The 144,179-nt window shown below is 33.3% G+C and overlaps 9 protein-coding genes, 1 long non-coding RNA gene and 1 pseudogene across 25 annotated transcripts; 6 read left to right on the top strand and 5 right to left on the bottom strand.

Annotated features, from left to right (window-relative positions):
- Positions 1-56,873: 56,873 nt before the first annotated feature.
- LOC105788716 (cell division control protein 6 homolog B) lies at positions 56,874-61,230 on the top strand. 2 transcript variants are annotated; one of them, XM_012615737.2, is made up of 17 exons: positions 56,874-57,179; positions 57,468-57,522; positions 57,614-57,834; positions 57,915-57,992; positions 58,067-58,176; positions 58,255-58,361; positions 58,473-58,532; positions 58,781-58,854; positions 58,959-59,009; positions 59,095-59,144; positions 59,535-59,670; positions 59,789-59,878; positions 59,978-60,040; positions 60,127-60,222; positions 60,368-60,457; positions 60,544-60,653; positions 61,026-61,230. In XM_012615737.2, exons 1-16 carry the CDS (start codon positions 56,964-56,966, stop codon positions 60,574-60,576), a joined length of 1,530 nt encoding a protein of 509 aa, XP_012471191.1. In that variant the 5' UTR covers positions 56,874-56,963; the 3' UTR covers positions 60,577-60,653; positions 61,026-61,230. The 2 variants fall into 2 exon arrangements, with proteins under 2 accessions (XP_012471191.1, XP_012471192.1); XM_012615738.2 differs by having other exon boundaries at positions 56,875-57,179; positions 57,918-57,992.
- Positions 61,231-61,330: 100 nt separating this feature from the next.
- LOC105788717 (60S acidic ribosomal protein P0-2) lies at positions 61,331-63,484 on the bottom strand. The gene is made up of 5 exons (XM_012615739.2): positions 62,924-63,484; positions 62,737-62,805; positions 62,242-62,340; positions 61,780-62,172; positions 61,331-61,688 (listed from the first exon to the last, which is right to left on the bottom strand). Exons 1-5 carry the CDS (start codon positions 63,179-63,181, stop codon positions 61,542-61,544), a joined length of 966 nt encoding a protein of 321 aa, XP_012471193.1. The 5' UTR covers positions 63,182-63,484; the 3' UTR covers positions 61,331-61,541.
- A 10,753-nt stretch (positions 63,485-74,237) lies between these two features.
- On the top strand, positions 74,238-77,243 carry LOC105789679 (UDP-glycosyltransferase 71K1). Its single transcript, XM_052622973.1, is given in 5 exon segments — positions 74,238-74,552; positions 74,555-74,821; positions 74,824-75,038; positions 75,412-75,431; positions 76,851-77,243. Coding segments are annotated over 5 exon segments (981 nt in total). The 5' UTR covers positions 74,238-74,395; the 3' UTR covers positions 77,173-77,243.
- LOC105788715 (probable NAD(P)H dehydrogenase (quinone) FQR1-like 3) lies at positions 77,105-79,073 on the bottom strand. Of its 8 annotated transcripts, none has more exons than XM_052627499.1 (5): positions 78,906-79,073; positions 78,441-78,580; positions 78,240-78,333; positions 77,892-78,157; positions 77,105-77,703 (listed from the first exon to the last, which is right to left on the bottom strand). In XM_052627499.1, the coding sequence occupies exons 2-5, from the start codon at positions 78,455-78,457 to the stop codon at positions 77,463-77,465; spliced, it is 618 nt and encodes a 205-aa protein (XP_052483459.1). In that variant the 5' UTR covers positions 78,458-78,580; positions 78,906-79,073; the 3' UTR covers positions 77,105-77,462. The 8 variants fall into 8 exon arrangements, with proteins under 8 accessions (XP_052483459.1, XP_012471189.1, XP_012471190.1 ...); XM_012615735.2 differs by having other exon boundaries at positions 78,432-78,580; positions 78,906-79,072; XM_012615736.2 differs by having other exon boundaries at positions 78,432-78,569; positions 78,906-79,067.
- A 19,549-nt stretch (positions 79,074-98,622) lies between these two features.
- On the top strand, positions 98,623-99,351 carry LOC105789678 (uncharacterized). Its single transcript, XM_012617046.2, has one exon. It carries the CDS (start codon positions 98,623-98,625, stop codon positions 99,349-99,351), a length of 729 nt encoding a protein of 242 aa, XP_012472500.2.
- Positions 99,352-107,296: 7,945 nt separating this feature from the next.
- LOC105788710 (UDP-glycosyltransferase 71K1) lies at positions 107,297-109,150 on the bottom strand. Its single transcript, XM_012615722.2, is given in 2 exon segments — positions 107,297-108,476; positions 108,479-109,150. Coding segments are annotated over 2 exon segments (1,347 nt in total). The 5' UTR covers positions 108,942-109,150; the 3' UTR covers positions 107,297-107,592.
- A 480-nt stretch (positions 109,151-109,630) lies between these two features.
- On the bottom strand, positions 109,631-110,891 carry LOC105788711 (acidic endochitinase-like; annotated as a pseudogene).
- Positions 110,892-111,568: 677 nt separating this feature from the next.
- LOC105788714 (uncharacterized) lies at positions 111,569-112,460 on the bottom strand. Its single transcript, XR_008193705.1, has 2 exons — positions 112,113-112,460; positions 111,569-111,891 (listed from the first exon to the last, which is right to left on the bottom strand). It is a non-coding gene; the product is annotated as an uncharacterized LOC105788714 (long non-coding RNA).
- A 167-nt stretch (positions 112,461-112,627) lies between these two features.
- LOC105789677 (non-specific phospholipase C1) lies at positions 112,628-115,228 on the top strand. The gene is made up of 3 exons (XM_012617044.2): positions 112,628-113,879; positions 114,299-114,475; positions 114,723-115,228. The coding sequence occupies exons 1-3, from the start codon at positions 112,772-112,774 to the stop codon at positions 115,037-115,039; spliced, it is 1,602 nt and encodes a 533-aa protein (XP_012472498.2). The 5' UTR covers positions 112,628-112,771; the 3' UTR covers positions 115,040-115,228.
- Positions 115,229-115,378: 150 nt separating this feature from the next.
- Positions 115,379-118,026, top strand: LOC105788713 (GRF1-interacting factor 2). Of its 2 annotated transcripts, none has more exons than XM_012615731.2 (4): positions 115,379-116,203; positions 116,544-116,620; positions 117,243-117,330; positions 117,426-118,026. In XM_012615731.2, exons 1-4 carry the CDS (start codon positions 116,153-116,155, stop codon positions 117,768-117,770), a joined length of 561 nt encoding a protein of 186 aa, XP_012471185.1. In that variant the 5' UTR covers positions 115,379-116,152; the 3' UTR covers positions 117,771-118,026. The 2 variants fall into 2 exon arrangements, with proteins under 2 accessions (XP_012471185.1, XP_012471184.1); XM_012615730.2 differs by having other exon boundaries at positions 117,417-118,025.
- Positions 118,027-133,227: 15,201 nt separating this feature from the next.
- On the top strand, positions 133,228-136,511 carry LOC105788712 (glucosidase 2 subunit beta-like). 7 transcript variants are annotated; one of them, XM_012615727.2, is made up of 7 exons: positions 133,236-133,409; positions 133,993-134,144; positions 134,427-134,608; positions 134,939-135,056; positions 135,144-135,248; positions 135,698-135,837; positions 136,213-136,511. In XM_012615727.2, exons 2-6 carry the CDS (start codon positions 134,078-134,080, stop codon positions 135,742-135,744), a joined length of 519 nt encoding a protein of 172 aa, XP_012471181.1. In that variant the 5' UTR covers positions 133,236-133,409; positions 133,993-134,077; the 3' UTR covers positions 135,745-135,837; positions 136,213-136,511. The 7 variants fall into 7 exon arrangements, with proteins under 7 accessions (XP_052483457.1, XP_052483455.1, XP_052483454.1 ...); XM_012615725.2 differs by having other exon boundaries at positions 135,687-135,837; XM_052627495.1 differs by having other exon boundaries at positions 133,234-133,409; positions 134,077-134,144; positions 134,939-135,248; positions 135,687-135,837.
- The last annotated feature ends 7,668 nt before the right edge of the window (positions 136,512-144,179 follow it).

Here is a 144,179-nt window from a genome sequence, read left to right as displayed (position 1 = left end):
CTTTTACCTCTAAAATAAAAATTTTAAATTGGTCTTCTTATAAATGAAAGAATTATAAACTAATATATAGCAAAATTACACTTTAGCCCCTAAAAATAAAAAAAATGTTTAGCCCTTCAAAAATAATGAAATTGTAAATTAATACATAATAGTCTTATATTTTGGTCTATGAAAAATTATAATTAAATTCGACTCCTACTAAAAGATTTTTTAAATTAAGCCCTTGGTTATGGCCTATTGGTCGGATATTCATATTTCCTAAAATAGTCTAGATTTGAATCATTGTTGTAGGGTTTTTTACAAAATATTATAAAAAATAAAAATTTGCCAAAATATTATAACTTTTTTTATTTACCAAAAAAATATATTTTATTTACCAAAATATATAAAAAAACTAAAAAAAACTGCAAAAAAAAATCAGATCGATGTGACGGTTTACTGGTCACGCCAATGGGATTGGCGGCACCAATGGTGCCAATACCATTGGCGGAACCAATGGTGCCATACTAATTGGCGGCACTACTCGTATTATAAATACGACCTCTGTCCAGCTGAAGAGAGAAATCAAAAGAAAAAAAAGAAGAAGAAGAGTTGCTGCGGAAAAGAAGAGAAAAAGAGAGAAAAAGAGGAAAAAAAGAAGGTATTTTTTAAAAAATAATTGATTATATTGTTGTTATTATTTTGTATATTTTGTAATATTTTTTGTTTTAGTTTAGTTATTAAGATTAATAAAACTCAAAATAATAGTATTAGTTAGTATTATTATTATTATTATTATTGTTGTTGTTGTTGTTGTTGTTGTTGTTGTTGTTGTTGTTGTTGTTGTTAGTATTAAGATGTTATTAATGTATTAAGATGTAACTTAGTAATATTATTGTTAGCAAAAACTAGTATTATTATTATGGTTACTTATTATTTTTATTTACTGAAAATAAACTAGTTAGTAAAAACTAGTATTATTATTATAGTTAGTTAGTTAGTTATTATTTTTAGTAAAATTAATAATTTTAGTGTGTATTATTTTGAGTATAAAATTATTAATATTATTTTGAGTATAAAATTAATAATTTTAGCGTGTATTATTTTGAGTATAAAATATTTTTTAAGTAATTTAGTTACCGTTCGAGAATTTTTATGAGATTTTGTTTTTTTTTTGACAGATTAAATATTGAAGATGGATGCTAAGTTTCTTGTATGCGTTTATTGTGATGGAGTCATATTGACAACAAGTGTTGGATGTGTATTTGAATGTCGGCAACAAATAGCAATGAGATTTAATAGAAATGTATCGTTCGATGAAATGAAGGCAATGATTAATGCAAAAATCCATAGACGTTGTGGGAGAAGGATATCAAAAATTTTCTACAAGTTTCCAGTTTCGACAAATCCGGTCAAATTCGTCAAAATAGAACTTGTAGACGACGAAGACGTGGAGACAATGGTCGATCTCTACTGTGGGAATGAGAGTGAGAAGAATGCACCGATTCACTTATTTGCTGAGTTAGTCGGTGTGGAGCAAAATACATCTGATGAAGAAGACGGGGCTGAAGAACCGCGGATGGTGGCTCAAATATCATACGTTGATAGTGAATCAACTATGGGTGGGATCGGTATCAACCTGAATATTACACCCGATTTTGACATGGTTGGTGGTGAAGAAGAAGGTGTCGGCGAAGAAGGTGCCGGCGAAGAAGAAGGTGGTGGCGATCATTGGGATGAAGAGGTTGATAGTGACGCTGATCCCGATGTGGACGATGTACCTGATGATATTGACGTTGAAGATGTCAACAACGATGAAGGCATTAACGCTTCTTCGGTCGGGAAGCAGATGCGGCGTATTGTGATACACAATAATCCTGGGCCACACATGTCGCTCATAGACCCTGACGCAGCGTATGTATCTGAGTTTTCAGAGTACCCTGAAATAGTTCATTCTCACGGGCTGGCCGTAACATCTGATGATGATGAGTTTATTCATAGGCTAGAGATTCAGCTGTAAAGAAGAGTGCGTATATGTCATTAAACGGTACAGCATGAAGATATCGGTGGATTATAAAGTCTCCGTGTCTACTCCGACAATATATGTTGGGGAGTGTTGGAAGGCAGCGGAAGGTTGCAATTGGCGGGTACAAGCTGCATTCATTAGAAGTTCTCAGATGTGGGAGATACGAAAATTTGCTGGTCCTCATACATGCACATCAACACGTATGACAGAAGATCATGGAAAACTTGATTCGAAAACTATTTGTACGTGTATCATGCCAATGGTGAAGGACATGTCGACCATTAAAGTTTCGGTACTCATTGCAGAAATGCAAGCACGATTCCAGTATCGAGTCTCATATCGGAAGGCATGGATAGCTAAACAGATGGCGATGGAGCAACTGTATGGGGATTACGATTCGTCGTATAACGAGCTTTAAGGTTGGATAGCTGCTATGCGGGAGTACGTACAGGGGACTGTGATTGAGTTGTAGACAAGTCCATATTACGGCCCGAATGACCAAGTACAGCCGGCAAAAAGGACTTTCCATCGGATGTTCTAGATGTTCGATCCATGTGTGCGAGCATTTCCCCACTGCAAGCCACTTGTGCAGGTGGATGAGACCTGGCTGTATGGAAAATATACACATATACTGCTTCTTGCAATTGCTCAAGACGGTAACAGAAACGTGCTCCCGATAGCATTTGCTATCGTAGATAAAGAGAACATGGAGTCTTGGGAATTCTTCCTCACAAATCTTCGGAGGTATGTTATTAGGAACGATAACATTTGCATCATCTCCGATAGGGGGAAAGGTTTAATTGCAGCTATTAGGCGTTCCGGTGTGCCGTGGAGATCCGTTTACTGCATTCGTCACATTGCGTCTAACTTCCATAAAGATTATAAGAATGCAGACTGGAAGAGACAAGTCGTGGCAATGGGTAAATGATAACCTTATCTTTTCAATATAAGTTTTAATGTTTGATGTTATCGACTTACTAGAACTTATTTTTCGTATGCAGCGTACGAGTTAGAGCCACATATTTTCCGGCAAAGAATTATCCGACTTGAGAGTGACATGGAGGGGTAGACAAACACATCTTTCCGATAATGGTTGCGCACAATGGAGCCGTGCCAGTGGGCTCAAAGTTTTGACGAGGGCTTTCGTTATGGCCACATGACCACAAACTTACTGGAGGGGATCAACGCTGTCTTGTTGAAAACACGTCATCTTCCGATTGCATCGGTATTTTCTGCTACTTTCTACAAGCTAGCTACTTTGATGCCAAGAATGGGTCAGCAGCAAGTCGACCAGATTCAGGTGGGACGTGTGTTTGTCGAACATGTCCGGGATGCAATGGTCGTAAACCGTCGGTTGGCGAGGTCAATGAACGTGAAAATATATTCACGACGACTGGAAACGTTTCGAGTTATTGATAACATCGGTCGTCGACCTAGGTCCTAAGGAGTTGATCTTCGGAACAGACGGTGCGAGTGCAGGAAGTTCGAAACACTTCATTATCCCTGTGCGCATGTCGTCGCAGCTTGTGCTAAAGTCAACCTCGATGTTGAACAATATGTCGATGATGTGTACACGCTAGAGCGCACATTGCGTGTCTGGGAGAATGAGTTCCCCATCTTGCCGGACCTATCTACGTGGGAGGTTCCGCCGATCACTTTCGAGCTTGTCCCAGACAGAGGGCTACGGAGGAATCCAAGGGGTCGTCTGCAGTCAAGCAGAATCCGTAATGAGATGGACATTAGGGAGAAATCTGACGGAAAGCGTTATGGAATATACAGGTTAAGTGGTCATAGCCGGAACAAATGCCCTAACCGAAACTTTCATGTTGGGCAGTCGTCGGGATCGGGTCGAAATTGAGCTAATGCTGTAAAATTTTTATGTATATTGTTATAAAAGGTAATTTTATTAATAATAATTTTTTTATTCGGCTAATGCTTACGCTTAAATTGTATCCAAATTGTTTGCAGATTAAGTTATAAAATACCATGTGCGCATTTGGAATTATTAAGATTATATCGAAAATAGAGGCATTCATAATTCGATTGAGCTTTAATATAATGAAAAAATAGAATAATGGATATTTATACATAAAATTTAGAAGTAAGCAAAAACTAAAATACAAATATTAAATTTATACAAAAAGTACCCTAAACCCCTAAAATTGATGGTTCGATGGTGTTGTCCGGGGGGTATACCTACGCGGAGGTCGACGCTCACGGCCTGGGCGACGACTAACATCCTCATCGTCCGCAGGTGGGGGCGTGGAAAACATAGAGGAAAGGTCCTGTTGCTCATTCGCCGCCGACGAACTTGAACCATCATGAGTCCCATAATGCTGCGGATACGTGTCGGACGGGCCGAGCATGCCGTACTGCGGCTGGGGGGATACAAATAGTTCAAACTCGTAGGCGTATTCGCCCTCTGCGAAGCTCGGATAATATTCACCGTCCACCAAGTCCAGACGATAGCCATGTGAATCCACATTTGACTGTGATTGTCCGGGATCTGGCTGGGGGTCCTGATCGGGCTCTGCCTGTTGCGGAGAATAATATGCCGTTGGATCCGGATCCAGCGCGCTCGCTGCGTCCGATCCCCAAACTTGTTGCACGTAGGGAGGGATTACAGTCGATTGCCCTCCAAGTAAATACGGCTTCCCGCAGCTATGGTACCATTGTGTATACTCCAATGATGGTTGTAGGTCGGTAGTCATAACCATCTGAGGAATTCGGCGCAATCGATCATTTCACAGTGCGACGTAGTTCCGGTGCTTAATTCCCCAGTCCAATTGAACTCTTCCTCTCTTTGTCAAGCTGTGATCATCCCCCAACTGGCACGGCGGATCCGGGATAGGTTGGATGCAGCCAAACTGCCGAAGCACCCGATCGCCGTGATACCACTCGACGATGTTGAAATTTATAATTGGTGTGTTAGTACACCATATGTGGGAACCAACGAGTGCAGACGAGGGTACAATATCGTTTTTAAATAAATAGAACTCCTGATTAACAAATAATAAATCATACCTTGTTATTAGCCGCATCAGATATGTGTCTAATATCGCTTCGTATCAATCGAGCCATTGCGATGCCTGCAAGTTGAACAAAAAATTAGTAAAAAAATATTACTTCAGCCATTTATTCGTATTTTTTTCTCCGCATTTTATTACTTTAAAAAAATATCATAATTTCTAATTTTATAATTTTACATTATTTCAGTGCATAATGACTGAAATTTATTACTCTAGTGTGTTATTTAAATTAATTTGGTGTAAAAAAAACCATTACCCTTACCCCTGCCCTTTGCTCGTATTATTTTCTCAATTTTATCACTTTAAATAAAAATATATTATTCTCGTATTTTATTCTTTTATATTATTTCAAGACATTTTCTTTGAAATATTTTGTATTAATTATTTCGAATTACTTTAAAAATATCATAAACTTAGTCTTTTATAATTTTACATTATTTCATTGCATCATGTTTGAAATTTATTAATTTAGTGTGTTAAGTGGGAATAAAAGAAAATAATAAATAATGAGGGATTAAAAGGTAATTAGCCACATATTTGTGCTGTCTTTTTCCCCCTTCATCACCTTCTTTTTTTCCTCTATTATTTTGGTAAATAAAGAAAAATTTTATAATATTTTGGTTTTTTTTGTAATATTTTGCTAAAAACCATAATAAACCCTTTCCTCGCGCTTTGGTCGTATTATTATTTTCCGATTTTACTACTTTCAATAAAACTATATTATTTTCAGTATTTTATTATTTTATATTATTTTAGTACATTTTGTTTCAATTATTTGTATAAATTATTTCTGAATTTTTAAAAAATTTACTAATACACTCTTACTTTGCCATTTGTTCGTATTTTTATCCGCATTTTATTTTTTAAAATATCGTAAATTTTATTTTATAATTTTACATTATTTCAATTTATTATGTTTGAAATCTATTACATGTGCATTTTCGCATTTTTCCGCATTTTATTATTTTCGATAAATATACAATTCCGTTTTTTCTTTTCGGATTTTATGTTTTCTTAAACATACTTCTTTGTCATTTTACTTTTAATGCTATTTTCCTAAAATTTTAATTCCTAAGTAAATTTTATAAAAAATCTCTAATCAACATACAATGTACATACCATTATTTTTCATTCTAAATATATTTCATAAAATATATATGCTAAATAAAATAATAAAATAACTATAATGTACATAACATAAATTTTAAATACACAAATATTACAAAAAATTAAATTTATAAATAAAATTACCTTTTTTTTTCTTTTTTTTTCCTTCCTTCCCTCTTCTTCTTCTTTTTTTTTCTCTTCTCCTTTCCTTTTCTTTCCTTCTTTCTTTCTTTTTTCTTCTCTTTTCCTTTTCTTCTTATTCTTTCTTTCTTTCTTTTTTTCTCTTCTCCTTTCCTTTTCTTTCTTTCTTTTTCTTTCTTTCCTCTCCTTTCTTTCTTTCTTTCTTTCTTTCTCCTTCTGCCCCCCCACCACTGACCCCCCTATTATTAACTGGTGTCGCCAATGGTATTGGCACCATTGGTGCCGCCAATCCCATTGGCGTGACCAGTAAACCGTCACATAGATCTGATTTTTTTTGCAGGTTTTTTTTATTTTTTTTTATATATTTTGGTAAATAAAATATATATATTTTAGTAAATTTTATTTTTTATAATATTTTTGTAAAAAGCCCATTGTTGCAAGAAAATTATGCTTAAATTGTTAATTGAATTATATATATATATATATATATTTGTGGATGTGTGTTTTGAATTATTTTAGAATTATGGAAATTTAATTTCGTTTTTTAAAGAAAACACAAAAAAGCAACTAAATTAATCCCTCATATACGAGAAATTCATTTGCTTTATCACACAAAGATTAGCTCCGAGCTCCTCAAGAACGTTAACAAACACATGCACATCTTCTATCCTATCAGAAGTATCAACCACTTGGTTTTTCTCCCTTTAAACATGTCTGATACTCCACTGATCCATAGTCTGCAATATCAAATAAATCATTTCCACCAAAGTTGAGGTCGATTCGGCCGGATGCCTATTTTGAAAGGCATTGACCATCTCTAAACCGTCAGTATGGATGAATATTTTGTTGTACCCCGTATTTGAATAAGAACCGGACCGTCCAAAACACTTCAAAACTCAGCATAAAAAACTGAGCAGTCCCTAAAATAATGATTGAAACCAAATTGTTCGCGTAAATTAATCCAATTACCTGAAAGAGACCTACTTAGACTATTATAAATAATAGTTTAATTGACAAGTAGAATTAAAAGATTGTTTAAAAAAAGTAATGATTAACAGAATCCAGCTAGATAGAGAGCTGATTAAATTATAATATCACTGTTATTCGTCAAAGAAAACACATGTCTATCTCTTTTTTAAACAGAGGAAATTCCTCTACCGTCAAAAACTTATTTATTTCTACTTAATATATCATTTTGTTTTAATTTTCCCTAAATTCATCAATAACAAGCCACGTATCAGATGCGTTTTCTATACTTTTTGGTATATTAAAATAGTTAAGGTATAAAACTTATTTAAAAACGAGTTAACATATATTTTCCTCCTTCAAACGCGGTTAAAATGTGATGGCACGACATTAATAATCACTAATACAACTACATGTAACAAGCTTACATTATGACACGTGATAAGCATTAATAAAAAATACATATATATAAATTATTTTATGTCTAGGTTGAACCCAGACAAGTGGATGTCTAAACTCAGATACATCTAGAAGCCATCTTGTCCCTGTTCATTTTGGATGTACTTTTTAATTTTTATAAATCATAAACCTTATATTAAACCTAAACTCCAAACTCTTATTTAAAAATGGTTTAGTATCTACTTTACCTCACTTAATTGGTACATAAACTTTTTTGAGATCTAACTGATATCTAATTTTAATTCCGTCACACACTTTGGTACTATTTTCTATAGCGCTGTTAGAATGTGATGATGTCACACTAACAACCAAATAATACGCACAATTTACATGTTTGTTATGCTTATTTTTAATAAATTCTTGAATGAGATGTCACTAATTTTGAGTTTATCATTTGACTTTTTGATTAGATGCAAAAGTCAAACTCGAAAAGTCAAAAAAAGACGAAAATGTGGGCAACGGTAAAAGTTTTGTGTCAAAGAACAAAGTTGATGTACAAAAATCTATTTTGGAAGCTTTTATTTTACAATTTAATTGTAAAAATAATACTTTTAATTTTTATTAGGATAATACTTTTGTTGTCTAGTATTTTATCTTTTACTTCATTTTTTAGTTAACTCCACAATATTAAATTGACGAGTTTAAGTAGAATTAGGGGTTCATATTATATAAATAAAATATAAAACCCTGCGTGGTTGTGCACTACTATGCAACTCCTTTCTCACTATCTTATACATGTGAAAGGGGAGTTGCCACAATCACCAATTATTCCATTTTTTTAATTTCTATTTTTATTTTAATAATTTTTTTCTTCCCTTTTTCTTTAATTTATGAGTAGTTAGTTTGATTTAGCTTTAGGTCAAATTCTGATTTAGTTTTTGGGACCGTGAGTCCTCAACCCCATCTAAAAATCTTCATTTCGGTATTTGTTGTTTCTCCAGTTCAGGAGATAGACATCATCATTTCACAAATGTATATTGGCACTAAGTCAAAAAGAGCTTATTGATTCGGTGTTTATAGGTATATGATAGCCTGTCGTATTCGGTCTACTGAAGAACGTATTTGCATGTCTAATTAAGTGATTGGTTGGATCTATCAAGGAAAATAGTAATTGGATTTAAACGACCCGTGCAGTTGAGGTCGTTGGTTTGAGTTGGACTCTTCTAGTTCGCAAGGATATCAAAGAGCTAAATCGTGGACACGTGTTTCGTGGTTGTTTGTTTGGTAAAGGTTAGTTGTTGGGCATCCTCGCAATTAATTTACATATCCTCGCAATTAATTTACATATGGTAGGGTTGGTGGTCTGAGGCGTCATCAACCACTATAACTAATTTATCATTTGAAGGAGAAAATTTGTTTTCAATTATCAGTTCAAAATTAGAGCAAAATCGAACTTGAAGCTAGAATTTCGTCATATTGGTTTATTTAATTTAATTTCGTTTCTGCCTATTTTCACTGTTATTTCATTTTCAATTATTTTTCTTATTTTTACTTTTATTAGATTTAAATCTCCCCTTTTTTATTTTTGCATAGACCGCCACACGTCATGGGTACGATAACTGCCTAGACGTGCAATCTAGTTGAACCAAACAACAACTTTAGATTTTTCAGTCTCTGTGGGATTAACCCTACTCCCTATACTGCTATTTATTTACTGTTTAGGTGTAGGAATATTATTTTTGGTAGATTCAACACCCATCAGAACCAATAATACAAGTGGCCAAGTTTAGGGACATAATTTGCATCAACCCTTTAAAACTTAACACTTTAATTGGTCTATTTATGGCCTCAATCCCTATTCTCTTTTGGTTTTTAAAATTTAATCTCTCTACTTTCAGAACCAGAAATTTGGTACTCCTACTTACTTGATTAAAAAATTGAAGTTCATTTGATAATACTATTAAGTGACTTTTGTAAAATTTGAATATGTGTTGTCAATTGAAGTTTAATTTTTAAATTAAAATATCACATATTCAAATTTAACATAAGTTCATTAAAATGTGACCAATTGGACTTTAACTTTTAAATAAGGCAAATATATGATTAAATTATCGAATATAAAAGAAAAGAGATTGAATTTCAAAAGTCTGAAAGGTCCAGGGGCTGAAGGTAAGTTAAACCCTTTCAATTCTAAAAGTAAAAAAGACAAAAAAAAATAGAAAAAAATAAAATATCTTTGGGATGAGACTGGCTAAAGGTGACGAGATATCAACGGTCCAAAATGGAAACCTCACAAGGCAACTTGCTTCACGTTTACATCAGCATAAATACAAGTGCAAATTGTTGAAGATGACATCATAATGAGATCAACGGTTGCAAATTTACTTTGAAAATAATCTGAACAGTTCAGATTGATTCTTCTATACGTCCTTTTTTTTATAATATATATTTATATATATATTTTATAAATTAGTCCTTTTCGTTTAATGGTTTTCCATGATATATCATTGTCCTTTTTCGTACCAAAATGGTATAAAAATTATATATTATTAAAAATGAATGGTGTGTGTTAAAAATCCCAACAACATAAAGTTACTGTTACAAGTAATTTGAGATTTCATATTTGCATTGTATCTTACATTATCTCAAATTAAATTTTATTCTAACTTAAGTTTTATTATATATAAATTTTATTTTTATTTATTTAATCGTATTTTGTAATAATTAATCCATAATAATAATTACAATTATATATATATATATATGAGTGTTAGAATAACTCATTTACATTGAGTGGCCCTTCATGATTTGGATGATTAATATGATCCTATGTTATGTCAAATTGAGGTGATGATTACTTTTCTTTAGTTTTCCTTTTTAACTTTTAGGGTAAAAGTTGTGTGGGGTGTTTATTAGAGTTGTTTATAGATTAGGTTATTCGGCTCGACTTGACTCAAAGGTTCGTTTGAAAAATGAAAGAATTTGGGTAAAAATATAGACTCAAAAAATGGGCTTGGACAAAAAATAAGGCCCGTTTAGAAAATGAGCCGGGCCTCGAGTAAGGTTTTTGGCTCAACCCGAATTTACAATAAAAAAAAAAACCTGCTGTTTTGCCATCTTTTGTTGTTTTCTCACTTTTTGCGACTATTTTGCTACAATTTCACTATTATGTTGCTACTATTTTGTTGTTAATGTTTGAATATTGTATAACATTTATTTTATTATTAATTTTGCTAATATTTAGAGGCATTTGCTTGTTAAGTTTCATTTATCTTAGTGTTATTTAAGTATAAATTTTTTTTAAAAAAAATTCAAATTGTTGAGAAATATTTATTTTAATATTTTTAGTGTATTTGTGTATTATATATTTTTAAAATTTTTTATATAAAAAATAAAATTTAAAAAATTAATAAGGCCGGGTTCGAGTTTTAACATTTTTATCCAGGCCGGACTTGGAAAAAATTTTAGACCTATTTTTTGGACCAATCGAGCCCAGACCTGAAATTTTGTTAGGATTCAACCCAAATTTAACCCGACCCATGGACAACTCTAGATTGAAGGGATAAAATGTAAGTTTTAGATTTACCCGTGTCCACATTGCAATCTAATCCACACAAACTAGTGGGAACATTTCATCCATTCTATCTACCATCTTAAACTTATGTTTTGATTTGATATAATTTAATCATATGCTTTAATAATGTTATAAGTAGTATGATGTGTTTTTAAAACAATGCAAATTTATTATAATTAACATTGGTTAGTTGAATTTCTAATTATTTTTTATTGTGCGATCGAATAATAACAACAACGAATTATTATAAACCGTCGATGGAGCAGGGATTCTTACTGGTTGCAAGTTGCAGGCCTAAGCTGGCTCCGGTAGGCGAGGTTCGTTGGCACTGTTTTCATTGAGAAGCCAATCATCCCACGCCATGAATGGTGAGGCTGGGTGGATAGTGGCTACTGGCTATGGCTAAACGCTCGCCATGCACACGGCCTGCGCCATGGTTTGGTTCCTTAATTCCGATCTTTATCTCTAGAATCCACGTCAAGATGGTTAGTAGTGCATCGTTAGTTATAAAATGGCTATTTTCAAAGGACATTCTCAAATTATGTATTAGATTTTAAATTTATTTGAACTTCAAAAAATTGTAATCGAATTTTAAAAGTATTAATATTGTAAATTGTATCAGTAAAGTCTTATCAACCAGCTTGAACGTTAAATTTAACTCAAATTTAACTTTAGGTCAATTTAAACATATGGAGCGCAAAAGTTGAACGAAAAAGAAAGGGTAGTCCAGTGTGAAAACCCTAAAAGAAATCATGCAACATTAGTTAATGTTCGAGGGTAGATTAACAAAATGACTTAATTAATACGATGATGATGTTTTACTATCTTAGAGACTTAAATAAAACATTTTGAAGTTTGAGGACTAGTTTAAAATCTAGCTCGTCATATGTGGACATCAAGGATCAAATTATATGCCTAAATTTGAATGTTAGTTAACTTTGTAAGATGCAACCTTAGTTGCATGTTATGGCCAAAATCGTTTGGAATTTTGATTGATTATTTTTGAGGATTTTTAGTAGTCCTGAATGTAATTTGTTTCAAAATTAAGTCAAGAAATGAAATAAGAGATTTGATCTTTAAGAAATTTGACAACAACAAGATTCATAATTTGTGAAATTAAAGATTCATAATTGATTGTAATTTAAGAGGCCACATTGTACTTATTTCTAAATGGCTTATTTAGGTTATCATGTACCATTTAAAGCACTTTTATTTGTTCACTAAGAAACTATTTCAAGTGCATTATTTGTGTTAACTAAATTGAATCGTTTATCAGTTTGCAACTAAGTTTTCAGGATAAAGACTTAGTAAGAAAGGGATCTAGTTGGAAGTATAAGAGTGAAGCTGTAAGTTGGTGAATGACTTATTTGAGCAAGATGTCGAGCTACGTAATTCATCTCTATTTTATAATTAATAGCATCTTCCTCCGATTACAACTGAATAAATATTTGATAAACAAAATAAACAAGTTCATAGAATCCTAATCGATATTTGATAAGACATGCTGAAATTAAAATGATTTCAATTACAACATGTTGATACATGGAATTTAGTGGAGTATGAAACACGTTGTCGACAAAAGGGTGTCTGTAATTGGTGAAAGGCTATATTATAACCAAATCAATCAACTTCTGTTGCATATGCCAATGTCTAACCATGATAAGTACTTCATCTTCCATGTTGTAATAAGTAGAGGTTCGGTATTTATGACCCACAAATTAATCAACCGTTGATGATCCATCAAACAAACAATGAAATTGGCATCAATTATGGTGGGAACCCCACTTGACTGGTGGAAAAGAAAATCTCCAATTGACTGCTTTTATTTTGCAAACATGACTCGTACGACTTACTCGAATGTCAATACAGTTGGGATCAAATTAATTTACTCTTTTTATTAAATGGTTACTACTATTATTTTGATGTCATTTATATATATATTTTAAATAAAACAATAACAACAAAACATGCTCAAAGATTAAACACATGTTTAATGGATTTATAATAAGTTCATTATCTTGTACCAACAAAAAAATTCATTACCACTACACTAAAAATAATTTTTTTAAAAATTACAATAAATTATTTTTCTTTCACCTACATCGTGTATTTATACTAATTATTTAATCTCTGACTGAGTTGGTGTCACGAGTCAACCGGATACCAACTCAGTTAGAACAATTATGAAAATATCCTCCCGTATTTAAAATAATTTATATTATTCTAGGATACTATAGTCTTTTTATTTTAAAAAGTCAAATAAAAATAATTTGCATATGGTAAAATCTGTACCTATAACATTTAGGTCAACAAAACTTTAATTTTACCACTCAATCAAAGCTTTATCTTTAAATGCATTGTACCTTTTAATTTTATTATGCACACTTTATTACCTCCATTAATTGTATATATTAATAATGTTATTGAGTGAGTTGATGTCACAAGTTAACTCGACATCAACTCAAGATTGATGACAACACCATGGTAAATAATTGTAGCGCATTTAATATTCTTAATCTGATGTATTTACGTGTTTAAATTTCATTGTACTCATAATTTAATCTAATTTTTTGGTGAAAAATACAAGAAACAAACACAAAGAAAACTAGACCCTCAAAGGAGGACCTTCAAATAGTCCTAAACCTGGCTCTTTATCATAAATCGTTTTAACAATACTGTCTGCCAATGTGTTCTCCTCTCGGGGGATATGTTGGATCGTCCTCTGATGAATTCTTCTGAGTAAAGTTGAGTTTGAGGTACTAAAGACACCTTCCTGAATGGCATTAACAGCCTCAAGACTATCTATTTGACTTAAGATCCTTTCAAATCTTCTATCTAAGATAAGCTTTAACCCATCCAGGATGCCCCAAAGTTTAGCCTTCGTCATTGTATAATTCCCCAAGCATTTGCTAAATCCCATGATCCATCTACCATTTTGATCTTGTATGTATGAGTTTATTTGGTTTATGCTAAGTATTAAAGTCTTGAAATTTGATTTGATTAAAAAGGATGATATCTAGATATGTGTTTCAGCAAATAGGTTATTAATTTGGGTATGATCGGCTTTTTGGGTTGCTATTAAATTGATATTATAACATGCTTGTGTACTCGGATATGTGATGAATTATAATAGCTAAATATATGGCTTGGTTGTGTTGTATGTATTGTTATACTGCTGATTAATTAGAGTTGGTTTATAAAGACATGAATGTATATGTTTTGAATGCTATAAAATGAAAATGAAATAAATAAGTTTGGTATAAGATTCAAATTGTATACGTGGCTAGTTAGTAATTGGTTTATAATGGCATATAGATGAAATGAAGTTGATGTGGATTATTAATGTTTGAAGTTTAGTTTCTTTGACAATGTAAGTGGCTATATGTAACACCCCGGCCCGTGTCCGTCACCGAATTAGAGTTACGAGGTATTACTGATCAAAACCCAACTCAGAATTTTTTTTCATAAATTATACTAACTCAACCACAAAATTTCATTCCATATATATATATAAGCACATAACCATTTAAAATCAAACATGCATCATTAATCAACTTACATATACTAACCATGTTTCAAAATTTCAACCATATCATTATCATTTACCTAATCAAAATTTAATATCATTCAAATTCTTAAAACATTTCCAAACATATATGATTATATATCATAAATCAAACATATATCCAAACATTTATTTGTACACATATTTCATTTCAATTTACTAACTATACTACATATTACAACATAGGTAATCTACCCTGTTTGGACAGCTCTTATACATCAATTTGGACATCATTTATATACCAAACAAGACAGCATTTTCACACCAAAATTTGGACAGCATATATACAACAATTTGGGCAGCATATATACAACAAATTGAGCAGCATTTTTACACCAAAAATTGGACAGCATATATACAACGAATTGGGCAGCATTTATATACCAAATTGAGCAGCATTTTTACATCAAAATTGGACAGCATATATACAACAATTTGGGCAGCATAAAAACAACAAATTGAGCATCATTTTTACACCAAAAATTAGGCAGCATATATATAACACTTTGGGTAGCATAAATACAACAAATTGGGCAGCATTTAAGCATCAAAAATTGGACAGCATATATGCAACAAATTGAGCAGTATATATACAACAAATTGGGCAGCATTTAAGCATCAAAATAACATGAACATATACTATATTTTAAACCATTAAAACATATGCATTAATACCAAATTCAAACCAAAAGAGATAATGTAACGCTCCTAACCCGTATACGTCGATAAATTAGAGTTACGAAGCATTATCGATAAAATGCAACTTAATACGTACATTCAAGAGAATTCAAAAATTTTACATTTATGTTAAATTAGTCAAATAAGAAGTAATTATAATTATAAATTTTACTTTAAACTTTTATAACAAAACATAACGTTTCAGTTCAATTAAACCGTAAGAAAAATAATCTAGTTTCATATAGCTATTAATTATATATATACATTACATTGAAGTACGACTTCCAAAATATTATCTAGCCTATACATGCCATAAGTTAAAATTTAAACGTTTTAATACCGAGATAGTAGATCGAGTGATGATCTTCACTAACGATCCCCGAGTCTGCAGCTTGGTTTTTTTTTATCTATAAAACAAACGGACAAAAACAATCAAAGTAAGCTTTTATAGCTTAGTAAGTTTATAGCATATCTAAAATACATGTAAACAAACATATGTATAAACAATATATGCTTATAATCAAGTTCCAAACATAGTCATTAATAGCATATACTGATTTCTAATATACTTATCATTTGCATTTCATAGAATGCATATCTATGATCTTTCAAATACATATGTCAAAAACTTATATTTTGACTTATCAACTACATAAACCAAATGCACATCTATACTTTTAATCCACATGTGCGAATGCATACATGTATATTCAATAATTTTCATAACAACCAATATATGTGCCTATTCACTAAACACGAGATCCAAACCTTTATATGCTCATCAAATACATATAGACAAATGCTCATATACTTATCCATTATATATAACCCAAAATCATATATACATATCAAATGCGATAATCGCTTAATTTAACATATTCACTAAGCACTTAGCCTGCTAGGCTTATAGCTCGATTCGGATCACCCAAGACTTAGCACGCTAGATTTATAACTCGATTCAGATCACCGGCACTTAGCCTGCTAGGTTTATAACCTGATTCAGATCACCGGCACTTAGCCTGCTAGGTTTATAACCTGATTCAGATCACCGGCACTTAGCCTGCTAGGTTTGTAACCTGATTCAGATCACCAGCACTTAGCCTGCTAGACTTAAAGTCCAAATTATTTCACTGACAATAAACCTGATAGGCCCTGAGCCTGAAAATCTCAATTTACAGAAATTGTAACTCATATTCGAACTATATTTGTATATAATATCCATACATAAAAATTCAGCTAAATAATTTAATTATACATCCGAAAACTCACACACACACACACACATATATATATATATAACTTAATAAATTAAATTCTACTACTAAAATCTTATCATTTAACTTATATCATGCCTTAAGTAATATACATTTACTAATCGAATCACTTAAATACATATATATTTCATAACCTTAAAAATCAAATCAAAGAAAATATATCATACATTCGAACACCTTATAGATAATCTAAGCTAACAATTTCATACCTTTGATTCAAAACAAAACTTATACATGTATATACATACATATTCAAATTACATATACATACATAACATTCATACCTTTAAATATATTCAAGACTTATTTATGAGTATAAATATATGTTCCAACTCACATATACATATATATATAACATTCCTACCTTTAACCAAGTCCAAGGTTTTATACATGTATATGCTCATATATATATATTCGGACCTTATGTATACATATATATTATATATATACCTTTGATTAAAAAACAAGAATTTATACATATATATATTTTGAACATGATACATATATATATTTTTAACATGATACATATATATACATATCATTCATACTTAAACCAAATTCAATCCATATACTTTCAATTTCAGCTCATCAAAATACAATAGATATACATGCATATATACTGATTTAATAACATCAAATTGCTAATAGACTTACCTCGGATATCAACGGACAAGATCGACTATTCAATTACTTTCGTTTTCCCCCGATCCAAATCCGTTTTCTTCGTTTCTTGATCTAAACATAATAAAATTTAACCTTTTTATTCATCAAAACATTCAATTAAGTCCAAAAATACATAAATGGGTAAATTACCATTTTACCCCTAACATTTTACACTTTTTGCAATTTAATCCTTTTTGCACAAAACACAAAATACACAAAATTTGCCCACACTAAGCTAGGGCCGAATATTCCTTGTCTTCATACAAGTCTACACATTTCATTTATTTCACATTTTAATCCCTCAAGAATTCATTTTCACAATTTAGCTCTAATTTCTCAAATTCACTAAAAATTCAAAGACAAAATATGTTAATCTATCACATTTCTTTCATTTTTCATCATCAACTATCACAATTTTCATCATTCATCAATGGCACATTTCAAAATCATCAAAAATTCATAAAATTAAGGCATGGGTTTTGAAGTATTCAAAGCAACGATCTCAAAAACATAAAAATTATAAAAAACCGAACTAAATCCATACCTTAATCCAAACTTGAAAGTGCCGAACCCTTAAGAAGGTAAATGACTTTCTTTTCTTCTCACATTCAGCCAAAAAAATGAATAACATGGATGGCTTTTATTTTATGTTTTATTATATTAACATATTTAACTAATTTACAAAACTAACCTTAATGATTTTACTTTAATAATTAACTAACCATGTCCATAAAAGTCCACTCAAAATTTCAATGGTATAATATCAACATAAGGACCCCACATTATAAAATCCATGGCAATATAGCACTTTAACAAATTGCTAGCCACTTTTGCATTGTACGCGATTAAGTCCTTTTATAAAATCGAGCACACAAATGATAAAATTTTCACACGAATTTTTCACACAAGTAAATTCACACATAATAAACACATAAAATAATATTAAAATATTTTTCAGACTCGGATTTGTGGTCTCGAAACCACTGTTTCGATTAGGGTCAAAACCGGGTTGTTACAGATAAGCCATTTTTGCATGGCTATTAATTACACCTATATACATTGGTTCCAAAATCAACATTTCCACTATGCTATACATGCCATTTATTCGAAAACGACTTAGTAAAGTACCAAAATATAGACGATAGTGTGACAAGCTTCACAGACGATCCCCGAACACGTAGCGATCACCAAAATCTATACATCAAAACAATTATCCAACATATTGTAGGCTAATTTAGCTTAGTAAGTTACCAGCAAATAAACTTTACAATTTCACTTGATATCTCGAATAATATTTAACCAATTCATACTACTAAATCATCTTACCTTTAGCTTACCATATCATAAGATAATTATTAACTTAATACTATGATTTAACTAAAATCAATATAATTACTCAACCATAAACATTTCTTCAAATTTAAATACAAGGCCAAATACATTATGCATTTCATCATCATGTGATATAAAGAATCATCTTATATATTTGATTCCAAATATAATCACCACATAGGTTTAATACTTACAAAGCTCAACCTTGAATACAACCATAACGGTTATTACTCAAGAACTCCAAGTATTTACTCATTATATTAATCATGATTACTCAATAAGCCGAACACTCAATACTAATAGTTATTCGAAAATATTTAATAAGTTCGCACACTTAGTGCTTAATAATCAATCTCGCACACTTAGTGCTTTACAATTAAACTCGCACACTTAGTGCTAATCTCATTATCATAAATTTTTATACCCGCACACTTAGTGCCAAAAGTCAACAACTCAATACATCTTATTTCAATAATTTTATCACTACATGTATATATATACCATTCAATTCAACATAATTACATAGATACTAAGATGATTTAAAACAATACAAAATATATGCTTAATAACTTACCTCGGATGTCGTCAACTAATAGATCGACTACTCAACTACTTTCGATTTCCCCCGATCTAAATCCGATTTCTTGGTTTCTTGATCTAAACATATTCAAATAAATCTCATTTAAACATATTTTCATTTAATTTAGTCTAAGAACACATAAATGGGCAAATTACATTTTTTCCCCTGACATTTCACATTCTTCACAATTTAGTCCCTATTTCACAAAATACAAAATAAACAAACTTTCATTGCAAAATAACTTGGCCGAATATGCACTAAGCATGTCATTTATTTCACATTTTCGTCCCTCAATTCATTATTTTTTCAATTTAGCCCTAATTACTCAAAATCATCAAAAATTCAATTACAACATATGTTTATCCATTTCATATCTTTTATTTTCTATCATTTAACAACAAAATATCAAGATTTCAACAATGGCAAAATACAAAATCATCACCAAATTTAAAAATTCAAGCATGGGTCTAATAGTCTTCGAAGCAACGATCTCAAAAACATAAAAATCATCAAAAACCGAAACCAAAACATACCTCAAAACAAGTGCCGAATACATAGTTTCCTTATTTCTTTTTGTTTCGGTTTGAAGAAAGATAAAAGCATGGCTTTTTAAGTTATGTTTATTTAATATAACATTATATTATACTTTTATTATTTTAACTTTTATATTTAATATATAAAAACTATATATTAACCTTCATGCTGTCCACTACCTTTATTATTGGCTAAGTTACAACATAAAACCTCCAAATTATAAAGACAACAATAATTAGGCACTTTCATATTTAACCATCAAATTTTTATTTTACGCAATTAAACCTTTTTTTCTCAAATTAATCACACAAATAATAAAATTAAATCACAAAACTTTCACACAATTAAATTCACACATCATAAACACACAAAATAATATTAAAATATTTTCAGACTTGGATTTGTGGTCCCAAAACCACTGTTCCAATTAGGGTAAAAAATCAGGCTGTTATTTTGTATCTGGTTTACCGCTGACACCAAGTAAGAAAGATACAATCTGGGTTATTGTGGATAGATTGACCAACTCGACACACTTTATTCTGGTTCTTACAGATTATTCACTTGATAAGCTGGCTGAATTGTATGTTTTTCAGATAGTGAGGTTGCATGGAGTGCCTATTTCTATTATTTCGGACAAAGACCCAAGGTTCACATCGCGGTTTTGGAAGAAACTGCAAGATGCTTTAGGTACAAAAATACACTTCAGCACAGCTTTCCATCTACAAACAGATGGCCTTTCTGAACGAATCATTCAGATACTCGAGGATATATTGAGATGTTGTTGCATTCTCGAGTTTGAAGGTACATGGGAATGATGCTTACCTTTGATTGAGTTTGCTTATAATAATAGCTTTCAATCTAGTATCAAAATGGCACATTACGAGGCTTTGTACGGTCGTAAATGTCGTACACCATTGTATTGGACTGAGCTCAGTGAAAAGAAGATACACGGGGTCGATTTTGACCCTAATTGGACACAATGGTTTTGAGACCACGAATCCGAGTTAGAAAAATATTTTAAAATTATTTTCTGTGTTTATTATGTGTGGATTTCCTTGTGTGAAAATTCTGTGCTTTAATTTTGTCGTTTGAGTGTCCGATTAAATAAAAGGATTAAATCGCGTAAAATGAAAAATTAGGTGGTTATTTTTAAAAGGGTAGAATAGTGGTTGTCTTTATAAATAGGAGGTTCTATGATGCAAATAGCCCACTATGTAAGTTAGTGGGTGGCAAAGGACTAATGTAACCTTATTATATATGTTATCTTTATTAATTATTAAAGGTTAAAATAGTAAACTAATAATAATGTTAATATATGTTATAATACAATAAATTAAAAAGCCATTTTTCTTCATCTTTGAATGCTGAAACTTAGAAAATAGAAAGGGTTAGGAGCTTTGAAACATTCGGTCACCATTTAGCTTAATTCAAGGTATGTTTTACTTCGGTTTTTGATAATTTTTACGTTTTTGAGATCGTTGCTTCGAGTACTACAAAACCCATGCTTGAAATTTTGAAATTGATGATGATTTTGAGTTATGCCATTGATGAATAATTGTTTTTTGTGATGTTTAATGATGAATAATGAAATATATGTTTTAGATTAATACGTTTTGTATTGGAATTTTTGATGAAATTGAGTATTTAGGGCTAAATTGCAAAAATAATAATTTTAGGGACTAAAATGTGAAATAAATGAAACATATGGACTTGTATGGAGCCTATGAATATTCGGTCTTGGCATGATATATGCAAATTTTGTGTATTTTTGTGTTTTATGCAATAGGGACTAAATTGCAAAAAGTGTAAAATGTCAGGGAAAAATAGAAATTTGCCCATTTATGTGTGTTTAGACTAAATTAAGTAAAATTATGATTAAATAAATTTAATTTGAATATGTTTAGATCAAGAACGAAAGGAAACAAAATTAGATCGGGGGAAGTCAAAAATAGTTGAGTAATCGATTTCGTTCGCCGATATTCGAGGTAAGTCTTTAAACATATAAGTGTCGTTAAATTTGATAATAAATATATGTTAAATGAGGAATGGAATTTTTGTGAATCTAATTATGTATGGCCAAATGTATATTGGGTAAAAGAGATTTATTTTTAAGTTTGATCCAGTTGAGATCCAATGTCCGAAAGCCCTGTATGAACCCTAGGAATAGTTAGGATGCATATGTCATGACATAGGATCTTCGATATGTATTTTCGTATAAGACCACGTCTGGGACGTTGGCTTCGAATTGTATATACGTGTAAGACCCTGTTTGGGACAGTGTCATCAATATGTGATTACATGTAAGTCCACGTCAGGGACGTTGGCATTGTACGAGTTTTCCTACTATCTGCGTATCCTTTTTAATTCTGAACGGTACAACGAGCAATGTTAAATGAAGTCCAAATATGAAATTGAATTAAAAGACTCATGTATGTACTTATACTTATTTGTGAAAATTAGGTAAGTTGATTGTTAAATTGATTGTTTATGTGCCAAAGTTATAAATGTGAAATATGTGGACATATATGTGATTGTGTATAATCGGCCAAATATGGTATTTGTCATATTAATAATGAGAATTGAATAAGTTCATGTGTATTTGTACAATTAGCCATATAGTATAAGTATGTGAGATTATCATGTGATCTAGTAGTAAATGATAACTTGTATTTGATATTATGTAAATTTGACCTTGTTAACAAAATGTTAATATGTAATTTATGTTATATATATGTTTGTGTTTAAGACTTACTAAGCTTAAATAGCTTACTGTGTTTGTTTGTGTTTACATCTGTTTTATAGATTTTGGAGTCACGATACGAGCTCGGGGATCGTCAGCAAAGTCTATCATGCTATCGACATCTTTTGGTATTTTGATAAATTTTGAATTCGATATTGTGGCATGTATAGGCTTGCTTATGTTTTTGGTTAGTTTTGGATCATGTATATAAATGGCCATGCGAAAATGGCTTAACATCTCTGCTTGTGTTCGGTTTGGTTTTAAATTGGCTTATACATGATTGTTTTGTTTAATTTGGAATTTATGTGCTTTCGAGTAGGTGATTGAAGTGTTTAATTATTATGTTCTAATTTGATTATAGGTGATCATGTTTTGAGTTTGCATTCGAATGAGATAACCAAATTATATGTATGAGTTTATTTGGTTTATGCTAAGTATTAAAGTCTTGAAATCTGATTTGATTAAAAAGGATGATATCTAGATTTGTGTTTCGGCAAACAGATTATTAATTTGGGTGTGATTGGCTTTTTAGGTTGCTATTAAATTGATATTATAACATGCTTGTGTACTCGGATATGTGATGAATTATAATAGCTAAATATATGGCTTGGTTGTGTTGTATGTATTGTTATCTTGTTGATTAATTACGGTTGGTTTATAAAAACATGAATGTATATGTTTTGAATGCTATATAATGAAAATGAAATAAATAAGTTTGGTATAAGATTCAAATTGTATACGTGGCTAGTTAGTAATTGGTTTATAATGGCATATAGATGAAATGAAGTTGATGTGGATTATTAATGTTTGAAGTTTAGTTTCTTTGACAATGTAAGTGACTATAAGATTTGGTTTTGGTGTTTATATCATATTAGAAAACATGTATCGTGATTTAATAGATGTAAAGGTATATTCGGCTAAAGCTTGGGACTTTACAATGACATTTATGTGTTTTTGTTGATTATTATGAATATATAAATAGAAAGTAAATAAGGTTTCCTATATGACCGAATAGGTAATTAAATGTATTGGATAAGTATATGTATTTTAACTATGATATTTGGGCATGTGAAATAAGTGTAATATTAGTTATTATTTGTGTTCAAGATGATTTAATTTATTATGGTTCATGCGCATAATCTTGAAATAAATTATAACGGCTAAGTATATGATAAATTTGGTAATAGTTAAGCAAACGAAATTGAATTAATGGATGTTTAATGCATATTAGGTATAGATGATTATATGTTCAAATATACTTTGGTTATTTTGATTTGGTTGTAATAGCAAAGTATGCAACTTAGTATGCTTGAAATGTCTGGTACATGTATTTTGAATTGATTATAGAGCATGCTAATTCGGTATATTACGATTTGTTCTTTGTGTTCAATAAACCCTAATGTGACTATAGTGGTATGAGTATGATATAATAATATTAAAGTTATGTTCAACTATGATGATAATGTGATATGATTGAAGTATGTTTGATAATGTTTTAAACATTCGAAGGTCATGCATTTGATTTTCACACTGATCGAACTTTGTATTAATGACGCATGATTTATATATGTGAAATGATTAAATATATATATGAATTGAATTAGAAAATCTAAAAAAAATTATTATTATTTTGCCTAGTACTTGAATTCAATTGAGTGTCTGTTATGAGTTGTGTTTTGTTAGGTAATGCCTCATAACCATAATCTGGCAACGGATTCGGATTAAGGGGTGTTACACGTTTGGGTTCAAGGAACCCTTTTATATTTTAGCATAGGTGTTCTTGAGGGAGAAAGCGACAGATGAAGAATGCCCCCAAATGATTCTATCGGGGCCAGAAACAGGGTGAGGCGGTGGAACACTAACGATCTTGCTAATGACCTCTTCAAATAACCAAAGATGAAAAAGGTATAAATTCCACGAACCATCCTCGGTAGTCATTTCTTTAAGAGAACAATCCATGTTAAGAATAGAATTAGCAGGAATTTGATTAACCAAAGGCCCACAGTTTGGAATCCAAGGGTCCCCCAGCAGTTAATAGAATTTTCATTCCCAACAGACCATACTAGATTATCGCGAATAAGAGGCCATACCTTGGAAAGAAACCTCCATAAAAAGGGGCACCTTGCCCTGCAAAGACTTTCAGGAAAATCATTTGTAACCCCATACTTCGCCCGGTGAACCCGAACCTAGAGAGCCGTAGTATTTAAAATAATGCTAAATCTGACCTTCATCATGAAAGACGTGTTGTGATCCTTCAACTTCCTCAGGTTTAGACCACCATGAGATTTAGGCTAGCAAATCAAGTCCCAATTAACCAAAGCCATCTTATTATCCCCATTGTGTGACCCCCAAACAAACTTCCTAACAATGCATTCAATCTCATCACATAACCCTTTGGGAACCATCATAGTCTACATAACCCTAAATCCTAATTCATTCATTTTAGTATCACACATATTGCATATATTATTAATTAGTTTAAAATTATACATTTCATTATTTGTTGTATGTTATTTTTTTTGAAAATATTAAATAGTTTCCATTAATAATAAAGGATAAATACAAGTTGCATGAGTGGCACGTGCCCTAAGCTGTCCGTCACCATTAAACGATGAAGGATCCTAATTATTGAAAAATCTAACAAAAAATACATCCTGAATGACAGCAATCGTCAAAACCAAAGACCCATTTCTTAAAACAATCCAAGAAAACCCTAAAGACACTCATGCCTCAGTAAACCAAAAGACGAAATGAAAACATATTATCCCTCTCCTAATTTCTAAGGACAATCCTTACATAACACAATTTGCAGGCAACCTACCCATGGTTCTACTTCCATTATCATCTCTTTCGGCAGATCTATAACAGAAGAGCCCTCAATGGAATATTCGTAGAAAAGAAATCGTGGGAATTAAACATACCTCTATGTTTTAAATATGTCTATTTTAATCAGCTACAAAACTAACAATTAAAGGAATTTGAGTCGAATTTTGCTATAACTTGAAAATAACCATGCATGAGACGGAATGTATCAATATTCAAAATAATCTTTACAATAATTGTAAACACAGTACATTCATTATAGATTTATAATTAATTAAATGCAATCTTCCCAATATAAAAGAAATTAGACCGATTATCAAACATTATATTATTTTACTTGCAATGAAAGAAACTCTTGTAACTGAGCACGTAAATGGAAAACCCTAAACGTTAATTCTAAAATTAAAGTGGGCCTAGAAAAAAAATCCCCACTTAATAATCAATCATTGCTTTTCGGAACTAAAATGGAAATGATAGCAACTTTCACCATCACTTACCACTTAAAACAATGTGGTCAGTCACCCTAAGGTCCAATGGCAAGAACAATCTAGGAGATTAATATTGCTTCATGTGGTGTTAAAATTAATCTATACATATACAGATATTCCCAAGATTAGGGCATTGTTTTGGTGCTATGAAAATTGTGGTCCAAGTTCCACACCCAATCACCAAACTCATAAAGATATGTATTTAATGCATAAAATTCACCTTATTCTTTCGGCAAATGCTCAGATAACTTCCCAAAAGATAGTTTTCTCTTTGTGGTTTTTATCATTCTATGTAAAACTCTCAGGTTGATTGTGTATTGATCAATTTGGGTGAGGTTGGTTTTGGCTTTAAAATTTGACTTTGTATCATTTAGGGTTTTATTATTATAAATTTGAGTTTATTTCAGATTTCAGATTCAGATTATTTTGGGTCACAATCTTTTGAATTTGAATTATTTTAAAGTTTAGGTTATTTTGGTTTGTCAATCATGGTTTTTAGGTTTGATCGTTTTAAGTTTAGGTCATTTCAAATAATTATGAGTTTGAGTTAAACGTGTCAATCTAATAAAATTGAGTTGAATCAAATTTAAATGTGAATTAATTAAATACATAACAAAGTCTACGTACAAATTGTAAAGGATATGAATGCATAGTCAATCTACAAGCCATATATCTCAAACCTTCTTATCTTTCCATATTCTTGAACAAATAGTATGCATAAAAAAAAAGATTGTTTCTCTAAGATACGTGGACCTCTTGATAGGGACAGGGTTTTGGAATTTGACAAAAATCTAGCTATTCACAATGAATAATATCAAATTGTTTGTTTTCAACAAGATGAATAAAAATTTCAAGGATTAGCTAGAGAAGGTTGAAGATAAAATGAAAGAGCATGCATGCGATGGAAATTGGAAGGGTTATCCATATAATTAGGCAAAGGGGAAGAAAACGGGCGCATGCATTGATGTAGAATTGTCTATTATCGCCGGAGACTTCATTGTTTGCATTAGGAGAATAGTAGCTAAAGGAATCTAATGTTGAATAGGCAATAGGGACATGCATGTAAGTCACCAATGCCACGCCAATCTCCTTATCTCTTCATGAATCAATTTCCTATCCTTCTCATTATGTAATTTGGGTTTTCATTTTCATTCTTTTATCTCTTAACTGAATTTACATTATTAATAAATTTATATTGAATTTGAATACTTGACATTATAATATTTAAAGATTTTATTTGAAAATTAAATTTTAATTGATAAAAACATAATTTTATATCGTTATTGATTATTTTGACATAACAACTCATCAAAAGTTTCACTCCAATTTAGATATTTATTAAAGATTATTTACAGAAATTAAAAAATCAAGATTTAAAGAGTATAGAAAGTATGGAACAAATAACTATAATATGTCAACTTTTTTTTATAAAATGGAAACTTGTTTAATCTAGAATCCGACATTCAACAAGTTTAGGATTTAAATTTCATACTTTATGATTCTTTCCTTATCCCTAAATTGGATTTTCTTTAATGGAAAAAGGAATATAACCAAGGTTAAAATAAGTAAAAAAAACAACCTCTAATACTTAAATAATTTATGTAGATAACCTCATATGTCCCACTATCTTTTAATTTATACTCAAATAAATCATTAACATGATCAGTGAAAATTATATAAAAAAATCAATTAATAAGCAGATAAAATCAAGTTGTCATCGTATAAACATGGTTGAGGGTTTGGGCATTTAATTGATGGATTGTGAATCAGCTAAAATAATAATATTTTTGATACGATATTTAAAATTATTCATAATTTTTCTCTGATTCTTAAATAAAAAATAATGCTTTCAGCACATCTGTACTAATAATAATGTCGATACTGATCGAAATAACATTTAATCAAAATGGATGGACTTAAATTAAAAAATAAGGAACATGTGAGAAAGGATATTTTAGTAATATGGCAAATGAAAATATCTTACAAGTGATGGGTTATTTTCGGGGGTCATCACTATGGCCGACTATATATATATATATGCTCCTTTGGCAAAAGGGTCCATCTGATTTGATGTTTTTATTTCAATTTTGATGTGATTCCAACTATTTCCCATTACATACCATTGAATTATTATCTTACAAAAATGTTCTTTCAAAAATATATACCCAGTGATTTTATATTTTCTTGCTATTTCAGCTCTAGTGGGAGTCTTAAACAAAAATCTAATCTGAATAATAATTTCTTTTTATTGCTTATTGTAACTAGGGGTTAGCAGGGCTCTACTCTTAAAATTGATTTTTTATATCGATCCTTTAAAATTTTAAATTAGTAAAAATAAAATTATATTTTAACCTTTTAAAAATATAAAAATTTAATTTAACGTATTAAAATTATAAAGATATAAACTATTAAAATGATAAAACATATTCTTTTCTATCATAAAATTGTAATTTAATTATGAACTCCACATGATACAGATTCTTTGGTAGAGAAAAGAAGAAAATTATTGTTATTTTCTTATTGGATGGTGGAATGATATGTCACCTTTTATTTGTTGTTATTGAAATTAAGATCTACTACGAATATGGGTAAAAGAAATACAAAACATAATGTTACTATTTCTTTTTAATTTAATTATACTTGTCCATTGGTCAATTGGTCAGGTGGTCCACTTAACATGTGTCAGGCTTCGAATACGGATTTATGTTTCCAAGTTTATCTCGCTTGACTTAAATTTAAATTAAATCATTTTAAAAATATTTTTACATTTAATTATAATATATGCATATATATAAATATTAATGCAATAATATATATTTTAAATAGAGGTGATTATGGGCTGGGCCGGATCGGATCTGGTTTGGGCCAAGCCCATTTACTAGACCCAGGCTTGACTTGAAAATTGGGCCTAAAAATTTGTCTAAGTCCGACCCAGATAAAAAGGCTAAAACCCGGGCCCGGCTCGCTCATATTAATTTTTTTATATTATATTATTCTTTTACATATTTTTAAAGTATATAATACATCAAAAATACTAAAAATATTAAAATAAATATTTCCAAACAAATTAAAAATAAATTTTAAAAAATATGTATACTTAAATAATACTAAGATAGATGCAACTTAACAAGAAAATATTTCCAAAATAATAATAATTAACAATAAAACAAGTGTTATACAATATCCAAACAATAACAATAAAATAGTACCAACATAATAGTGAAGTGGTAGCAAAATAGGGAGAGAAAAAAAAGAAAATATCATTAAAATAAATAAAAAATAGTAAAAAATTTTTATCATTTAGTGAAATCGGGCAAAAAATATCTTGCCCGAGGCTAGGCCAGTTTTTAAAACGGGCCTTATTTTTTTGCCCAATCTCCTTTTCTGGGCCAATATTTTTGTCCAAACCCTCTCATTTTTTAGGTAAGCCTTCGCATCGAATTGGGTGGCTCAACCTAGGAACATGTTTAATTTTAAATAGTGAAGAAGATTTTGACAAAAAAAAAATTGAAACGGGTTATTTGCATGGGCTTTTCATTTTTAAAAAAGAATTGAGTAATAGTTAGCTTGGTCAAACCATGAACAATATTACTAATAATAATGTTCTAAAATTGTTAATTCAGCAATAGGATTGTTGGATTCAATATGTACCATCCAATTAAAATATTTTCAAACCGGTTGAATCAACAAAATATCGATTAAAATATATTATGTGCTTTAATTTATATTAAAAAGTGTACAACTGTAAAATTTATTAAGTATTTATTATATTTAATATTTAATTAATATTTGATATACAGTGATTGTAATGATTGATTTTTTATATCTTATTTAAATTTGTATCTTTTTAATTATTACAACAGCAAATATATTATTTGAACTAAAACTCTATAGTAATTTATTTATTTAATTAAAATAATAATAATGATTTATTTTGATTCAATTTCAAAAAATATTAAACTAAGGTTGTACTAATTAACGTGACATTTTAAACATACAACACGTGCTGTGGTATAAAATATATCGCGTGGGAAAAAGATTTGAGTTAAAAATCACGTGGATTTTTCTGAAAAAATAAAAGTCACGTGGATTTAGAAGGGAAACTGGAGCGGAAAAAAACTGAAAAAGGAGCAAAAAGGTCTAATCTAGTTTTAGTCCTTCTACTTTACTGTAATCTAAAATTTAATATCTTTACTTCAATTTGATATGTTTTGATCTTCTATTTTCATAGTGTTATTAGTAGGCTCAAATTGAGAATACCATTAGTTGTTGACCCATGTATTATTTTTAAAACCAGGGATGAAGCCAGAATTGTTGATAAGGTGGCTAAGATATTTTTATAAATGGTAAACTATAAAAATAGTCGTTTATGTATGATTTAAATTACGTTTTGATCGTTGGACTTTAATTTGTTATGTTTTGGTCACTATGTCGTTACTAGACGTTAATGATGTTATGGAAATCTGATGTGGCATGTTAAATGCTGATGTGACTTCCATGTCAGCACCACTAGGGGAGAGCAAAACTTGATTCAATTCGAAAAAATAGAAAATAATTTCAAATTTTGAGTTAATCGAATCGAGTAATCTGAGTTTCGAGTCGATTTGAATTTTACAATTCAAATAACTCAAATAATTTGAATAACAGGTTGGAGTAAATATCCCTTTGATCCCTATCAATTTTAAATTTGAGCATTTGTCTCTCTCAACAAAAAATTATAAAAAAAAATCAATATAATGTTTATAATTCAAAATATTTATAAAATTCCAAATTTTATATTTTAAAAAAATTATAAAAAATTCTAAAGAATATATAAAGAAAATTAAAATTTTAAATTTTTCTAAAATAATAATTTTAGAGACCTAAATAAGTTAATTAATGATTCAAGTTTATCATTCTAAATTTTTTATTATTATTTTGCTTTGAAAAAGTTTTCAAATATATATGGTTTTAAATTTATGCGCTCTAACATGGAATTAGTTATACTCTAACAAGATTTTAATTTTTAACTCGAACAATTTCACTCAATTCTACTTGACTCAAATTTCATTTCACACGACTCGATTCAAAAAAAATTCAAATCAACTTAAGATGATAAAATATGACTCATCAACTCAATTAACTTGAAATTTTTTCACTCGATTCGATCGAACGCTCACCCCTAAGCACCACATAATTTAAAACCTATTTTTAAAAAAAAATTCTTTTATTATTATTATTATTATTATTATTATTATTATTATTATTATTATTATTATTTTCCTTTCATCTTACTCATTTCCCGTCTCTCCCTCTTTTTTCTTTTTTTTTTTTTTTTTTTTTGCTTTTTTCCCCTATTCTCCTCCCACCACTAGAGCTTAAATCAAAGGCCACCAAGATGAAGATCTCTTTCCCCTCTACCATTCTCCCAGTTTAAAGATTTGATGTCGTCTTGAAAAATCCCCAAATAGACATCAAAGCTTCGAACTTTTTCGGCTCTGATTTCTATTGTTGACTGTCGGTTCATCTCTAATTCCTGATATGTGTTTCCTTTCACCAACAACCAGCATTTGACCATTAGGGTCGACGAATGAAGAACCCAAACCCCTTGAACTTGTCAAACCTAAAATGGGTTGTGCTCCTTACTTATTTTCCTTTTTTTTGTTTTTCCATTTTTTTTCTTTTTGATTTTCGTCTTTGATTGTAGAGTGAAGCTTTGTTGTTGGTGGCTAATGCTGATGTCATGGGTGGAAGGTTTAATAGATACTATGGGTGTTTGAATAAATGCAAAAACATAAAAGAAGAGAGGAAAATGAAGAAAGTGTCTACTTGTTTTATTTCATTACCTCTAATAATCCAAATGACCGAACCATCTCATTTATACAAGTTTAGCTAATGAACTAGCTAAGAGATTCAATACTAACAGTCAAGCCTAACTGATTCTCAACTTATACACTAATTGGAATGAACTGATTACAACAACCTATTGACTTGACTAACACCTAACAGATTGGTTAGCCATATTACCTAACTACAAACAACCTACTAACAAATTGAAGTAACTACACAAAGCTTTAGTTAGCTCAACCATGCTTATACCTTAATATTCACCCATTTGCTCGCTCTTTTTGCAACTTCTAGTTTGTAGTTGTTCATACTTGCTAACAACGCGAAGGCTGGACCTAAACTTGTTGAAAAAAAGAGTTGAAAAAGGCTTGGTAAACACATTTGTAATCTGATCTTGTGTTGGAACATGACCAACCATTAATTTGCCAGCAACCATTTTCTCTCAAACAAAAAACAAGTCCAGTTCTACATGTTTGAACTTAGAGTGCATAATTGGATTTGTTGAAACAACTACTACACCTGAGTTATTACACCATACAACAACCTTTCCTCCAATTTTGACCTTTAACTCAGACAATAAGGAATCAAGCGATATAATCTTTACAGTAGCATGATCTAAGCCCTTTCACTCAGCTTTTGCAGTGGAACGAGAGACCACTTGTTGCTTCATTGAGCCTCATGACACAAGATTGCCTTCTAGAAAGACACAAAATCCTATGGTTGAACTTCTATCATCGAGATTAGTTCCCCAATTTGCATTAGAATATCCTACTAGAGACAATCAAGATGCAAATTTAAAGGAGATGCCATAATCCACAGTGCCTTGGAGATGCCTTAGAATTCTTTTGACTACTTTAAAGTGTTGATCAAGAGGTTTGTGCATGAACTAACATACCTTATTGACAACAAATGCAATTTCTGGTTGAGTAATGACTATGTACTACAAGGCTTCCACAATGCTCCTATAGCCTGAGTTATTTTCAACTGGGCTACCAATATGAGTAGACAAATTGTAAGAGTTGACCATGAGAGTGGGAGAACCATTCGAGTGATCCATCTAACATTTCTTTAACAGGTTAAAAATGTATTTCCTTAGACTGAGGAATAGTTCACCAGCAGTGTAAGACACCTTAATACCTAAGAAAAAATACAGTTGCCCCAAGTCTTCGAGAGAAAACTTTAAGTCTAAAGACTTGACAAAATCATCCACATAAACAATCTGATTCTTGTTAAAATGATATCATCAACATATACTAAAACATAAAGGGCTATCTCTCCAGAAATTTTGATGAAAAAAAAGCATCATACTTATACAACACAAATCTTATGGCTACTAGATGCTCTTTTAACTTGTGAAACTAGGCTCTAGGAGCCTGTTTGAGGCTATATAGAGGCTTTTTTAGTTTGCGTAGAAAAGGTTGATAACCGACATGTGTTTAAAAAACCTAGTGGTTGAAGCATGTAGATTTCTTTTGTAAGATCACCATTCAAAAAGGTATTGTTGATGTCAACTTGACTTAGTTGCTAGCCATATGTCACAACTAAAGTTAGAATTACTTCAATAGTGATTGGTTTAACCACTAGGCTAAAAGTCTCCTGGAAATCAATACCAACTTTTTGTAGGCACCCTTTTACAACCAGTCTTCCCTTGTAAGGAGCTACAGAACCATAAACATTCTTTTTTAGCTTGAAAATCCACTTACATCCTACAACTTTCCTATTAGGAGGCAAATGAACCAGCTCTCAGGTACTGTTATTAATAAGTGCATCGAATTCCTGTTGAGCAGCCTTGGTCCACTCAAGACTGGCGAAAGCTTCTCTGATAGTCAGAGGCTCTCAATCACATACTTCAGTTGAATAAATTATTGGTTTAAAAATGCCACTATTGGAACGAGTTTGCATGGGATAAACATTGGAATACACTAGTAAGTAAGGTGTGCTAACTACTAGAATCAAATCATGAACAATATTTTGAATAGAATCAACTGGAGAAAAAGCACTGGAGATTGAGTCAGTCCTTAGAGAAGACATATTGTTTGTAGGGGTTGAGAAAACAACAACAACATACCTTGTAAGAGAACCTTTAGAGGAACAAGAAGCTAGAGTAGGTGAAACAAACCCCTGAGGTAACAAAATGGGAACATAGGCCCTTTGATGAGTCTAATGGCCAATCAGTGAATATCCTTAAAAAACTTTAAATATGGTAGAGGAAAACGGAAAACACCTTTCATAAAAAATGACTTGTCTAGAGACAAAAAGTCTATCACAATCATCAAGACATTTGTATCCGTTGTGAAGAAGACAATAGCTAAGAAAAGTGCACGGCTTGGATCAAAATTATAGTTTATACCTATTGTAGGGCCCAATATAGGGATAGCAATAGCAGCCAAATACCCTGAGATTCAAGTAGTCGGTTTAGTGTGATACGACAGTTCATAAAGAGACCTCCTTTGTAAGGCAAATGTGCGAAGCATGTTAATCAAATACACTACATTGAGAAATGCATGTGTCCAAAGGTGTATAGGAAAAAAGGCTTGACCAATTAATGTGAGACCGATTTCAACAATATGTCTATGTTTTCTTTCCTCAAGACCATTCTGTTTTGAAGTATATTGTTAGGTTAACCTATGTTGAATACCGAAGTTAGTGAGCACCTATGAAAAAGATTTAAACTCACCAGCCGCAATCACTTTGAAACTTTTTTATTTTGTGATAAAATTGAAATTCTACAAATTTTTGAAACTAAACAATTTTTTCAATAGCTTTTGACTTATGTTTGAGTAGGTATTTCCATGTATACCTACTACAGGCATCAAGAAAAGAAACATAATATAAACATCCCTCTGAAGTCACTTGAGTAGGACCTTACAAGTTTGAGATAACCAATTCAAAGGAGTAGAGTACATAGTCATAAAAGCAAAAAAAAAAAAGGAAGCTTGTGTGACTTCCCAAGCTGACAAGTTGAACAAACACTAAGGTGCTTAGCTGTTTGTGGAAAAATGTCACAACAAGTGAGTACTTGATGAATTACTTATTACATAAATGTTCAAGGCATTTGTGCTATAAATCTGTTGGATCTGGTGCCCTAAGTGTAGTATATTTGTTTGTACAACTGTAATTTTTTGAACAGATTGGTTAATAACATTACCCATGAATTATATTAATACCCTTTGTATATTTTTCTCACATGGTCTTTTGCATGTAAATAAAAATAGAATAAAATATTAGCTCACTTGTTATCTAATTTTTAACTAATACTAAGTGGTATTACATGGTCGAATTGTAATACAGAAAGACAACTTATATTAGTAGACGATCCTAAACATGTCCTTAGTTTAATCGAAAATGAGCAACTGATTAAAAGACTAATATGACGTCTATCAAGTTCAATTGGGGACATACTTTATCTTGGGAATCAGAGCGGATAACTCCCAGAAAATAAAGACTGGACCCAAGTAGAATAGATCTTGAATCTATTTATGGATTTATTCACTTGTGACATTCATGGTTTGGCATATCTTAATCTTGAGTGGATGATAAACTATGCATGCGTGACTTATATACTTTAATGTAAGTAAAAGCCTAAGCTCAAAAAGATAAGGAACCAAAAACTAGTGCATTGGGTATACAACTTCTGTAATATGTAGCGTCATTCACAATAGTGGAATTCATAGCCTAAGACACGGGTAAATGGTATCCTTTCATTGGCATAACATAATAGATGAAAAGTAAATGTGGCCACAGGTTGTTTGTCTATGTGATAAATGATTTGATTATTAGTTGATAGTAATTGACTTTTTATGAAGGAAGATGTAATGATTACCATGAGATAAAATAGAATCATATTAGGAGAACAGATTGACCCTAAAGAGATTAAAGATATTCTATGAGGATAACACACTTATGACAAGGTCATTAGACAAGCACTGATTGATTTGCTTTCGTCACGATACTATAGTGGAGTAACTTCGTGACTAAATAAATTTATAATTAATAGGAGAAAAGCTGGAACTTAATTATAAATCATTTGAGCCCTAATCACATATGTTCAATCGGTCCCTCCACTAGCTTGTTGAAACCAGAAATAAATTGTATGTTGAATTAAATGAACAAAAATGGATATAAATGGTAAAGTTAGGCAAATGGGAAACATTCGGAAATGAATATGGTTTTCTCTAAATGGAAATGACTTGAAATTTTAATTTATGATTTTCAAATTATTATTTATTTAATTAAATAATTGAACTTCAAAATAGAATTAAATTAATTGGTCATTGTGAATTCGTTGAATGTAGAAATATTAAATATATTTTCTTATATTTTCTTATAAATTCTTTTACGATAAAGTTGCAATTATTTAACTAGAACATTTTGAAAGTCCACTAGAAGAAGTAGTAGTAGTGGCATTTTATTTTGAATAAGTAAATTGATACAAGCCCTTATGAATGTGGCCCACTAGCAAGATAACCTTTGTTTGTAAGTCCTTAACAAAACAATGAAAAGGATAAAACGGAAAATAAACTGGATTATCCTTGGTAATTGAACAATAGATAACAAATTTTTGCAAACATGAGGAACATGAAATACATTCTTGATGTAAGATTCTGTTACCAGAGGGAATAGATGAGGATCATACATGAGAAACAAACACACAATAACCATTTACCATAAACAATTTACTAGTACCTGGGTATTCAGCAGCTCCATTAAGATTGAAGAGGTCATTAGTCACATGATTAGTAGCCCCTGAGTCTGGATACCAGACTTGTTCACCAGCATTGGCAGAAATAAAATTGAAATGACATTTTGGCTTAGGAGGTCCTAACTAAGGGAAGTTGCTTGTCTAGAACTTTATATTAACTTGAGGTTACCAATTCTGATAAGAAGCAATAGAGACATTAACTTGGTTAGGAGGGCAAAATAACCACCTTGCACACCTTGGCTGTAATATTTATGCTGTGGAAAGGTACCACATCTCTTAGCAAACTAACCCTGATAAAAAAAATTAATGGTAATTCACATTGATTTGCACCCTTTGATCCATGTCAGACACACTAGAAAACTTTTAATCAAATTTATAGTAGCATTTCTATAGTATATGCCCAATCCGGCCACAAAGCTTACATTGAGGTCGATTGTGAAAAAAAATCATCCACGACCTCTGCCATGGTAATAAATCTTGCCATGTCTAAATTGCTGCTTGTGTCCTTGATTGTAATTCCTATTAGAACCATTATTGGACTCAATACTCTTGGACTTATCCATTTCACCATATTTCTGTTGCTGGAACATATTAGCTTATATAGAGAGACTAGCTACAAATTCAAGCTACCTTGATTCACAAATAATTAACATTTTAGCAAGAAGTTCAAGAGTAACATTAGTTGTTGAAGCCACTACTCGAACTTACTCATACTCAATTGGGAGCCCTATAAGAATGATGCTCACTTGTTAGTGATCAGAAATAACACTTCTAGCTGCAAACAAAACATCACACATACCCTTGATCTTAGATAAGTATGCTTTAATAGTCAACTGACTTTTTTTTAGAATACAACATATGCCTTAGACTCGATGGTTGTCCACACATGAAAACAGGTATTAGCACTAGTTAGATATGCTAATACATCATCACACACAGTAGATAGCAACAATAATGCCAACAAATTATCTTGTTGTTTATGCAATAAAAATCTGGAATTGTCAACCAAGTTACCATCTGCATCAATTATAAGCTAAGGAACAGTAACAAGTCCTAATACATAGTCTTGCAAACCATACCTTTTAAGAATGAGCATGATCTGATGTTTCCAAATAAGGAAATTACTCTCACTAAGTTTAACAGTCTCATGTTTTGAAAACTGTTGAACTCTTCTGGCTACTCCTCACACGATTGACATTGGTTCTAAATTGTGAGAATTTACCTGTTCAACAGCATTTAAAGAAAAATGATATTGATTACCATCATTTTTAGATACCACTTTCTGGAGCCATGAAGATCAACACTGGAATGCACAATAAGAACTTCTTTTACAACCTGATATCAACAATATGCACTTCACACAACCAAAAAAACCATTGGCTCTGGTACCATGTTTGAATCAACGCAAAAACGAAAAAGAAGAGAGAAAAAAATAAAGAAAGGGTCTACTTGTTTTATTTCATTACCTCTAATAATCCAAAGGACCGAGCTATCTCATTTTTACAAGTTTAGCTAATGAACAAACTAAGAGATTCAGTACCAACAGTCAAGCCTAACCGATTCTCAACTGATAAACTAACTGAAATGAACTCATTACAACAACTTACAGACTTAACTAACACCTAACAGTTTGCTTAACTGTATTACCTAACTACTAACAGAATCACCAAACTACAAACAACCTACTAACAAACTAAAGTAACTACACAAAGCTTCAGTTAGCTCAACCATGCTTATACCTTAATAATGGGTTTCAGGGTTTAGGTTTTGGGTAGTATGAGGATGGTGAGATCTATTGTTAAAACATGAATATAGATAATATTTAATCTTTTAATTCTACTTAAACTCCTTAAATTTCTCATTAGCAATCCCCTCATATTTGTTGTTGACTACTCTTAACTGTAGCTAAACACCTTTTTAGTGCATATTATTGCAAAACCTTTTCAACTTGGCATTTTTCTTAGCATTTTTTTCACCGATTCCATGATGTGTAAGGAGACCTATGTTGGTTTTTTTGGTACATAGGAGCGGTCCAAGTCCGTTTTAATTAATGATGGCTCTAAGCTTAGCTACACCAATCATGTCCTCTTGGATAGCAATAAAGATATTTGGTCTTTCATCATAAGTTACAAAATTTTGTTGATGGATTCACCATATATGCCGTGTTCTTTTTGCTAGTAAAACAAATCAAAATTTGGAGGTGTGGTGAAGATTCATGGCTTTGAAGGTCTGGTTAAAGAAAAAAGAAGCAAAAAGAAATGAATGAGAAAAAAAATAGAGAAAGGCCAAAGAGGAGTGAGAAGAAAGGAAAAGAACAGGAAAAAAATAAATAAGGAAAAACAAAGAGGTTAAAAAGTAAAAAAAAAAAGTTTTAAATTATGTGGTGCCTTCCATGCCAGCATTTAATAGGTCGTGTCATTTTCATAACACCTTTAACGCTAGGTAACATCATAGTGACTAAAATATTACAAATTGATAATGTTAGTAACTAAAAGCGTAATAAATTAAAGTTTAATAACCAAAACGTAATATAAACCATATATAAGTGACTATTTTTGTAGTTTACCCTTTTATAAAATATACATGTTAAAGGTATGGGTAGGGCCTACTTTTAACAAGGTGCTTTTAAATTCGGAAAATTTTGATTCTCAAAATTTAAGAAAAATAAAACGAGTTAAATGCTCAATTTGTATTAGATATTATAATTATTTAAGTTTATTTTTTACCTAATTAATATTTAGATACCATTTATACCTAGATATTGCAATTATTAAACTTGATTTTTACGAAATTAATATTTAGATACTACTTTGTACTAGTTTACCAAATTAAACTAAAATGTTACTAAATTTATCATAAAAATTATAAATTCTATAAAATAAATCAAATTTAAAAAATTTGAAAAACTTTGGGGAACGTAAATTCATTATCTTTTAAACACTAATTATAATATTAAAATAAAAAATTCTAAAACTTAAAAGTTTTAAAAGAAATTTTACAAAATTTAAGGGATCCCTAAATTTGCCTCTGTTTAAAACAACCTTAAACATTTGATTAACATGTAGTTATTGATTGAATAGTTTATTAGATTTTCATGTGAATTTTATTTCACCACTTTAATGGCAACAAGTAACTAAGTTAATTGGACATACTACTAACATTATGAAAAGAAGGATCAAATCATGTTAAATTAAAATAGAGATTAAAATTTAATTTTAACATAGTATAGGGACTAAAACCAGAACTAGCCCAAAAATTTACAAATGAATAATGAAAGGAAAACATAGGTAAAATAGTTAGGTGTCAATATTAGGTGAAAATTTTTGCATGTTATTATACCGATATGGCAACCTGTTTTAATGATTTAGAATTCTGGCTCTCTCTTTTCATCTTTGATTTAATTAGCATGATTATTGTAATAATTAAGAAAGTTTCGGTTCGAATACGTATTATTCGATTAAAAATTTTGGAATAATTGCAGTAGTAAAATCATATAAAAAATATGAAAACCTTTTCAAATTCAAATTTTATAATACGTAAACGTTATGTGTAGATTTTTTAATCTAATCTCATTCAACAAGTTTTAATCTTTTAAAATTGGCATAGCCCATTACAAAATTTATAACTTAGACCCAAACTCTGTTCTTGATATACACAATTTACTTCATTTTTGCAGTGGAGTTTCGATTGGATTATATTAATTTTTATACTATAAGGCTTCTTAATCAGGTCAAGAAGTTTAGCACAATCGTAGATTCCAAAACACAAATTATTTAGCTTTTATCTTTCACCCCCAAATCACAAAATTCTCCAATTTCCCTTGCTTTTCATATAAAGGCATTGCGTTGGAGTGGGAAAGGTTGTGGAAATGCAAAATTCAACCCAAGCTGAAAGCATTGTATATCCACCTAACTTAAAGCTAGTCTTTTGTGCCCAGTATGTTGTGCCAACCATGTACTATTCCTCGCTCCTAACCGTCTTGTCTTATTGGTATATGTTTATAAACTTGTGCCTAACTATCTAAAAGTGATTTGTAAATAGTGGAAGTATCACTTGAAAATTACATTTGATTTAGGGGAGTTTCCAAAGCAATTATTTTTCCAAGGTTTTGTTATATCAAATAGGGAAATTGTTAGTTTTTACTTTCAAATCAAATTTGCAAAAATTCAATTGATTATCTATAAAATATTTTCAAGTATTATAAAATTATTGAGAAATAAAGCGGAAGAAGGATCGTATTCAAGTTGTTCAACTCGAGAAAGAGGTATTCAGATCGACATGTAAAAAAGATATAAACAAATTTAGAAATAAAAGAACGAAAACACTAAAAACAAAGAAATTTAAGAACAAACAAACAATAAAAATAATAAATAAATAAACGAAAATTAGAAGAAAAAATAAAGTGAAAGATGAAATGAATAAACTAATAGATATGATGGATAGATGGATAAATGTCTAATTGAATCATTTGCGATATAAATCCCAACAAACTCAATTAATGACTCTAATCAACCCTCCAAGAAATAATCCTTGACAAATTGAAGGATGAAAATGAATTCTCATGACTCATTGCGAAAATCAATAAGAAAATTACTTTTGAAAATCACAAGAAAGAAATATTGCACAAAGAAACTAATTCTTAAAGTTGAAAACTTTGTTCATTAAAACCTTTGTTTTTCTAATGAACAGTGAAGAGACCTTCATATAGGCTAACTTAATTACATCAAAATAAATCTCTACAGATAATGAAACTCTAACTAATCTAAACAATAAGTCATTCTAAACTAAACTTTCTTTTGATTAGGAAACATCAAATTCCTAAACAACTTAAAATACTTAAACAATATCCAAAATTCAGAATAAATAAATAATAAAATCTAATAAATACAATATTGGACTCATATATAATAAAAATTAAGCCTAAAAATCGAACTCAATATGATTTAAACTCGAATTAAAAGCCTGAAATTCGTAATTTCCATAATAATCCCGTTTAGAAATCCTGCTCATGTAATTTTCACTAAAACGATCATAACTTAAGCTCCTAAACTTTAAAATGAGTGATTCAAAGTGCATTGCGAAGCTAAGAGATAGATTTTCAAATGATATGAGACATGTCAACCCAGAAATGCCTGGACCCCATCCAAAAAGTCGCCGCAAATTGGCTGATTTTTCAAACTTGAAAATTGATAGCTTCGATAAATGAAATTTAATAAATTTCACCACATCTGTGCATGTATCAAAAACAAACTTCCAAAATTCCTTGAACTTTTACAAATGTTTTTGAGTACTCCGAAGACTTTTCATACATGTTTCTAAGCCTTTTCTAAACAATTTTTAGGCTAAGTATCAATACCCCTTAAACAACGTCTCACAACACTTTCTAGAGGGATATTGTATCTTGATACCTTGTAACAAGTTATCAATACCTAGCAGCTAAGTATCGATACCTATGATACCTGGCATGGAAGGTACCTGTACATGGAAAGTAAGTAGTCATAACATTATCTAAAATAGTATGGTAATGATACATGTTCATTAAATATCAATATATGCTAATGTGGTATTGATATACGAATAATTTTTTTTAAATACCATCATACATGTCAAAAGAATAGTAGGTATCAATACCCATACATTTGTAGCAACTATTTTTCTTCAAGGTATCAACACTACGACTTGCAAGTTGTCATTAATATACGAATTTAATACTCTCAACGACTAGAAACTCCTTCCAACAACCTCGGATGGCTACATCTATAAATAAGATCCAAAAACACTCAAATGAAAATATTGTTTTTAAACTTTCAACAATTAAAGTGCAAAAATCTCATCTTTCATTTGTTACACTCTTTTGTTATTTTTTTTTCATTTTACAAGTATTTTATTGATTTGAGAGAGCTGAATTATTGTCTATCCACCTTTGAGATGTTTTAATTTCTTCATATTCTTATTTCTCTTGTTTGAAAGGGGCTTAAGGTTTTGGGTAAAAAACCTTAAGAAGAATGGTGATTCTATTTACTAAGTTAAAAGATAGAGAATTATTAATGTTATACATTGTCCCTAGAAATGTAACAATTAGTGGATTGGGGGAAAACCTATAGCTGCCGAAAGCTAAGGCAATGGATGTAGGCAATTAAGACCAAACCACTCTAAAATTTTTGTGCAATATTTTTTAGCTTTATTTTATTTATTCTTTAAACATCAATTCTCCTCCTCTTGTGTATTTAAATGATAACAAATACTAACCCTTGAAATGCTAGTATTGCTTAGAATGTAATAATCATGTCCCCATATGTAATAATCATCAATAAATTTTGTTTCAACAACCTAAATTAAAACAAAGTTATTTAACATCTAAAAAAATCGAGGCCATCCTCAAAATTGCTAAAGCCATCAAAGCACCCAACATGGAAAGAGTTTTTCCAATACTTGTGCTTGACCACTAATTTCATAGAGAACTATCCAATTAAAGTCAACATTGCCAAATTGATTGTTTATTTTTCTACGGTATTAATTATGTCATTAATCATAAATCAAATCCTACATGTCACATTGTTAAGAGATATTTAAAAACTTGCCTAAGTTATTGGTCTTATACCCCATTTTCAAGTATCATAGAAGCAGGCCCTAATTCTTCACCAATCAATTCCCAAAAACAATATAGTGTCCAAATACAACATATTATGTTTCTAATAACCCAAGAAAACACTCAAATGCCAAAAGCCTAATTGGAAACGTATCACTTTAACAATAGATAAAATGGCCAAGGAAGTTGAAACTATATCCTTAATCTAAGAGATAACAAGCTTTTGGTTAGGACAAGCACTACTTGATACATGCACAAATGGGGTGAAATTTATTAAAATCAATTCAATCAAGCTACCAATTTTCAAGTTTGGAACATCAGTCAGCTTACAGTTAATTTTTGGATAGGATCCAGACATTTCTAGGCTAAGATGTCTGCGTAGCATTTGAAGAGCTACCTCTTAGCTTCAAAATGCACTTTGAATCACTTTTTAGTCTAGGAGCTCAAGTTATAACCACTTTAGTGAAGACTACGCAAATAAAATTTTTGGATGAGATTATTACATGAAATCATGAGTTTCGGGTTTTAATTCGAGTTTAAATCATATTGGATTCAAGTTTAAGTCCTAATTTTGATTATATGTGAGTCCAATATTGTATCTATTAGGTTTTATTATTTATTTATTCTAAATTTTAGGATACTTTTAAGTGTTTAAAATTGTTTAGGATTTTTATATTTTGTAGTCGATAAGACAGGTTTAGTTATACTAAAACTACTTCTTATTTAGATTAAATAGAGTTTCATTATACTTGAAAGTTTTATTTGGATGTAATTAGTTAACCTATATAAAGGCATCTTCATTATTCATTAGAGTTATTGGTTCAATCGTTAATAAAAACTTCAACTCTTGGAGTTAATTTCTTTCATACAAGATTATTTTCTGTAAATTTTAGGAGCGACTTTTTTCTCCATTTTCATCAATGAATCATGAGAATTCATTATTCATCCTTCAATTTAGCAAGGATCATTTATTGAAAGGTTGATTAGATCCATTAATTGAATTTTTGGGGTTTATATCTCAAAGGGTTGAGTTGGAAAACTATCTTTATCTGTTAGGATCGTCTTGATTAAGCAACAAGTAAAAATAGCGGAATAAATTGAGAAATTGAACACACAAATTTAACGTGGAAAAACTTCTCCAAAGAGGATAAAAAACCACGGGCGAAGATAATTTTATTATAATGGCAAAAGAACGAAGAGTATAAAAGATGGAGATAAAAACTAAACCCCGAAAACCCGAAAACAAAGAACTCTCAAAACGTAAACACAAAATTCTCTAAATGTGTTATGAGTTCTAATCTCTAATGGGTGTATTTTCTAAGGTTGTAAAAGAGCCTATTTATAGGCTAAATTCATAATAATAAAATAATCTAAACTAATCAGTGTTTGACTGAAATAAATAAACAGAGTTTAACTAAAAGATTATTTTTCAAATTTGACTGAAAAGAAGAGTCATACTTAACAAATCACCACCTTGACTCATATTTCTACAATGCCATATTTGCCAAAGCCCCCCACGAGCCTATCTTGAACTATGCAGGGAATCAACTAAGTCGAATCTGTGCTTAGAAACTAGAATACTTCTAGCCTTCGACTTGTACACTGCCAAATCAAAACTAACCCGGGTCTGATTTTCACGAACACAGTGCCCTAACTTTTCAAAACCTGCATCCAAAAGAGAACTCTATTCAACGAAACGGTCATACATTTTTCCCTCCTATGACCAAGTTGCCTCCGCTCCAAACGAGTTGACTTTGACTCTGTAACGAATGAGGGACGTCTGATTTCACTGGTCACTGTAGAACATTTCAGAATATAAAAAATGCCAGTTCTTTTACCTTTTAACAAAACAAGAGCTCCACGAGATACTTTAATGCCGCTTGACTCGATGTTGATTCTGCATCCTTTCAAGTCTAAAATACTCAAGGAGATGAGATTCTTTCATAAATCAGGTACATACCTGACATCTGAGAGTGTCCTAATCGTCCCATTGTGTATCCTAATTTTAACAGTACCAATACCAATTACCTTACTAGATGAATTGTTTCTCATGCGCACAACTCCACCTTCAACCAAACTGTATGTAGAGAACCATTCTCTATTGGGACACATGTGGAAAGAACATCCCGAATCTAGGATCCACTCGGACGTTAGCTTGGAGTTATCGCTCGTTGACACTAATAAGAAATCATCACCGCTTTCATTGATCAAATTAGCACCAGCTACATCTTCTTCGTTACTCTCAGCAGTTCTTTTATTTCGCAGTTTATAACAATATGCTTTTACGTGACCTAACTTTTTACAATAGCGACACATTTTGTCTCGTTTCTTTGATGCTATCAAAACGGAAGCTTGCCTATCTGCCTTGCTATCCAAATGAAGCTCATTGTCGAGTTTGTCTCTACTCAACAAAGGACCCTTCACATATTCGAATGAGAGTTTGTCTCTGCCATAAATCAGGGTCTCCCTGAAAGACTTGTATGAAGGGGGTAAAGAGCACAATAATAGCATAGCTTGATCTTCATCATCAATATGAACCTCAACGTTCTTTAAATCATTTAAAAGAGTAATGAATTGACTGATGTGATCTCTAAGAAGCTCACCTTCGTTCATGCGAAATGTAAATAGACGTTGTTTCAACACTAAACGGTTAGCCAGAGACTTAGTCGCATAAAGAGTTTCTAACCTTTTCCACAAGGCAGATGAGGTCTTCTCCATCAATACCTCCTGCAATACCGTATTCGCGAGGCACAACTGGATTGCAGACAAAGCCTTTTCATCAAGCTCTTCCCATTCTATTCTATTTAGATTCTCAAGATTTTTCCCGGTAACAACCTTTTTCAAACCGGGTTGAACTAGAATTGCCATCATCCGAACTTGGCATAGATTAAAATTTGTCTCACCATCGAACTTCTCAATTTCAAACTTTGTTGTTGTCATATCTGAATGGGCTGATCTTTGAACTAGCTCTTGATACCACTTGTTACGATCGTCTGATTAAGCAACAAGTAAAAATAGCGGAATAAATTGAGAAATTGAACACACAAATTTAACGTGGAAAAACTACTCCAAAGAGGATAAAAAACCACGGGCAAAGATAATTTTATTATAATGGCAAAAGAGCGAAGAGTACAAAAGATGGAGATAAAAACTAAACCCTGAAAACCCGAAAACAAAGAACTCTCAAAACGTAAACACAAAATTCTCTAAATGTGTTATGAGTTCTAATCTCTAATGGGTGTATTTTCTACGGTTGTAAAAGAGTCTATTTATAGGCTAAATTCATATGTCAAATAATAATAAAATAATCTAAACTAATCAGTGTTTGACTGAAATAAATAAACAGAGTTTAACTAAAAGATTATTTTTCAAATTTGACTGAAAATAAGAGTCATACTTAACATTATCCATATCAATTAGTTTATTCGATACATCTCCCACCTTTTTATTTTTGTTTTATTTATTTATATATGTTTTGAATCATTATTTTCTTTTATTCTTGAATTTATTCTTTTAATTTTTTTCATTTTCTTCATTTTTAAATTTGTTTGTTTTATCTTTCAGATTAGATTCGAATCTTTTTTCGTGTTGAACAACTTGAATAAGATCTGCTTCCCTATCATTCAAGTTGTGAGAATCTGTTATTCATCCTTTAATTTGTTAAGGATTACTTCTTGGAAGATTGATTAGAGCCATTAATTGAATTTTTGGGGGTTTATACTTACAATGTTTATATCTAAAAGTGTTTAGTTGGAAAACTGTCATATATCCATAGATCAATCAACTTGCGACAAATTTTTGGATGGGATCCAAATGTTTTTAGGCCGAGATGTGTGCATAGCATTGAAGACCTATCTTTTAGCCTCGAAACACATTTTAACTCACTCGATTTTAGAGTACAAGAGTTCAATTTATGACCATTTTATTGAAGATTGTGCAAGCAAAATTTTTGGACGGGATTATTACGGGAAATAACGAGTTTCGAGCTTTAATTTGAGTTTGAATCATATTAGGTTCAAGTTTGAGGCCTAATTTTGATTATATATGAGCATGATATTGAATTTATTAGGTTTTATTATTTTATAATTGATTTATACTTAAATTTAGAATATTTTTTAGTATTTAAAGTTGTTTAGGAGTTTTATGTTTATTAGTCAAAAGAAAGTTTAGTTATGCAAAATTATTTATTGTTTAGATTAATTAGAGCCTATATAAAGGTCTCTTCATTGTTCATTAAAGGATTGATTGATTCATTAATAGAATTTTCAATTCTTGGAGTTAATTTCTTTCGTAAGATTGCTTTCTTGTAATTTTTAGAAGCAGTTTTTCTTCAAGAAGTTGTGGGAATCCATTCTTCATCCTTCAATTTGCCAATGATTATTTCTTAGAGAGTTGATTAAAGCCATTAATTAAATTTGTTGGGGTTTATATCTTAAAGGATTCAATTGAACAACTATTTTCTATCCATATCCATTGGTTTATTCAATCCATCTTCCACCTTTTAAATTATGTTTTCTTTATTTATCTATGTTTTGAATCTTTATTTTTTTATTCTTGAATTTATTATTTTGTTGTTTTCATTTTATTTGATTCTAAATTTGTTTGTTTTTTCTTTTAGGTGAGATTAAATAATTTTTTGAGTTGAATAATTTTAATACGATCTTGTTTGTTGTAGGAACTAATAAATACCATCATACATGTCAAAAGAATTTGCTCGAATTGTTTAAAGGACAAAACAAATCTTTCATTAAACCTCTATTTTCTCAAATGTTAACAAGTAATTAAAATATAAGCTACAATTTATGGGGGGAATCAAGAATATTTTTGCATAAATAAACTAGTAATTCAAATATTCATAAGCCCATTCTAGGTGGAAATGTGTTTGGCATGCAACCCAAGCCTTTAGGGTTACCAATCACCACCTACCAACACAAAAATATGTATCTCAAACATAATTTAACCACTTTCATTATAGTGTTTGAAGGATCTGACACTATTCCATACGTTTTTTTTCCTCTATAAACTATCATACTAGTAGATGATGTTGGTAATGTCGAAATCATTTTTTATTTTTTTGAAAAAAAACAAAAATTTAGTTGTCGATGAAAATTTGGAGTCGCCACCAATCTTTTATTAAGGTGTGATTGGGTCACCTAAAAACGACTTTGGTCTACGAATTTTAGAAAAACGGGTCCGGGAGTCGGTTACGTATGAGGAAGGATTAGCACCCTCATAACGCCCAAAAATTGGTACCTAGTTAATTAATTAATATCTTAATGTCGAAAATTTGAAAATATATAATCCTTAGCAAAAAAACTTAAAAACGTTATGTATTAAGACCCTTATCATTTCAGAGAAAGAAAATGTCACACCCAATGCGTTAGGGCACGACATTCTAATTTCCTCAAAAAATGAATTAGGCCAGAATACTCATGTAATAAAAATTTAAAAGAATATCCATTTATTCAAGATTTAAGAAATCGCGACCCAATACGTTAGGGCACAATTCCTCCAAAATCCCAAAGTTGGAATATTTCCTTTATTATTTTTTAGAAAAAATCTTCATTTCGAGAAATCAATGCGTCACATCCAATACGTTAGGACACAACGTGTTGAATTCCCAATAATGAGTTCTTATTTTTTTGATTAAAAAGAAATGCTTGATTGTTAGATTTAACGAAGAAAATCGGAACCTAATACGTTAGGGCTCAATTTCCTTGAAAATCCTAAATACAAGCATTCTCTCAATTTTGAAAAGTTTGAAATCGAGTAAAAAAATGATGTGATGCTACATTAAATATACAATGCAATAATAAATATTACAATGGCATAGAAATAATATGAATAAATGAATAAACAAAATCGATAACATGCAAAGTATCAAATAAATAAAAATATGAAAACATAAATCAACAAAAATAAAATAAAAATAAAGAAAAGAGAGCGTAACATATGCATTGGAATTATGAGAAATAAAATATAAAATTTGAATTATAAAATTTATATAATGCATTTATGAAAATAAAGAAAATATATAAATATACATATGTAAAATTTTTAAATATATGTGTTAAAGATATAAATATGCATTTAAGCATTTTCAAAAAACATATGTATTATAAAATGTAAAATATATGTATAAAAATTAGGAAATAAAGATAAAACGTATTTACAGGTATTTATAAAAGTTTAAAATATATACATATACTATAAAAATGTGGAAAATATATTTACGATAATTTAAAATAGTGTATGAATATATATATGTATTTGTCTGTAGAAAATATGAAGAATAATATACATGTAATATATATATATATATATAAATATACGTGTATACACATTTATAAAAGCACAAAAAGGGTTTTTGAAACTAAGATATACAAATTATATATATGTTTTATAAATAATTTAAAAAAATAAAAATCTTAAACTAAACTAGTAAGGATTAAAATGAACCTGAAACAAAATTAGATGACCAAACGTAAATAAAACAAATAAAGGACCCAATTTTAAGGCGTGGATAACTCAGAGGGACCGAATGGGAAAATATCCCTACCCTCTGAAACGCACCGCTTTATCGGGATCAAATCGTAAGCCCGCCAAAATTTTAAGGCTCAATTTAAAAAAGTAAAAAAAATAAATTAAAATGATTGAAAACTCGGAGGGACCATATGCTCAAATTTCCCATTCAAGCCAGAACTCGCGGACCCTGATTGCGGGTCGGGTCGACGCGCGGGTCTGGCCTTCTAAACGGCGCCGTTTCGCTAGCATGATTTAAAACAGTTTAAAAAAAACATTGTTTGCAGCATAAGAAAAAAAAGAAAACAAAAAAAAAACAAAGGCTCTCTGCTAGGGTTTTTAACCCCAGCCACCTGACGCCGCCGTTCACTCTTGCCGATGCTCCGATTGCGACGGAGACGGCACTAATCCGGCGGTTCCAACGTGAGAAGTAAGCCCTTTCCTCCTTTCTTTATATTTTAAGAAAAAATAAATAAAGAAATAAAGAAACTACAAAATATATATATATATATATATATCTATGTATAAATGAAAAATAAAAGAACGATAATCCTCAAGGTAATATAGAGAGAAAAAACCTTTGTATTCAAAAAGAAAATTTTCTATTTGCCTTTGTATTTCTCTCGGTTCTTCTCTCTATTTTCCGTCTTCCCCCCCCCAAAAAATTCCCTTATTACAGTATATTCAATCTGCTTTTATAGCCATTATGAAAATAATAATATAAAGAATCAAATCTTGCTCATATTAGATTCGCAATCTTTGATTTTCTTGCCATTTTTGTTACAGGTGAAGATTTTGGCTCGTGGTGCTTGGTGGCTGCGGCGCGAAAGTTTCCTCAGAAACCCTAGGAGTTTCTGACATTGTTTTGGGCCTCTGTTCATAGGTTTTGGGCCACATAAGCCCATTGTAATTTGGACTGTTTTTGTAGTCCGGGTAAAATTTGGGTATTACAGGTAATATTCCAAAATTCCTCATTTCTTCTGAGATATTTGAAGTTTTGTATGTTTTAATTTTCTAGCAAAACCTGTAAATAACAACATTATAATAGTGCTATGACACTTGTAGGCCATTTTTGAAAGTTGGAATTTTTGGGTTTATAATTTGCCATCCATAGAATACATGTCCTGATCAAATTATTGAAGTAACAACATGTTTTAGTTTCACTAAATAGAGATGTTCGTGCGTTCAATTCATGTTCTCTGCACCCAGTTTTGACACATTCATATATAGGTTTGGAAATTATTGATGATTTTCCTGGAAGCCAAGGGCCATATAGCTTGATGGATAGAGGTTGAAAAAGCCTCCAAGGGAATGGGAGCTATGAAAGGTATTGTTTGAGAGGGGGAGACGAGCCAAATGTTGAGAATGAGAGTGTAACACCCCCTAACTTGTCTCCGTCGTCAGATTAGAGTTACAGAGTATTACGACAGTTGACAAATTCAGTAACAGTCTAATACTATTCGAAATTAAATTCAAATATAAAAACATTTATAATCAATTAATATTCATAGCATATATATGAAAACATGCCTTAAATTGAGCTTATGGAACATTTAAATCAAACCGGGATCAATTCTTGATTAAATTGAAACTTCTACAAAATTTTGAGTAAAAAGTGTAAACAATGGTTACATGGCCGTATGGCTAGGCTATGTGAAGGAGACCAGCCTGTGTGGCCCCAAGCGTGGTTGTGTGGCTACTCCATACGCTCATGTTCTCAGACCGTGTACAATTCAAATATAGGTTCACATGATCATGTCGTCAAGTCGTGTAACAACTTGTAGCCGTGTGGGAAAACTTGCACCAAAATTAAATAGACCACATGGCCGTGTGTGGCACACGGCCATGTGACTGTCGTGTGCACCTAAAATGACTTTTAAAACAAGCCAAATCATCAACCATTTCTTAGGTACCAAGTCATACCATTTCTAGCCATTTTCACATATTCAAACATGCCTAAAACATACCAAAACATTCAACCCAAGGGCCTAGACAATATATCCTCATTGGCACCACAATTTAAACACTAATCTTACTTCACATTCAAAGCTCACAAGTATTACTATATAAACATGTTAAACATAAAAATTCATCTATTCCATTCACACACACATTACCATACCCCAAACCACTTTCAAGAAGAATGAACCAAATAACCAAAAGCACTTATATAGATATACAATAGCCAAAATACCAAATTTATATACAACCACAAATCTTTCTTAACTAAAGTTATAAGCAACATCATCATAAGTAAAAGAACTTAAAGGCTCTTAGTACATGCCATTTATAACCAATTTCAAAATGATCAAAACTTCTAACGATTTGAAGAATAGATAGTGTGTGTGCTCCAACTTGAATTTCCAACTAACCTTGACTTTCGATGATCTACAAGAATGAAATGCAACAGATGTAAGAAAATAATGTTTAGTTAGCTCGTATAACTTAAACTTAAACTTAAACTTACCGAATAAGTATTTTTTCAAACCATTCATGCATAGATTCATTAATTAGCTCATAAGCACATTTCTTTCCTATACACCACAAATCTCATAAGGTTAGTGAGTAATAAATCATATAACCCTAACATGTCATGGAACATTTATAAGTAAACATATTAAGTACACATTTCATTCATCACATATCCAATAAGCATAACTCTTTCATTTCAAATGTTCATACCAACATTTTCCATTTTACATGTCAAGATCATATAACATTTTATATATATATATATTTGTTTAAGCCTTTATGACTCGTTGAACCAAATGAAATAACATCAGATACTCAGGAAAAATGCTTACACAAGCTGTGACTGTAACTGTATATGCTCACACAAGCTATGAAATGGGTTTGCTCACACGAGCTGTGGGTTAGGATGTTAGGCTACACAATATTGCACACACGAGCTGTGAAGAATCCGCAACAAATGCAAGACCTAAGCCATCGGTAGGACATCCAAGACCAGTACTCCAAATTGTAATAATCCCTTAATGACATGTCATTTGTATCTTAAGCACTCACAAGGTTCAAATGGGCCATTTCTTATCCAAATTTTATAATTATTTACACATTAATTCATCACCATTACTTAACCATGTAATTTCTCATTTTCAATCATAACCTTCAATTTAGCTAACATTATAATTTAATCCAAATCACAAATTAACATTTAACAACCAATTTAAGCTATACATGACACAAATGTTAATCAACAATTCACCCAAAACAACAATTAATAAGCTTAATCAATATATCGACATATAAGACACGTTAAGCTATTGCTAGCTTAGTAAGCACAATCTAGAGATAAATACCATTTTATCCACACTAATAAAACTAATTTGTTTTATGATCATTTTCATAATATTATTCAGAATTTGTACTCATAATTAGCTTTAACTTACCATTCAATTGTTACATATTTTCATCTATTGCTATCATTTATCGTATCATAATTTAATCCCATTTCAATATATTTAATTTTCTTATTCATTCATTTTACAGATACTATACTTTAACATTTAATAAGGGAAACTTTTTACCATTTTACAGAGGCCTAGTAGACTTAAAAAAACACGTAGGATATATGGAATAGGACGAGACAACGCCGAAGCGTATAACAAGACAATACCAAAGTGCGTAACGAGACAACATCAAAGCGTGTAACGGGACAACACCGAAGTACGTAAACAAAGAGCATGCTAAATCTTCCTTAACAGCATGCCATTTATATCCCACTACTTCTTATCTTGTCTACTTGGGCATTCATATCAGAGTTGATTATATTTCCTTATTTTAGAACAAAATCTCAATACTTTATTTCAATCTAGTCCACTTGTAAAAAGTCAAAGATAACATTTCTAACTTTCCTCAGTTCATATGACATATTTCACTACTTAGTAATATTTCCATAAATCACTACTTATTCTTATTATAACTTTCACATGTCACTTTTACATATTTTATAATTTAATCATTTTCCTTCTCATAATTCATGAAGTATTATCATAACATTTCCATTTCATTTCACATATCACTTCTTAACATATTTCACTTCATTTACTCACTTACTCATAATAGTTACAATTTCATCAATTTTCATGACTTTTACAATTTAATCTTTTTTTCTCACTTTTCTTTCACATTCTCTACTACATATTACTTAGTAAATAAAATTAACTCATCATTTACTTATATTTAATCCTTATCATGTCTTACTCTTCATGTAAGTATATAATTAAATAGCATAACAAGACTTAATTTTATTCAATTAATAGACCTTAACAATTAAAAACATATTTAAAATAAATGAAACTCTAGTTATACTTACAAACCAGAGCTTGGAATCAAGCTTTCTTCTTCTTCTTCTTCTTCTTCTTCATTTGGCTCCTCATTTGCTTTAATTCTCCACTTATTTCCCACATTTCTTCACTTTTTCTTCATTTTCCATATCAAAACATAAAATATTTACACATTAAAATCATACTCACATATCATAAACTATGTTATTCAAATAAACTAGCATGTATTTCATGAAGAATTACCATTTCTTACCTCAATCTCTTGTACTTAACACTAATCTCTACTTTCTCTCTCCTCCAAAACAACTATAGTTGGGCTTCACGTGAAATTTTGATAGTCACTACACTTCTCTATTGATATCACTCGTTAATCATGAAGAAAATTGGAGGATTTTAGCTTAATTAGCTTAGAAATGGTGAAAAAAACTTATTTGAAAGAAAAGTAAAAGTTAAGGATGATAACTATAGAAGTGGTGTGAAAGGCAAAATAGAGATGATGACTTTTTATCATCTTTTCTCACCTTTTCTACACATTTCCATGTAAATATCTATAACAAAATCTATTAATTAATTATTTACCATTTCCCCCACCAATTATACTTTTACACATATTCATCCTTAATCATTATGTCTGCATAACTATCTCATTCAAATAATTACCATTTTACCCCTCAACTTTTCCTATAATTCCATATATGATTCATGCTTCTTTTTGGTATATTTTCACATCTAGCCCTTCTTCCTTTTTCCTTGATTCAATTTAATCATTTCCATCTCTTAATTTTCTTACTTTGGCCCCAATACTTTTCACTATCTTACAATTTAGTCAATACCCCGAATTCATTTTTCTCAATATACAAGTCTTTCCAATAATCTTCAGTATTTGTCTTCACTATCTCGTAACATTGTCAATTTCAAATTTCTAACTTTTTCAGATTATAACTGAATTATCATTTATTTATCACTATTCCAAACTCCTGAAATTTTGGGGATTTTACAAATAGAGGAGTGGGACTTTCAATAACCAAATTAGTTGTTTGATTAGCAAGGTAATAATAACTAGTATATAACCTATAATTTTGAGTAATGAGTTTCGAATTGAGCATGAATATTTCATTATTTGGGTTCTAACATGGCTCAATTACAATTTAATGACAACATAAAATTACATAAAGATAATCGATTATACATATAGTACATTCACAGGTAAAAAGAACCAAACTAGTACAAAGGATAATAGATGAAGACTCCAATGGAAACTTGAAAGTATAAGACAAAACCTATTTGTAGAAACGAGTGGGTACTTACTTTGCAAAGCAAAAATTGTGGCTAAATGGTGCTTGGAACTGTGGCCACACTTTCAACCACAAAACCAAAAGTGCGTAGAAAATAAAGAACACCGAGATTGTTTACATAGTTCGACTTCAGTTTGTGTCTGCGAGGCCTTACCCGGAGCTAACACTAGTCTAACTCTCACCAATTTAACGATCTCATTGTTGTACAAAGACCAAATCACTCTCCCTTTAAGTTTTCATCTAGAAAGCTTAGATTTACAACTTAAGAGACTCTTGATTGCTTACAGAAAGAATGCACACATATACATTACCAACTTGAACAAATTTGTGCTCTATTAAGCTTTGAATCTCTCAGTTACTCTCAATCCATCTTTAACTTAGGCAAAACTTAAGTTTATATATTACTTAATTTTTGTTTACATATGAGTTCTAACCTAATCACCTTTTTATAAAGTGAAGCTAAAAATTAACATAAGATAAAACTTCCATAAGAGTCTTGGTGTAATCTAAAGTTTTCAACTATAGAAAGTGGCTTTACTTGTTCCACAAGCAACTAGACTTAATCCGCAAAAAATCAATCTTCAAGTCTTCATTTTCAACTCAATTGATCTTTCATGTTTTGGACTTGAACTTGTCAAAATATCTTTAAAATAGATAACCTAATATTTTTGTTCTGAAATTTGTTAACTCTGAAAACATACACAAATTCAATAATCAAATAGTGCTTGAAGTTATAGCCATTGTTTTAACAATAAAAACAACCAAAGAATTTATCTTGCCTTCAAATGTATAAACACTATTCAAGGCATATGCATAAATTAAAGATCCATATATCACAATTATAAACGATGAAACTTAACGACGGAGGACTTTGGCATTAACCACCAATGCCAAAAGTCTTGTTGACATAAGGATGCATTACTTAAAAGCATTTGCGTAATAATTTTCATAGATGTTACACAGTTTAAGATTAATTAAATTCATTGTTGGTGATATATTTTCACGTAATTATAAAAAAATTCTTATATTAATATTCAAATTATTATTTCCATTCTTATACTTTACAAAAATTAAAGAATTAGTTTTTATTTATTAGAATTTCGCCATCATACTTTTCAATTGTTGTTTAACATACGAAACTGAACTATTGTAATTCTTTGCTAATCTTTATTATAAAATTCCTAAATTATTAATTTATATTAATTTGAATTGCTATTTCCAAATATGCTATTTAACAACAAAGATTAATATTATTACTCAATTCGATTAACTTCTCAAAATTTAAAAGAATATGAGAATCAAATTCTAAAAGAGATTAAAGGGATTAAAATGAAATTTACAACTGAACGGCCCTTTCTCATAATAAAAATAATATTTAGTATAGTGGTAGTGTACTTTTTATCTCATAAACAATCTTAAAAAATTGTCATGTGCCATTTTTATAATACAACTTTCTTTTAATATTTTATTATATCATTATAGAATACTTGTCAACTGCTTATGAAATTTAAAAACTCGTACTAAATATTTTCCACAACTCAATGGAGTGAAAAAGTTTAGCCCAATTCACAAAGACCCATTGGATTTATTGTGTTAAGGCTCATTTTATGGAATTAGAATTGATCCAATAAAAGGCGGGAGACGAAATTGTTACGTTAATTTTCCCGCGAGAAAAACATTTCCCCGCTTCTCATTTTTCGTTTTTTTCTTTAATAATGTTTTCCTTTTTATATATAGCTCCTATATTTCCCCCCTTCTTACGTCAATCGAATCGAAACCCCTCAAGTTTTGTTCCAATTTGTCTAAATAGGTGAAAAAGGATTAACAATGCCTGCAATTGCCGATCGCAGTTCGTCTCCTTTCAAGGCAATGTTGGCCGCCAAGAGCTGCGAGCTGGCTGGATCCGGCGGCTGCCGCCCTCCTCAGAAACGGAGGTTAAGGTCCGATACGGCAGCGGCGGCCAAAGAGAGTCCGGTTTCAACGCCTATGAAACTCAAATCGCCACGACGTCGTCTAGATTCAAGTCCAAGCAGCCCTGCAAATGTGAGACATTACTTTTAATGTTTACCTTTTCTGTTATGGTAGCTTTTGTTTGAACTGGTTATGTCATTTTTTATGATTTTCAGGCTAAGTAAAATGTAATTAGTAGGAAGCGCTTGTTTGGTTTTTTAGATAAATTAAGAAAACTAGTTAAGTATGGATTCGTTCCTTTTTAGTGCTTGGTGAAGTTCATGTCATACAAAAAAAAAAAGAGAGAGAGAGAGAGAGAGAAGAGAACATTGGATGAGGTGTAAAACGCTGCTAATATTGCTTAATCCTATATATTTTCAGAGAGTTAAGAAAGATCCGAGTGAAAAAACATTGAAGAAATGTTGGAACCCGAGAGGTAATTTTACAGATCTTTCATCTTTTAGGCCTTTCAAAAGTTGAGCAATCATTGCTAAAATTCAATTGGTTTTGACTTATTTTGTTTACAGATGTTGAGCAAATAAGGGCTGTGAAGGAGGCTGTACATGTTTCAACAGCTCCATCAACTGTTGTGTGCCGAGAAGATGAGCAAAAAAGGGTTTTGGATTTTTGCAAGGCATGTGTCCAACAAGAGAAAGCTGGGAGCTTGTATGTATGTGGATGCCCTGGGACTGGGAAATCATTATCAATGGAGTTAGTAAAACAGCAAGTTATTGATTGGGCGAAAATGGTAGGTTCATTTTTCGTTGTCGCTTTATCTTGGAATGTTATTGAAGTGGGTAATCATTTTTAATTATTCATTTTTTCTAGCAGGAAGGTTTGCAGCCACCTGAAGTATTAGCAATGAATTGCACTTCTTTGGCAAATACTTCAGTCATTTTCAGTAAGGTATTGTTACTGACACTTACATGACACTGAGAGCTTGGATTTCGTATATGTTAACCTGATGATTGCCTTGGCAGATTCTTGGCATGCACCAACCAAAGAAGAAAAGCATAGGCTCAGCATCACCTTTGCAGCATTTGCAGAATCTGTATTCCAACAAGCAGGCACAATCTAGCTCAAAGATGATGTGAGAAATTTACTCTCTATCGGGTTGAAGCATCTTTATTTCCTCCCATGGCTGTAACAGGACATCAAATTTTTGCAGGTTAATTATTGCTGATGAGTTGGATTATTTGATTACAAGGGACAGGGCAGTACTTCATGATCTTTTCATGCTTACAACTTTTCCGTTCTCAAGATGTATATTGATAGGTATCATTCATCCCAACTATGTATTATCAATATGCTTATTTCTATGTCATTTGTCTTGATTCATGCTACCATTCACTCATGCATGTTGGTTTTTCCCTTTTGTTTTTGCAGGAATAGCAAATTCCATTGATCTAGCTGATAGGTTTCTTCCAAGACTCCAGTCATTGAACTGTAAGCTCCTTACTTTCATTACATTGGTTAATACTTATATTTGGCTTTATTATTTTGTGACCTATCATCTGGCTTCTTCCTAGTTTGGCCACCTAAGCACTAAAGTCAAGCATGAAAGCATCTTGAAAGCAGTTCTATATATACTAGGCTCTTTTCTATAGTAGTTGCTACTTGCAATGATGCAATACGGATGCTTGGCTGTTCTGAAATTAATTCTAATTTATTAAATTACCATTTCTCTATGTTAGGCAAGCCTATGGTTGTAACTTTCCGTGCTTACTCTAAAGATCAAATCCTTTCAATACTTCAGGAGAGGCTCTTGGTAATTACTACATTCCACTTTCACTCATGGTTCTGAAGTACTTTAAATTTTAATCTTGTGGCAAATTCAATGTTATTGAGTTTTATTGGCTTTCCACTCTATAGGTACTTCCGTATATTGTCTTCCACCAGCAAGCATTAGAACTTTGTGCCAGAGTAAGTTGTACTGGTTCTTTTGTAAACCTCATACTGCCTTCAATTAATCTACTTTTGATCGATATTAACAGCTTGAAATTAACAGAAAGTAGCAGCTGCATCTGGGGATATGAGGAAAGCTCTTTCTGTTTGTAGGTCAGTGTTTCATTGCAACTTAACTATCACCTGAAGTATCAATTGGTTCTATTTTAATAGCCCTAGAAGTAACATTAGTGATTTAGTTAAAATTCACCGCAGATGCTGGAATTTAATATTATTTCAAGCAAGATTTTTTGTTATAATTAATATTCTTGAAACACTATTAGTCTCAAGGCATTTTGAATGTTTAAATTATTTTGCTGAGGGAATACAAAAAAGAATGATTGATCTCTAATTTGTGGTTAGTTTGTGTACTCAAAAATTTATTCATGCTTTTTCATCTCTTAAGAATCAATGCTATACTTTGTTTATTTCCTATGAGTAAGACCTCCTTGCTGACTAGAGTAGCTGCTTTAAATATCTTCTGACATTCTTCAGTTGTTCCAGGAGTGCGGTGGAAATTCTTGAAGCAGAATTAAGGGAATCTGCAAGCAATACTGGTTTGACATCAGCAGAGGGGGATTTCGTTAGTCCACAGACAGCCCTCGCTCATGAAGTGTTCCCTTCACAAGAAAATAATACTGTAAGTCTTCTGCAACAGCATAATGTTACTGTTTCCAAGCTTGAGCTTGATATATTAGTCTTTATACATCATCCATACCAGTCGCCTCTCGTCCAGTTGCTTACATGATATGTTTCAGGTGAGGATTGATCATATGGCTCTTGCATTGTCAAAGACATTCAGATCACCTATAGTCGACACTATACAGTCTCTTCCTCAGCATCAACAAGTAAGTTTGAAGCCTATAAAGAATATAACAGACCAATAGTTAATCTAATAGTCATTTCTGCTGGTTCATCTTCTCTAATGCTGTTGAGTTTGATAACAGATCATACTTTGCTCTGCTGTGAAGTACTTCCGTGGTGGAAAGAAGGATACAACTGTCGGGGAGGTGTGCCTTTCTTAAAGTTTGATAATAATGAGCTGAAACATTTATTAATTGCATGATTGACTTATAATTGTTGTATTTTGGTGCAGTTGAATAAATCTTACATTGACATTTGTAAATCAGCATTGATCCCGCCAGTTGGAATTTTGGAATTCTCAAGTATGTGCAGAGTGTTAAATGACCAGGTAGCTAAAGTATTCCTATTCTTCAATTTTAGCTCAACTCATGGCCTAACTTTAGATGGCAGCAGTAACTGTTTTCTCTAGAGGCATTATTAACTATCTAACTAGACCAAACATGGAAGGGAGGTTGACATGATTCTATATGCAGGGGCTCTTCAAATTAGGTCAGTCTCGTGATGATAAGTTCAAGAGAGTCACACTAAAAGTTGATGAAGCCGACATCTCCTTTGCTTTGCAGGTACAGGTTCATCATTACTGCACGGACAACATTTTATCTGCTCGAGTAATAATTGTTTCTTACCGTTACCCATTTATCTGGAACAGGGAGTTCGTTTGTTTAGGAATTGTCTTCAGTAATACTGCATTACTTGTAATAGGTTGATATGTGGGCTGTTTCCAATCTTCAGCTTTCCTGCTCAATTCATGAGTTAAAGGTTTGAAAAACTGTTTCTACTTCGTACAATTATTGTAATGTCCTAGGTTAGCATGTGCTTGTCTTTCCATATTAGTTTATATTTGATAGTGTTGACCAGATACATGAATGATTATTTATAATGGTGTGGAAATGATTAATTAAATGCCATCAAAGACTAGACTATAAATAATGGCTTTCTGTCTGAGAACAACACGACAGAATATTGATTGTCCGATAGAAAAACTTTCTTGTTAGTACACCTGCAACTGCAAGTGATAGTTTTTTTGCATGAGTATGTACATGGTTGGTCTGTTTTTTTATGAAGTAACTCATTGCCTTTCACTTTCAAGTTTTCACGTTAACTTAAAAAATTAGAAACACATTTCCACAGGCATGGCATTCCTGGGCGGTGGGCAGGTTTAGTCTGCTTCAGTATTGCAACACCTTGAGGACGGGAATGGGAAGGTGGAACTATTGGCTATTCGGCCACTATTTCTTCCAGTAGAACTTGCAATTGTTAACAATTTGATACCAATTGTAAATTTCAAATATATTTATTTATTTTTGTGCAAGAATTCATTTATTTTTTTCCTCTACTTGATGCCTGATGGGATTCTTGTGTAATATTGGTTCTTTTTATTTATATATGTGTAATAAACATATATTGTTAGTTATTAAAAAGAAATGAAATTGATGTAGCAAAGGAAATAGTTAATAATATCAAATGTAAATAAACTAAAAAGTTAATACTAGAACTTACTATAATATTCAATCACTCAATAGTGGAGCATGGAAGGCAAAGCCCACTTCATTATTTATTTCCAAATTCAACTCTCTGCATCTACTATTACTACTACTAATGATACTACCGCTTTCTCCTCCAATTGCCAAACTCAGTGACTGCCATTTAGTCAAACAGACCAGCAACAAGGTCTTCATCTGACTCCTCTTCCTCCTCCTTGGCTGGCTCGCTCTGCTCTGCTTTCTCTTCCTTGGCTGAAGTTGCTGGGGCAGCGGCATCCCCACCAACTGCAACCGCAAACTTGGTCGGATCCTATTGTTTAATCAACAAAAAATCCTCATTATTGTCAAGATTTAATAAGACAAGTAGAAACAAAATGAAATGTGCATGATAAGAAGACAACCTTGAGGTATTCTTTGATTTTTTCAGCTTGAGGGAAGGTATACTCAGTAGCTACAGCAAGAGAAAGAGCAGTCTTGTATGCATTAATAAACATATGAGGCGCAGCAGCGAGAGTCGGGAACGAAACCGCCAGCGAAAGGGAAGTGACATTGGAGAGCCAGCTCCTAAACTTCTCCATAAGGTCATCTTCAGTTAAGTCTAGCACCTCAGGGCTGAACACTGTTCCATTGTCATAAACAGATACCACTACCAGTCCATAAGAGAATGGCCTTATCCCAAGCTTTGAAAGCAGGGCTGCCTCGGATGAACCCACTTTCTCACCCTTTCTAATCAGCTCCACCGCAGTCACGATTTCGACTGTACCTTTGTTGATCTTGGTTGGAATGTTGAGCACCTGATGACAGGATACATGAGAGGTTGTGAAAAGCATAAATCAAGTGCATATATATGTATATATACAAACCTGAAAGAAGGATGTTTGAGAAGGATCAAGGCCAGTGTTGCCAGGGGGAACAATGACATCAATTGGAGCAACGAGACCCACACGTGCTGGAGCCCCAACCTGAACATCAATGCAAATCACCATACATGAAAAGGGCTTATGCTATTCATCCTCCATGGACAAAACATGTCAAACGCCCAAGTCCAAGCAAAACAGATTTATTATAGATAAAGCATAGCATTGTAAAAATATTTGACGTTAAAATCAGAAAAATCCAAACAACATATTCATTCATCATGGAGTGAACAATTAATATTCATAAATCATATAAACATATTAATCATTATTAGTAAATACTAACCCTTAGGCTAAAGTGACAACAAATAAGTGCTAATCAAGGATTAGTTACCAAATTGAGAAAACTTAAAATCATGAGATTAATTAAAACAAATTTCAAGGGGCCAACAGTTATGAATGAATAAAAAACAAAATTCTACGATCCATATATATATATACCTTGTATTTTGCAATTTCTTCACGAACTTCCTTCAAATCACCCTTGGTAAAGATGAACCCTACATTACCCTGGTAAAAACAACATGAGAAGCAAGCCACAAAATGATCATCAACTTTAAAGAATAAATTAAAGAAAAAAACCCCGAGAACCAAAAAAGTTGTAAAAAAGGAAAAAGAAAGAAATTACCACAAGCAAAGGGAGGAGGTTTTTGAAAGCATCGTTACCGGTTCTTTCAGCGTGCAGCCTAATGGAGCGCTTCATCATAGTGTTCTTACCCATGAGGATGATAGAGTCACCCCTCAAACCTTTCCTGATGTTTTGCATTTGAGTGGATCCCACGTTATCGGCAGCCACAACCAACACCTGTGTGTACTCATCCAGGAGACGACACAGCTTTTGATCGTACTGCGATTTCTTCTCCCTCTTCGCTGGATTCAACACCATTTTCGCTTCCCTTAACCAATACAAAAACTACCCTTTTAACCCTATATCAAAACCCTTGCAGCAGCAGCAGCACCACTACCATGCATGACCATAATCTTCATATATATGTAACACTAAGCATACTGGGGTTCATTTCATGGGCTCTGAACAGGGTATTGGATCCACATAACCTAGTAAGTACTAGAATACGTGTTGGTTGGATGCTTTCAATCTTCTTTACCTGCATTCCTCCTTTTGTGCTCTCCAATCATATCCCAACAAATTTTCATTTTATATTTGCATGAATACCCTTTTTCTTTCTGTAAATTTCTTTTTTTTTTTTTGGGTGAACCCAATCATACATCTCCAAATTATCAATATTTTCCCAATCTTACACCCTCCAGTCAACTTAGCAATTAAATATTAGCTTGAATATGCATAAAATTTTAAATACATATACATATATATATCACATGAACAAGTTTGAATTTTATGTATTATAAAAATAAAATATTTTTAATTGATATGGTAGTGATAGTTTAAGAATTTAGTTAAAGATATATTATACAGTTAAACTTTATTTTATTTGAAAAAAAGTTACTTAATAAAAACGTATTTAATTAGTCATTGAACTCGCTCAAGTGAATACCTTTAAAAAATTTTATATTTTGAATAGATGTTTAATTGTCTAGGACTCTATCATTTAGATTTACTTGAAAGGTCAAATGTATACACACGTATCTTCAAATCTTTTGGTGGTTGATAAAATTTTATGTAATAGTAAAATACACAATATATTTAGAAAGGAATTGAATTTAAATTAAATTTTAAAGATAATATTATTAAAATAAAGATTATAAATTTTTTAAAAAATTGAGAATTATAAAGAAACTTAAATAGTACCTTTATCATAAAAAAAAAAAACTACGAGCATCTTTCAAAATGAGAAATAGTGTACCACTTACTAAGCATCTTTTAAAGCATGGATCCATGTTAGTGATGCCAACATTCATGTGATTTAACTTTTTTTCTTGCTTGAATGTACCTTTTACGTATCTTGAGATTTTCTTTTCAAAATATTAAAAATTATGTTTGGTTGAAATATAAAAACAATTTTTTAAAAATAAAATAAAAATACAAGAAAATTAAATAAAGTAAAAAGTTATTTTTATTGATTATATTAATAATTTGTAAAATTAAACATGTTAAAAATAAGAAAATTTTAAATTTAAATTTAATTGGTGAATTTATCTCGTTGATATATATAAAGTTATTCTTCTTCTTTTAATAATTTTTAAATATAAGAATCTTTTTATTATGAGAATGTAACACTTACCTTTTGTGAATTTTCGTCGACATTATTGGTACCAATTGAAATGTCTCTTCAAGATCTTTTAATGATACATGTGACATCTATTTTAGTAGAGTAATTAGGAGAATAATTTTTGAAGTTTATGGTATATGCATTTTGTTAGTTTCGAGTAGTTGACTTTGACAAACTCGAAAAATTCATATTTAGATCTTATTTGTTTCGAAATTTAGATGTTTTTCATAGTATGAATTATGTACTTTCATTTGGTATAATTAACTCGGTCATATGAGTCTTGTGCTAAGAGATATGAAATCTTAAAGTAGGCTGGTTGGAACTGTTAACTCAGAAAATCTGAGCAGATTGTGATGATTTCTTATATTTTGATTTTCAAAACTTAGGATTTTGATGACACAAGTTTCTATGTTTTAGTACTGCATTCGGTCTTTAAATTTATGTTTTTACAATATGAAAATGCCAAATGAATTATGAATTTGAATGGCCTCAAGAAAACCAAATGATCATGAAGTTTTTGAATTTTAAGGTTTGAAATTTCCGCTTTTAATTTTTTAAAAATATTTTCAGCCCAAATAAATATTATTTAGTAGAAAATTATATTTTATTTATTTTTAAAATATTTTATTTGTATATATTTATATATGCATTTTATTAAATTGTACAACTATTGTGTTTTAGTTTGTTAATAAGGTTATTATACAACCGATATGTATTAAGATTACACAAAATCCATATCTTTTAATCTTATAGTTTATTAATTGAATCTTGATCTTTAAGTTTCATTTTTAAATTTTAGGTTATTTGTGTAAATTGTTACTCAAGTGTCGGTTCAATAAGTGGCTTAAATTCCTTTCATTTTAATTCTTGAAAAATCAATTTAAAATATTTTTATGTTATTTATGAAATATATGATATTTTGTCCATGTTTTATGAATAGGAGTTAAGGATGTAGCATAGTTTTATTATTTTGTTTTTGAAGTAAAACCAGTTAAAATGCATTAATAAAACTAAGAGAGAAACACAAAATCCAATAGATAACTAAGTTGTCCTTACAATCAAAACATAATAAATGAACTAAACAAATAAAGCTTTTTAGCTTTATAATTCCAATGTCTCCGCTCTCCAACTTAAATAACAAACAACTAGTTTAGTGCTAACCTTCATTTTAGAAGACTCTTTGTTGAGTATTTTAGAGTGTGTGTCCTATAGATGGGTTAAACTGTGTATTTATATGATATAATTATTGTTTATGGATGTGATATTATAGATAAGTTCCCGTGCACGTCTACACGTACCCTACTCTAAGGTTAACACGTGTTTTCTAGATGTAGGTTCGCCTACATGGTAGTGCGAACCCACATTATGCGGTCTCATAGAAGAGTGCGAGCGCCTTGCATGTGAACCCAAAGTGCGAACCACGTAAAGTATGGGTCAGGACCCAATCAGGTAATCGGGTAGCGAGTCGGTAACGGGTTGATAGTAGCGAGTATCATAACAATTTGTCTCCCGCTTGGTTCGAAGAAGAGTTATAAAGTGACTCTTCTTAGAACTTGGTTTCGTGATATGAAAGGTCACATAAGTAGAAGCTTATTAAATACTTTTCGTGCTTTAACTTGTCACGTACACTTTGCCACATGTTAAGAAGTGATATAGTTGTACACAATTACTTATGCCTTTATTCTCGGGTATAGGAACTGTTAAAGTGTAGAATCCCTTTAAAAGGAGGTTACTTGAGCCCTAAAAATTAAACTGTTTGAATTTGAAATTTTGAAGGAGTCGCTGTTAAGGAGAACAACTTTAGAGGTAATTTTCTTAAAATCCCCATTGTTCTTGTGATTTTTTTCTAGGTTTATTAGAATAAAATGGCTAGGATGAGAGGAAACAGTTGTGTTATTTAGGGTATCTTTTCACAACATCGTGAACTGAGTACTCCGGTGGAGGCAAATGCTTATGTTTGCACCACCAAAGAGGAATAAATGAATCATTTTTTGGCTGTTCGGGGAATTCAATTACCCAATTTCGTTTATGACTTCTCAACCGTCGAAGAATCAAACCAATTAAGCAATACCATCGATGGAAGTTTCTTACTTCCACTGCACGTGATAGAAACAGGTTTCCATTTACCACTCCACCCTTTCTTCTGCCATTTTCTCGATGAATACAAGATAGCTCCGGGATAATTATCTAGCTTTTCGTGGTGCATCGTAATGGAATATTTCATTGAATGCAATCGGCGAGAGGAGGTGCCATTGATTGTTGTTTTCCAAAATTTGTACCAACGTGCAATCGAGGAGGTTTAGTGAGTTTGCTTAATTTTTCTCATCGCGAAAATGTAGAATCAATCATCTTGAATTGGTCTTCGAACCTTCACCTAAATTGTTGCAAGTACATACGGGTTTAGTACAAGCTTAAAGTTGGTCTTGATTTTCCAATTGAATGATCGATACCTATTAAGAGTATGTGCCTAAAAAATGAGAGATTATGTCTGAAGTAAGGTGGGGTCAGTATTATACACTTCACAAGGGTCGTATACTAGATTTAGAAGAAGTGCTAACTGTTAGGAATGTATTTTAGCACCGCCTCTTAAATCTGAATCCTAATAGATGGCGGCCTATTGATGATGGTAATGGTGCGAACACCATGAGGGTATTGCCTGCGCAATTTACGTGGCCACTTGGAGCCACTGATGATTTGGGGCTTATACTCTTAAGAAAGAAAGAGAAACCTAAGAATTATTTTTATAGCTTTTGTAAATTAAAGCCTCGTCCATGGTTCTCTAAACCTGTAGAGGATCTAGAGAGTGATGTGAACCTATTATGATAACTGGTGCTGATAATAGACTTCTTGGTGATGCAAGTATAGTTTGTGCCGTTGAAAAGAATTCAAAGGAATCCATAAGCCTGTCCAAGAAGATCGACGAATATATGGATGTTCAATCGTTCATGCATAATGTACGAGTCAGTTTCTTTGGTACTTCCATTAGAGAAGAAAGTGCAAGTAGTAAGAAGAAGCGGAAAACTACTATTGGGGCTGCCAATATCATTCTGAGTAGCGAAGATGAGGGCACCTCTGTAAAGGAACTTCACCGAAAGAAATGAAAAGATCATGCTGCAACATCTGGCGATGAACATTATTTCCGTGGCACAAACATCTCAACATGCAAAAGTTTTCTTATAGTCTTATTGAGGTGAGTAAACAGTGGAAAAACTCTATGCCCAAAGAAGCAAAAGAGCATATTTGTCCTTTTATATCGTCTAGTTGTATAAAAAAACCTTCCTTACAAGAGCTTATACTATCTCTCCAAGTAGCCTTAGTTGAAGTTGGCATGGTCAGTGTGGGGCTCGCTGAGGGTATTGGCGAAATAGAAACAAAGAAGAAAGAGACTAAAAATGCTTATTAGCCTACCAAAGGGGCATAGAAAGGTCTCGTGAATTACATAAGGGCTTGGATAAAGAAAACAAGAAATTAGTGGAGCAGAATAGGAGGCTATAGGAATGCCTCACCCTTATTGAAAAATATATTGAAAAATTACATGGAGTGGTCGCAGGTGAGCGAGTTGATAAGGATGTCTTGGAAGTGACCATGAAAAGTAAGGATGAGCAACACAAACTTGCTATGGCTAATCTGGTGAAGAGTTATGAAGAGGCTTTAGAAAAGTATAAAAGTGATACCATGCAAAACTTTCAAGACTACTTGCCAGATTTAAAGTCTAACTTCTTGTTGCACGCTCAGGTAGTTGGTGGTCCCTTCGATGTTTCCAAGGAAAACTTTGATGCTTTTAGTCACCTCACTGGTGCCCAATTGGATTTTTATTTTGATTTCTCTTCTAGAGCAGCTTGGGAGGAATTTTTAGAAGAATGGAAGAATTCTAGCAGGCTTTACTTAACTGAAAATCCTATTGAGATGAAAGTAGCTCCCATTGCTGGATGTAAAGGGGATGGAAACAAAAGAGAAGACGGAGGAGAAGATGAAGAGCTCGTCGACCCCAATGATACTAGTGCTAATTCATAATTTCATTGTACTTGTTTTTTTTTTAATTTGAAATGAAAATAATCTATGTTTATTTTGTATTGAAACAATGTGGTGTTTGATTGTGAATTTAATTGAGCAAACTGCATAATCAAGTTGTCATAAAAAATTAGTCAAAAAATATAATTTAACTAGTGATTAGTAAATCAGCTAACACAAATGAGATTGTTCATGATATTAAATCGAATTAACTTAGATTGTGATATTAAATCAACAAACCTTAACGATATTAGCTGTGATTTTTAATCAGCGAGTTGTTTTGAGATGCGATCTTGAATCAGCTAATTCAAATAGGATTGTTCATGAAATTAAATCGAATGAACTTACGTTGCGATATTAAATCAATGAACCTTAATGATATCAACTGCGATATTAAATCAGCTAGTTGTTTGGAGTTGCGATATTAAATCAGGTAACTCAAACAAGATTGTTCATGGTATTAAATCAAATGAACTTAGGTTGTGATATTAAATCAACGAACCTCAATGATATCAACTACGATATTAAATCAATGAGCTATTTGGAGTTGCGATCTTAAATCATTTAAGTCAAATAAGATTGTTCATGATATTAAATCGAATGAACTTAGGTTACGATATTAAATCAGAGAACCTTAACAATATCAGTCGTGATATTAAATCAACGAGTTGTTTGGACTTGTGATCTTAAATTAGCAAACCTTAAATATATTAGTTGCGATCTTAAATCAGTGAACTGTTTGGAGTTGTGATATTAAATTAGCTGACTCAAATCAGATTGTTCATAATATATAAAGTAAACAATATTTAGAAATAATGTATCTTTCTTGAAAAAAAGGGACAAATCATTCATACATAATATTTTTTGATATGGAGTGCATTCTATGTGCGAGGTAGAATAGGGCCATCCATTTTTACTATTCTGTAAGCTTCATAGCCTATTTTTTCTACAACTTTGTAGGGTCCCTCCTAATTTGGGGTAATTTTTCCTTGTTGCGATGCTGGAAATCTTGCTTCACTATTTCTTAAAACAAGATCACCCATTTAAAACTACTTGTTATTCACTTTGGAATTATAATATCTAGCAACTTGTTGGGCTCATGTAGTATTTCTAATCTCTACTGTCTCCCTAACTTCATCGACAAGGTCTAATTTGAGTCGAATGGCCTCTTAGTTAGAACTTTCATCAAAATGAGTTGTTTTGTGAGATCGCAAGCTTATCTCAGCAGGGATTACTGCCTCTACCCCATATACATGTGAGAATGTTGTCTCTCCAATTGCTATGTGAGGTGAGGTTCGCAGAGACCATATAATTCATAGTAGCTCTTCTAACCAAGCACCTTTGGCCTCATCAAGTTTTTTCTTCAGAGCTGTTAGAATCTTCTTATTCATTGCCTCTACTTAACCATTTATTTGAGGAGCTTTTACAGAGCTTTGAGCGAGAGAAATCTGTAGGTCATTGCAAAATTTCTTAAATTTTCCATGAAATTAGGTTCCATTGTTTGTTATAATCAGGCATGGAATGTCAAACCTACAAACAATAGATTTAAAAAAAAAGACTCCATTTGTCTCTCTTTGATTGTAGCCAAAGCTTTAGTTTCTAACCACTTAGTGAAGTACTCCACAGCTACAACTGTGAATTTCTTTTGAGCTGTGGCTATTGGAAATAGACTCAAGATGTCAATTCTCCAAGTTACAAATGGTCAAAGGCTAGACATTATTTGCATAGGCTCAGCTGGTGCTCGTTATACTTGAGCATATTTTTTATAAGAATCATAAGTGTGAACCATATGCAGTGTATCCTTCTGTACAGTTGGCCAGTAGTATTCCTACCTAAAGACCTTTTATGCTAACAATCTCCCACCTAGATGATCACTGCATATTCCCTCATGTATTTCTCTCATAACATACTCAACTTTTGAGAGAGCAAGACATCTCAAAAGAGGTTGAGAGTAGCCTTTTTTTATAAAGCACACCTTCTAACAGGATATATCTAAAGGTAATAGAATAAATGATTTTAATTGAATGAGAAATGAATAATTTATAGATATAAGGAAATATTAAATGTAAATTATAGCATCCTACCTTGTAGCCTTATGCAGAATTTTGGCGAGCTCCTTTTTGCTTAGGTGGTAAGTTTCCCCTTGTAGTGCTTGTACAATGGTTGTTATCCAAGTTTTTTTTCCTGGTTCAGATTGAGCACTTGATAAGTGTCATAGCTTAGGGTGGCTCTATGCTCTAACAAGATGTTTCCTCTCTGTTCAATAGTAATAGAGGACGCTAACTTTGATAGAACATCAGCTTTGGTGTTCTTCGTCTTGGATAGTTGTCTAACTTGTACCTTATTAAACTAAACTAGTAGCTGGGCTGATATGGCATGGTACTTCTTTAAGCTTGGCTCCTTTAATTTATATTTCCCATTCATTTACTTTGCTACGAGCTGAAAATCAGTACGTATGATCAATTTATTTGCCCTTAGCTGTAGAGCCACTTGTAATCCTGAAATCAGTTCCTCGTACTCTACAGTGTTCTTAGATGTCTAGAAGCCTAAAGATAGCCCATACTGCCATTCATTTTCATTAGGATCTGTAAGAAGAACACTTGCTCCTGACTCAAGCCATCAACATAAACTGTCCAATACTTTGGCTTCACAACTGAACTCGTTTGCCCCTATGATGAATTAGCTACTACATCTTATGTAATCAATAGAAAAAGTTTTTAGAACTAAATGTATACTTGTAATAAAATATCGTAAAGTATCTGTCAAGTAAAATTCCAATAATTTTTGTGACATGCTATCGTATCATTTATGTGAGTAATAGTGTTTGAAATTAAAAGTTACCTGCAGGGTTGACCGCCTTCGGACGTACCAACGTCTAAACTAGAAATCCTGCACAAAATATGTTAAATATGCGATATCTGTAAGTATACAGGTCATGTTGTAATATAGTTACAATGAAGTAGGTGAGTACTCCGAGGATCTTACCTAAGGGAGGCGAGCACTAAATTAATCCTAATCTAAGGAAAAATAGAGATAATTAGTACTTTAAAAAAATTATATTACGACTAAAAATAAAGAAAGAGTTTTTAATAACTAAAGAAATAAAATATATATATAAATAGAAAAACTACGAAAATTTGCTATGGAAACTTAATCAAATCTGAACATGAGTGACTAGCTCGCTTCGATAATCATAACTAACTATTGCTTCGGGCTCCCTGTTCACCCAATTAGTCATTACCTTAGTAGGATCTCTCGATTTTCCACTAGAATAATGGGTCAGCAATAACTACTTATCTCTCGACCTCACTGTCTAGACTGGTTCGGAGTTAAGGTGTTCACGAATAGACCATCACAATTTTGGGTTAATTACCACCTAAATGACTTTCTAGGGTAGTCAAGCTTAGGGTTTAAATTCCTCATTTCTTAAATAGATGATTCGCTTGAGAAAGCCCTACAAATCAATAAATTAATCATACCTCCACTCGCTAATCCCCCACAAAAGGATTAGTTCCTCATGGATCTCAAAAACATAATAAACTTGATGTGAGAGATGAACATTAATAAAAAAAATTAAGAGATTAAGGTTTAAGAGAAGCCAAAATTGTATTTAATTGAAACATGGAATCCACAAATATTTGATCAAGTTCCACAAATCAGATCTCCCGACAAATGCAAAACTGAAAATAGCCTAAAGTTTAAGAAAAGGGAAAAACTAAAATTTGAAACTATGAAGAAAATTATACAATATGAAAAGCTGTCCATAACAAGAGTTAAATGAGCCTATTTATAGAGTTAAGGTTGCCGTCATCCTCAACCCTAGGTCAATTGATGCTCTCGTATTTAATATTTGATTGTGTAGACCAAAATGCCTCTAACTCGTAAATATTTCTCGTACAGAACCAGTGTCGCGACACCCTAGTGCCTGTGTCACGACATCGAAGGCAGTATGCTTGTATTTAAGGTAGTTTCAAGGATATGTCGCGACACTGAAGTCAGTCTTGAAATTCTTGCTCTCTTCTCCCTATGTTGCAACACCAAACTCCTTGTAATGCAACAAAACAACCAGTATTGAGTTGGTACTCCTAATGGTCTCCTGCATACTCAAAAATTATGTTAGCTCACCCTTAGGCCTCATTCAATCCCTAAGGTCAATAAAAGACTCAAATTACAATTTTTATTGAATATAAATGAAACTAAGAAAACTTAATTAAAACATAATAAAAATGCTTGTATTTAAGCTCCTCAAGTGCGAAAACTAGTTTAATCAGCTACACCGAATTACGACAGATCAAGGGTTTGATGATTTATCAAAAGAGCATTCCACCATGAAATTGGCTAAGATCTGAGCCTTGATCGTTGTTCTTGGGGCATATTCTATTCCAAATTATGTCAATTCAATTCCTCATTTGGTCATTCTTCTTGAAGTATCCACTCTAGATAGAATATCCTTAATGGTTTGATTCACTATGACAGTCATGGGATGAGCTTGGAAGTAAGGTTGCAACTTGCGAGCTGCCACTATTAAAGTGAAATGAGTTTTTCTATCTTTGAATACCTTTTTTCGTCGTTCTGTAACACTCTGCTAACATAATATACTGGAAATTAGCGAACTCCCTCTATTCTAATCAAAATTGCTGCTACCATTTCTTCCGAGGTTGCCAGATAAAACTGCTGTTAACATAATATAGATTTGTGTTTCTACCCTATTTTTGTGGCTTACAAAGCAGAAATGGAAGCAATAGATCTGAAGGGCTCTATTAGAAAAATAATGGAGTTAATCATATAAACAAAAAATTTAAAATTTCAACTATTTATTAAATTAATATTTTTAAAATTTTACGTTGAAGATAAATAATTAAGTATATAAATAAAATTTTTAAAAAGTTAATTTATGGGAAATGTTGAATGTGAATAACCCAAAGTGATAATTATGATGAAGATAGATAATGGATCTGCACATTCCTTGGCCAAAAGTGGATTACAGAATGGAAATGGAGAATTTTTAATGGAAAAGATGCCTATTTTGGATGGGTCATTTATCTTACTTTTTGTCTCACGCTATAGTATCACTACAATATCTAATCTCACCGCCACCGCTGTTTTTACACTAACCGCAGGTAAACGCACCGCTCATCCAAACTCACTCTTAATGTCTGTAATGGTTTGGATTAATGAATACAACTTTATTCATTTCCAAAAAATATAATGTTGAAACGAAATTGATATTTAGTTAATCTGATTTAAGTTTTTTTTTTTTAATTTTGGTTGTAGTTTTTATTTTTGGTTCTGATATCCACTTTGAATTTAATCTTGATTTATTTTGAGTTGAAATATTTTGCATGTTTGCTTTTAGTTTTAATTGATTTTAATTTTAAATTTTGATTTTGTTGTGAATGAAGTTTAAATCATATCGCCATTTATGATGAATTTTTATTTTCTATATATTTTCATTTAAGTAATGATTATTGATGCTCAATTATTTTATTGGAGTATGATTTATGATTAGTTGATAATTGCTTTTTAGCCATAGTCATCTTTTATTGAATTTGATTTTTTTGTCATCGGAATAATTAATCTTTTCTCCATTCCAAACTTTTTATATTTATTTTATTGTTAAATATAATATCTCGTACTCTTTTTTTTGTTAAATATAAATTTAAGCATGATTCCAAATAATTATAATTATAATCATACGAATTGAACTAATACGTCCCATGTTAAAAGCCTGTTTGGTGGAATAATTTCATAAATAGGAAAATGCAAAAGCAAAGAGAGTACAACTCGGTTTTGCTTTCCTTTTGTTGTCTTGACATTATAGTCATAAATATAAATGTCTCAACTCTCAAACACAACATAAGAGTAAGAAACAAGGATCCAGCAAAGCTAAGAGTCAAGAGATGAAGAAAGTAGAGCTCATATTCGTTCCAGCGCCAGCAACGGGGCACTTGGCCTCAACTGTTGAATTCCCGAAGCGCCTGCTCTGTCGCCATTATCGAATTCGGGTTACTATTCTTTCCATGAAGTGGTTTCCAAGTGCTTCTTTGGATGCATACACCAATCGCTCACTGCATTGCAGCCTGATGGAATCCAACTCATTGAACTCCCTCAGGTTGATCTTCCCTCATTAGATCCTAAGAAGTCAATCGAAAGTTTCCTTGATGTATTCGTACAGTGCTACATCCCTCCTGTTAGAAATGCTGTGAGGGACATTGTTTCAATGAGATGTAGCTTGGGTGAAACCCGAGTTGCAGGATTAGTTCTTGATCTCTTTTGTTCACCCATGATTGATATTGCAACTGATTTTGGTCTTCCTTCTTATCTATACCCTCGTTCGGTCTCATGTGGCATCTACCAACCCGACATACCCTGAAGAGCTCCGAATTTGAACGTTCAGATCCTGAACATTTGATCCCAGGATTTGTCAATCCTGTCCCCACACGTGCTCTTCCATCAGCTGCATTTTGCAAGGATGGAGGTTACACTACATATGTCAAAGTTGCTGAAAGGTTCAAGGATGCCAAAGGTATCATAATCAATATTGTTGACACCATTTTTTTTTGATAAAAACATGGTCGACTTGGGTTTTGAAAACGAAAATGAAAACGGGAGTCGTCACCAATCCTTTTTGATAAGGTGTGATAGGATCACCTTAAAAAGTAGTTGTTTTTAATAAACGATTTAATTTTATTAAAACAACGATTTTGGTTCACGAAATTTAGAAAAACGGGTTTAGGAGTCGGTTACGTACGAGGAAGGATTAACACCCTCGTAACGCCCAAAAATTGGTACCTAGTTGATTAGTTAATGTCTTAATGTCGAAAATTAAAAACTTTAAAGAGATTTAGAATACGACCCTATATTTTAAAACTTATATGGAACGAGATATTCATTAAGATTTTCTCATTTCGAAAAGGAAAATGTCACACCTAATGAGTTAGGGCACAATATTTCGCCTCTTCGAAAATGAGCTTATCTAAGAGCTCGCACAATAAAATTTAAAAGAATATTCAATTGTTTAAGTCGTATAAAAATTGTGACCCAATACATTAGGGCACAATTTCTCAAAATACGAAACATTGAATATTGCCTTTATTTATTATTTAAGAAAATCCTCATCTCGAGAAAATAACGTGTCATATCCAATACGTTAGGACACAATGTGTTGAATTCCCGATGATGAGCTTTTTATTTATGTTTTTTTGATTAAAAGCGTTTTCGATTATTTAGATCCAAAAAAATTGGAACCCAACGCGTTAGGGCTCAATTCTCTCAAATCTAAACATAAAATCTTGCTTATTTGAAAGTCGAAACTTATGCGTCGAGATAAATTAATCTAACTTGAAATAGTAGAAATGAAACACGAGGTTAATATGCGTGCAAAGCAATATTAAATACGATGGTATAAAAAAATAATACGAGCAATAGCAACAAGATAAGATAAATAAAAGGACAAATCAATAACATACAAAATAACAAGTATATAAGCGAACAAAATTAAAACATTCTTCCAAAATGATAATGAAAACGTAAATAAATAAATAAATAAAGAAGATGAATAAAATTATAAAAATGTAAAAAGATATATATGTATGTATATATATGTATATAAAAATTATAAAATATAAAAATATAAGTATGTATATATATTCATGAAAATAAAAAATATGTACATATATATAGATATGTATAAATTACAAAATAAATAAAAATATGTATATATGAGTTTCTATGTATATATAAAATAAGTTATAAAAATATCTAAGTGTACATATATATATTATGAAAATGTATGTATGTACATATGTATTTTAGAAGTATAAAACCAAAGATAAATATGTATGTATGTATATATACGAGTTATAAAAAAAAACTATGTATAAAGATATATTCATTACACATATGTAACAAAGTTTGAAAAATAAGAAGGATATAAATAATATCAATATAATATAAATATAGTAATATCAATATAAAGACAAATATCTTTGATATTTAAATAAGTTAATATAAATAACATATAACAACAGTAATACAAATAATAATAATAATCATGATAGTATCAAATTTATTAATATTATTAGTAAAATAACTAAAATAACAAAACAAATCGACTAAATTGAATTTAGAAACAAAACATGGGGTCTAAAGTGCAAATAAACAGAAAAGGGGCCCCCAAGGACCAAAATAAAACGCGCTGAAAGAGCGAGGGGCTGATTGGGAGAATATCCCCAACCTTTAGCGCATCATTTCGTTCAGGACCAAATTGAAATAAACGCAAAAACCGCGGGGCCAAACTAAAACACGAAATGAAGAGTCTAAGTACTAAATTGAAAGGGGGTGACAATGTGGAAGTACCCGCAGCACAAATAGTCCATATGGCGCAAAAACACGCGGACCTTGGCCTCTGTATGCTGAACAACAGCTCAATGCATTCAAGATGGTGAAGGAATTAGGGTTAGCAGTGGAGACGAGGTTGAACTATAGGAAAGACAGTGATGAAGTGGTGATGATAGATGAGATAGAGAAAGCTGTGGGGATGGTAATGGATGGTGGAAGTGAAGTGAGAAAGAAAGTGAAGGAAATGTCAGAGATTGCAAGGAAGAGTGTTATGGAAGGTGGATCTTCATTCAATTCTATTGGAAAACTGATAGAGGACATGATAGGCAACAACTGATATGGAATCATAGCTGTTGTCATTGTACTATTAATTTATTTCACTACATTTGAGATTATAATGATATATATGCAGTACAACTGAGATGGTATCACTGCTCCATTTTCCCTTGTAACCAAACAATAATGGAAGAAGTTTTCTTTGTTTCCCTTGCTTTTCTTTATCACTTTCTTTCAATCCAAACATAAAGTATAATTATGTTGTCCTTCTGTTAGTCGCTGGACACTTCGGTGATTGATATCCCTCAGCTTGAAGTGGTAGGACCTTTTACTGCAGCTTGAAGTGGTGTTTTATGATGCGAGGGGCTTGTTCTTGAGTTTCTTGGTTATTTCCGCAACATATTTACCTTGGTAAAAGGCCTGTTGGAGCTCTAGCTCAGTGGGTTCACGGGATCCATCGGCTGCATAAGTGCCAGCACCATAAGAGGAGCCACCTTTTACCTGATTCATCTCAAACATGCCACTGCCAAAAGTGTATCCAAGAGGCACAAATATCATACCATGATGTGCTAACTGTGTTATAGCAGTTAATCTGCATATCAGGTAAAACAAAGAGAAAAGAAAACATAAGATTCGTTAGCACAAGCACTGATTTGAAGCCAAATAATGGATATAAATATAATTAAACACAAACATAATAGATCTTCCAACAGGTCTTTCCATGTTTATAGATAAGAACAGATAGAGCTGTGGGAATATGTAAACTGCGAAGGAACTTACGCAGTGAGCTCCTGTCCTCCCCCATGGAAACCAGTACTCCAGAAGATACCAGCAGGCTTGCCAGCAAGTGCTTGGTGTTCCCACAGGTCGTTAGTAGCATCAAAGAAGGCCTTAAACTGAGCTGCCATCACACCGAAACGAGAAGGAAACCCGAAGAGAAAACCATCAGCTTCCAAAAGCTGTTCTGGCCTAATCTCTGGTACATCAGCTGCTTTAGCTGGTGCGTTCATCTTTTGCAGTATTGTATTGGATAGCGTCTCAGGTACCTGTTGAATCCAACCAGTCGCCTAAGTAAGACCAAAAAGGTCATTTTAATTCAAGACATCCTATTTCTCTTCTGGTAATTACCTGCCAAAGTGTTGCCTCAACATCTTGAACTGAATTAGCCCCCCTTTGCACCTCCCTTGCCATGATCTCGACATGACGGTACAACGAGTAATACCTATCCAAGGTTATATAATTCAAGGACCGGAGAAAATAGGGGAAAGCTATAGCAAATTTGAGGTAATGCAAATGGGTTGATGAAGGATCAACACTCACACTACATACAACTTTGTTGCTGCCATAGCTGCAATTGAGCTCTGATATTTGAACCAATTGCTTATGTCTGTGTGATGAATCCAATATTTAACTCACTCCATAGGATTTGACCAAAACTAAATGATTCCCCTTTAAAAGCTGTGAAAGTCCTTGACATTATAAAATTGAAAATTATCATCAAGACTTGAGATTATTACAGATTACCCCAATCCACGCACAACTTACTCTTCAAAGTTCAAACCTGTAATTTGTATCCATAAACCAACCAGAAGAATAGGGTTTTTTTTTATTATGATTATAAGCCATCAATCAGCTTGCTTAAAGTGATTCCAGAACTATATACGTACATATATTTACATCAGCATTATTGTCTTCATAGTAATTTATGCAAGAAATTCCAAAGTCATGAAGAATTGAAACAGAAAGGCAAGTAGATGGAAATGAATGATTGAGAAGAAGTTGAGAAAACTTTACCATGGGTATGTTGAAGGAAAGAAAGAACAAAGTTGTCAGGCTTCAGAGTCACATGAGAAAGAGATAAAGATGGCTTTTGAGTAATGAAACATGTATGTTAGGTGTTGAAAGGAAGAAAGATTGATTAGAAGAGCTGTGGTGAGAGAAATATGATGTAGTACTGAAATATAAAACATTTTATAGATAAGGTTAGTACAAATTATTTTATCTTTTAAAACACGTATATAAATGGTTTTTGTTTACAAGAAATCATTGTGAGTAGATCCCATCACATGGGTGATACAATCAACACGGCCAATCAGGATTCAATTTTATTATTTTATTTAAAATAAATATGAAATTTTAGTTAAATATTTTAAACTATATTTAATTCTTATTTTTAAGAACATAACCATTATACAAATATTATTTGTTATGATAACTTTATATTTTGATCATTCAATTTTAAAAATTATAAATTGATCACTAAACTATTTGAAAGTTACAAGTTAATCGTTCACTGTTAAGCTCCTAACAATCGTTACAAATGAGGGACAAATAAATTTAGCCATTAGTAAATTTACAATTAAATAAAATATGTTATTAAGTTATTCTATATTCTCTCAACTAAATTAATATCCTAAAGTTTTTTTTCTTTTAATTTTCCCCAATTAATGAAATAAAAAGTATACACAAAAAGAAGAGTTGATGAATTATATAATGAAATAATAAGACAATCTAAGTAGTACATCTCTTTAGTTATAAATAGATAAAATAATTATGATAAAAGTATGTGATTAGCTGTTAAACAAGAAGGAAATCAGTCATTGTGAAGAAGCTATATATATATATATATATATATATATATATATATATATTAATGGTTAGAATCAAATCAATCGAATTAAATCAATCAACAAGATAAAACCTACATTCGAATTTGTTAATTTCCTCCTAATATTTGTGGCTTTTTATATTAGTTAACACTATTGACAATGATATATATATATATATATATATATATTAGTTTATAGAATTTGAAGATTCTTTTATTTAGTTGGGAGAATATGAAATCAATAACTTAATAAAATCTTTTAGGTTAAATTCTATCATTGACCCTGACCATCATACTAATATAGTTCTTTTTACTTCTAATTAGTTTTAAAAGCTCTTTCCCAAATTCGCTCACCGTAAGGTTAACTTCCATCTATAATATTACAAGCATGAAATGAGTATTTCCTCGTTTGCTAAATTTTATCCTATATTTCTCTCTTAGAAAAACAATGAAGTTTTTCAAAGATACAAACTAAATGATCCTTACAACTGCACTTTAAAAGGTAAAAGACAAAGAGTAAGCGGCAAAGTCAAAACTAACCTCTTGTGTCATGGGACTAGAGTTCTCGTTTCGTGATCCGTGCGGCCTTAGGCGATCCGTTCGTCCAAACTCGCCTAAGTCAACCTTTACTCAAGTGAGGATTCCTTAAGAACTCCTCCAAGGCACCAATTGAAGAGCAGAAGCAATTTATGCCAAAAGAAGCTAAACCAAAAAACAATAGAAAGCCACAGAAAAGAATGCACATAAGGTGTTTGAGTAAATGCTCTCAGAATTCTATTACTCTTAAGAATTCAACATACAATTGAATGAGTACAAATGAGGGGGAGGCTCTCTATTTATAGTTGAGCTCCCCCAAAACTGACAGTCAAGATACATTTACATCGACGGACGAGATTAACCATATCTCTTTACAAGATATGATTCCCTCTGTCTTCTAAGATTAGTTACCATATTAGCCTAAGTTTCAATGTATTCACTATCGGGCCAACCAGGCTTCAATTTGACAGACTTCTCCAATAGTTCTCTGAATCGGGCTAGCTCTCGTGGGCTAAATGTTCCCCATCTAATCGATAGACCTCCATGGGGCGCATCTTGTGTAACGGTCACGGGCTTTGCACTTTGGCCCGTGACATTCTACCCCACCCATTTCCGCAACGCCCTCGTTGCGACTTCTAAATGGCACTGACTTGATTCGCCTTTGAACCCTCTCGTTGCCTTGGCTTCTTCCTGACTTGCCTTGCGATCAGGTTGTTCATTCTTTCGGAACCTTTACCTCAGCTTCCGTCGCGTCTTCGCTTGAACCGTTGCACTCGTTGGTACATCTTGTTGGTAAGAAGTCTCCGCTCTTACTTGCCTCAACTTTGACTTATTCTCTCTTGAATCATCTCGATTCTCACATCTTGGCTTCGTATTGCCCACAGTCCCTTGGCCTCCTTGCTCACGAACTTTGAAAGGGCCCCTACGACCTTGCCAAGCCAACAAGTCAGAATTCAAAACACTATCAACGTGTTCACAATGTACCTTACTCGCAACATTTACTTGTCCCGACTATTTTCGTATCGCTCTCTTTTTCTTGAAGCCTGATGCACAACCCACCTTTCCCAAAGGTGTCGGCCCCATAGTCGAATCTATAGGCTTCATATCGAACTCTTGCGCCACTAACACTTCTGAAGGAGCTTTCGTAACTACCCGTTCTATCGAGTCAATGTTCCTCTCATACGAAACATCCTCGACTAGTTGGATTGACGACAACACCTTTGCCCCCACTTTCATATCTCGATGCACCGGCACAACAATCTTTGTTAACAGACCGGTGATAATATAAATTTGATCGGCCCATGGATACAGAACTGTCTGAATCCTGTCAAGGAAGTTTAAGCCAAGTACATAATCGTAATCATCTAATTGGATTACCTCAAAGTCTTCCTTGCCCTTCCATTTACAGATTTGTAGCTCTACACCCTGAACTACTCTCACAGTTGGGGCTTCCTCGGAATTTACTGTCTTGATCTTCTTATTCGATTTCTTAATCGACAGACCAAGCTTCCTTACAGCCTTTTCCGATATGAAAAAGTTCGATGCTCCCGTATCAATAAGAGCACTCCGCTTCTGACCCGCAATGTTGATGTCTACAAACATCAACCCTTCTTTACCATTCCTCTTCTTAGGAATGAGCACCATCGAATTGACCCTCGATGGCTTTCCCTCAATATGTTTCACCTTTTTTCTTTCGGGCTATTAGGTCTCCACTTCCTATTTCGTGGTTTCCTATCATCACCATCGATGCTACTACCGTTGCCATCATAGCTTTGTCCCTCTTCATCCTCCTCATAGTACCCAGTATTGCCCCTCTTGTTGGGCTTGGAAAATTCAAACCTGTCCATTCTCGGAGCAAGTTCCACGATGGACTCCGCTACCATCATGGCATTGGTAAGTTCCTGAACTCCTCGACGTTTCAATTCTTGCTTCGCTCATGATTTCAGCCCATCTGTAAAGGAGAAAAATGCTTCATTCTCGCTCAAATTAGAGATTTGGAGCATGAGTTCACTGAATTCCCGCACATACTCCCTAATCGTGCCTCCTTACGTTAGCCGTCGCAACTTTGCTCGAGCTTCATCATCGGTATACTCGGGGTAAAACTGTGCTTTAAATTTATTTTGAAACTCTTTCCAAGTCCCAATCTCGGTTCCACCACGTCTCACATCAGTGGACCTACGTCGCCACCATAATAAAGCAACGTCAGTGAAATACATAGCAACAATGTTTACCTTTGTGACATCATCCTCGATGTTCATCGTACGGAAGTATTGCTCTATGGCCCAAAAAAAGTTGTCCACTTCACTTGCAGACATTGGCCCTTTAAACGCCTTTGGCTTGGGCACATCCATTGCTTGTGGCTTCGACTTTGAAGCCTACATTCCATTCCCTATGGCAGCGTTGAAAATCTTGAGCTCCCCCTTAAGCTCATTGATCTCCTCCTTCAAAGCTGTCACCATAGCCTCGAGAGCATCGTCCTTTCCAACCAGTTTATTCTCTGAGGAACTGATAATATCCCACACAAATTCCTTGAGCTCCTCTTACAATGTTCGCAACCCATCATTGTGTCTATTATCGACATCGCCGATCCTCTCCTTGACGTCTTCCATGGACTCCTCGAGAGTGACGACTCGATCCTGCAAAGCTGACAATAAGTCCCTTAATCGACTCGCTTTTCTGGTCCTTCCTCGGGTCTCTATTAGCTCACTCTGACCAAAAACTTCTTTCGACATCCCAACAGTGCCTTCAAACTAAAAGCTCTGATACCAATTGTCATGGGTCTAGAGTTTTTGTCTCGCGCTCCGTGCGGCCTTAGAAGATCCGTTCGTCCAAACTCTTTTAAGTCAGCCTTTACTCAAGTGAGGATTCTTTAAGAACTCCTCCAAGGCACCAATTGAAGAGCGAAAGCGATTTATGCCAAAAGAAGCTAAACCAAAGAACAATAGAAAGCCACAGAAAAGAATACACATAAGGTGTTTGAGTAAATGCTCTCAGAATTCTATTACTCTTAAGAATTTAACATACAATGGAATGAGTACAAATAAGGGGGAGGCTCTCTATTTATAGTTGAGCTCCCCCAAAACTGACAGTCAAGATACATTTACATCGACGGGCGAGATTAACCATATCCCTTTATTTTAGGGATTTACAAGATATGTCATATCAAATCTAATCTAATCTTTACAAGATATGATTCTCTCTATCTTCTAAGATTAGTTACCATATTAGCCTAAGTTGCCATGTCTTCATTATCGGGCCAACCAGGCTTCAATTTGACAGGCTTCTCCAATAGTTCTCTGAATCGGGCCAGCTCTCGTGGGCTAAATGTTCCTCATCTAATTGATAGACCTCCATGGGGCGCATCTTGTGCAACGGTCACGGGCTTTGCACTTTGGCCCGTGACACTTGTGCCATTCTTCTTGGAAGTTATAAATGGCTTGAAGCCGTTTGGGCAAATTCTCCCACAGGCATTCTTTCCTAACCGCTTTCAAAAAGAATTGTTCCTCCACCGTTATTGAAATATGCTATAAATCATTAGCAAAACAATATCGATCCATAAATTGAACCTGGAAGAGAGAGAATAAGGAGTTTTGATCGCAGTGGTAATGACATATCAAGCTACGATTTTCAATTTTTTTTTATAAATTGCAGGTCAAACAAAACCCTAAAAATCTTTTTGGACTGAGTGAAGCCATCGTGAAAACATAATAAAAGAAATGGAGAGCAGTGGAGGGGAACAAAGGGTGGGTTTGGATGAAAGATTGGGTGCGATGCGGTGCGTTTAGCTTACTTTTTATCTCATGCTACAGTATCACTACAGTATCTAATCTCACCGCCACTGCTGTTTTTACACTAACCGCAAGTAAACACACCGCTCATCCAAACTCACCCAAAGTTGTAATCGTGAGAGGGTTAGAGTGGTTCTGTGTGTGTTTTTTTAACTGCAATTTTTTACCTGTTTGATTACATATAATCAAATGGGCAATGTCTAAAGGAAGAAACACTTAAAGATTTTTAATTATATTTTATTTTAAAATTATAATCCTCCTCGAAACTGTTTAATAGAGAAATTAGAGAAAATGAAATTTTTTTAATACATTTATAAACGTCATCATTATTGTAACATTAATTTTAGAAGTTAAATTAGTCCTTAAACTTTTTAAAAATAATTCAATATTTCTTTTTGCAATAAATTGAGCACTTCAACTCTAAAAATTCATTAAAAAATTAATTAAACTATTGGTTTTTTTCCACTCAATTGAGTATTTGAGCTTTCAAAATGCATCAAAAAATTTCAAAATTTTGAAAAAACAATTAAGCCCTTGCTCTTATTAAAAGTTAGAAAAAATTATAAAAGATAAAAAATATTATAAAATGATTAAATTTTATTAAAATTAAAATTTTATTAAAAATTAAATTTTTATAAAAATCATAAAAAAGTAACAACCAGTAGTTTTTTTTCAATTAAAGTTATCATGTGTTACAACACAAACGTGACATATGGTAAAAGATGATAAAAATTAAAATCAATAATGTTATAGAAAAATTATAAAATGCTTCCTTTGGTACGATAATTTTATAATTTTTTATGAAATTTATATTTCTTTACATTTTGTATAATTTTCTTACGACTTTATAAATTTTTATAAAAGTTTATATTTCTATATATTTTAAAATTTTTATGATTTTTATAAAATTTTATATTTTTCATATTTTAATAAATTTTAATATTTGAATTTTATTAAAATTTTATAATATTTATAGCTTTTATTAATTTTAATTTTTTTATAAAAGTAGGGCTTAAGTACAATTTTTTAAAAAAATTGGACTTTTGCACCCATAAGCCTTTAAATTATATAAATTTCCAAGTCCCGAAAATTCATGTTTTAAAATTGTAAATGTTTTGAAAAATAAAAGGATTAATTGGATGAGCAAATATTAATAGTATATTTCTTAATACAAAGATTAATCATTGTAAAATAGTAATGCATAATACATAATAATAGTAGCAAATAGTAATATAACTTACAAACACCATCACTTCACTATTTGAGAGGTCCAACTATCAAAATCATCCACTTTTTCTACTCAATTACAATTCACCAATAGCTAGATGACATCACAATATAACTTGTATCAATTGTTACAAGTCATATGACAATGCCCATATAACATTATACATTAAAAATAAAAATAATATTTTTGGTTATATAAATAATAAAATTATCTTTTTTGGAAAAATTAATGATATGACAAGACATTACAACGTGGAAGTAACCATGTTTATGAAGAGACAGGATCCTTAGAAAAAAACTGTGGGATTTAAAAGAAATTAATTAGAGTTTTAGAATTTACTTATAAATAAAGAAAGAAGAAGCCTAAAGAAGGCATCGAAAATAATATAGAAAACTTCATTCTCTCCTTCTACTTTTGTTAGAAGATGGATTAATTGAGAACTTTAGTTAATATTTAATTAACGTAATGATGTTAGAATCAATAACCGATAATATGTACAAAAATGTCATCCATAGCCCACTTCCTTCTAAATTTTCTTTCACAAATCACTTTTTCCAGCACTACTTTCTTCCTCATGTGTCTTCTCTTTTCTAATGAATCACAATCTCTGTTTTTTTTTTTTAGTAAATCAAAGATAAATTATTAAAATTCACTAGTTATCCACAACCTTTTATCAATGTTTCATTTTCATCCACAACCTTTGAAAATTGTATTTATCACCCTCAATCTTTATTAATATTTCATTTCTCATCATAAAATTTTAAATTTTCGATTATTCATCCCTGACTTTTCAAAAATTTATTCACCATCCATAATCTTTTAAAAGATTTTATCATTCAGCCCTTTTTAATTAAAAAAAAACTCAATTTAGCTACATGATCTAATGCCCACATGACATAGTTCTTACATATATAATCATTTTCTGAGCTTGTGTATATAATTTTTATTTTATTTTAAAAATAAGATGTATATAATTTATGTTTAATGTACTTAATTTGTTGAAGTAAACTTATTTATTCAAATTTTAATGGAGACCTAAAGTTTCATTCAATTTTCTTCAAATTATTTTTAAAAAGCTCATCTTTTTTTTCTTCCAAATCTCTCTTTTTGTTAGATGAATCTTTTCCAAAAATATGTTGTATACATTATTTTCACATAAAAATAGTAAGTTTTATTCCAATAAATTAAAACTAATAGATGAAAACGAAATGTTAATAAAGGTTATACATGGAAATGAAATACTAATAAAAGATGTAAATTTTAGAACTAATATATGAAAATGTAATATTAATACAAAATTAAAGGCAAGAAGATCCACATATTACTCATATTACTAACTAAAATTTAATTAATGAAGTAATTACTATTATTTGCATTAAGACGTAAATTTTAAAATTAAAAAATATAAAGACTTAGAATGACCCGTTAGAGAATATAGCCTAAATCTACAATTGTAGATATGATACATGACTATAGTTAAATTTAACCAAAAAGAATTAATGACTACTGTAATACCTAAATTTTACCCGGCCCCTAATAAACAATTCTTTTTTTTTTTACAAAACCAAATCCAAATTACAAACAGGCCTATATGACCCAAACCCAGAATAAAACAAAGGCCCAAATTGCGATGGCCCAAAATCATCAGAAACCCTAGGGTTTCTAATCTTCAGCCGCCGCAACCATGCCCTCCAAGCACCACAGCCCCGGATCTTCACCTGCACAGCAAATAAACACACAAAAAAAAAAAGAAACAAAATCAAAGATTCACAAATCAAATAAAAAGAAATTAGTTTCTTCTTTACATGGTTCGATTCGGCTATAAAAAAGCCATGGATGTATTGTATACGAGAGCCGAAAATCAATAAAAAAGAAAGCTATTATTTTTGCAACACAGAGAGTTCAAATAGGGGACAGATACTAAAAATAAGAGAGAAAAAGAATCAAAGTTTAAAGGTGAATCGCGTTTTCTATTTTTTTTTCTATTCTTGTCGATTTTTTCTTATTTTGTAAAATAATAATATAAAAGAGGAGAGGGGTAATACCTTCGAGGATTCGCCGTCGAAACTCCGTCCGCCTCGCTCAGATCGGAGCTTGACGGAGCGCTGGGGATCGGCTCGCCTGAGAACGACGACATTTAAGAGCTGGGGTTGAAAAACCCTAGCAGAGAGTTCTTATTTTTTTAATTTTTTTCTTCTTACTGCAGCAAGCATGTTTTTTTTAAGGAAAAACTGTTTTAAATCACGTTAGCAAAACGGTGCCGTTTGAGGGGGGTCAGGTCCGCGCGTTCTGGCATAAAGGGGAAATTTTCTCAATTAGCCACTTCTTTTTGCGACGCACTACAATCAAACCCATTTTGTTCTTTTTAAAATTTAGCCGCATATTTCATTTTTGTTTCAATTTGGTCCGTCACTGCGCAGCATTTTGCAGGGCAGGATTAATTTCCCTTTTAGCCCTCCGTTGTTGTTAGCGCATTCAAGTTAGTCCTGTCTTTTAATTTATTGCGAATCTACCCCATTTTTTCGTTTTTAAGTTCAATTTAGTCTTTTTTTTAGCTATTTTATTATTTAATTATTTTTTAGTGTTATTATCATAATTATGTTATACCATTATTTATTTATTATATTATTGTTAATATTATTATTATTATTATTATTATTATTATTATTATTATTATTATCATTCTTGTTATTATTTATTATTATCATTTCTATATTTATGCACGCATTCATTTTATAATATATATACACATATTTTTATAATTAAAATTGATAATGTAAATATTATTTAATTATTTTTATATATTTTATGTGTACATGTATACATATTTATTTTTTTCTAATGAATGTTCTATTATATATATATATATATATATATATATATATATATACGTATCTATTTATTTTTATTTATTTTCAAAATGTTTAACTACCTACTTATATTTTTAACACATATTTTATAATTAATGAATATATGTATATTGTAGAAGCCCAAATTTGCTGGCCCAGTAAAAAATAAACACCTACACCTAAAGCCCAACCAAATTAAAAAATTGCAGCAGGAAACCCTAGCTTTCCCACGCGTCTGACACCCCTAGCCGCCAGCCTCCTCACGCATGCCTCTGCCACCACCGTTGGCCTTGAAACTTCTGCAAATTAAATGCAATAACAGGAGCATGCCAACAGTAATGACAAATATAGGCAGATAAAAAATTTATTAATAGTTGTATAAGTCTATAAAAACCTGGATCTAATCTTGGTATTTTTTTACTCACATCAGAAATCAAAAGCCGAATAGAAATTTTAAAAAGGTGGAATCCTTGTTATTTCCTCTTCGTTTTTCCTTATTTATTTATTTATTTGTTATCTTATTTTATTTTTATTTTATTTTTCCTTCTTTTGCAAATCTATTTTAAATAACTATAATAAAAAAATCAAAAGCAAAAATAAGGGGAAGAGAAACTCACCGGAGTTGGCCGTGACCATGCCGCCGGGGGGTCTCTCCTTCATCGTCGGCCACCGGTCTTTATGGCTGTGGCGGTGGCGCTCAGGGGATAAGAAACCCAAGGGTCGGGTGCTTGAAAGAAAAGGGGGAAAGGCTTTGAAACTAAGAAAAGAAAAAAAGAGGACAAAGGCTAGAATGGAAATTTTGCTTAAATGCACTAAGCAAAACGGCGCCGTTTGAAGGGGGTGACCTGCACCTCTTTGCCCTAATGGGTAATTTGCGCATTCGATCCCTCCATCTGGCGCTGAGGTGCAATCTGACCTTTTTATTATTTTCTATTTTTGACACATAATTTTGCGCCTGTTCCAATCTGGTCTTGCGGAAAGCAATGCGCATAAGGGACAGGGATATTGCATAATCGGTCCCCCATGTCCTCAGCGCAATTTATTTCAGTCCCCTAGCAACCTATTTCATTTATTTACAATTTAAACTCCGATTTTTGGCCTGACTTCAATTCGGTCCCCGACTTGTTTTATTATTTCCTTTTTTATCTTGCCTATTTATTGTTTTTTATTACTTCTATTTATATATATATTTAAAAAAATAGTTTTATTAAATAATTCAATTAATATTTTGTATTTAATTATTTTTTAATTTTTAATCAAACTTACATCATTATTTATTTTATTTATTGTTATTTTATATGTATTAGTTTGTGTATTTTATATATGTCATTGTCATTACTATCATTTCATTATCTAATTACTTGCTAATCTTCAATTTTTTAACGTTGGATTCCTTTATATCTTCTTTATTGTAGTTTATTATTATTGTTGTTGTTGGGCATGTTACTCATATAGTTATTATTATTACTTGTGTTATCGTTAACATTATTCTTATTATTGTTTGTGTTTGTTAACCTTGTGATTCATGAGTGACACTGTTATGCATGTTACATTTTATTATGTACATTATGTCATGGCTATTTCAAATGTATGTCGTACTATTGTATTTAGCCACGTATAATTCCATTTACGTATTAAACGATTTCTCTAAAGACTAATGAATTAAACGTGTATTTGTTTTTTACATTTCGCTATTCTTTTACCCAAATTCGAAACAAATTTCAAATAAGGCAATATTTTGCATTTTGGAAATTCGAGAAATTGTACCTTAACTTACTGGGTCCCGATTTTCTCGTTAAACCTAAATAGCAAAATATCCTTTTAAATTTCCAAACACATAAAAATTTAAAAATAAAGGCAATATTCCGTATTTAGAAAATTTGAGAAATCGTGCCCTAACTTACTGGGCTTCGATTTTTTTTACGTTGATCCTAAATAATCGAATATCCTTTTAAAATTAAAACGAATAAGGTTTAAATAAAAAGTGAAAGGCAATCTTACTCTCAAAATACGAGGTGTTGTGTCCTAACTTACTGGATGTGACATCTTGTTACTTCGAGATAAGGAGGCATTTTCCATTTGATTTATTCGAGTAATTTTAAAATAACACAATATAAAGAGGGATCGTATTTTTAAATTTTTTTCGAGTTTTTTAATTTTCGACACCAAGACATTAAGTAATCAACTAGGTACCAATTTTGGGCGGTACGAGGGTGCTAATCCTTCCTTGTACGTAATCGACTCCCGAACCCGTTCTTCTAAATTTCGTAGACCAAATTCGTTGTTTTAATAAAATCAAATCGTTTATTAAAAACAACCACTTTTCAAGGTGAACCAATCACACCTTATCAAAAAAGGATTGGTGGCGACTCCCATGTTCATTTTTTTTATTTTCAAAATCCAAGTCGACCCCGTTTTAGCAAAAAAAATGGTGTCAACAGCTTGGCGACTCCACTGGGGACCAAATAAGAGAGTCAAGCCACGTGTTGATTATTTTTTGTCATTTTGTCGAAAGTTAAAAATTCGATTTAAATTTACGATCCTCTCATTGCAGCTCTTTTATTTTGAGTTATATTTTTCATCGTATTCTTTATTTTATTTTTTTATATATCTCTGCACATTGCATTGCATGACCGCTGGTCACACCCTTTTGAGTAGGAGTGAGAAGCTACTCCTTCGTGAGGTTTTCACCTCCATGCAGGATAGCGGATCGCTTTCGGGATACATCCGTACCTATGTCTTCGTGAGATTTTCATCTCCGTGCAGCCATAGGGAAATGTATTCCCCTGAACCGAACTCGGTCCGTATGAGCCTATAATGGGTGAGGATCGAGGAATCTGCTGGTTCGGGTACTTTTTCTTTAAAGCCGAACCGCATGTAATGAGCCCTAGGAGCCTACCCTAGATCGAACCACCTTGAACCCTAGTAGTTTCCTAAATGGTAGCTTTAATTATTATTTCTTGTATACTTTTGAATTTTAGTTTATTGTTATACTGATTTGCTTTGCTTTTGCCTTGATTGTGATTGTATGACATTCTCATCATAAAAAAGGTGTTGATTCGTGTTCAGTATTTAAATAGAGAGCTCAACATGGAAAGGGAGTTTCTTGGTAAAGTAGAAGATAATGCGGCCGTCCGAGTTTGGTCCGAAAAAGTTCAGCAAGAAAAGGGTGATAGCGTCATGGAAGGATACGTGTCAGAGCTATGGGACTTCACTCGAATCAGCGTAACTCAAAACAACCTACAAGAATTGAAGGAAATTTATGATCAGTGGGGTGATGAGATCAGACAGCTCTTCTACAGTAACTATGGTGATTTGCCTTATCTACTCGACGTAAAGGTAGACAAACACTTGTTTCGAGCCCTCGTGCAGTATTGAAATCCCGCCTACAGTTGTTTCACGTTTGGGAAAGTAGATTTGGTACCCATGATAGAAGATTATACGACCTTGCTACGATGTCCGAGGATCCAAGTCGATAGGGCCTATTCGAGAGCAGCATATGTCCCGACATTCTTGAAGAAATTAATGAGTATTACAGGGATGAGTGAGCAATGGGTTGCAGCCAGGATTAGGCAAAAGAGAGACAACAAGTGCATGCCTTGGAAAAATTTGCGAGATCTGATCTTGGCACATCCGGATGTGAGAAAAAGGGTCGATATTTTCCCTTTGAGTATTTATGGTTTGGTCATTTTCCCCAAGGTGTTAGGGCATTTGGACGAAGCAGTTTCAGATTTGTTTGATAGGGTTGACAGGAGGGTCACACCAGCCCCAACAATTTTGACTGAAACCTTCAGATCTCTAAATGCGTGTCGAAGAGCGGGTGAAGGAAGGTTCGTCAGATGCGCGCAACTGTTATTGGTATGGTTTCATAGTCACTTTTGAAAAGTAGAGAAGGTCTCCTATCGGGTTTTCTCAGAAAACTACTCCCCATTAAAGGAACTAGTGGCTATACCAAGACGAAACGATATCACGGAGGAGAAATGGTTGGTGATTCTCCAAAACCTTCAAAAGGAGGATGTCGAGTAGAGAGCCCCATAGATGATCCCTAATGAAATTTTGTATCAGTGTGGAGAGTTCGATTGGGTTCCTTTACTCGAAATTTGGGGAGCCGTTGGATACGCCCCTTTGTTAGTCTTGAGCCCGTACAGATCTAGATAGTTCATACCGACGACACAAGGGTTGGCTCGGTGTGAATTTTCATTCAAAGAAGATAATTACAAGAAGAAGGTTCGTGAAATATCAAATGCCTGGAACCAAACCCACAGAATGAAGATACTTGCTGTAAACCCAATGACAACTCCCGAGTATAATTTGTGGTGGGGAAGAAGAATCAATGATAACATCCCCGCATCAAGCCAAGAAGATGTTCGACCGATAGAAGAGCATCTACAAGTGGTTCCGTCAGAACTAGAGATCATTAAACAAGACTTTGAAAGGAGAAGTTCCGAGCTGGGTAAGAAAATTGAGCAATTAGAAGAGGAAAAGATGCGTTTGGGATTAGATGTCGATATTCACAAGCTGGAAGCTGAAAAATTAAGAAAAGGGAAGAACAAGCTGAAGAAGATTTAGATAGTCTAAAAACGGATTATAAGAAGTTACGTTTGTCGATAAGAACTGCGGATCTGGGAAAAACATCGGAACAATGGCGGCAGGAGATCAAAGAAGAAATAACCAATGCTGATCAGTGGGAGAAGAAATTTCATGACGCCCGAGCTCGAGAGAGCGCTTTGGAGAGAAGTTTGCTAGAATGTCAGAATGAAGAAGCAAGGTTAAAAGCTCGGGTAACAGAGTTAGAAAAGTCGCTTCACCTACATCGTAGTCGCAACTCTCTAATCGAATTGAGAACAAGTTTAAGTAAGATTGAAGAACTAAAGGGAAGGATAGGAGAGCTCGAAGATGCGTTGCAAGATTCTGAGCTGCGAGTGGAGCTTCTGGAGAGGAGTAATGAGCAATGGCAAGAGCAATACCATCATTCTCAAAGTCATATTAGAGATAGAGATTACATTATGGGCGAAGCCGTGACTCAAGTACGAGAAGTAGCGGATCATCTACAAACCCCAGTAGTTTAGGCTGATGTATTGAGTTTAAATTATGAATCAGAATCAAGCCGAGGTCGAGAGTTAGCTCGGCTCTTGAGGAGTGTTAAGGCTTTGAGTATAAATGTGAAGCCGTATATGTAGTCTATTTTATGTAAAGAAATTTGTTTTCTAAATCGAGTTCTTCTAATGAAATTGAATTGGAATAAATGCATTTTTTGCATTCATGCATCTACATTACATTACATTACATTACATGCATTAAGTTTCATAAAAGGACCCTAATAAATTAAAATTATGACAGTTACCCTAGAAACCAACAAAAATCCACCAATCAAATATCACTACGGTACTCGTCGCCAAACGAAAGAAATGGATCAGAGGTTAGAAAGATTGGAACAATTACAAAAGGAGATGCAAGATCAGATGTAGGAACGACTGGATAAAATCCAGCAAGACATGCAAGAATCCCAGAACACTATGATGAACCAATTAAAACAGTTATTGGCTGGAGGGAACGATAAAGGAAAAAGCCCTGTAGTTGATGCTGGGGAGGATCACGATGACCCTGCTTATCCTCCAGGTTTCACCCCAACTAACATCCAAGCACAACCAGAGGTGTACCCACAGAGGGTACCTGTTACCCTTAGACTTCAATATCTGGCTGGTGCTTCGGTACCAATGCATTTTCAAGTAGGCTCAGGTTCTAACCCCGGGGACAACCCTACCAACCCTGTGGTACTTGATCTCGATGACATAGCGGAGATAGAGAAAGCAAAAACAGACCTGCCAAAACAACTAGAAGAACGGTGTAGATGGCTAGAGGAAAAATTTAGAGCCATGGAAAACACCAACTACCAATATGGAGTCGACGCCAAAGATTTGAGTTTGGTTCCTGATTTAGTGCTCCCACCTAAGTTCAAGATGTCGGAGTTCACAAGGTACAACGGGACTAGTTGTCCTAAAGCTCATATAACTATGTTCTGTCGAAGAATGACAGGATACGTCAACAATAATCAACTGTTAATCCACTGCTTTCAGTACAGTTTGATCAGGTCTGCAGCTAAATGGTACAACCAGCTAAGTCGTACTAAAGTTAGTTCATGGAGAGACTTGGCGCGAGCTTTCATGAGGCAATACAGTCATGTGACGGACATAACACCCGATCAAATTACATTACAGAATATGGAAAAAAGCCTAGTGAGAGCTTCAGACAATACACCTAGAGATGGAGAGAAGTGGCAACGCAAGTCCAGCTACCCATTTTGGAAAAAGAGGTCACCATGCTGTTTATCAACACTTTGAAAGCCCCATTCATCAACCACATATTGGGGAGTGCTACTAAGAGCTTTTCGGATATGGTAATGTCTAGTGAAATAATCGAAAATGCAATAAGAAGCGGTAAAATAGACGCGGGGGAAGCTCCAAAAGACCAGCCCTGAAAAAAAAAGTGAGGTAAACAATGTAAGCAATATAGCAAGAGTTATTCAAAACCGATTACTGTTGGCCCTCCAAGAACGGCAGCCACTAGTCATCAGAGCCCCTCAAGGCAAGAGCCCAACACAAGGCCCAACACAGAGAGACTTTAATTCCAATAACGTACAAGGAACTGTATTAGAAGCTATTCGATGCGCACATAGTGTCTCTACATTATCTAGAGCCCATGCAACCTCCATACCCTAAATGGTATGACATGAATGCCCAATGTGAATACCATGAGGGGATACCAGGGCACTTGATTGAGAACTGCACTGCGTTTAAGAAGGCTGTGGAAAGATTCATTAAGATGGGGATCGTAAAGTGACAACCCATCAGTACCAAACGTGGCAGGGAATCCGTTACCCAATCTTTCTGATAAAGGGATAAATGCAATAATTGAGGATGGGGGAAGGAGAATCAAAGATGACATTACGGAGGTAAATACCCCACTGAAGTGGGTTTGGAAACAAATGATAGAGGAATGTCTCATCAAACAAGATTCAAAGGAAAGACCCGAAGGAACGAGGACGTACTGCGAGTTTCATGCCGAAAAGGGCCATGACATCCAAAAATACGCCGAGTTCAGAATCATGGTACAAAATCTGATGAACAACAAAGAGGTGGAATTTTATGAAGAGATCAAAGGACTAGAAGAAGGAGAAGTCTATGCCTCGGAGGAAGGACCTACGGGAAAGGCCCAAAATTACCCAGTGGTGATTATTTCGAGGCCAATGAGTACAGGATCTGAAATACAAATGGCGCCAAGGGTCGTAATCCAAAAACCGGCATCCTTTCCTTACAAGGATAGTAAAAGGGTTCATTAGAATTATGAATGCAATGTGACAATCCCGGGAGAGGAGAACCCGGTAAACGCTTCAGAAGAAGGTAGTGATGTAGGCTTCTATACTCATAGTGGAAAATGCTACGATCCAACAAATGCAAAAGTGGGGTCCATAAAAGGAAAAGCCTTAGCAATTGAAGCAGAGATGGCCAGAATTGAATCGCATGTTAACAAACCAGTGACTGAGAATGAGGCTAGAGAATTTTTAAAATTCCTAAAGCATAGCGAGTACAGCGTGGTAGAATAACTGCATAAGCAACCGGCTCACATCTCAGTGCTCGAGCTACTTCTAAGTTCAGAGACACATCGTAATGCGTTGATAAAAGTGCTAAATGAGACTTATGTTGCTAATGATATCTCAGTGAACAAGTTGGATCGCCTGGTTAACAATATAAATACCAAAAACTTCATCTTATTCAACGATGATGAGATCCTGCTAGGTGGTATGGGATCTACCAAAGCCCTGCGCATCACTACCCGTTGCAAGGGGTACATACTACCAGGGGTACTCATTAACAATGGATCGGCACTGAATGTTTTACCCCTGTCCACGTTAAACAGGCTGCCTGTGGACAGTTTTCACATGAAATCATACCAAAATATAGTGAGAGCATTTGTTGGTACTGAGAGGAAAGTGATGGGAAAAATCGAGATACCTCTCTCGATTGGTCCAAATACATACGAGGTGGATTTTTTGGTAATGGATATCAAACCATCTTACAATTGCCTATTGGGGAGGCCTTGGATCCATTCTGCAGGGGCTGCACCGTCGTCACTTCACCAAAAGTTGAAATTGGTAATAGAGGGCCGATTAGTAACTATAGGTGTAGAAGAAGACATCATTGCATCAGTTACCAATGACACGCCATAAATAAAGGCTGATAGTGAAACAATAGAATGTTCATTTCGATCATTGGAATTCATAAACATAACATTTGTCATCGAGGGGAGCAAAATTCCAGCGCCTAAAATATCCAAAGCTACGACAATGAGTTTGCAGCTACCTATGATAAAAGGGAGCGTTGCCTGGAAGAGGACTTGGAAAATACCTCCAGGGATGGGTCGAAGTACCGATCTTGGTTAACAAACAGGACCGTTTTGGTTTGGGGTATAAGCCTGACACAAGAGAAAGGAAGAAGGAATTGAAAAAAAAGCGAGAGAAAAGAAGAGCACGTTTGAGCGGGATGGAAACCAAATGGGAACCAATGACCTTTCCCCATATATCTAAGACATTTGTTTCAGGGGGAATTGTCTACCCCGAAGGAAAGAATGAAATTACTAAAGGAAGGACCAGAAGGTTGGACATCAATGCCATATCTGAAGAGGAAAGGATGGAAAGAAATTTATCGGGTATTCGCCCTTACGAACCTGGAAGTGTTCTGAACAACTGGACTGTAGAAGAGATCCCTGTAAAATTTAAAACTAATTCAGAGTAATATTCAGAACACTTGTTGCCCTAAGCCTGGGGGTAATAAGAATCTTTTGTAAAAGGTACATGTCCAAAATCTCATTTCAATAAAAACTTAATCATTCAGTCTCACCTTGAGCAAATATTCTTTCATTCTTTTAATTCCATTTATAATAATATGCATACAAGTATTCTTAGATTCTTTTTATTTGGGCCTCCCTTTGTCCCAATAACAAGTCTTCAGGTATCAACGAGATGAACGACGATGTTACTAACTCAGGGTCCCTATTTGAACAAGACATGAGTATGGATGATCCTCAGGATTTTGAAGATGACCAAGACAACATTTTATCTCCGGATTTGTTAAGAATGATGAAGGAAGAAGAAAAACAAATCCTACCCTATAAGGAATCAGTGAAAGTCGTGAGCTTAGAAGAAAGAAGGAAGGTAAAGATTGGCGCTGGCATTACCGAGAAAACAAGGCAAAACCTCGTTGAGTTGCTTCAAGAGTTTAAAGATGTCTTCGCATGGTCCTATCAAGATATGCTCGGGTTAAGTACTGATATCGTGGTACACCGACTGCCTATAAAGGAAGAATGTAAACCAGTTCAACAAAAGCTCCGAAGGATGATGCCTGATGTCTTGCTAAAAATAAAAGAAGAAGTTAAGAAGCAGTTTGATGCTGGTTTCTTACAGGTGGTCAAGTATTCAGAATGGGCAGCCAATATAGTCCCTGTTCCTAAGAAAGATGGGAATGTGCGAATGCGTGTGGACTACCGGGATTTGAACAAGGCCAGTCGCAAAGACAATTTCCCATTGCCCCATATTGATACCTTAGTGGACAACACGGCCGGATACTCACTGTTCTCTTTCATGGATGGTTTCTCCGGGTACAACCAAATTAAGATGCATTCTGAAGACATGGAGAAGACCACATTTGTAACGATGTGAGGGACGTTTTGCTACAAAGTGATGCCTTTTAGATTAAAAAATGCGGGAGCAATGTATCAGAGAGCCATGGTAACATTATTCCATGATATAATGCATAAAGAGATAGAAGTCTATGTCGATGACATGATCGTAAAGTCCAGAACAGAAGGGGAACACGTGCAAGTTCTGAGAAAACTGTTTCTAAGGTTAAGGAAGTTCCAGCTAAAACTTAACCCAGCCAAGTGTACTTTCGGGGCTAGATCAGGAAAGTTGCTAGAATTCTTAGTCAGCGAAAAGAGAATTGAAATTGACCCAGACAAAGTTAAAACCATACAAGAATTACCTCCACCGAGTACTCAAAAGGAAGTTTGAGGTTTTCTAGGAAGACTAAATTACATCACTCGATTCATTTCACAGTTAACTGAGAAATGTGACCACATCTTCCGTCTTCTTAGGAAATACAATCCAGGTGTATGGGATGAGGAGTGCCAGAAAACTTTCGAAAAAGTTAAACATTACTTGTCCAACGCCCCAGTATTGATGCCACCTTGCCCTGACAAGCCACTGATACTATACTTGACAGTATTTGAGAATTCCATGGGGTGCGTGCTCAGCCAACATAATGAGTCAGGATGAAAAGAAGGAGCGATCTACTATCTCAGCAAGAAGTTCACTGAATGCGAAACGAGATATTCACCAATTGAAAATTTATGTTGCGCATTGGTTTGGATTACTCGGAGATTGAGACAATACATATTGTACCATACGACTTGGTTAATCTCAAAGTTAGACCCTCTGAAATACATGATGGAGTCAACCGCTCTAAATGGAAGGATGGCCCGATGGCAAATTCTACTATCTGAATTTGACATAACCTATGTGAATCAAAAGGCTGTAAAAGGGAATGCGATAACAGATTTTCTAGCTAGTAGAGCCCTGGATGATTATGTGCCTTTAAACTTCTATTTCCCAAATGAGGATCTAATGTATGTGGCAACTGTTGAAGTAAACACACAAGAAAGCAATGCTTGGAAATTAAACTTTGACGGAACCTCAAATGCTGTGGGCAATGGGATTGGGGCAGTCTTGGTATCTCCAGACGGTGATCATTATCTGTTCACTAGTAAACTAGATTTTGATTACACAAATATCATGGCAGAATATGAAGCATGTATCATGGGAATCCGTGCGGTTATGGAACGCAAAATCAAGGTGCTTGAGGTATATGGGGATTCGGCATTGGTAATTTATCAGCTCAAAGGCGAATGGGAAACAAGAGACCCCAAGTTGATTAGTTATCGAAAGCTAGTCTTAGAATTGATTGAGGAGTTTGACGACATCACTTTTTGTTATCTCCCACGAGACGAGAATCAGATGGCCGACGCTTTGGCTACATTGGCTTCCATGATCAAAGTAAATAAACAGGAGGATGTGAAGCCTATCCAAATGAGCATTTATGATGCTCTAGCCCACTGTTGTAACGTTGACGAGGAAGAGGAAAAAGACGATAACCCTTGGTATCAGAACATATTGTGATACGTGAAAAATCGCGAATACCCAAACCAAGCAACTAAGAATGACAAGAGAATGTTGAGGAGACTTGCTAGTGACTACGTCTTAGATGGAGATATCCTGTACAAAAAAGGAAAGGTTCAGGTGATGTTAAGATGTGTGGACGCTGTGGAGGCCAAGCAAATCTTGGAAGAAGTCCATGATGGTGTTTGTGGAACACATGCTAACAGTTTCACAATGGCCAGACAAATTATGAGATTCAGATATTATTGGTCTACCATGGAAGGAGACTGCATCAAATATGCTAAGAAGTGCCATAAATGCCAGATTTACGGAGACAAAATTCATGTGCCTCCCTCACCTCTTCACGTCATGACTTCTCCATGGCCTTTCTCCATGTGGGGCATGGACGTTATTGGACCGATATCGCCAAAGGTTTCAAACAGACATCGTTTCATTTTTGTAGTGATTGACTACTTTACTAAGTGGGTAGAAGCTACTTCTTACACCAATGTCACAAAGGCAATCGTCAGCAAGTTTCTAAAGAAGGAAATCATATGTCGATATGGAATGCCTGAAAGGATTATATCTGACAACGCATTGAACTTGAACAATAGCACGATAGCAGAAGTCTGTAGTCAATTCAAGATCAAGCACCACAACTCATCACCATATCGTCCAAAAATGAATGGTGTGGTGGAGGCGGCCAATAAGAATATCAAGAAGATTGTGGGGAAAATGACTGAGACCTATACAGATTGGCACGAGAAGTTACTATTCGCCCTCTATGCTTATCGAACGTCTGTCAGGACTTCTACCGAGGTAACACCATTCTCTTTGGTTTACGGAATGGAGGCGATGCTACCAATTGAGGTTGAAATTCCCTCTCTTTGAGTTTTATCAGAACTAAAGTTAGACGAAGCAGAATGGGTCCAATCCTGATATGACTAGCTGAACTTAATTGAAGGAAAGAGGCTGAAAGCTATCCGTCATGGTCAAATGTACCAGAAGCGAATGATACGAGCTTACAATAAGAAAGTTCATCCTAAGGACTTCCTTGAAGGGGACTTGGTACTAAAGAAGATCCTTTCCATACAAAAAGACTTTAGAGGAAAGTGGATGTCAAACTGAGAGGGACCTTATGTAGTAAAGAAAGCCTTTTCGGGAGGGGCATTAATTTTAATCGAAATGGATGGAAAAAGCTTGGCCAATCCTGTGAATTCGGATTCAGTGAAGAAGTACTTTGCCTAAAAGAAAAAGGAGGAGAGGCCAAGGCGAAAACCCGCAAGGGCGCTTTGAGACCAAATGGGTTTTGAATTGAAAACCCAAGAATGGGCAGTTTAAATTTTTGATCAAAGATGAGGCATACGGTAGTCTTATCATCTCCGAGTTAATAAGAAGGAGAGATGCTACATCTTGGGGCATCAACAAAGTCTTTTAGGACTTCTAAACACATGTCAAGTTCAAAAGGGTCCTCAAGAAGTTTGGGGCAGAGAAGTTCATGCTACGATATCTAGGGCACCTATTTTCATTTTTTTTGTATTTTTTTGACAAAATACGCCATCTTGATTAATTTATTCTCATTTGTATTCTAGAAAAATTTGCTATCTTGATTAATTTGTTCATTTAGAGCTTTGCTCTCAACAAATTTCCATATTATCCATTATGATAATCTTTTTCATCTTATTCATCTCGTATCTCAGTAAAATTTTCTATCTTGATTGATTTGTTTGTTTAGAGCTTTGCTCTTAATAAAATTTCATTTTGTCCATTTTGATAATCTTTTTCAAGCATTTTTCATTGAAATAACGTTTAATGGACTGACAATACTCATGCAGAAGGAGTTCTGCATATTACTCTGAAAGTTTTTAAATAATACGAGGACTTGAAATAGGATTATTGTTTAGAATTGACCAAACCTGAGGGTTGAAAACATTTGAGAAAGGATAATCTAAATTTAGACTATTTCTTTGAATCTTCTGTCAAAGATACCAGCTGAACAAGAAAGCATTAGTGATAGAACCTTGATGAACAACGAGTAATGACAACCTAAGCATTAAAAAGGGATCATTCTCATGACATTCTACAAATATCATACATACACATCTAGTTAGGAGCATTTGATTCATTCTAATCATGACACCCTAAACACTAGGCATAAATAGGTCCATGAAATGGATTTCGCAGGTCATGTTCCCCAGAGAATAGATCAATGGAATTACTCATACCCCTAAGGTTGCAATTTAAAAGATTGAAGCCGCAACGGCGAATCTTACTTCCATGGCGATGCAGTGGAGCAGATTAAAGTTACAACGGCGAATCTTACTTCCCTGAAGTAGTAGAGCAGACAGAACTACATGTCTTATCTCCCTAAGCAGTAGTGGAGCAGATCGCCTCAAGTCTGATCTCCCTAAGCAGTAGTGGAGCAGACAAAGGAAACCAATCCTATCTCCCTGAAGTTGTAGTGGAGCAGATTAAAACCACGGGTCTTATCTCCGTAAGCAGTAGTGGAGCAGATCGCAACAAGTCTTATCTCCCTAGGCAGTAGTGGAGCAGACGAGAGAAACCAATCCTATCTCCCTGAAGTTGCAGTGGAGTGGATTAAAACCACATGTCTTATCTCCCTAAGCAGAAGCAGTAGTGGAGCAGACGAGAGAAACCAATCCTATCTTCCTGAAGTTGCAGTGGAGTGGATTAAAACCACATGTCTTATCTCCCTAAGCAGTAGTGGAGTAGATTGCATCAAGTCTTATCTCCCTAAGAAGTAGTGGAGCAGACAAAGGAAACTAATCCTATCTCCCTGAAGTTGCAGTGGAACGGATTAAAACTACAGATCTTATCTCCCTAAGCAGTAGTGGAGCAAATCGCATCAAGTCTTATCTCCCTAAGCAGTAGTGGAGCAGATGGAAAAAAATAATACTATCTCCCTGAATTTGCAGTGGAGCGGATTAAAACCAAATCTCATCCCCATGGAGTCGCAGCAGAGTAGATTGAAGTCATATCTCTCTAAAGATGCTATAAAATGGATCAAAGCAACAAGACACAGTAGATTGGAATGAAGCTACTTGAAGAGAAGCACCCAAAGAAGTCAAGCCTCAGCAAGGCTAGGCAAATTTGGTCCTTCTTAGTCTTTGCTCTATTCTCGTTACACGAAAACGAACAAAGAGGGGCAGCTGTAGAAGCCCAAATTTGCTGGCCTAGTAAAAAATAAAAACCTACACCTAAAGCCCAACAAAATTAAAAAATTGCAATAGGAAACCCTAGCTGCTGTTGCTACTGCTGCACCTAAGTCCACCCCCAGCCACTAGCCTTTCCACGCGTCTGACACCCCTAGCCGCCAGCCTCCTCACGCATGCCTCTGCCACCACCGTTGGCCTTGAAACTTCTGCAAATTAAATGCAATAACAGGAGCATGCCAACAGTAATGGCAAATATAGGCAGATAAAAAATTTATTAATAGTTGTATAAGTCTATAAAAACCTGGATCTAATCTTAGTATTTTTTTACCCACATTAGAAATCAAAAGCCGAATAGAAATTTTAAAAAGGTGGAATCCTTGTTATTTCCTCTTCATTTTCCCTTATTTATTTATTTATTTATTTGTTATCTTATCTTATTTTATTTTTATTTTTATTTCCTTCTTTTGCAAATCTATTTTAAATAACTATAATAAAAAAATCAAAAGCAAAAATAAGGGGAAGAGAAACTCACCGGAGTTGGTCGTGACCATGCCGCCGGGGGGTCTCTCCTTCATCGTCGGCCACCGGTCTTTATGGTTGTGGCGGTGGCGCTCCAGGGGCTAAGAAACCCAAGGGTCGGGTGCTTGAAAGAAAAGGGGGAAAGGCTTTGAAACTAAGAAAAGAAAAAAAGAGGACAGAGGCTAGAATGGAAATTTTGCTTAAATGCACTAAGCAAAACGGCGCCGTTTGAAGGGGGTGACCTGCGCCTCTTTGCTCTAATAGGTAATTTGCGCATTCGGTCGCTCCATCTGGCGCTGAGGTGCAATCTGACCTTTTTATTATTTTCTATTTTTGACACATAATTTTGCGCCTGTTCCAATCTGGTCTTGCGCAAAGCAATGCGCATAAGGGACGGGGATATTGCATAATCGGTCCCCCATGTCCTCAGCGCAATTTATTTCAATCCCCTAGCAACCTATTTCATTTATTTACAATTTAAACTCTGATTTTTTGCCTGACTTCAATTCGGTCCCTACTTGTTTTATTATTTCCTTTTTTTATCTTGCCTATTTATTGTTTTTTATTACTTCTATTTATATATATATTTAAAAAAAACAGTTTTATTAAATAATTCAATTAATGTTTTGTAGTTACTTATTTTTTAATTTTTAATCAAACTTACACCATTATTTATTTTATTTATTGTTATTTTATATGTATTAGTTTGTGTATTTTATATATGTCATTGTTATTACTATCATTTCATTATCTAATTACTTGCTAATCTTCAATTTTTTTAACGTTAGATTCCTTGATATCATCTTTATTGTAGTTTATTATTATTGTTGTTGTTGGGCATGTCACTCATATAGTTATTATTATTACTTGTGTTATCGTTAACATTATCCTTATTATTGTTTGTGTTTGTTAACCTTGTGATTCATGAGTGACAATGTTATGCATGTTACATTTTATTATATACATTATGTCATGGCTATTTCAAATGTATGTCGTACTATTGTATCTAGCCACGTATAATTTCATTTACGTATTAAACGATTTCTCTAAAGACTAATGAATTAAATGTGTATTTGTTTTTTACATTTCGCTATTCTTTTACCCAAATTCGAAACAAATTTCAAATAAGGCAATATTTTACATTTTGGAAATTCGAGAAATTGTACCCTAACTTACTAGGTCCCGATTTTCTCGTTAAACCTAAATAGCAAAATATCCTTTTAAATTTCCAAACACATAAAATTTTAAAAATAAAGGCAATATTCCGTATTTAGAAAATTTGAGAAATCGTGCCCTAACTTACTAGGCTTCGATTTTTTTCGCGTTGATCCTAAATAATCGAATATCCTTTTAAAATTAAAACGAATGAGGTTTAAATAAAAAGTGAAATGCAAGCTTACTCTCAAAATACGAGGTGTTGTGTCCTAACTTACTGGATGTGACATCTTGTTACTTCGAGATAAGGAGGCATTTTCCATTTTGATTTATTCGAGTAATTTTAAAATAACACAATATAATGAGGGATCGTATTTTTAAATTCTTTTCGAGTTTTTTAATTTTCGACACCAAGACATTAAGTAATCAACTAGATACCAATTTTGGGCGTTACGAGGGTGCTAATCCTTTCTCGTACGTAATCGACTCCCGAACCCATTTTTCTGAATTTCGTAAACCAAATTCGTTGTTTTAATAAAATCAAATCATTTATTAAAAACAACCACTTTTCGAGGTGAACCGATCACACCTCATCAAAAAAGGATTGGTGGCGACTCCCATGTTCGTTTTTTTTTTTTTCAAAATCCAAGTCGACCCCGTTTTAGCAAAAAAAAAATGGTGTCAACATATATATTTATATTTTTTTTCATAAATGCATTATGTATTTTATATATATATAAATTTTATAACTCAAAATTATATGTGTAAGTTATGTTTACGTCTTTTATTCTTTATAATTTAATGTATATATTATGTACCTTTTATTCTTTATTCTTTTATTTAGTTCCTTCATTTGTTTATTAATTTATGTTTTCATTTATATTATTTTGCTCGTTTATTTAATACTTTACATGTCATTTTTATGTGTATTAACTTCATTTATTTATTTATATACATTATTTCTATGCCATTGATTATTATTGTTGTATTTATTATTGTGGCATATATATATTATAACACCACGTCATCTTTTTACTCGAATTTAAAAATAGAGTTTTTCAAAATAGAGATAATACTCGTATTTAGGATTTTCAAGAAAATTGAGCCCTAACGTATTGGGTTCTGATTTTCTTCGTAAAATCTAACAATCCAGGATTGCTCTTTAATCAAACAAAATAAAACTTATCATCGGGAATTCAATAGGTTGTGTCCTAACGTATTGGATGTGACACGTTGATTTCTCGAGACAAAGATTTTTTAAAAAAATAAAGGAAATATTGAATGTTTGGGATTTTAGGAAATTGTGCCCTAACGTATTGGACTGCGATTTCTTCATAAATTTTAAACAATTAGATATTTTCTTAAATTTTATTACATGATTTTTTTGGACTAACTCATTTTGAAGAGAATAAAATGTCGTGCCCTAACGCATTGGGTGTGATATTTTTCTTTTTTCAAAATGATAAAGTCTTAATAAATAATTTAATTTAATTAAGGATCGCATTTTTAAAACTCTCGACTTTAAGACATTAATTAATCAATTTGGTACCAATTTTTGGGCGTTACGAGGGTGCTAATTCTTCCTCGTACGTAACTGACTCCCGAATCCGTTTTTCTAAAACTCGTAGACCAAAACTATTTTTTAGGTGATCCAATCACACCTCAATAAAAGATTGGTGGCGACTCCCAATTTTTGCTTTTTTAAAGTCGACAACTAATTTTTTTTTCCAAAATAAAAATGGTTTCAACAACTACTGTTTAGGTTAGAACTAAAATTTTAAAATTTAAAAAGTACAATGACTAAATTTGACCAATTCGAAAAGTACAGAAACTAAACCTATAATTTTCACAAAATACATAGAGTAATAGCAAAATTAGTATGTAATGTTATCTAAATATTTGGTGTTGTATTTTAAATTTATCAATAATTTTAAAATATTTAAAATATATTATATATGAAAAATACGTACACGTATCTATATAATAATTACTTCAAGCTCCACTTTAATGCATAAAAATAATAAAGTTAAAATGGTTATTTAAACTCATTTTCTCTTTCGTCTATGAGAATTTATAAGGCGTAAGACTCTTGATTTGCTCTCTAAGTTTGATTGTTCAGATAGATGCTCAATCAAGTATTTAGACACAAATAGATATTTGAACATGAGTTGGAAAAGAACATAAGAAAAAGAGATAAATAAACACAAGAGATTTGTTAACATACTTTGAAAACAATCTCGCTCAGTGAATAATTCTTATTTGACAATCTTTCAAATAATTTATAGGTTTAAGTCTAACCTGCCCTTACACAAAAAAATAAGGTAAAGTGCAAAAATCCCAAGTAAAAGGTACACAAGTAATCCACCAAAAGACATCTTCAAATGTGTGGCACAACAATCTCTTTAAGGCTAAAATTGACATCTTCTCAAAGTAAAACTCTCAATTATAATCTAAATATATCTTCTTGAGTTATCTTCAATAATTATCGCAAAATAAAGTAGAAATAATCTCCTTCAACTCAACACATAAATTTATAAAGGATAAATGATAAGCACAAGCCTTATCCACAAAGTTAAGTCGATCTCAACTTCCTCAAGACTCCGATTTGATCATGACTATGAGGCACAATAAATCACATCCATAAAACACATCCTAAAAGTCTATTTGGTTATGGAAACGTCATATGAAAAACCCAAGTCAAATCAGCCAATGAATAAAATACTCTGGCTATCCTAATGTCTTCATTGATCAGTCAATCAATCGCTGGATCAGATGACAAGTCTTGACTGATTAGATGACTAATCAGACATTAAGTCTTCAGTGCTTAACAGCCTTGGTCCTGACATATGGTAAGTTAGTCATTTAATCTCATTTTCTTAAAGCAATTTTTAACATTAATTTTAATACAAATGTCGGTTAAAATAACTCTATTAAATAATTATAATGAATAACATATTCGTAAATTAATTATATTTCATGAAATAACTTTTAGATTAAACTTATTTGATTAAATTAACATGATATCTCAAAATTGACGACCTTAAATACCTGCAATAGATGGCCGTCCAAGGGCATTGGAGCACCACACAACACAACAGCAACAATTAAGACCAGCATGCTTAAATCAATCTATATTTCACAAAGGTAAAATACAACCTAATGGATATTAATCACCAGAGTCCAGAGACTAACTAAAGGACATCATAACTCTGATGCTCACTTATTCCTGCACTGTTTCACTAAACTTTACATTTGGATTAAAAGAAAGTGAAAAATAAAAAAGAAAGAAAAGCAAGGTAAACAAAAAGACTTCGTTCATTCTTGTTTTATTACAAGGAAAAATGGAGCAGTGATACCATGTCAGTTGTACAAATAAATTAACAGTATCAATGACACCAGCTATGATTCCATATCAGTTGTTGCCTATCATGTTCTCTATCAGTTTTCCAATAGAATTGAATGAAGTTCCACCTTCCATAACACTCTTCCTTGCTATCTCACCCATTTCCTTCACTTTCTTTCTCATTTCACTTCCACCATCCATTACCATCCCCACAGCTTTCTCTATCTCATCCGCCATCACCACTTCATCACTATCTTTCCTATAGTTCAACCTCATCTCCACTGCTAATCCTAATTCCTTCACCATCTTGTATGCATTGAGCTGTTGTTCAGCATACAGAGGCCATGTTACAATTGGTAAACCGAACCACAAGCTTTCCAGGATTGAGTTCCAACCACAATGAGATATAAAACTGCATATCATCCCTCTCCCTTGGACCCTTTCCAGGAACCCTTCCGGTAACATGTTTGAAGCATCATTTTGCGGTGGTTGCACACGCAAGGAACATAAGAACCTGAACCCACTTTGCTCCAGCCCCAGTGCTGTTTCTTTCACTTGGGGTGCTTTAAAGCTTCCCATGCTTCCGAAGCAAAGGAACACCACTGATGATTGAGGCTGATCATCGAGCCATTTCATGACCTTATCATCTGAGTCTGAGTAACTCAGACCATTGAGGTTAATCACTGGTCCAACTGGATAAACTGGAGGGTTTTGGCCGTTGGAGAAACAGTTAAGAGCGTAATGCTCAACTTCTTCAAATGTATTAATTATTATACCTTTGGCATCCTTGAACCTTTCAGCAACTTTGACATATGCGGCATAACCTCCATCCTTGCTAAATACAGCCGATGGAAGAACATATGTAGGGACAGGACTGACAAAGCCTGGGATCACATGTTCAGGATCTGAGCTTTGGAATTCGGAGCTGTTCAGGCTATGTCGAGTTGGTAGATAAACATGAGACCCAAGAAGGCTGCATTTGAGGTGATGAATATATAAGAAGGAAGATCAAAGTCAGTTGCAATATCAACCATGGGTGAACAAAAGAGATCAAGAACTAATCCCGCAACTCTGGTTTCATCCGAGCTACATTTCATTGAAACAATGTCTCTGACAGCGTTTCTAACAGGAGGGATGTAGCACTTGATGAACGAATCTATGATGCTTTCGGCTGACTTCCAAGGAGCTTTGGAGGGAGGATCCACTCGAGGGAGGTCAATGAGTTGGATTCCATCAGGTGGCAAAGCAGTGAGGGATTTGGTGTACGCATCTAAAGCAGCATCTGGAAACCACTTCATGGAAAGAATAATAACCCAAATCCGATCATTGTGATCGATCAGGAGCTTTGCGAATTCAACAGTTGAGACCAAGTGGCCAATTCCTGGCGTTGGAACGAAAATGAGCTCTACTTTCTTCATCTCTCAGCTTGTTTGATGCCTGCTGTTTTTCACTTCTGTAGCAATTATTGTACTCTATATTTTATTGGAAGTAGTTCAGCAAACAGGTTTTAATATGGGACATGTTCCACTAAGAGTATGATAAACAAAAAAATATTCCTAAAGGCAACAAATATTGAAAAGCTGGATTACATATACTTTTTTGTTTTTGGTAAAAGGAGGCATTTAGCTGGGGTTGGCAGATTCGAAACTGAAAACTATATTTAACAAAAGATTAATGTACAAAGTTGAATTCCTCAAGCCGACACGTTTTTGTATTTAATAAAAGGATTAATAATACCGGTTGGTAAGTGATCAACTTCAATATAAAACTGGCATTATCATGTCTGCCTTTCGACTTCAACTGCAAAATAAATAAAGGAGCTTTTATTAGAAAAACCCTACTGCACCAATATTTTTAAAGATTGTTTGACCTTAGTAGCAATTGCATATAGACAAAAACATGGAAACCTGAACAAATCAATAAGGTGGGTTTATATCTCATTGTGGTTGGAACTTGATCCTGGAGAGCTTGTGGTTCGTTGTGTCAATCGTAACATGGCCTATGAGCACTGACCAACAGCTGAATGCATTTAAGATGGTGAAGGAATTAGGATTAGCTGTAGAGATGAGATGGCAGACGATATACAGAAAGCTGAATGCATTCTAGTTTGATATTCTGTTAATATAGAACATTAAAAAAATTATTATAGCATAAACTGCATGCCATTGGTACAAGATTTCCTATACAAATGGAAACTAAACATCGGTTTTGATGGAAGAACTGTATCCAGTTTGGTCATCATAGTATTTGGACCACAGCATCACACCGCCATACTTGGTGGAACCTTTGATAGAAGGAAGCACTTTTGAGGTAAGATCGGCTACTGGAATGAAGCCGGGGCTGCCGGAAGTCCTAAGAAAATTTTAGTTGCAGGGATGTCTGTTGTCCATTGCTTCCATGCATCTTCTAGATTTCCAATACTTGAAGATGAGTATTGGCATGGTGGATTGTTATAAAATTGTACCCAAACATAGTAAAATAGACCGGTTTTCAAGGCACCCCCAACCCAAGCATCAGGGGAAGGGCAATGGGGAGCTGCGGTTAAGTACACTTTCTTACCACGTTTTCCGTATCCTGAAAGGTACTTTGCAAGGTCATCCCAATGTTGATTCGTTCCTCCTTCGATATCAAAGTCGACTCCATCCAAGACGGCATCACCTAGTGGTCGAGAAGATGATATCCCCCCTAAGAAGTTGTTCCAAAGATAAGTAGCCACCTGCCTAGCATCTTCAGCTGATGTAAGGTTGTAGCTCCCTGCACCTCCTCCTATCGAAAGCATTACCTTAATCCCTTTTGCTTGACAGGATTTAATGTCAGAACTCAAACCAGTGCAGCCATTACGGTAGGGATCGCAGTGACCAGCAAGGTTGATCGTCGGAGTCTGGCCATTACCAAATGTTGAAAGAAAAGCTATGTTTACAAAGTCATAGTTACCAGTGGCACAAGTCTCCGCCAAGGTCCCCTCGTTTCCATTCTGACCCCAGTAAATAACAATTCCACCAGCATCAACATTAACAACGAGTAAAACAATGACCGAGCATAAAAATGCTAGTGGCCATGCTTGAGTTATTGCCATCTTTATAGAAACAATTTTTTCTTTGAAGCTTGGGTATATGCAAAAAGGTCTTAAATATAGGAGAAAAGCAGCCTTGGAATAACGTAGAGAGTTTGTTGTATATGAGGCATGGGAGCCGAGGTTACTATAGCCATCCATGTCTTCTGTGGGAGACCTTTAATTATGTTGGTGAATATAGTGCAATGCAAATGACAGTAAAACAGTTTGCGTTGCTTCAATGGGTTGGTTGACCCATAAAATGGGTTCAAAACACAAAGCTATTATATCCCACATTACAATTCTATCGCTAATGTTTCTTACAGAAATGGACAAAACTATTATGGTCTACTCTGTTTTGAGAGGAGAGAAACCTTCAGGTTACAGGTCAGCAACTTTAATGGCACTTCTTAGGACTTCTTTTTAACATTAATTCTCATAACTGATCTGGTAATTCTAATTCGAACTAAAAACCCCAATCTGATAAATCCAAATTCTAATTCTGCTAACTTGATTTGACCATAAAAAAATTAACAACCTCACACCCAAACATGTGTCGAATTTGGAATGACCTAAACCTGGATTGACTTGAAGAAATAACCAAAAATAATCCAAACTCGAGTTTCAAACACAAAGGAGGAACAAAAGTGACCCAATCCAAAAGAAAAAAACCATCTAAAAACTCAGTTAGTGAATCTGAATCACTAGAACCCCAAAGGACTCTAAAATTTTAAAACCCGAATTAACCCAACCCATATCGACCAAATCCAATTAATACCTATATCCTACGGCATTCACCATATCCAATTGTGCTCTAATTTTCATTATCCTCTCTTCAATACAGCCAATCTCTGCTTGTGGATGCCAGTAAGATTTAGCTGCAGTGCAGAACATACTTATGGAACTTTATGCCTTCTTCACTTGCATTAAGTAATTTTGTTAAACGAGAATTGTTTTCTTTTATGTTCGCTACTTGCAGAGAAGAACTTGAAGTGACCAACACATCAAACTGTATTGAATTAATGATAGACTAGAACATGAATAAAGATTATATACGGAAGTTATATAAGTTGTCAATAACAACTCATTTCGGCTGATGCTATCGACTTTTATGGATATCAACTTTCCAGGATATACTTGTTCCATCATTGGACATCTTGTTGCGCTTCCCAGTTGCTTCAATACAATACAAGCAGTGGAGCTGGTTGCTTCATCTCATTTTGCATCCTAGTAGGTTTTCTTCTCAATATTTGGATGTTTCCTGTTGATGGCCTTACAGTCTTAACTATCAAACAGGGAATGTACATAAACCGCTCCTGCAATACAAAATAGGCTTACTTCTGTTCTATACACAACATGCTCATGAAATATCGTACGAGGGATTATAGATTAAACAACAATAAATCATCAAAAATTATACAATATTGTGCATTTGCTCATTAAATATTTACAACAATAGGGATATTTCAAACAAATGCTAGGACAAACCCAGGTCAAGGTAAGTAGATCATGACTTTTTAGTGTATGAGAGATTTACCTAGCACCATACAAGTAAAGGTCAAGCACATCTCTGCATATGAAAAACTTTTATCTGCCCAACTTACGCTCATTAATCCCTCTCTCCATGTTCAACCCAGTTATAGGCTGACCATTTTTTTCTCCCTTGTTAACACAATCTTCTCTTGGATAAGATTTTGATTCATTCCTTTATTTTTTGTTTCGCCTGTCATGATCCCCATTAAGCCTAGGCTGAACCTCATTGTCACCATGCCTTTTCTTTTTGCCGTTATGTTTTGCAATCGCTTTACTAACGTCAATGGATTCATCGGGAGTTCTAGTTCTTCCTCCAAAATCCCCAATTTTCTGTTTAGTTTTTTTCAGGACAAAACCCTAATTTTGAATCCCAAATTTTAGGATTTTAGCCAAAAGAAAAACCTAACCTTTTCAGATAAAATTATTTTTTAAAAAACCTTTTTGGGTTAATTATCTAATTGATTTCTCATATTATAAGTCAAAGCAGGTACAAAGTAGATGAAATTGACGCGTGGCAACTTGTGGTACCTTTGAATGTACCCAGAACTTACGAATGAAACAAGGCTGCCATAAAACTAGACTTTTTTTAAACTACCAGTTTTGTCTTCCAAATAACTTGCCGACAACCGAAACCCTATTTCTAGTTTTACCGGTCGACGGAATATGAGTTCCGGCAGGCGGGTACCCTTCACCATTGTTCTCTTCTTTTGCCTTTTAGTTTCATCTCACTCTCTTACTTCTAACTATAATTTCCGAAAGAAACACAAAATCAAAGGACCCATTAAAACTTTAGTCGTCCTCGTGATGGAAAACCGTTCTTTTGACCATCTTTTGGGTTGGCTCAAATCGACCCGACCCGACATAGACGGTCTCTCCGGCACAGAGTCAAACCCAGTCAACGTCGCCGACCCCAACTCCCCCTTTATCTCTGTCTCCGACGACGCTCTCTTTGTTGACTCCGACCCAGGCCACTCTTTTCAAGCGATCAGAGAACAGATTTTCGGGTCGAACGACAGCTCTGCTGACTCGGCTCCAATGAACGGCTTCGCCCAACAAGCGGAGAGCATGGGTGAAGGAATGGGAAGAACCGTGATGAGCGGATTTAAACCGAGTCGGTTACCGGTTTACACGAAGTTAGCGAACGAGTTCGGCGTTTTCGACCGGTGGTTTGCTTCGGTTCCGGCTTCGACTCAACCGAACAGGTTTTACGTTCATTCAGCAACGTCGTTTGGGGCGACGAGTAATGTCAAGAAAGACCTCATCCATGGATTCCCCCAAAAGACGATTTTCGATTCGTTGGACGAAAATGGCCTCAGCTTCGGCATTTATTACCAAAACATCCCGGCCACCCTTTTCTTCAAAAGCCTAAGGAAATTAAAGTTCTTGACCAAATTCCACAACTACGCTTTGAAGTTCCGGCTTCACGCGCGGCTTGGGAAGCTGCCGAATTACGTGGTGGTGGAGCAGCGTTACTTCGACGTGAAGGAGTTTCCGGCGAACGACGACCACCCGTCGCATGACGTGGCGCGTGGGCAGAGGTTCGTGAAGGAGGTGTACGAGATACTGAGAAGTAGCCCGCAGTGGAAAGAGATGGCGCTTCTGATCACGTACGATGAGCACGGAGGGTTTTATGATCACGTGCCGACACCTGTGTCGGGTGTTCCTAACCCGGACGGAATAGTTGGACCCGACCCGTTTTATTTCAAGTTCAATAGGCTTGGTGTTAGGGTCCCCACTCTCTTGGTCTCTCCCTGGATCGATAAGGCAACTGGTAAGATTTTATTTTCTGTGTTTTTTTTCTTCTAAAAGTCAAATTAGCTTAGATATTTTTGATGGGTTCCTCTTTAAAAATTATTTCAATGAGATTGCATTTGATGGGCTAATAAATTTTATAATTTGTTACAAAAAATTTCCTTTTTGTTTTTGTGATGGTGTTGATTTTTGTTGTCTTTACGTGTACAAGTTAATTGTCGATTAAGACAGTTCAGGAAATCAAAGATGAAAGTAATTGAATGTCATTTAGAGGAAGGCTTGACGGAAATGGTTGCTTATAAGGTTTGGTTTGAGGTTAATCAGTAATGGTGTTGGTTTGACGTCTTGTCCTTTACGTGATAATGGAGAGGATATTATTGCTTTGCTTCTAATGGTGGGATATTTCATATCTTTAACTCTCCCTTGGTGTTGGTACAGTGATCCACGAGCCAACTGGGCCAACACCGTCTTCCCAATTTGAACATTCTTCCATCCCTGCAACTGTGAAGAAGCTCTTCAACCTGAATTCAAATTTCCTGACAAAGAGGGATGCCTGGGCTGCTACATTTGAAAATTATTTTAAGCTACGTACTACTCCACGAACTGACTGTCCTGGTATGCTCAAATTCCATGTTCTTTATGCAATGCTTTTATCTGTGCTCGCTCTTGGCATTGCTCGGGATTGTTATCCTTTTCCTCCCTAAAATCGTAGCTTTCACCCACACGGTCCCCTGAAGAAGTAAAGGTGGTTTTGATTTCAAATATCAAAAGCATATCGTGTCTCATAATTGTCAGATATAGAGTTGAAATGCTTTTAATTTGGCCGAAACAGTTTATAATATATCTAGGAATTTGGATGCAGAAACTCTTCCAGAGGTGACGACTTCATTGAGGCCATGGGGGCCAAAAGAAGATGCTAGCCTCTCAGAATTCCAAGTTGAGCTGGTTCAGCTTGCATCACAGCTCAATGGTGATTACGTCCTCAATACTTACCCTTATATTGGGAAAAGCATGCGAGTAGGTGAAGCCAACCGATACGTAGAGGATGCAGTCAAGAGGTTCCTGGAAGCCGGAAAGGCTGCTATAAGAGCCGGAGCTAATGAATCTGCAATTGTTACGATGAGGCCTTCTCTTACCAGTCGAATCGAGGATCGGGGTCAACATGTGGAAGCCTATTAGTCCTTCCATACGATCATCTACGCCCCAATGTAAATATAGTTCTAAATTATTACGGTACTCTCTATACATATTTATAGGTAATATGCCACGTATACTAGCATCAAAGCTTCATATCATTGACTGAAGTCAACTGTACTTATTCAGGTATAATAAGCAAGCAGTGTGAGTTTTACTAGTTACGTATCAAAATCGAGCCTTTTCATCGAAGACAGCATTTTCTCTTCCCCTACCAAACAACACAAGATTCTACTCTTAACGCAAGCCACCTATGATTGGGTTAATTTAGACCATGAAATATGATCCACAAGAGATCTGTAACACTCTTATCTCCCGAACCAGAACAAAGAACCAAACCAACATATTCCTTTACTGTTCATATAACCATCTACAATCCTCCAAACAGCTATATGTGCAACGCAATGCCTCCTTCAACTTGCAAATGCATAGGGGGAAAAATTCAGCAGCAGCATCAACCACATGGATGAAAGACTATCAAATAATACCCAATCTTGCCAAACCTCCAACAACTTTTGCAAATGAGCTAAATCTGTAAGCCTAAAATTAATTCATAAATTCCATAAGAAAGCGAAAGGCACCCAATATGCTATGAAAGAAAAAGGAAAATGGGAGAGTACCTGTTGGGTGATGGATTCATGGGCAACCATGTAATCCTTGTAGAGGAAAGTAGATACCCAGAGACGACGCCGTTGCGGCCTCCGTCAAGAATGAATCCAATCTCACCCTCAATACGTACCTCATCTTTCACCTTCCCCTTTTCTTCTTCTTCTTCTTCTTCTTCTTTATGTTCTTTTTTCTCTTTCAAAATTTACACCACTGTTTTCATGAAAGAAACTTAAAACGGCACCACTTTTGGTCACTTAACGATACCTAACGTTGTCGTTTTAGTAGTATATATATATATTTTTGTTGCGGGTTGAAATCGAACATATGTTGAGCAGAGGCAAAGCCAATATATAAAACAGAGAGTGAAAGCCAAAAATACACGTTTCAGTGTGGAGCAAAACACCCCACTTTGGCCCCTTCTTCAATCTTTATTTCCGTTTCAAAGAAAATTTAGGGTTTGGGTTTCTTTCCTTTTGTGAAGAGGAAAATATGCAGCAGCCTCCACAGTTGATGAACATCACCACTGAGCAGATTCAAAAGGTTTTCTTTTTTTTTTTCTTTTACAGCATTGCGCCCCATTATATGTATATGCATTTTGGTTGACTGGATGTTTAATGGGTTTTCTATTGATGGGTTTTGCATGCATTGTTTACTGTATGTATTATTTGTAATCAAACTAGATTTCTCTTGGGTTCTTGGCGTTCTTCATCATATTTACCACAGTTTCATGATCATGTCATTTGTTTTCTTACTTGGACGAGTTAAATTTATTCTCAACAGTTGATTTTCCATTAAAGAAACAAGCGTAATTTGTTGAGAAAAAATTATATCTATTTATCTGTGCGAATATTGATACGATAATGGATCATGTATCTTGTAGTACCTGGACGAGAATAAGGAGTTGATTATGGCAATAATGGAGAACCAAAACCAGGGAAAGTTGGCTGAGAGTGCCTCGTGAGTGGCCCCTTTCTTTAAATATTGTTCTTCTTATTCTTTGCTTGCAGCGTTGTACCAGTTGTTATAGGCCCTTTGCTGTCCATTTTTTGTCGTTGAGCTGAATGTTTAGATCACGTCATTCTTCCATTACTTACAGCATTATACCAGTTGTTATAGACCCTTTTTTCTTGCATTTCACCTTTAAATGGTAATAGACCCCCTATTGGTTGGCAAATCTTTGAGTGGTGTTCCTGGTCAGCCCCTAAATTGAGTTCTTCACCAGAAACATTATTCTTTGATAATGAAGTTATTAAGTTGTATGTGCAATTCAGTGCTAGTTTAGTGCTCAACTTGTAGCATTTTTGTGTTATCGAAGATACATTTTAAAAGATGATGTAGCAAAAACTGCAAAACAACAGCCGATAAACACTTGGTCATCTATATTTTAAAGATGAGATGAATGATTGTTTGCCATTGGTTTGCCTATAATTTGAAGAGCTGAAGAACAGTGACTGTCATGGTGGAAGAACTATGGTAGATCTGTATATTTTTAAGTCTTTGTGTATTACTGTTGGTTAACCAGTACTGTAAATTATGATATATTCTCTCATTTTATATAGAAAAAAAAAATATGATTCAGGTATCAAGCACAGCTGCAGCAGAACCTAATGTATCTAGCTAAAATTGCTGATTCACAACCACAGGCATCGGCATCGGCATCTTCCCAGGTTGTGTCTCGGAGATTTCTTCCGTTTAATATCTTTGGAAAAACCAAGAATGCATATTATTTCAACTTATTTATGAAACATTGCAGCCGTTGCAGATGCCTCCACAGTCTGCAATACCACAAGAGCAGCATGTTCAGTCTGCACAAGCTGCAATGGCTAAGCAGCATCCCTGTTTCTTAGCCCCAAAGTTGCCTTTCCATTTGAATGATCAGCCACAGCAGCAGCAACCAGAGCAGTCCGTGTATCTCCAGCAGCAGCAGTTCAACCAGCCACAAGTTGGGTTAAGATCTGTTGCCCCTAGTGGCACTTATCTCGGGGTGCAAACTGGTATGGGTAACAATTTCATGAACATTCAAGGAAACAAACAAGATAGCTCGGAAGATGGTGGTGGTGAAGGTTTCCGAAAATCGTCGTATGGGCGTGATAACATGAGGGCTTGAATGATGTATACATGGCTAATACCCTGGTGTTCATATTGTGTAGAGCTCTTCCAGTACTTAGCTTCTAATAATCTGTTTATGTTTTGCTGGTATGAAAAGTGGTAGGGGCTTACTACATGTGGGGAGTTAACTTTGGTTCTTTTGTCATCTCTGACTTTGTTGTTTTGCGCTTCTGAATCTCTCCGCAATATATTGGCTATTATTGATTAAATAATGGTTTCAAAGTTGGTAGCTTGCATGGCGATGTGTCAAATGGCACATGTGGTATTCAAGTTTGAGTTGGATTAAAAATAAATTCTTGATTTTTTTTTGACATAACTTGTTCAATAACTAAATCTAAATACTTCTGTGAGTCTAATTCAACATTATTCCATCAAAAGAGCCTAACCAGATATAACATTTGCCCATTAATTTACTTCAAATTAAAACACAAAAGCATCATAATGTTACTCCAATGCGCATATTTTCTCCATCTTACCTATAAAAACAACAATAAGTAGGTTTGAGGGGTAAAACTTTTTCTAAATCAACAATTAAATCTTCTTTCTTCTTTCTTGCACTCAATTAAATATTTGAACTCTCAAAACGCATCAAAAAGACACTTTGAGTGTTAATTTTACAGTGCCACGTTGTGGTTGTGACATATGGTGAAAAATGATAAAACTCAATAAAAATATTTAAATTTTATTTAAAAAATTAAAAATATAGAAAATTATTAAAAAAATTATAAAATATAAACATATAGAATTATTTGAAAATACAGAAAAAAAATATAAATTTCTTTTATCAATTTTAAAGTTATTATCTTTGCCACGTGTCACGCCGTGGTTGTGACACGTGGTGGAAAAATGATAAAAAATAATTAAAATCAATAAAAATTAAAATATATAGGAAAATATTAAAAATTTATTAAAATGCTAATAAAATATAGAAATGTAAAAGATTATTAAAAATTATAAAATTATAAAAGAAATTATTTTAATCCATTGCCTGCCAAACACTTCCCACCTAAACACAGCCTTCCCACAATGCATCTCTTTACAGTTTCTTTGTGTCTTTGCTTTTATTTTTCCCTATTACTGCATAATCTTCATATCTATAAAAGGGTTTCTGTTAATTTTATTATAAAATATTTTTCCATATTGTTATAATTTTTATCGTTTTAATTTATTTTAATAATTTTTTATCATTTCCCTCAACATGTCATGACATGTAGAGGAGATAATAACTTTAAATATTATTCTCTATATTTTTATAAATTTTATTGTTTTATCATTTTTTCATCATATCTCACAATCATGTCATCAACATGGCAGTGCTAATTGAAAAAAAAATGGAAGCCTAAAAATAAGAAATGTGGATTTATTTATGACAATTAAAAGAAAAACGGTAACACCCAAAATTTCCAGTACAACTAATGGCACTGTTTCGGGTATGTACATAATAGAATTTTTGAGAAATTAGAATGAATTTATTAAATGTTAAAAACGAAAAATTGGTAAGGATGAATTTAAATTCGAATTTTCGAGAAAAGGATTAAATGTTTGGAGAATGATGTGAGCACAAACATATGAGAATTTGGTTATAAGTTTTGCATTAACAGCAGTGCAAAGAGGACTGCTGCATTGAGCGTTGAGTTGCAAAAACGTAATAGGAAACAAAGAATGACTTGTCTGCCATGAATGGATAATTTAAATGTTGAGCTTCATCCATGTTTTATGTAGGTAAATAGAAGAAGATCCAAATTGGAACATGGCGGAAAATTTTGAATACAAAAAAGAGGAAGAGGATCCAAATGAGTGAATGAGGAAGCACAGTATTAAGACTACCACCTTGTGAAAAGACTTTTGAGTTTATGAGTTTAAAACATTGATGTATTCATCTTGAGAATTGTTACAAGTATGGTTAAGGGACGCAAACTTTGAACAGTAATAGTTACATCATGTTCCTACTTGCATGGCTGAGAGGGTCAAAACCAGAGCCATAATTGAACATAATTTGGGGATCTTCTAAGCCATAATTTGCGCTTAGTGAAAATGAGAAAAAGTGACCTATTTATGATGAATTAATTAATAGAAACTGAATAGAAGGTTTTAATATGTAGTAATGACCTCGCAAAATGGAGGAAAGATTTGAATGGGTAGATAATACAAAAACAATGTTTAAATATCAAAATGGTATGAATTGAATAGTGTTGAGGTGTGGAGGGAGATAAGGTGGCAGCACCACCATTGTTTTTCTACCCAATCATACCCTCATCATTAGCATATGATTTGTGTTAAAATATATATTTAAGTGGTGGAGGGCGTATGGATGGCGGCACCAGTATTTTGTACTTATGTACAATGAGAACTGAGTTAAAATACGAGTTAAAGGGTTGGAGGGTTTCTAATAGGCAGCACCTGTAACATCCTGATTTTGGGCCTAGTTTGAACAGTGGTTTCGGAACCACAAATCCAATGAGGAAAAATTTATTTTAACTATATTTTTATGGCATACAATTTCACAGAATGATTTCATTAAAAATTGTACAAAAATAATTATGAGTTATAATTTATATTTCTAGATTCCTTAGTGAGAAAATTGATTTTTAATGAATAAAGGTCAGAACCATCAGACAGTGAAACAGGGGAGACTTTAATGAATAAACTGTACTAATTGGCTAAACCAAAAATTCTAAAAATTTTATGGTAAGATAATATATGAGTCTAGTTTCAGGGAAAATTTACGGATCTAAATTTCGAGTTTCGTAACTCGAGTTATAGTTAAATTAGTGACTGCTGCGCAGGTGCACAACATTATGGTGAACAGTGAAATAAATTTTAAAAGCAAATTTTTATACCCTGAACTAATAAGTTAAGTCAAGTAATGCCCCACACTCAACTCCGGCAACGGTCTCGGGTAAGGGGTGTTACATTTATTGGTATCAAAGCCAGTTTAGTTAGTTCTCGGAACATTCAGTGTGAATAAGAGTCTAGTTATACATGCCATACCTATATTTTGATAGTGTGACGACTCCTGACGATTTTAAAATATTTTCTTTTATAGTTATGGATTTCGAACGAGCTGGTGCAGATGATGTAGAGAGTAATGCGCCCGCTCCCGCAGAAGGGACGGTGCCACTCGATAGTAGTGAAAGGCTCGTATCAGTTAGTCAGGGAGGAGGGGCTCGATAAGCCTTCTTCCAAGCTATGAATGATTGGTTTGCTGAGTTCGTTCGTACGAATCCAGCTGTTAGACCTCCACCCCCTCATGATTCTCAGGTTCCCATGTAACTTCTCCAACCGCAGGTATAGTTAGAAGAGAAAGACCAACAGTTGATAAGATCAGAAAACAAGAGGCTGAAGAGTTTCGGGCTACTAAAGATGATGATGTAGAGAAAGCTGAATTTTGGCTCAAGAATACTATCAGAGTTTTTGATGAATTATCCTGTACACCTGAAGAATGCATGAAGTGTGTTGTCTCACTTCTCAGAGATTCGGCCTATCATTGGTGGAAGACTCTTGTGTCAGTGGTACCGAGTGAGAGAATTACTTGGGATTTCTTTCAGGAGGAGTTCCGTAAAAAGTATATCAGTCAGAGGTTTATAGCTCAAAAAAGAAAAGAGTTTCTTGAGTTAAAACAAGGTAAGATGACTGTGACTGAGTATGAATGTAAATTTGTCAGACTTAGTAAATATGCTCGGGAGTTTGTGTCCACTGAAGCTAATATGTGCAAAAGATTTGAAGATGGGCTCAATGATGATATCCGACTGTCAGTGGGTGTTTTAGAAATCAGAGAGTTTGTTGTTCTGGTTGAAAGAGCCTGTAAGGCAGAAGATTTGTTAAAAGAAAAAGAGAAGGGCAAAATTGAAATTGAAATGCAAGACAAGAAGAAAAGACAAATGAGCAGATCATTTCAGTCTACGTCCAAGAGACCTAGAGAGTTCTCTAGTGGATCAAATTTTTCAGCCATGTATTCTAGCCGAAACAGAGGTAGAAGATTTAAGGGTCCAAGAGCTCAGACTACTACAGTCGCAAGTACGGGTAGTACTCGACCACCTAGGCCAGAATGTGCCCAATACGGTAGAGTCATCCTGGAGAGTGCAGAGCAAATGAAAATGATTGCTTTAGATGTGGTGCACCAGATCACTATATTCGGGATTGTCCTGAAACAGTTAAAAGAGAAATAATACCGAGTGCGAGATCGGGAAATGCTCCTACTAGAGGCAGACCACAGAGGAATTTGGGAGTTGGAGCAAGTAACAGGGGTACGCCCAGATACTTAATAGCTAGACCAGATGTTAGAGCACTCGCAAGGACATACGCTATCTGTGCTCGTGAAGAGGCATCCTCCCCTGATATGATTACGGGTACATTTTCTCTCTATGATACTAATGTTATTGCTTTAATTGATTCGGGTTCGACCCATTCTTATGTTTGTATGAGATTGATGCCTAGTATGAATATGCCTATAGAATCTACTGAATTTGTAATTAAAGTATCAAATCCATTAGGCTACTATGTGTTAGTAGACAAAGTATGTAAGAGTTGCCCTTTGATGATTAAAGGTCACTGTTTTCCGGCCGATCTCATGCTATTTCCATTTGATGAGTTTGATGCGATTCTTGGTATGGATTGGTTGATTGCCCATGATGTGATAGTGAATTATGAAAAGAAATACATTGAGTTGAAATGTGGAAATGGTGATATTATCCGGGTTGATTCAGATGAGTCAGATGGTTTTCTCGCTATGATTTCTGTTATGTTTTCTCAGAAATGTTTGAGAAAAGGGTGTGAAGCTTATCTTGCTTTTGTATTGAATACTAGAGATCCAGAGTTGAAAATTGAATCAGTGCTAGTGGTACGTGAGTATTTAGATGTGTTTCCGGAAAAATTGTTAGGTTTGCCTCCTATTAGAGAAGTTGAATTTGATATTAAGTTGATTCCAGGTACAACTCCTATTTCTATTGCTTCTTATAGAATGGCCTCGTTGGAATTGAAAGAATTGAAAGCTTAGTTGCAGGAATTAACTGATAAAGGTTTTGCAAGGCCTAGTTGTTCTCCGTGGGGTGCACCAGTGCTTTTTGTTAAAAAGAAAGACGGTTCAACGAGATTATGTATATATTACCGGCAGCTTAACAAAGTAACTATAAAGAAAAAAATATCCATTGCCTAGAATTGATGATCTATTTGACAAAATGAAGGGAGCTACTGTGTTTTTGAAGATAGATTTGAGATTTGGTTATTACCAATTGAGGGTTAAAGAGTCAGATGTTCCAAAGACTACTTTCCAGACTAGGTATGGTCACTATGAGTTTCTTGTGATGCCATTTGGCTTGACTAATGCTCCTGCTATTTTCATGGACTTAATGAACCGAATTTTCAGACCTTACTTGGATAAATTTGTAGTTGTGTTCATTGATGATATTCTGATTTATTCCGTGATGAGATTGAACATGCCAAGCATTTGAGAACCGTTTTACAGATTTTGAGAGATAATAAGTTTTATGCCAAGTTTAGTAAAAGTGAGTTCTGGTTTCGAAAAGTTGGATTCCTTGGACACATTGTCTCAGGTGATGGTATTAAAGTTGATCCGAGTAAAATTTCAGCAATTCTTAATTGGAAGCCTCCTAGAAATGTATCAGAGGTTAGAAGCTTTCTTGGATTATAGACGATTTGTAAAGGGATTTTCCATGATAGTTACCCCATTGACAAGGTTGTTGCAGAAAGATATCAAGTTTGAATGGACTGAAAAATGTCAGCAGAGTTTTGACAAGTTAAATGCATTGTTGACTGAAGTTCCTGTTTTAGTACAACCAGAACCAGGTAAAGAATTTGTGATTTACAGTGATGCATCCTTGAACGGATTGGGTTGTGTACTTATGCTAGAAGATAAAGTCATCGCATATGCTTCTAGACAGTTAAAGCCACATGAGAAAAACTATCTGATGCACGACTTAGAGCTGGCTGCCATTGTATTTGCGTTGAAGATCTGGAGACATTACTTGTACTGTGAAAAGTGTCAAATATTTACTGACCATAAAAGCTTGAAGTACTTGATGACTCAGAAAGATTTGAACTTGAGGCAAAGAAAATGGCTAGAGTTGATTAAAGATTATGAGTTAGTGATCGATTACCATCTTGGTAAGGCAAATGTTGTTCCTGATGCCTTGAGTAGAAAATCTTTATTTGTATTCAGAGCTTTGAATACCAGTTTGACTTTATCTGATGATGGTTCCATTTTAGCTGAGTTGATGGCTGAACCGATGTTTCTCGAAGAAATCTATGAAGCTCAGAAAGATGACAGTGAGTTGTAGGCTAGAAAAGCTCAGTGCGAGTCGGGTGTAGAGTCTGATTTTTAGATCGGTTTTGATGTTTGTTTGATGTTCAGAGACAGAGAATGTGTACCAAAGAATGATGAGATTATTTGGAAGATCTTACAAGAAGCACATAGTAGTTCTCTGTCTTTTCATCCAGGTAGTATAAAGATGTATAACGATTTAAAGAAAATGTACTGGTGGGCAGGAATGAAAAGAGATATTTCAAAATTTGTTTTTAGATGCTTGATCTGTCAACAAGTAAAGGTCGAACATCAGGTACCTTCAGGTTTATTGCAGCCTGTGTTAGTTCCTAAGTGGAAATGGGACCGAGTTACCATGGATTTTGTAGCAGGGTTGCCGTTGACACCGAAAAAGAAAGATGTAGTATGGGTTGTGATTGATAAGTTAACAAAGTCAGCTCATTTTATCTCGGTTCATATGGATTATTCACTTGACAAGTTGGCTGGATTGTATGTTTCAGAGATAGTCAGACTACATGGGGTACCGTTATCGATTATCTCAAACAGAGATCCGAGATTTACTTCGCGATTTTGGAGGAAATTGTAGAAAGCTTTGGGTACAAAGTTGAACTTCAGTACAACTTTCCATCCTCAGACCGATGGTCAGTCAGAGAGAGTTATTCAGCTACTTGAAGATATGCTCAGATGTTGTGTTTTAGAATTTCAAGGCAGTTGGGAGAAATATTTGCCGTTGGTAGAGTTTGCCTATAATAATAGTTATCAGTCGAGTTTGAAGATGGTTCCTTATGAAGCTTTGTATGGACGTAAGTGTTGTATGCCTTTATATTGGACAGAGATTAAGGAAAATTAGATTTACGGGATTGATTTAGTCAAAGAAACAGAAGAGATAGTAAAAGTTATCAGAGATTGTTTAAAAGCAATTTCAGACAGACAGAAGTCTTATACAGATTTAAAAAGAAAAGAGATCGAGTATCAAGTTGGTGACAAAGTGTTTTTGAAAGTATCCCCGTGGAAGAAAATTTTTAGATTTAGCAAGAAAGGCAAACTAAGTCCACGTTTCATTGGACCGTTTGAGGTGACTGAAAGAATTGAGCCCTTAGCATCTCTGTTAGCTTTGCCAACTGAGTTAGAGAAGATTCATAATGTATTCCATGTTTCTATGTTACGTCATTACCATTTCAATCCGTCACATATGATCCCACCAACAGAGGTTGAGATTCAGCCAGACATGACTTATGTTGAAGAACCGGTAAAAATTCTAGATAGAGAGATTAAACAACTAAGGAACAAGAGTATTGCACTTGTGAAAGTGTTATGGAATAGGCATGGGGTTGATGAGGCTACATGGGAGCCCGAAGAGGCTATGCAAAAATAGTACCCAAATCTCTTCACAGGTAAGATTTTCGGGGACGAAAATCCATAAAGGGAGGAGAAATGTAACATCCTAATTTTGGGCCTAGTCGAAACAGTAGTTTCGGGACCACAAATTCGATGAGGAAAAATTCATTTTTACTATATTTTTATGGCCTACAATCTCAGGGAATGATTTCGTGAAAATTTCGTTCAAAAATTTCGACGTTTGGGCACTCAATTTAGTCAAAAGGACTAAATTGTAAAAAGTGTAAAAGTTGAGTTCTACACGTCAGAGGTGTACAATTGTTATGAAATTTTAAATTGGAGGTCTTTATATGGTAATTAGACCATTGGTTAAGTTATGGACAAAAATGGACATGAGATAAGTGAAATAGGAAATTTTTAAGTTAGGGGCATTTTGGTAATTTAGTAATTAAAATGAATTAAAAGGGAAAAGGATGGCAAATTGTGCTCATCTTCTTCATTTGGCCGAAATTAGCAAGGGGGGAAGCCATAGTGAGGGTTTTAAAGCTTCCAAGCTCTATAGTAAGTGATTCTAAGCCCCATTTTTAATGTTCTTTACGTTTTTGAAGCCTCGGTAACTTGATTTAGCTTATTCTAGTAATAATTTAACCTAGGTTTCATATTTGGAAAAATACCCATAGGTAAAATGTGTTTATTTTGATGTTTATGGTAGAATATGAAACTTGAAATTATGTTAAACAACTTTTGCTAAGCGATTTTAAGTGAAAAAGAGTAAAACGACATAATCGGTAAAAATACCTAATGTTCATAAGTAAGTGTTAGAATGGGAATTTGATGTTACCATAAAAGGAAAAATGTTCAGCATGTTATAAAACATAAGAATATGGGATGAAGTTTAATTTCCGAGATTTGGGGCAAAAGTGTAAATATGTAAAAGTTTAGGGGCAAAATTGTAATTTTTCCAAAGTTAGAGTCGAGGGCTGTTTTGATAAATGTGAGTATTAAATAAACTAAATTTTATATTATAAATTAAGAAGAACGAAATCCGGGGTTAGAACGAGGAAAGAAAAAGGTTAAAGACTAAGTTGATAGATTTGGCCATATTTTGTACTGAGGTAAGTTTACGGTAAATAAATACAATATTTCAATAATTATTATTAATACTGCTATTTTACAGCAATGATGTATTTATTTTATGAAATTATTTAATGTTGGCTCAAGTATGAGATGATAGAGAATTAGTGTTAAAAAGTCCCGTTGAAATATAATGAATGTATCGAATACAAATGTCATGACATTTGGGTAAAGAGATCCCATGTAAGACCATGTTTGGGACATGACATTGGTATCATTGAGATTATGAGAGGTCCCATGTAAGACCATGTCTGGGACATGGCGTTGGCACCGAGATGAGAGGTCCCCCGTAAGACCATGTCTGGGACATGGCATGGGCACCGATATGAGAACTCCCATGTAAGACCATATCTGGGATATGACATTGGCAGTACAAGAAACATCCCATGTAAGACCATGTCTGGGACATGGCTTTGGCATGTTATTATCAGAAAAGAGACCCAAGTATCCTTATTATTCCAATGTGGCTCAACGGGATAATAAACAAATTATGTTTCATGAAAGTTCAGGTAAAAGCATAAATAGCAAATTCAGGTGAGTTATAAGAGTAAGTTATAATCATATTATGTTATCAATTGAGAACAAACATTTCGGCAAGAGAAGAGTAAGTTATAATCATGAGTTATCTAAGTAAACAAGTGAACGAGTAAGAGAGTAAGTAAAGAGGAAATTAAATATCATGACATTTAAGTATAATTATTTGTGTTAAATGTTGTTATTTATTTTCTTGTAAAGTTACTAAGCTTTATGCTTACTTCTTTTATTTTCCTTCTTTTATAGTATTGCAAAGCTAATTCGGGGATCTTAAAGACGTCGGAGAGCGCTTACACTATCAACAACAACAACTCGGTATTTTATGATGATCAATGTTTGAGCTATGGCATGTATAGGGACTTAGTCATTTTGAATGTATGTCCTTATGATATTGCTAAAGGATGACGTGTAAATATGTGATAATATTTAGCTATTAAAATGGCTAAGTAAGAATATGTTTGGTATTATGTATGCCTAGTTGATAATTTATACCTAGAAATTATGAAAGAGTAAAAATTTGCAATGAAACAGTTTTGGGACAGCAGCAGTGACGTGACTTTGAAAAATCACCAAGGATAGTATAAAATGAATTAGAGAGTTAATGATATATAGAATTAAATCTTATCGAGTCTATTTTCATAGAAAAATAACGGTGTGGGTAAAGGAATTTTATATTCTGAGATATTTGAATTTTTGTTAGACAGGGTCAGAATGGTTTCGGGAGACCCCTGTTCTGAATTTAGAAAATCATTAAATATTGTACAAAAATAATTATGAGTTATAATTTATATTTCTAGATTCCTTAGTGATTCTATTTTTTGTAGAAACAAGTGAGAACACCATATGAAAATCATACGATGAGAAAATTGATTTTTAGTGAATAAAGGTCAGAACCGTCAGGTAGTGAAATAGGGGAGAATTTAATGAATAAACTGTACTAATTGACTAAACCAAAAATTCTGAAAATTTTATGGTAAGATAATATATGAGTCTAGTTTCAGGGAAAATTTACGGATCTAAATTTTGAGTTTTTTAACTCGAGTTATAGTTAAATTAGTGACTACTGCACAGGTGCATAGCATTATGGTAAACAGTGAAATAAATTTTAAAATCAAATTTTTATTCCCCGAACTAATAAGTTAAGTCAAGTAACGCCCCATGCTCAACTCCGGCAACAGTCTCGGGTAAGGGGTGTTACAGCACCCAGGTGGAGGAGCATTATCAGGCTGCACCAAACCCTACTTAAGCAATATTTTTTTGAACGTTTAGCAGAGAAGAAGAGAATAGGGAAAAAATTGAAGAAAAAAAAAAACAGAGAAGAATTTGTAAAGTTAATACATATGAATTTTATTTTCTTTTACAGTATATATTTTTTGAAATAAAATATTGAGAAATGTAATTATTTTTAAAGACTTAGTATTAAAGATGAATAATTAATTCTTCGTATGTGTTTATTTCGATGAGGTAATTTTGACAACAACAGTTGGATATATATGTCACCAATAATTATCAATAAGATTTAATAGAAATGTGTCGATTAATGATATGAAAGAAATGATCAGTGCAAAAATTATTAGACTTTGTGAGAGGAGGATCTCGAAACTATTCTACAAATTCCCAATTTCGACAAATCTCGTCAAATTCACTAAGATGGAACTTGTAGACGATGAAGACGTCGAGACAATGGTCGCACTTTATTGCCAGAATCAGAGTGGCAACACTGAACCGATTTAGTTGTTTGTTGAGTTAACTGATGTGGAGCTAATTGAATATTTCACTCCATTAAGTGAAGAACATGATGTTTAAGAACCGTGTACGATGGTTCTGTAACACCCCTAAACCTGACCCAGACATTATGACTGAATTTCAAAAATTACATTAACGACTTGTGAAATTATTTGTTTATTTTGAAAAAAACGAGTAGAGGTTTGAGTTTGAAATCGTAAAAATTTCTAAAATTGTCTAATTTTATCTTTTCGAAAAATATTTAGTAAAATATATTTATTTTTAAAAGAAAAGCATCATTTAATTGTAATGTCATTTGAAAACATCTAAATATGAAGGATCTTATATTATAATTATAAAATGATTTTTATAAAGAAGCCCGTGGCAATTTTCATAAATCTATTTAGGAAATTTACGAATTATTATTTCGTTTAAATTTTAAGAAAAATACAATTAATTTAGAAAATGACATTATTAAAAATACTTAAAATTCCATAATTTTGCATGCATGCATGATAGTTTTAAAGTCATAAAAATCTAAATCACAACCAAAATAAAGGTAAATTTCAAAGTCTAAAAGTTCACAAAAACACAACCCAAAATCAAAATAGTTAAAAATCCAATAAATATTCATGATGTAAAATTTTCCGAAATGCTCCACCAAGTGCTGATCCAAGTTCTATGTTTGAGTGTTACCTGAAAGGTTGAAATATTAATGGAGTGAGTTTTTTAAGCCCGGTGTGAGATTAACATAAACTTATTCACAATATAAAACATATATGATACAAAGCCATAAAATCACATATCTTAATATTTCATAAGCATATCATGCATGATGATGCCAATGCATAATTTGTAAAACGATTCAGATTTTAGGAAAACGGTCCTACCCATCTCTGCTACACGTCAAAATCAAGTTTTTCCAAAACTCGTCCAACCAACACATCAAATTGTGAATATTGTCACTGTAACACCCCTAACCCATATCCATCATCGGAATAGGGTTTCAGAGTATTATTAGAATTTACAGATTAAAATACAGACAATTCATATAATTTATACAATCATATCAGGAATTAATCATAAAGTCCCTTACAAAAGCTCTCAAGGCCCAAAACATTCATTAGAAACAAGTCAGGACTAAACTAGGTACTCAAAGAATTTTTCGAAAAATGTCAAAATTTTTCCAAAGTGCAGGGGACACACACGCCCGTGTGGTCAAGCCGTATAGCTCACACGACCAAGTGACACGCCCGTGTCTGAGGCTGTATGGGCATTCAAAATAGAGACACGACCGTGTCCCAACTTATGTTCGTACCCGTGTAACACTCTAACTTGGGTCACATGCCCGTGTGTTAGGCCATGTGAACAATTTAACTTGCATGAACTAGGTACAGAGGTCACATGGCCAAGCCACATGCCCGTGTGCCAGGTCGTGTGATCAACTTTAAACATTCTGTTTTGAAATTTTTAAGATGCAGGGGACACACGGCCAAAACACATGTCCATGTGCTAGGCTGTGTGTCACACACGGCTGAGACACACGCCCATGTCTCTACCCGTGTGGACGGAATAGGTTATTCCCAAGCCATATTTCTCACCCAAATTTGCCTTCCACCTACATAAACACTTAAACATATTCTCAAGACAATACAATACATCCAAATCAAGCCAATATCAAGTATCATATATGACATATTAATACTTATGACCAAGTCTTTATTTTTATCAAGTTAACCTAATACATATAAAAACATCTTTGTACTAAATATGTCATTTCATCCGCTCATCAATTTATCCATATGATTTCCACCACTCATCCATTTCAAGCACATATAAACTATGTCTAAACTCTTATATACTTTTCAAAACATATCTATCACAAGTCATTCCAAAGGCTAGTTCACTACACCAAAACAGACTTTTAGCGGCGTTTGGATAAAAAACGCCACTAAAAATCGAGCAATAGCGGCGTTTTACGTAAAACGCCTCTAAAGATCGAGCGTTAGCGGTGTTTCTAGGAAAGCGCCGCTAAAAATTAGCATTAGCGGCGTTTTTCGAAAAAACGCCGCAAAAAGTCTAAGTCCAACGACATCGTTTTGTACCTTTCAGATCTTTAGCGGCGTTTTTAAAAAAAGCGCCGCTAATGCTCAGATCTTTTGCGGCATTTTTTGAGAAAGCGCCACTAATGCTCAGATCTTTAGCGGCGTTTTTGATAAAGCGCCGCTAATGCTTAGATCTTTAGCGGCGTTTTTAAAAAAGCGCCACTAATGCTCAGATCTTTAGCGGCGTTTTTGAAAAAGCGCCGCTAATGCTCAGGGCTTTAGTGGCGTTTTTGAAAAAGCGCCGCAAAAACATTTTATCTGCTATTTACTATTTAATTTATTTTTAATTGAATATTTGTTAAAAATGGATAAATTTGAAATAATGACACGTAAAAATAATTTGAAATAAAAAAACATAGAAAAATATTTGTTAAAAATGAAGAAATTAAAATACTATTATTTAAAATAATTTTAAAATTTTTTGTGTACATGATTGATTGATTTTTAATTTATATATTAAATAATTTCAAATATAATTGTAAAAGATACGATAGTATTAATTTTAAAATATTTAATTTAATTATCATTATAATTTAGGGTTTAATATATATGGTTTAGGGTATATATATGGTTAATTTAGGATTTAGGGCTGGTTAAGAGTTGCAATTTTAAGGTTTATAAATTATGGAATTAGGGATTATGAATTAGGGATTCTGATTTAAGAGTTGTGATTTAAGGTTTATGGGTTAGGGGATAGGGGTTAAGGGTTAGAGATTAAGAGTTAGAGATTTAGGGTTTATAGATTTAGTGTTAGGTTAGGGTTTATGGTTTAGATTAATTAGTGTGTTTTAATTTATATATTACATAATGTTTAGGGGTTAGGGATTTGGGGCCAGGTTAGGGTTTATGATTTAGATTAATTAGTGTTTTTTAATTTCTATATTAAATAAGGTTTAGAGGTTAGTGGTTTGGGGTTTAGGGTTAAGAGTTACTAATTTAGGGTTTAGAGATTCGAGGTCGAGTTAGGGTTTAAGGTTTAGATTAATTAGTATTTTTTAATTTGTATATTAAATAAGTTCTTATATAATTGTAAAAGAGAAATAATAAATTGTAAAGATTATTAGTTTAAAACTAATATGCAATATACAATAATTGAATATAAAAAATTGTAAAATATGCAAGCTTTGGCGGCGTTTATAGCCAAAATGCCGCTAATATGATTTAGAATTTTTCAAAACGGTGTCGTTTCATTACAATAATTTAATTTATTAGTGGCGTTTCTTCTGTAAACGCCGGAAAAGGTAACATTAGCGTGTTTATGACTAAAAAGTATTTAATTTAAACCATTTGATATATTTAAATATTAGATTTAAAAAATTAATAAATAAAAAAATGTAACAAAGTGATACGGATAGGTAACTATCTATTTTAGATATATAGGACCAAATTATAACAAATAAAAATAAAATACAAAACTAAAATCATTCCACATCGAACATCTAGCAAAATAATTATATTTTAGTTAGCAAGAAATATCTCTAATAAAATGGAGATTAGATCGAAATGAACAATATAAAATCATAATTAACGTCTCAATCTTTAATAGAAATTTGATATGTGAGAGATTATTTGATAGTAAAATAATTTTACTTTAAAAAATAGTGCCATTTCATATAGCAAAATATTTAGCGTTTTTATAAAAAGCATACAAGAAATAATTTTTCTTTAAAAATAGCCATTTTATATAGAAAAACATTTAGTGGCGTTTTCATAAAAAGCATAAAAAAATCAATTTATAAAAACAAAATAAAAATTAATAAAATTACAAACATTAAAGACTACAAAATTATTTTATCATTTTCTAATTGCTACATTGATAATTTTAACCGTAAAATTAGATGTTTAAATTAAAAAAATAAAAAATTTAATATCTCAAAATTAAAATGTAGAGATTTCCTTTTAAATTTCAAAAGCGCATATATAGGGTACTGCATTCATTACACCGTAAGTTCTACGATTTTGGGCCGACTTTGTTATACGGGCATGTCCATATAAAAATTTTGGGCCGACTTTGTTATACAGGCTTATCCATATAAAAATTTTATCCATATAAAACTAATAAAAAAATTCAATTTATAAAAAATAATAATAAATATTTTATAAAATCACTTAACTAATAAATATTAACAGATTTAAAATGAAATAATTTTTTGCGGCGTTTTTATGAAAAATACCGCAAAAGGTAAGCAATAGCGGCATTTTTATAAAAAACGCTACAAAAAATAATTTTACTTTAAAATAATTTTTAACAGAAAAAATATAAGATTTTTACAAAAATAAAATAATTTTTTGCGGCGTTTTTATTAAAGAAAAAAGATATTCAAAATCCAAATTTTTGGTTACCCGCTAGTTACTCCCTCTTCTCCTCATCTCCATCGCGCGCCTTAAATACCCCAAATTTTGTACTTAATTTTTTTTCCCTTTTAATCTGCTGAAAACTTGGGGATTTTGGCCATTCCATTGCTTTCTTTCTGATTCAATCTTCAATAAGTTCCCAATATGGCTGGGAAATTAACTACAGGTTCCTCTCTTTTTCTTGATTCAATATGTTGTTCTTTCAATGCTCTGCCATTTTCTTACTCTGGGTTTTAAGTTGGTTTTATGCACCCAAGATTATTTGTGTGAATCCCTTCACCTGTGATTGTTTGTTTTGTTGCTGTTGACAATTTTTGAAATCATACTTCTTTTTTCTTTCATCTCCCAAACTTTGTGCTTTCTTTGTTATCAAGTACTTCTTTTTTTGTATTTGGTACAACAAATCTTTAACGAGTAATCTTAAAAATTCTTGCTTTTGAGGTTAGGTTTCTTTCAATTATAAAGATATATTTGATCATGGTATTTTGATTACTGTCTAAAGTTTGTGATTTCAATCAAAATTACCCAAATTTTTCGTTTCTTGTTGCTTACATGTTGGCCAAATCACATGCTTTGTATGGTATACTGTGTACCGCAAGATCTTACACTAAAAGACATTTCTTTTTCAATAAAGATGTAGTGGGAAATGGATTTTATTTTTCCTTGTTAATCCCAGTGACATGTTTTAATTAGCTGTTTAGAGAAATCATTGATTGAATTTGTTACTCAAAATGGATTGGGTAATTTAGTGCTTTTAAGGTGAACAAATTGGCCCAGGCCTAGGCCTAGGAGTTGTTAGAGAGAGTTACTCTTTTTAAGTTTTTGAAGAAAAGAATGAGGATGCGTCGGTGGCTTTGCTGTTCGTGTCAGGTCGAGGAGAATTACCAATCGCTGGTTCTAGGTAGGTTTCTTGTTCTTTGTCATGGTTACTGCCAAAATTTATCTGGCTTTCTACCTAATGTTTTATTTTCTAAATTCCTGTTTTAATTACTTAGATGAATTTATTATTATAGAAGTAAACAATTAATATAAAATTGTGCATCTATCTCGAAGAAGATTTGTTGGATGTCATTTTTGTTTCATAGATTGAGATGTAAATAGTACAATTTTGCTAAGGGACATAATTTATGTCTTTGTTATATCTCTTGTTTATTTGATTTCATTCCCGACATTATACATGAAGGGCAAGTTCGGAAGTTGGAGCAGGAGCCCCAAGAGAAAGATGATAAGATGAGAGAAGCTCGGAATGAGAAAGTTGAAAACGAAGAGAGTGGACCCGATAAGAATGTTGACAGCCAAATAGAACCCATGAAAGCATCAGATGTTGAAAAACAGGGGCAAGCTGGTGAATCTCCATCAGATCAGGTTAAATATAAAGCAAGTCAATTTGATGCGTACCATCTGCCGCCTATTTTTGTTTTCAATTCAATTATGTGTTTCATATTTTCCCATCCTCTTTCAGTTTATCACAGACTGCACCATCGATTGAACATCGGATACTATTAACACCTGGAGGAGTGACAATATGATCTTGTTATTTAAATTGTAACATCGTATGTCGCTTAGCAAATCTAACACACTTAAACATAGACAAACAATTGGGTCTTTCCATGTTTCAATCTGCTTTATTAACAGTAGGGAAATAATTTCTTTGAGAATATTGACCATTACTGCTTAAGAATCTATTGGTTTTAGAATGAAAAAGATGAGCATGAAAGTTCTGAAGGATTGTCAAGAGAAGAACTTGGTCGCCTCGTTGAATCACGCTGGACGGGGAAAAAGAGTGGGGAACAAGATCTTAAAAACTCGTCAGGTTTTAGCTCTTCTGAAGCAGTTGCGAAAAGAATAACTTGCACTGTAATATGTACATCTTTAAACCTTTTTTTGATGATATCTTTAGATATAGCAACTCCAAGCGGTAAATCTTGGTTGGATAAGATACAGGAAACTGCTCAGAATTTCCTTCAGTCTATTAACTTGTTTTCAATCCCTGTCGCTAATCTAGGTAAGCACGAAGTTATGGTTGCCAATATTTGTTGTTCTATAAAGAATTCATAATCAAATTAAGTTTATTATGTCTCATATTTTGTGTTTCTGTAGATGCAAATAAGATTCGGAAGGAATATAATCACTATACTGCGAAATTATTTGATCTAGAGTATTCTTCATTGGCTTCCAAATCATTATATTCGGAAGGAATATAATCACTATATTTCATTGTAGTTTTTAATAAGAGCTTGATCTGAATTTCAGACCTTGCTTCAGGTGACGATGAGTGGGAATGGGCAAGTTCCATTACTGGCTATTTCAAGCTATTTGTTGAAACCATTAATGTCTTCTCTACTAACAAAAGTCCTACTGCAAATATACATTTTTTTTCTAAAATCTGTCATGTTTACATACTGTTGATTGAATTGTGCAAGAGCCCTAATACTTTTCTTAGTTCATTGGCAGGGAAGAGGAAAGCAAAGTTCTATAAATACTGGAGCAATGTAATTTAGCTTTGGCAGTATCATCTATATCTTACATCCCCCAACCGTCGAAGCTCACTGAATTGATATGCACACAAGATTGGCTGCAGATGCAATCAGATGGTATGTATGTGCATTATGTTTGATTTTTTCACACAATATCAATTTTGGTTCATTATATATCACTAAAAAGATCTTCCTGCACAGGCGAATGGGTGTGTATTCTAGTATCTGTTGCAATACACTTTAGGGAGCAGTACTCGAAGTACTTGTTCTTCATAAGCTTATTTCTTAAACAAAATAACTTATATTGTGTAGTAATTGATTGTGAGGTAGCTTTATAGGTATCTGAGTCTTTTTATACTAACTATTTATTGCAATTGGTTCCAAATATTTGGTGAATTCAATTATTAATTTGCACTGCTAGTTTCGTGGTGTCATATGCCTTTTGTGTTAGAATTTGAATTGTTCCCCCTAAACAATTTTCTCTATGTACAGGTTTGATCGGATGTGTATGCCGGCTTTCATCAACTACTTTCGAAGGCCTTACTAGGAATTTAAATGGTGTGCAAAGAGATTGCTTCTTCTGATCTGATTTTTCAATATAAATACTGGACAAAGTATGGATATTTCTTGTCAGTTGCATTTACTGCTATTAGTAAAATAGGATTCTCTTCTTAGGATCTTAGTTTCTTCACTTGTATTAGACTCAACAATGGCTTGCATTGCATTGCATTGGTGTTGATTTTATAATTTTTAATTTTTATTAATTATTTACGTTTTCTCACTTTTATTAATTTTTATTATTATTTAAGTTTCCTTTATTTGCCTTCTTTTATCATTTTCATAGAAAATTTAATTTAAATAATATTTTTTTATTTATCCTTAAAAGTATATTTAAAGTTCAAATTTTAAAAATAAAACATAATACAATATTTATCATAAAAATAAATATTATTTGATTAAAATATATTTTTTTAAATGTTATGTTTTTTGTGGCGTTTTTGCAAAAAGCGTCGCTAAAGGTTTGTTCTTTAGTGGCGTTTGTGACAGAAGCGCCGCTAAAGGTCATGTTCTTTAGCGGCGTTTATCACAAAAGCGCCGCTAAGGGTCATAGCCTTTAACAACGTTTTTTCACATAAACGTCGCTAAACTTAGTGGCGTTGGCAAGCGGCGCTTTTTGCAGCACTTGTGAAAGCGCCGCTAATACTTTTAGTGGCGCTTAAAAGCGCCACTAAAGGCCTAAAAAAACGCCGCTAAAAGTCTATTTTGCTGTAGTGGTTACAACCAAAATCACATACATGTCATTAATATCCCAATTCAACCTATACATGCCATTATAATTAAAAGTAATTTACTAATTATACTGAGATAAGCCGAGGGATAGTGTGATGATATATCTGCCAAGCCTCCAACCCAACGAGCTTCCGAATTACTATAAAATAGAGGTAATAAAACATAGTAAGCATTTAATTCTTAGTAAGTTCGGATAACATAAAATTTAACTTACCATTATTTCACACATAAGGTAAGCATACAAATATTTATCCAAAGAAATTTGGCAATTTGCCTAAACACATATGATCTCAAGCAACATGTTAGTCATGAACTTCAATTGAATATCAAGAAACAAGGATGAGTTCATAACATAACAATTTTCATATACATATGTTTTCCACATCATATATTCATATAACATATACATTTCATCTCAAGTTCAGATTATTCCATGTCAGAACTTTGCCTATTGAATTTACATGAAATATCGAAAGATACACAGGTAGTACACTTGAAGTGTACAAAACTGTAATCCGTAAATTCATATTCGAGAATGCTCATATAAGCACATAAACGGAAAGCTCTCTCTCGAGTCATATAATGAGAAGCTTATCCAGGATGTATAACGGGAAGCTCATAAGAGCCATATTCAATAAGCTCTGAATAGCCTTATATCGAGAAGTTCAAGCGAGCCAATATTAGGAAGCTCCGGAAAGCCATATATCAGGACGCTCATAAGAGTTGTGGTGTGTCTACAACACATGCAGAGTCAACCAATCGGGATGCTCCGAAGAGCTATAAACAGGAAGCTTGCAAGAACCATATAAAGAAGCTCGAGAGAGCCAAATATTGGGATGCTTATGAGAGATAATAACGGGACGCTCTTTCGATCTATGATGTGTCCGCAACATATGCAGGTCCACAACCAATTCAGGAACCCTGTATCCATCGAATTTCATTTATTCAAACGAGACTTAATACTTGTCGGGCATTACCGGATATGTGACCGATTTTCATACATGTCAGTTATACAATAACATACATAACATTCAATTCAAACATATAATTTTATAATTTAGTTATACGAACTTATCTCGACAATTGTTCGTGTACGCAAAATCTACTAATCCGACACTTTTTCTTTTCTACGATCTAACTCCGAATTTCGTCTATCCGGATCTATACGAGTAAATTTAGCTTAATTTAATACAATTCATATTCAATTAAATCCAATTCACATCTTAGGAAAAATTACCATTTTTTCCCTATACTTTTATTTAATTACAATTCGTCCCTAGGCTCTGAAAATAAAATTCATGAAATTTAATCCTTATTCCAAGCCTAGCCAATTTTTACATATCACAATAGCAGCCCATGTATTTCATAAAATTTAGAATTTTTCCATGAATTTTACAACTTTTCAATTTAGTCCCTAAATCATATTTTCATCAAAATTCCATTTACAAAAGTTGTTTTATCTATCAACAACCTTTCATTTTCCACCATAAAATTTCATAGTTCAACTATATTCATCCATGACAAAATCCTAACACTTTGATAACTTTACAAATCAATCCCCGAGATAGCTAGATTAAGCTATTACGATCTCAGAAATATGAAAATTATTAAAAATGGACAAGAAAACATACCTAATTAAGCTAAAATAGCTTGCTTGAGTTCAACACCCATAACTAGGGTCCATGTCTTTAATTCGAGAAAGATCATATAAAATGATGATATTTCTTATTTAATTAAAATACCATCTTTCATTATTTCACCTTTCCAATTTAGTCATTTTCTTTATTTAATTTTCCATGGATAAATCATCATACTTATTTACTAACTCCTCTTAATGAACTAATTGTCATATAAGGATATCAAATTTTGAATTCCATAGCTATTTGATACTTATAGATACTAAAACTCAACTTTTGCATTTCATGCAATTTGGTCCTTTTATCAATTAAACATGTAATTGGTAAAATTTTCTTAACGAAATTTTTATACGATATTCCTATCATACGATAGACCATAAAATAATTTTAAAATAATTTTTTATGGACTCAGATTTGTGGACCCGAAACCACTATTTTGATTTCACTGAAAACGGGTTGTTACAACTCTCACCCTTAAAGAAATTCCGTCTTAAAAAATCTTTCTAGTAAAGAGATTCGGATATTCTTTTCTCATTGTTTCCTCAAGTTCCCAGGTAGCTTCTTCTATTCCATGTCGTTGCCAGAGAACTTTTACTAAGCCTACTTTTTTATTTCTCAATTATTTTCGTCTCACGTGCCAGAATTTTGATCGGTTCCTTACTGTATGTCATGTCAGGCTGAATCTCGACATATTTCGGAGAGATAACATGTGAAGGGTCTGACCGATATCGTCGTAACATGGATACGTGAAAGACATTGTGAATTCTATCAAGCTCTGGCGGCAATGCCAATCAGTACGCAATAGGTCCAATTCTTTTAGTGATCTCATATAGCCCAATAAATCGTAGACTTAGTTTTCCTTTACGGCCAAATCGAAGAACTTTCTTCCAAGGAAAAACTTTCAAGAATACCTTGTCACCAACTTGAAATTCTATTTCTTTCTGTTTAAGATTCGTATAGGATTTTTGACGATCAGAAGCTGCTTTGAAGCTATCTCAAATCACTTTCACTTCTTTTTCGATTTCACGGATCAGATCAACTCCATGTATCTTTTTCTCACTGAGCTCAGTCCAATACAACAGAGTTCTACATTTACGACCATACAAAGCTTCGTACGGTGTCATTTTAATGCTTGACTAATAGCTATTATTATATACGAATTCAACTAAAGGCAGATATTTCTCCTAATTGCCTTCGAATTCTAGAACACATCACCTAAGCATATCTTTTAGAATCTGTATCACACGTTTGGATTGACCATCAGTTTGAGGATGGAATGTGGTACTGAAATGTAATTGCGTACCCAAAGCCTCTTACAACTTGTTCCAGAATCGGGATGTGAACTGAAGATCTCTATCTGAAATAATGGAGACTGGCACTACATGTAGCTTGACAATCTCAAAAACATATAACTTGCTAATTTGTCCAGGGAGAAATCCATACGTACCAGAATAAAGTGTGTAGACTTCGTCAAACGGTCAATGATTACCCAAATGACATCTTTCTTTTTCGGAGATAAGGGTAACCCTGACACAAAATCCATGGTAACTCTATCTCACTTCCATTCTGGTATCGTGACTACCTGTAGCAATCCTGAAGGTACCTGATGTTCAGCTTTAACTTGCTGACATATCAAACATCTAGATATGAATTCAGAAATGTCGTATTTCATTCCCGACCATCAGTACATCTTTTTCAAATCATTATACATTTTATTACTCCCCAGATGAACAAACATAGTACAATTATGAGCTTCGTGTAAAATCTTCTATACCAGCTCTGAATTCTTTGGAACACAAATTCTGTCTCTGTATAACAGGCAGTTATCAGGTCCAACCTGAAATTCTGAATCAAAAGTTGATTCACACTGTACCTGTTTAGCTTGCAACTCTTTATTATTTTTCTGAGCTTCACAAATCTGCTGTAGAAACGTCGGTTTAGCTTTTAGCTCAGCCAAGATTGAACCATCATCATATAATGACAATCGGGTATTCATTGCTTGCAAATCAAACAAAAACTTTCTATTTAGAGCATCTGCAACCACATTTGTTTTTCCCGAATGATAATCAATAACCAGATCATAATCTTTCAACAATTCAAGCCACCTACATTGTCTCAAATTCAAATCTTTTTGTGACATCAAATACTTTAAGCTTTTATGATCGGTGAATATATGACACTTTTCACCGAACAAATAGTGTTACCAAATTTTCAGCGCAAATACAATAGCTGCCAATTTTAAATCATGTATCGGGTAATTCTTTTCATGTGGTTTAAGCCGTCTAGAAGCATAGGCTATTACTTTACCTTTTTGCATCAAAACACAGCCTAAACCGTTCAATGATGCATCACTATAAATAAAAAATTCCTTACCTAATTCAGGCTGAACCAGAACTGGTGCTTCAGTCAACAAGACTTTCAACTGATCAAAACTTTTCTGACATTTATCAGACCATTCAAATTTCACATCTTTATGTAGTAATCATGTCATCAGTAAAGCTATCATCGGAAAAACTTTTACAAATCTTCGGTAATAACCAGCTAATCCAAGAAAACTTCTGACTTTAGATACATTTTTTGGTGGTTTTCAATTAACAATGGCAGATATTTTACTCGAATCTACTCTGATGCCTTTAGCATATACTATATGTCCAAGAAAACCAACTTTCCAAAGCCAAAATTCACATTTGCTAAATTTAGCATACAGTTGTTTTTCACGCAGGGTTTGCAGAATAATTCTCAAATGATCAGCATGTTCATTTTCATCTCAGGACTATACCAAAATATCATAAATGAATACAACAAAAAATCTATTAAGATATGGTCTGAAAATTCTATTTATCAAATCCATGAACACTGCAGGTGCATTTGTCAAGCCAAACGGCATCACAAGAAATTCAGAATGTTCGTACCTAGTTCTAAAGGTTGTTTTTGGTACATCCGAGTCTTTCACTCGTAATTGATAATAACCAGAACGGAGATCAATCTTTGAAAATACAGTGACACCTTTCAACTGATCAAACAGGTCACCAATACGGGGAAGTGGATACTTATTCTTGATTGTGACTTTATTAAGCTGTCTGTAATTAATACACAATCTCAATGATCCATCTTTTTTCTTAACAAACAGAACCGGTGCACCCCTATGGTGAAAAACTTGGTCGAGTAAAGCCTCTGTCAGTCAGTTCTTGCAACTGCGCTTTTAACTCTTTTAATTCAGTAGGAGCCATTCTATAGGGTGATATATATATATATCGGTGTTGTCCCCGAAACAAGATCTATAGAAAATTTCAGTTCTCTAACCGGCAGTAATCCGGGTAATTCTTCCAGAAATACATCAGGATATTCACAAACTACTGACACTGATTTAATCTTCGATTCAAATACTTTAGTGTCCACACATAAGCAAGGTATGCATCATTACCCTTTCTGACATATTTCTATGCTAATATGACTGACATAACATTAGATAAACCATTCAATTTATCAGATTCAATACAGAGCATTTCACCATTCTGACATTTTAATACAATATGCTTCTGTTTACAATTTACCACTGCATCATGCTAAGTTAACCAATTCATACCCAGAATCACATTAAATTCGTCAAATGGCAATAACATCAAATCAACTGAAAAACAAAAATCTTGTATCATTAACGGGGAATTCTTACCAATTTTATCCATCATCACATACTGGCCTAGGGGGTTTGATACTTTAACCACAAATTCAATGGACTTAATAGACAAATTTTTATTTAAAACTAAATTCGTGAAAATGTATGAATGTGTTGAACCATGATAAATTAAAGTAATTATATCAGTATCAAGAAGAGAAAAAGTACCAGTGATAACGTCGGGTGTAGAGGCATCCTCACGTGCACGAATAGCATATTTCCTTATTGGTGGTCGTACTTCAAACTTTATAGTGAAATCTTTTACTATGCCTCGGCTCCTATTTACATTGCCGAGGTTATGAGGTGGTCTACCTGTGGTTGCTGTATTGCTTGGTTTTGAAGTTTGAACAGTATCTCTTTCAACTTTTTTCAGATAATCTCTTAAGATGGTGGTCATAAGAACCACATTTGAAACAAGCTCTGCTCTTCATACAGCACTTTCCAAAATGCAGTTTATTAAAATGCTTACATCTGGGTTTGGTATTTCTAACACTGCCCGCACTTGCTATAGATGTAGCCTAAGATCTTGAACTGGAACATTAAATACCTCTATCTCTCCGAGAGTACCTCACAGAGGTAGTAGAATGATCAATTTTTTTCTTTGATTTCTTTGAGTTTGACTGATATAACTTTCCAGTAAATCTTTTACTTGAAGTTCTGGTTTCCATCTCAACCTGTCTTTTCTCTTTACTAAGCTCTTAGGCTTTGTATGCCCAGTCAACAAGTACAACAAATTCTTTTATTTCAAGAATCCCACCTAGTAATTTTATACTTCATTCAGATTTTCTTTAAACTGCTTATACATTACGATTTCAATCGAAATACATTCTCTGACATACTTACTCAGTCAGAAAAATTCTCTTTCATACTCAGATACAGTCATATGCCACTGTTTGAGCTCCAAAAATTCTTTCTGTTTCTGATAAAGAAATCTTTGATTGATATATTTCTTTTTTAACTCAGTTTGGAAAAATTCCCAAGTGACCATCTCCTTCAGTACAACAGAAATTAAAGTGTTTCACCACTGGTAAGCTGAGTCTTTTAGCAGTGATATAGCACATTTTAAACATTTATCTGATGTACAAGACAATTCATCCAAAACCCTGATAGTAATCCAACCAAAACTCAGCTATTTCAGGATCATCTTCGACTGTAGCTCTGAATTCTTCTGCCCCATATTTACGGATTTTATCAACAGGAGGCTTACCAATTCTAACAAGTTTTGTACCTTCAGGCATATCAGAAACTGATTGGGAAACAAGATGGGGTGGAGGTTGTTGCACAGATAGATTTGTTCTTACATATTCGGTAAACCATTCATTCATCATTTGGAAGAAGACATCTTTTGCCTCTCCTCCTCGGCCCTCAGATATGGTCCTTTTATTACTAGATGCTACTCTTTGAACTGAAGCTTGAGCGTTGCTCTCAGCTTCTTCGGATTCAACTTAGTTGGATGACATTACTATATGAAAAACATATTTAAAATAGTCAGGAGATATCACACTATCACAGGTTATATAATGGCATGTATAGCTAGACTCGTACATGCTACGTCAGTTAGAGAATCGGCTGAATCATATCTCTGATACCAATAAATGTAACACCCCTAACCAATATCCGTCACCGAAATAGGGTTTCAAAGTATTACCAGAATTTACAGATTAAAATATAGACAATTCATATCATTTATAAAATCATATCAGGAATCAATCATAAAGTCTCTTACAAGAGCTCTCGAGGCCCAAAATATTCATTAGAAACAAGTCAGGACTAAACCAAATACTCATAGAATTTTTCACAAAATGTCAAAATTTTTCCAAAGTGCAGGGGACACACACCTGTGTCGTCAAGCTGGG

The sequence above is a fragment of the Gossypium raimondii genome, chromosome 2, assembly GCF_025698545.1.
Source record: "Gossypium raimondii isolate GPD5lz chromosome 2, ASM2569854v1, whole genome shotgun sequence".
NCBI classification, from domain to species: domain Eukaryota; kingdom Viridiplantae; phylum Streptophyta; class Magnoliopsida; order Malvales; family Malvaceae; genus Gossypium; species Gossypium raimondii.
Note: the sequence above shows the minus strand (reverse complement) of the source record. Positions and strands in the feature narration are given on the sequence as shown.

What these genes read in the sequence shown, in the direction of transcription:
- LOC105788716 (XM_012615737.2), top strand. Translation starts at nt 56,964, where the DNA reads ATGCCTGCAATTGCCGATCGCAGTTCGTCTCCTTTCAAGGCAATGTTG. An exon ending in TTATTGATTGGGCGAAAATG is followed by an intron (nt 57,835 to 57,914) that starts GTAGGTTCATTT and finishes CATTTTTTCTAG; the next exon opens with CAGGAAGGTTTGCAGCCACC. An exon ending in AAGACTCCAGTCATTGAACT is followed by an intron (nt 58,533 to 58,780) that starts GTAAGCTCCTTA and finishes TCTCTATGTTAG; the next exon opens with GCAAGCCTATGGTTGTAACT.
- LOC105788717 (XM_012615739.2), bottom strand. Translation starts at nt 63,181, where the DNA reads ATGGTGTTGAATCCAGCGAAGAGGGAGAAGAAATCGCAGTACGATCAA. An exon ending in AAGAAATTGCAAAATACAAG is followed by an intron (nt 62,341 to 62,736) that starts GTATATATATAT and finishes ATTGATGTTCAG; the next exon opens with GTTGGGGCTCCAGCACGTGT. An exon ending in AAATCAAAGAATACCTCAAG is followed by an intron (nt 61,689 to 61,779) that starts GTTGTCTTCTTA and finishes ATTAAACAATAG; the next exon opens with GATCCGACCAAGTTTGCGGT.
- LOC105788715 (XM_012615735.2), bottom strand. Translation starts at nt 78,457, where the DNA reads ATGGCAGCAACAAAGTTGTATGTAGT. An exon ending in GCAACAAAGTTGTATGTAGT is followed by an intron (nt 78,334 to 78,431) that starts GTGAGTGTTGAT and finishes AACCTTGGATAG; the next exon opens with GTATTACTCGTTGTACCGTC. An exon ending in TTGAGGCAACACTTTGGCAG is followed by an intron (nt 78,158 to 78,239) that starts GTAATTACCAGA and finishes TGGATTCAACAG; the next exon opens with GTACCTGAGACGCTATCCAA.
- LOC105789678 (XM_012617046.2), top strand. Translation starts at nt 98,623, where the DNA reads ATGGAGTCAACCGCTCTAAATGGAAGGATGGCCCGATGGCAAATTCTA.
- LOC105789677 (XM_012617044.2), top strand. Translation starts at nt 112,772, where the DNA reads ATGAGTTCCGGCAGGCGGGTACCCTTCACCATTGTTCTCTTCTTTTGC. An exon ending in CTGGATCGATAAGGCAACTG is followed by an intron (nt 113,880 to 114,298) that starts GTAAGATTTTAT and finishes GTGTTGGTACAG; the next exon opens with TGATCCACGAGCCAACTGGG. An exon ending in TCCACGAACTGACTGTCCTG is followed by an intron (nt 114,476 to 114,722) that starts GTATGCTCAAAT and finishes ATTTGGATGCAG; the next exon opens with AAACTCTTCCAGAGGTGACG.
- LOC105788713 (XM_012615730.2), top strand. Translation starts at nt 116,153, where the DNA reads ATGCAGCAGCCTCCACAGTTGATGAACATCACCACTGAGCAGATTCAA. An exon ending in CCACTGAGCAGATTCAAAAG is followed by an intron (nt 116,204 to 116,543) that starts GTTTTCTTTTTT and finishes TGTATCTTGTAG; the next exon opens with TACCTGGACGAGAATAAGGA. An exon ending in AAGTTGGCTGAGAGTGCCTC is followed by an intron (nt 116,621 to 117,242) that starts GTGAGTGGCCCC and finishes AATATGATTCAG; the next exon opens with GTATCAAGCACAGCTGCAGC.
- LOC105788712 (XM_052627495.1), top strand. Translation starts at nt 134,078, where the DNA reads ATGAGGATGCGTCGGTGGCTTTGCTGTTCGTGTCAGGTCGAGGAGAAT. An exon ending in GTGAATCTCCATCAGATCAG is followed by an intron (nt 134,609 to 134,938) that starts GTTAAATATAAA and finishes TATTGGTTTTAG; the next exon opens with AATGAAAAAGATGAGCATGA. An exon ending in AATCCCTGTCGCTAATCTAG is followed by an intron (nt 135,249 to 135,686) that starts GTAAGCACGAAG and finishes TACTTTTCTTAG; the next exon opens with TTCATTGGCAGGGAAGAGGA.